The sequence below is a fragment of the Emydura macquarii genome, unplaced genomic scaffold (genome assembly GCF_026122565.2).
Source record: "Emydura macquarii macquarii isolate MOO-44397 ecotype Brisbane River unplaced genomic scaffold, CSIRO-AGI_Emac_v2 contig_3390, whole genome shotgun sequence".
Classification (NCBI taxonomy): domain Eukaryota; kingdom Metazoa; phylum Chordata; order Testudines; family Chelidae; genus Emydura; species Emydura macquarii.
This window is the reverse complement of record NW_027133527.1, coordinates 1,002,196-1,143,263: the sequence shown is the minus strand read 5'-3', so window position 1 is coordinate 1,143,263 and position 141,068 is coordinate 1,002,196. Positions and strand designations below refer to the sequence as shown.

At 46.9% G+C, this 141,068-nt stretch overlaps 7 protein-coding genes across 10 annotated transcripts; 3 read left to right on the top strand and 4 right to left on the bottom strand.

The window, feature by feature from the left end:
* The first annotated feature begins 55,442 nt into the window (after positions 1-55,442).
* Positions 55,443-58,864, top strand: ATP5MF (ATP synthase membrane subunit f). The gene is made up of 4 exons (XM_067534276.1): positions 55,443-55,598; positions 56,074-56,181; positions 58,093-58,209; positions 58,675-58,864. Exons 1-4 carry the CDS (start codon positions 55,583-55,585, stop codon positions 58,701-58,703), a joined length of 270 nt encoding a protein of 89 aa, XP_067390377.1. The 5' UTR covers positions 55,443-55,582; the 3' UTR covers positions 58,704-58,864.
* Positions 58,865-61,197: 2,333 nt separating this feature from the next.
* CPSF4 (cleavage and polyadenylation specific factor 4) lies at positions 61,198-69,260 on the bottom strand. 3 transcript variants are annotated; one of them, XM_067534272.1, is made up of 9 exons: positions 69,092-69,260; positions 67,953-68,003; positions 67,222-67,374; positions 66,323-66,418; positions 66,068-66,161; positions 65,147-65,219; positions 64,658-64,757; positions 64,090-64,185; positions 61,198-61,428 (listed from the first exon to the last, which is right to left on the bottom strand). In XM_067534272.1, the coding sequence occupies exons 1-9, from the start codon at positions 69,192-69,194 to the stop codon at positions 61,421-61,423; spliced, it is 774 nt and encodes a 257-aa protein (XP_067390373.1). In that variant the 5' UTR covers positions 69,195-69,260; the 3' UTR covers positions 61,198-61,420. The 3 variants fall into 3 exon arrangements, with proteins under 3 accessions (XP_067390373.1, XP_067390374.1, XP_067390372.1); XM_067534273.1 differs by lacking the exon at positions 64,658-64,757 and having other exon boundaries at positions 69,092-69,253; XM_067534271.1 differs by lacking the exon at positions 64,658-64,757 and having other exon boundaries at positions 64,090-64,260; positions 69,092-69,241.
* A 181-nt stretch (positions 69,261-69,441) lies between these two features.
* Positions 69,442-78,086, top strand: PTCD1 (pentatricopeptide repeat domain 1). Its single transcript, XM_067534270.1, has 9 exons — positions 69,442-69,531; positions 69,966-70,514; positions 72,332-72,472; positions 72,836-73,054; positions 73,548-73,649; positions 74,091-74,864; positions 75,179-75,295; positions 75,852-76,034; positions 76,408-78,086. The coding sequence occupies exons 2-9, from the start codon at positions 70,017-70,019 to the stop codon at positions 76,585-76,587; spliced, it is 2,214 nt and encodes a 737-aa protein (XP_067390371.1). The 5' UTR covers positions 69,442-69,531; positions 69,966-70,016; the 3' UTR covers positions 76,588-78,086.
* BUD31 (BUD31 homolog) lies at positions 78,037-81,816 on the bottom strand. The gene is made up of 5 exons (XM_067534275.1): positions 81,665-81,816; positions 80,619-80,727; positions 79,776-79,898; positions 79,333-79,499; positions 78,037-78,317 (listed from the first exon to the last, which is right to left on the bottom strand). Exons 2-5 carry the CDS (start codon positions 80,710-80,712, stop codon positions 78,267-78,269), a joined length of 435 nt encoding a protein of 144 aa, XP_067390376.1. The 5' UTR covers positions 80,713-80,727; positions 81,665-81,816; the 3' UTR covers positions 78,037-78,266.
* A 261-nt stretch (positions 81,817-82,077) lies between these two features.
* Positions 82,078-91,502, top strand: PDAP1 (PDGFA associated protein 1). Its single transcript, XM_067534383.1, has 6 exons — positions 82,078-82,199; positions 86,988-87,079; positions 87,659-87,766; positions 88,240-88,361; positions 89,735-89,886; positions 90,718-91,502. The coding sequence occupies exons 1-6, from the start codon at positions 82,187-82,189 to the stop codon at positions 90,774-90,776; spliced, it is 546 nt and encodes a 181-aa protein (XP_067390484.1). The 5' UTR covers positions 82,078-82,186; the 3' UTR covers positions 90,777-91,502.
* On the bottom strand, positions 91,449-111,365 carry ARPC1B (actin related protein 2/3 complex subunit 1B). 2 transcript variants are annotated; one of them, XR_010917345.1, is made up of 11 exons: positions 111,215-111,365; positions 102,054-102,127; positions 99,622-99,726; positions 98,103-98,325; positions 97,883-97,990; positions 96,960-97,166; positions 96,091-96,166; positions 95,805-96,005; positions 95,183-95,269; positions 92,895-93,124; positions 91,449-92,275 (listed from the first exon to the last, which is right to left on the bottom strand). XR_010917345.1 is itself a non-coding variant. In XM_067534381.1 (10 exons), the coding sequence occupies exons 2-10, from the start codon at positions 102,115-102,117 to the stop codon at positions 93,086-93,088; spliced, it is 1,110 nt and encodes a 369-aa protein (XP_067390482.1). In that variant the 5' UTR covers positions 102,118-102,127; positions 111,215-111,365; the 3' UTR covers positions 92,871-93,085. The 2 variants fall into 2 exon arrangements, 1 of the variants encoding a protein (XP_067390482.1); XM_067534381.1 differs by lacking the exon at positions 91,449-92,275 and having other exon boundaries at positions 92,871-93,124.
* A 7,976-nt stretch (positions 111,366-119,341) lies between these two features.
* Positions 119,342-137,820, bottom strand: ARPC1A (actin related protein 2/3 complex subunit 1A). The gene is made up of 10 exons (XM_067534218.1): positions 137,585-137,820; positions 134,369-134,474; positions 133,563-133,667; positions 130,144-130,366; positions 127,627-127,734; positions 123,714-123,926; positions 122,375-122,450; positions 121,984-122,177; positions 120,902-120,992; positions 119,342-119,712 (listed from the first exon to the last, which is right to left on the bottom strand). The coding sequence occupies exons 2-10, from the start codon at positions 134,430-134,432 to the stop codon at positions 119,674-119,676; spliced, it is 1,113 nt and encodes a 370-aa protein (XP_067390319.1). The 5' UTR covers positions 134,433-134,474; positions 137,585-137,820; the 3' UTR covers positions 119,342-119,673.
* Between the last annotated feature and the right edge of the window lie 3,248 nt (positions 137,821-141,068).

Below are 141,068 nucleotides of genomic sequence, written 5' to 3'. Positions count from 1 at the left end.
CGGTCCCAGCCCATCTCTGGACAGGAATGAAGATGACTGGTACAATTTCAGCAGCTGGGGAGCAGGTCCCATTGAGTGCTTGTTCACACCATCAACAGTGTTCCCTGTCCATGGTCCTGGTCTTGGAGGAGTTTGATGCCACAAATGTTACTGGGGCAAGTTGAGAGAGGCAATGAGCTGAGACAGGTTTCAGTGGCAGGCTGGGACGTGTTTGGGTTTGTTTCACTATGGGAGATGCACAGCACTATAGGAACAATACCCTGTGACCGTGCAAATGGTAGCCATGAAGGGCTAGGTCCCCCAGCCCATCATCCTGGCTGAGAAACCCCAGTGAGTGACATCCAGCCCTGGGCAAAGTCCACAGGCCCCTCCTTGACTGGGAAGGTGAAATCGATGGGAGACTGAAGGCTGAACTGGACATTAGTGCCGTACTGTGAGGGGGCTGCCAAGTCTGCCTGGAAGACCAGAGATGCTGTGTTGGAATGAACCTGCCCCACTGGAGTGTACCAACAAGCCCTGGGGCCAAGAGATTCTGACCCTAAGAGCCTGAGTAATGTGTGCTTGAGGGGCTTGGGAAAGGGGCAGGGAATGTAATCCTGCTTTGGTTGCATGGTCCATTGGATGGCTGGGCCTGGCTTGTCTTAGGCTTCCATAGGTGGCAGGGGTGGGATCACCACAGGGCTAACAGGCCCAGCTCCCAGGGGGATGGGGCCCTTTGGCCGTGAGCCTTGTGTTGCTCTGCAACCGCTCCTGCCGGCTGATCCAGAGAGGTTCAGACAGTTTGTGAGGCAAGCTCTGGTGGGTAGAGGCAGTCCCATGCTGACTGGTTTCAGGGCGGTAGGCTGTACATGGACAGAGAGAGCTACATGAAGACCCTTCCCCAGCCCATGCAGTGCAGGATTTTATACCCAAACAGGTTCCCTTGCCTTCGAGTCCCCCGCTCTTTGGCTGCGTTGTGCCCAAAGTGTGGGGATTACCAGCAAGGATATTTGAGATTGATACTAGGGAGACACTAACTGCAATAACTCATACATCTATAGCTTCTTCCCTCCAAAGATCTCAAAGCAATTTACAAACATGAATGAACTGATCCTCACAACAGCTGCTAGGGAAATTGAGGTACAGCGAGGCTAAGTGACTTGCCCAAGGTCATGCAATATGTCAGTGTCACAGCTAGGGAGTGGAACCCAGAATGCCTTAATTCTAGTCTAGGGCGCTAACCACTAGGCCATACTCCTGCCACCAAACCCGTGGGAAGCAGAGGGGGAATAGAAAAAATCAAGCAGAAAAAGCGGGCTGGCATTAGACACGAGCAGCTGCAGCAGATGCTGCGACTCCTGACGCCCCAGGCAAAGACGGAGCTGGTAATTAAGAGAGCACCAAGGTTAAACACAATGCCCTGCATGAGGCTGGCATGGTAATGAACGTTGCTAAATTACTGAAACTTTGGTACACATTCAAGTGATTCAATAATCATTTTCTTACCCAAGGCAACTGGAAGCACAAGACCCTCTGCCCTGCCGGGATCGGATGATTTACCTCACCGGCGAGAAAGCAGCAGCACTCAGCACCCCATGGCTCTGCAGAAGTCTGGACTCAGGGGTTCTTGGGACTCCCACCTGCCTCCAGCCCCTACACTGACTGCTGCGGGTCAGGAGAGGATCTTTATTCAGTGGGACATGCCTGGTAATGAACCGTATGCGGTAATTCACAAGCCGGGCTCACCACCAGGGGTGGCTTATAGAACGCTCTATTGTGTATGTGCGTCTCAAGTGACTTTCAAGACGCGCTCATCCTCACAGGGCTGGCCCCTAAACATGGAATCTGGCTCATTATGGCACCTGTTTGCTCCCCATGGGCACATCTGCTTCGCTTACCCACAGAAACACACTCCTACCAACGTCGGCACTGCATGGCTGCCCTAACGCCCAAGACAAGAAAAGAGTTGGGCTCTTTTCAGCCCGGTGCCCCTTCGGCAAACTGGCCGACGAGGCCCTGAGAGCGCCGTGAACGCAGCTCGGTGGCCCAGCGCGAAGGCTGAGCCGGCAACACCGGCAGTTGGCAAACTCCAGCATTCACTTGCAAACCTGAAGAAAAATGGCCGCCAAAGGGCCGAAGGGAGAATGGGCCTGACATGCAGCGTTGGCCTCTGCTCTAACGAAGTCACTTTCCTGCCGCCAGCCGCGCTAGAGAGGAGCGTGGCCCACAATCTGGATTTTGTGGGAGGAGGGGTTAATCGGGGGGGTGTGTGTGTGGGGGGGGGGGGGGGGTTGGGGGGGGGGGGGGATTGGGACAGCACATTGTAGAGGTGGGGGCCATTTGCAATATCCAAATTCTACAAGATCTTCACTCACACGTCCCCTCTTCCCTCCCCCCCCATTAAAGTTTGGGTTGTTGAGAGGTGGTGTTTTTAAGGACCTCTGAAAGGCAATGGAGACTGTCCCCAGTTTTTTTGCTATGCACACAGATGTGCTCGGCCCATCTGAACACCAGAGCTGCATCAGACAAACGCTTTGCCACCCGCTATCAGCGGCTGGTATTTGGGAGCATTTAATAACTCACTGCCCATGGAGCACTGGGGAGAAGAGGGCCTAGAGCCAGGCAATTGAGGTTAAAGGCATCAGGGTTTTCGCCATGTGGCAGCCTGTAGGTTAAAAGGAATGTGAAGCTTTCCAAGCAGCCAGTGCTGTGTGTGAGGAGCTGGGCTGGGGGGAGCCTGTCCCGCTGCCATGTTCTGAACGAGCAAGACTTCCTCTGGAAAATCGCTCCATAAGGCATCGCCATAATGAAGCTGTGAGGGGGCGAAGGCGAGAACAAGCTAAATGGTATCAGCAGGAGACGTAGAAGCATTTCAAGCTGAGAACACCACTCATATGGCAGGGGGACGTCCAGGACTCCTGATCATTGGGACAAAAGACTAAAACAAGCACTTTCAAAGACAATGGAAGAAGCCGTTCATGCCTTGGCTGATGCATTTATGCAGCACCTTCGATCCCAAAGCACTGATGCAAATTCTCTCTCCTAGGGATCCCCTTGGCCACCATGGAAAATTCCAGCTGGAGTTCTTGGACAGTCCACCATGCACCAGTGTGGGACAGGAAGTGAAGACACATGCTTTATTTTGACAAAAATCCTAGGTGGAAATCTAGGAAGGTCAGAATGTCATAAATACAAAAGACCCCAGTGTGAATTAAGGGCCAACCTTGAGTGCAAGGGCTAAGTGTGGGTACGCCTGACCATCAGCTTGGCGTAGAACTGGATCAGGGCACGGAAGGGCAAAATACACATCCCTGCCAGTGAGCAAAAGGGCTCACCCATCCTCAGGGACACACAGATCTTTGTGCCATGCCCAGGGATAGCATCACGGCTCCAAGTCGAAGGTAACTGGATTTATAGAGAACTTGAAGCTGGGGATTAGGGGGCCACAGTCTGACCAGCCAAAAAAACGTTAAAAATCAGAATGTCTGTAGCTCAAATCCAGCTTAAGAGTCAAACCAATCATCCAAACCATCTGCCTCGCCACTGCCAATAATGCTACTTTTATTGTTTCCATAAGCTGCTAAGCTGCTTTTCAGCAAGAAGAAACCCTTCTGCTGGGACACCCGATGCGGCAGGGCTGCGTCCTCCCAGAACCTGCACATCCTGGGGCTTCCCCGGGGCAGGGGACAACCCAGTGAGATTAATGAATTGATTGACATTATATACTACGTCACGGTGGTGAGGCAGCCTTGGAGTGGAGGATTCCTGTTGCACCAACGAATTTACCCAGTTGGTCCACAGTATGTCCACGTAGAGTGCATGTGCTGTCTTGTGAGATGGGCCACCCGTGCTGACGCATGGGCCATGTACGCTCTCCCTGACTGTATCTGAAAGGTTCAGCATGTGCCTTCTACCTGCCCGAGTGGAAATTCCATTTGAAACTTCCAACTGGTCCCTGTTGGCCAACTAGCTTTTGGAACAGAGTGTTGGTCTATTGGTTCCTGAAGCAACTGGTCTCTGAGATTACTAGTCCTCCAAGTGAAATCCACAGAGAACGGCAGAAACCAACTGAGACCGGATGGAATGGTTCTGCTGGAGTCCACTAGTGAGACAGTGAATCTGGCAGCACACCGATATCCCTGTCCTCATCCAGAATTCACAGGGTCCTACAATGGCTCTGGTTAGCATTACATAGAGCTTTGTGTCGGAAGCACTGGTTAAAGCAGGCGACTGGGGGCTAGCTCTCCTGGGTTCTGTTCCTGGTCCTGTCTTCCCCTGGGCCCAATTCTCTCCTCTGTGAGCCGGGAGTAAAAATAGTCACCCACTTTCGTTACAGATACTTGGCAAGATTAAGGAGCCTGCAGCAATCTCTGTTCAGGTGTGTACATAGATTCCCTTGTCTTAAAAACCTCAGTCTGGGATTTCCTTGTGCGCAGAGATGGGTCAGATCCCACGCCACCTTTTGAACTCATCACAACTCAGCGCATGTTGGGACTTAGATTTTGGTTCAGTTTATCACAGTTAAAGGCCCACTGGGAAATTCACATCTCGTGTTGTGTCTGGATGCTGATCCCCGCATTCATGGGTGTCAGCCATGCCATCCCAACACAGAACTACAGCTGCGAGACTTTCCTTTCTCAACCAGAAAGGGGCCTGCAGGCACCACGTCTAAGCCTGGCTTCTGAGCCATATTTTTGAATCTGGTTCTGATCTCTGCAAGGGGCTGAACCAAACCACAGAATCCAATGCCCACTGGAACCAGAGAAAAGTTCAGGTCTACATTTTGTGGCTTAATATCTGCAGCACTTGTTCTAGAAGCACCTCTTTGTCTGAGGTTACTGAGGATTTGGCTACTAAGATTTAAAATAGCCAAGGATGAGATCTCTGGACCACTAACTGAAGATCTGTGACCACCAACTGTATTTCCAGTCTGTCTCTTCCTTTGCTATACAACCAGCATAGCATGTCCCCTTGTCTTCTGTATATATCGCATCAAGAATATCTTCATCCCACAAGGGGACTCTTCCATTCTGACCCTGGACCACCACGTGGGATGGAGCCCAGACAGAGCACAGATGCTTTCAGGTGGCCTCACATTTAAGTTTGCCATTCCTATTGCACCTTGCTGGCTTTGGCGATGGGGCAGTCTGGGTAATAGCATCACGGGGAGATGCTTGTTCATTCACTCAAGTTGTTTCAAGCCTGAGATAGTCCATCCACCCCAGTGTGCTGGAGTCTCAGGTGTCATGCCTGCCGCATAGGAAAAGCGCACGTCCCCCTTGAAATATGAAGTTTATGCCAGATCTCATGTTCGCTGGGTGAGTTATTACTGAGATGGCACCGCTGGGACTGACAGGGTGGGGCATAAAGAGGCCCACTGTGCTCTTCGCACACAATCCAAGCACAGACCAAAAGGACGTTAGAAGAAGGATAGCCTTGTGTTAAGACACTGGGTTGGCATTCAGTAGATCTGGCTTCACTTTCCCGGGTGATCTTGGGCAAGTGTCCTCTCCGTAAGGCTCCGTTCCCCATCTTCTGCTTGTGTGTTGCACCCGTTTCTCCCACCTTCTGTCGATCTCGTCGAATTAGCCTGGCAGGCCCAGATCCTCCAACTGCGATGGGAGTTAGGCACCTAAAGACCTCTGAGGATCTGGTGCTAGGACCTCTGGGGCAGGGACTAGAGTTGACTATGTGTCTGCACAGCACCTTGCACAGTGGGGCTCTGAGCCTGTCTGCAGGCACTACTGCAATACAAACAACAGCTCTCCTCTCCTGTCCCCCCGAAGACAAAACCTATATTGCAAGTGCTGGGTAGGAGGCCAAAGGGGGCCATGCAGCTGACACCTTCTGCACCCTGGCAAGTGTGAAGGGTAAGGCTAATCCAACAGGGTATTTGGTGCCTAATGTTAACTACTCATTATTACCGGCTGAGCACTGACAGAGCAAGACAGGTTCCCTGCCTTGAAGATCTCACTATCCAAACAGGACTTCAGACATAGGCCTGTGCTCTTCTCTTCTCTCCCCGCCTCACCCCCACCTTAATGACATTGCAAAGAGACTTTGAAAAGCATCCTCCTGCCTTTAAATAGCCTCAGGGGCCAAGTGCCAGCCTGCTCAAACTGGGAAGGAAGGCATTTAACAGTGAGTACTGCCACAGTGGGATGGCAGTCCTGCGCCATCTCTGCCTTCCTAACCTCCCCAGATTCCTCATCTCCTCCTCACTTTCCCTCTTCTTCCCACTCCACCTGCCACACCCCTGCTGTGTAGGGACAGAGACAACCAGACCACCTTGTAAACAAGATGGGCCAGATCGTCCGCTGGTATAGATTGGCAGCGGTCTACTGAATGTCAGTGGAACTTTGCCAGTTTACACCAGCTGTGGATCTCGCACCTGTCGGAAGACAGGCTACGGGGCTAGACGGACCGTTGGGCTGACCCAGTCTGGCCGTTCATACGTTCCTGTGTTCTTACACTAGTGACTTTGGACTGGCATGAACTTTGTCCAGCTGCGTTTCACTAAGTGGTGGGCAGCCAGGTTATGTGAGCCCAGAGCTGGTCAACGTTTTTCAAGTGAGAAATTTTCCCCCTGTAAAATGTGGTTTCATCATGACATTTCCCAGTGGAAATGGTCACTTCTACTGGAATATATATATATTTTTTATTTTCCATAGAGATTTATTTTGCTTTGAATCAACATTTCAAAATGACAGTAGCCGCTGAGAGAAACCTACACAAGTAGCCACCGCTGATGGCCACCTACTTGCTGAATGCGACTGTCGGGGAATAAAATAACAAAGCAGGGGGAGAAGTAGAACCTGGACGCTCCCTCCTGGTTCAGATACTGTGGAGAAAAATCTCAGCTGCCCCATGCCAGCCAAGTTCCCCAAACCCCTGTTTCCCTTTCCTGTTGGTGGATTCTTTCACCAGACCATACCTGGATCTGATTCTGTCATTTGAAGCTAGCACGATCTCATTTGCTATTTTTATCCATCCCTCTGCCTAAGTAAAAGCAGAGCTGTCACTCGCTTTTGTCAAAAAAATGCATTTTTATTATTGTGTGGGAAAAGATGCCTGATCTCCCCCCCCCCCTCCCAACTTGGAGATCTACCAAGGCAAACAATTGTGGGTAACTGGAAACTGGGATGATTCACCAGTCCCATGGGCAGATGGTACCAAGGGCTTCCATTCTCCAGCTCCTGACAGATGGCAAATGCCCCTTTTAGGGCTTAAAATAAAGAGCCCATCCTAAATTCACTGTGGGCTCCATTTTCCAAAGCAGGCGTCTCTCTAATGCCGCTTCAGTTTGAACAGACACTTGTTTCACCCACAAATACTGCAGATGCGCATGCAGATTGGGTAACTGAGCATCTAAGCACCTGTCTGCACACACAAGTGCTTGGATAAATGAAGGGTACGTGTTTACTTGAGGGTTGCAGTTAAGTGCCTGCCTGGGAATCAGTAGTCCTGAGTGTTTCCCTATTGCCTAGCAATAGGTTGGTTTCTGTTCCCGCCCAGAAGAGGATGAGGATCTTTGAGGTCTCCTCGCTTGTCCCCCAGAACTCCACTGCCATCCCGCCCTGTTTGCGCCGTTCCACGCCTGATCAGTCATTCATCCATGTGGCTCTGAGGCTGTGCGCAGGAGGCATCTCCTCCTCCTCACCCCATCTGTCGTGCTATGCCCTTCCTTCAGGGTCTGTCAGAAGCTGCTGACATTGGAAAAGCTGGGCCTGGAGGTCTCTTGCAGGGTCCCTCTGTGCAGACTGTGGTGCTGGAGCAAGGGAGCACTGCTTGTCTGTTTTCACCTGCCCTAGGGCTGCTCCCACCCAGGACAGCGGGCGGGTGTTTACACCACAGGACTCTCAATCCTCACATGGAGCGCACAGGAGTCAGCTGTCCTGACCGACCTGGAGCAGACCCTATTTTTAACCGTTCCCAGCCTCTCCCTCCAAACAGCTCATCCGATCCACGGCATTTCTCTGGCAGGTCATGCTAAGGGGAAGCCCTGGTTTTCTTATCACGATGTTCCCATGAATAGCTTTCTAATATCGGGCTCTATGGCAACAGTCCCAATGGGTCTGTCTACACTGCAGTTAGACACCCACAGCTGGCCCATGCCAGCTGACTGGGGCTCGCGGGGCGTGGGCTAAGGGGCGGTTTAATCGTGGTATGGATGTTCAAACTCCAGCTGCAGCCCAGGCTCTAGACCCTGCGAGGTGGGAGGATCCCAGAGCTCAGGCCGCAATGAACCCCTGAACGTCTACACTGCAATTAAACAGCCCCTTAGCCCGAGTCAGCTGGCACAGACCAGCCGCAGGTGTTTAATTGCAGTGTAGACACACCCAACACTGCTTTCTTTATCAGGCAGTCCTGAGTGAGCTGCTCGCCCTGCTAAGCCGGCCGAGGGGAAATCTCGGGGCCTGTTTCTCTGCTCAGAATGGTGTAAATCAGGAGTGACTCCATTGGCTTCGATGGAGGGGAGGGGAATCAGGCCCTCGGACAGTGGTGTGGTGCAGGGGCTCCCAGGCAGCACCGCTGAGCAGCAATCAGCTGCCCTGAGTGAAAGGCTGAGGCCAGGCATGTTGGTTTACGTGGGGGCCGTGATGAGGATCCGGACAGTCAGGGGCCTGTTGGACTTTTTTTGACTAGTAGGAGCTTGTGGCAAAGTCTGGGAGGCCTAAACCAGAGCACAGGGTCCATGTACCAGGAACCGTCCCAGTGTACCTGTTACAGTCCAGCACACTTTGAAGCTATAATTGCAGGGCACATGACTAGGAGAAAGTATGTTGCCTACGCAAAGCCAAATATAAGGCTTCCGGCCTCTTAGGCAAGGGCTGCAGCAAGGAGAACCCCAGGGTGAAGGGAGACCAAGGGTTGGATGCTCCAGAGTATCCAGGAATGGTTACTCAAGGGACAGGGTGTGTCCTCTCCCCTCCCCGCCGGGAGAGCCTTGGGTGGTTCTCCCCAGTCGATTTGCTCCTGTGTTGGAACCCTCACGTGCCAATAAAGCCAGCCCCGCACTTTATTCTAGCTGCCCGGTCCGCGGACCTGCCCAGTGGCTTACGGGCTGCTCCCCACAGAGCCAGGAGATGCTGGAGCAAAGTGGGCAAACAGATCGACCCACAATTGCCAGAGTCTGCAGAGCTCCACGGACACCTCCGCAGACTGGCTGAACCGATCCCGCGGGGAGGGAAGCGCTCATTTCCATCTGCCGATCCTTAGAAAAGGCCCAGTTCTGCTCTCGCGCCAGAGTAAATCAGGAGTCACTTCACAGAAGTCGGTGGCACAACACGGGCGTGAGTGGGAGAGGAACCAAGCTCTGTGTATCTTAGGCACCGTCTCACGGTGTTAATAATGCTAGTGGCTGCAAAGTCCAGAGATGCCAGGAACACAGCGTCAGAGCACGAGGAGCCGCAGCCGGGCTGAAATGGCCAACCCCCTCAGAGGGGTGCGCAGCTGCCTGCCCTGATTGTGCCCAGCGATCGCTAAGGGATGCGGAGGAATAAGGAAATGAAGGGCTCTCCTTGTGATCTGCCCCCCCCAGCCATTCGAGCCGAGCTGCAGAGCGGCGTCACAGCGCAGGGAAGGGCTGTATTTATTGGCGTTCCCGCAAGCGAGCTGCGAAAATACACGAGCGAGAAAAGCCGAATGAAAGGACAAATGCCCTGCGCTGAACAAAAAACCCTCTGAAGCCCTTCAGCTGCTAGGGGGCCTGGGTTATTCCTGGCCTGCATTCAGCACTCACTTTGTGTGTTTTTTACTGGCTTAGGACAAGATCCGGGCAGGACAAAGAGACTAGTGTCATGTCCCCGTCCCTAGGCACCTAACTCAGGGAGAGCTTCATCCGACTCCTTGTCATTGGCAAGCAGCTGACGGCCAGATCCACCTATCCTCAGTGCCAGAGAGCACCCCGTCCAGCTCACCCCAGCCCAGTGCTTCTGAGCGGATGAGCCCCCCAAGTTACTCCAGTGTGTGTGGCTTGGATGTGGGGGGAGGGAAAGGAATCAGGCTGTGAGTTGCTTCCTCCACTTGCTTCCGTTATCAGACGGGAGACTGGTCTGTGACATGGGGAACAGCTCGTGGCCTCCAGCTCGGTAATCTCAGCTGGTGAAGCTAACCAAGACCTCCTGGTTGAATTTGCACCATGTGGTGCCCATCAGGTGACATCTGCTCACGCAGAGGAAGGATTCATGGTTTGCTAGTGGATTCTGTCTTCTTTCATCAGCCATTTCCAGTCCACGGCTGGTGAAGGGCGCCAGCACTATTCCTCCCACCCCCCCACCCCCCTTCTGGGGCCTGCTGCAGTGAGTCACCAGAATTCTGGGGTGCAATAGGAAGCACCCAGAGGGGATGTCAAATATCATCCGTGGCTAGCTCGCCGCTGCCAATGCGCTGAGCCAGCTCAGGACACAGGAGGATTCTTGAGCCTCCATCCGAGAAAAAGAAAGGATTTTCAAGCCAGGCTGCAGCCAGAATTGACTGGGCCGAAAGCAGGTTCCTCTGTGTAGCCCTGTCTCCTGCAATGGCCCCATCCTGTAGCGGTTGTCACGGACATCTTTCTCAGCTGCCCCAACCGCTCCTGCCAGGAGACCCCCCGGAACCGGAGTTTTCATTTTCCCCTTTCACTCCACCAGACACCTTCACTGTCCCAGTCCGGCTCCCGTGTTCATCCAGGCATCCACTCTCACCCCAAACACAGCCAGCCAGGTCCCCACGCCCACCTTCCTGCTCTGCCGAAGGATGAGCCTGTTGGATCTGCAGGGTTTCACTGGGGATGCAGAGAGGACAAAAACCCCTTTGTTACGTCAAATATCATTAGCCAATTGCGCTGCTGCAGGGCAGCCACCTATAAACCAGGAGATATTAACACATGGACTCAGCATCAGTCAGCTTGCTTTTGGTTCACAGAACATCTGATTTCGAGAGGGGGCAGCACCAGTGCTGTGATAATTCCTGCAGCTTCCCCTCTGGGGTTAGGGGATCTGTCTCTTGCCTCAGCGAAGTCCTGGGAAGTGCTGGTCCCAGAGATCGCTCTGATCCCACGGATGAGCTTTAGCAGAGAAGATTTCAGAAGCGTGGGCAGCTGGGTGGGGCATGGCCCTGAAGGGTTAACCCTTTAAACATCCCCCAACCCACCCACCCATCAGCTTGTCCCCCCCCCCCCAAAAAAAATTGTTCAGCACATTTTTGCTGCGAAGCTGTAACTACAGTTAATGGGCTGCAACCCATGCTGCTCCGGCACCCTCCCACACGCACTGCCTGCTTCCCCAAGCCAGCTGAATAAGCACCCGAGTTCCTGCTGTTCATACCTTAGAGGGTGTTGGGAAGTGGGGAACTGGAGGAGAGGCAGGGAGCGGGTGACACAACATTGACCTTTCACTGGGAGCATGGGAATCCAGCTCAGGGTCACGGGGGCAAACAAGGGCGGTGGTCTCCGTCAACGTGACCTCGAGACGGGCAGGAGATCACTCAGGACCTCACAGCACCAACGTGCAGGGATCAGCCAGGAGCGCTGGGGCCAAAGAGCAGGAATTCAGTTCAAGCTTGGAGCCAAAAATAAAAGGCAGGACCCGCCCCTGGTGATTAGCTAAACCCAGCCCCGGCTGCAGCTGAGAAAGCAGAGCTCTGGCAGCAGACCCCGGGGCACTGAAACAACCCTGCAGCCTCAGAACTCAAGCCACGTAGCGAAGGACGTGGGATCACAATGCCTGGCCTGCGCGGAGAGGTGGCTCCATGATTATCCACAGGTAGCACCCCAGCCCAGCATCTGTGCAGACAGGGGGCCTCACAGAGAGGGGTCTCCACGGGCCGACGAATTAGGAGCTTCCCTGCAGTCACGTCACAGCCCAGACAGTCCAAGGCAGCTCCAGTGGGAGCGGGCTGATTAAAAGCCCCTCCAACCACAGCCTTCACGGCTTTAACACCTGTATGTGCGACCTCTAAGACTTCACGTCATAAGGCCAGCATGCTGGATCTTTGGAGGCTGTCAAGCCAAGGTGGAATTCCAAGAACTCCCATTTGTTGTTTGCCGGGGTGTTGTAGCCGTTTCATGCCCGGGGCATTAAAAAGACAAGGTGGGTGAAGTAATATCTTTTTACTGGCCCGGCTTCTGCTGGTGAGAGAGACAAGCTTTCAGGTTTACAGAGCTCTTCTTCTGAAAGGAGAAGCTCTGTGAGGCTCGACAGCTTGTCTCTTTCACCCCTATAAGAGATATAGCATCACCCACTCTGTAAGAGTTCTCACTGACTGCCAGCGTTACGACACAACCAATCGGGACACCACAGCATCAGCCCTGAGACTCTGGGATTTGGAGCAAAGGACTGTAATTAAATAGCAGCGATGCCCCAAACTGAGGCATTCGGTGTGGTAGGAAGGGGCCCAGGGGAAGGTGAGCAGGAGGTTGGCCATTTTGTGCTGTCATATTTTCAGGGCCCTGGGCTGGGACCTGGTGGAGCAGGAGGGCCCAAGTCTCCCTACCCACCCGAGATTCTCCCTACACCTAGCCCTGAGATAGGCAGGACTAAAGAGTTACTGACACGAAAGCTGACCCAGCTGAACCACAGGAGGTTCTGGACACACTGAACTAAAAAAGAGATTGGCGCTGCAGGGCCTGACCACTAGACCTGCTGACCGAACAGACAACCCTGCTACAGGGAAACAGAGACTGAATTACTCTCTCACCCCCTAGGCAAGCCCCCATGGGTCAGGATTGGGGCACAATGATGGACATGGAGGGACCTTCCCCAGCAGCAGGTGTTGGCTTGATGTCACATGACTTGGTAGTGCCCGTTCTACGGTGTGTTCTGCCCATATGACCCTGGGTCTCCTGGTTAATTAGCCTCCTCACCTGTTGAGAAGTGATGGCCCTTGACATTTCTCCCTTTGAAACATACTTTCTACCAGGAAAAGGAGGTTTTCACCTCCAGGTGGGCAGGGCAGATCCAGCCTTTGTTGACAGTCACCGTCTGAAGGCTATTTGGTGGATGGACCATGCCTGCGTGTCACACCATTGTTCCAGTGCTGTACATGAAATAGAAAAGAAATTGGGGGACACAGTCCCCCCCAAAATGTTGGACAACAGTTCAGCTACAAAGCTCACCTGCAAATGGCCATTCATTGCACAGCTCTCTAGCACCCCTTACCGCTACATTTGCTGCTTCCCTCTGCTGCCACTCCTACATCTCCATCTACGGTTCTTCCTCTGGCGACAGATCAAAAACTCAGGAAGCCCAGCGCTGGCTCGAACTGGATCGAGAGGGAGCTCTTCTCCACCGAGTCAGAATTGCAGAATCAATCCGTCTCCGGGACGTAGTGTCAAAACGGCATCATGGGAAATAGTATTGATCTGGCCAGGTGATTACTTAATTTGAGACTTCCTAATGAACCGGGAGACTGATTCAACATTATTACCAAAAGGTAAATAGAGCCACTTGGCGCCCTATGTATCAGCTTGATCCGCAGCCAGGAACTTTGCCCTGTGTGTTACAGAGAGCTGAGAGCTTTGTTGTGAAGGCCGGGGGGAGGGGGTTGCGTGGCACATATTACCAGCTGAGATGAGCTCAGGCTGCAGATTCTGGAGCTGTATTCACGTCTGTGCTCTTCCCAGGCTCAGGAGCGGATAGAATCAGGGTTTTAGTTTGGGCCCTGTCACAGGGTGAGTGGCCCCTTTAAGGAGAAACGGGGGCTAGCCACACCTGAGCTATAAGTACTCACCTCTCAGCCAGAGGGGGTGGGACTGCTGGATCAGGTGTTAGCCTGAGGAACACCTGGGCTGCTTATAAAGGGCTGTGAGAAGGCAGTGTGGGGGAGGAATGGCGGGGGGCAGGTTATGGTCCTGTGGGAGGCCTTGTTGGAGGGTCTTCAGGATAAAGGTGGCTCCAGGGAGAAAGCGAAGGTGCTAGCTAGGAAGAAGTTTGCAGAGGCAAAGAGCAGGGAACCCTGGAGAGTGAGAGGCTGCTAGAGGAACTCCAGGGAGCAGCCTGCAAGTCAGCACTCTACCACAGAGCAGGGCAGGGCAGGGTTTAACTGGAGCCTTGAACTGCAGAGGGGGCAAACTGAGGCAGGGATGCTGCACGGCCAGCCCATGCCAAGAGCATGTGCTTGGGAGGCAGTGACCTCTGTAACAGGCCCATATTTAGTGATATTCTTGGGCAGCATATCACAGGGCTATAGCTAATCTGAGCGTCCTGAGGCAGACAGGAATGAATGGTGAGAAAGGAAAGAATAATGGCCTATCACCTGTAGGGGCAGGATCCTCCCTCCAGCCTGACTATGACCCGTTGTAGTCTACCCTTTAACCAGTTCTTTATCCACCTTTCAATTTTCATATTGTTCCCCATCTTTTCCAATTTAACTAATGATTCCCCATGTGGAACCGTATCAAATGCCTTACTGAAATCTAGGTAAATTAGATACACTGCATTCCCTTTGTCTAAAAATTCTGTTATCTTCTCAAAGTATCTGTTTAGATATTCAGCCATGCTAGCTTATCCTTAACCTCCACCCCATCCTCAGTGCTTAGCGGTTCCACTTCTTCTGTCTTGGTTTTCTTCCTATTTATATAGCTATAGAACCTTTTACTATTGGTTTTAATTCCCTTAGCAAGGTCCAACTTTACTTGGCTTTTGGCCTTTCTCACTTTCTCTCTACACGTTCTGACCTCCATCCCCTCTTGTTGAGTCAGCAACTATTTGGTGAAGGAATCCGTCAGCTATCACATCCAGGAAAATCTGGGCCCTATTATTACTATTAGCACTTGTCTTCCAGTCTATATCTGGGAAGTTAAAGTCTCCCATAATTACAGTTCCCAGTAGTATTTATTTTATTAAAAGCCTCAAAGAGGTGTCTATCCATGTCCAAATCAGATCCTGGTGGTCTGTCGCACACCCCAAGCACTATCCCAGGGGAAATGCTAGTAGTTTTCTTCCCCAATAAGATTTTTACCCAGACAGACTCTGTCTTATTAATTCCATCACTTCTAATTTCTTTACAGTCTACTTCATCGTTGATATACAATGCTACTCCACCACCTCTGCCTTTGTATCTGTCTTTCCTACACAGCACATACCCTTCAATACTTGTACGCCAGTCATGACTACTATTCCACCATGTGTTTGTTATTCCTATAATATCTGGTTTCACTTCCTCTATCAGTAACTCTAGTTCCTCCATTGTTACCCGGCTCCTCGCATTGGTACACAAACATCTTCATTTTTGCTGTTTGTGCCAAATCAGGTAAGGAACGTGAGCAAAGCCAGTCATTTTACTGCCAATATCGCCTATTAGCCTGGTACCTACACGACCCTTCCTCTTAATGTCCTCTGCTCCCCACTGCTGTGTCCTTTCTTACTTCATTTTCCTCCCTCACAATGCTAAAAATCAGGCATGGAGATTACCTGGGCATCTCCCAACCATCTCCCCCAGCTCCCTCGTTTAAAGCTCTCTTAATCAGTGGTGCCAGCCTCCATCCTAGAAGTGCATTTCCCTCCCTACTTCAGGACAATAGGTCAAGACTAGGGAGCAACTGCCCCCTTCAGGCACCTTGGAGTCTTACACCTGAGTGGATCACACACCTAGACCATTAGCAGCCCTCATTATAAAATAAATCAGCACTGGGATTTCCTTGCAACCTTCAGAGCTGTGATGGGTGGGGGCTAAACATTGCACTTTAAGGGAAAAGAAAACTCCAAGGGGGCTTCAACTTTGCCATTTATAGAACAATCTACCTTAAGCCCAGAGAGAAAAGTATTTAAGAAATACTGGCAGGGAGAAATGAGAGGCGTCAAACAGACTGTGAATAAGGAATGACCAAAAGAAAAACTGGAAGGATGCCTGGGTTTTCCATCCCCTGAGCTCACATTTTTTTATTTTTGCCCAAGCGCATTTTGCGTGGGGCATCTGCATGAAAAGGGGAGTTAGATCATTAGAGGTTTCTCAGTGGATCCTATTAAAAATAATGGGATCAAATGGAAATTCCAACGGCTTAAAAAAAAAATCTCTCTACAGTTGATGCTGGCTCTGGGGAGAAAAGGGGAAGCGGGGCTGAATTCAGTTAGAGCTCTTTGGAAACAGGTGGGAAGCCCTCACCCCTTGCACAGTGTCAATTAAAGAAATGACTGGGAATGATAGATTTCTCCCCTTGCCCTTGAGTCTCGATCTACTTTGATCCTGAACTCCCTGCTGAGTCTCTGAATCCCACTGGGGGTAGATGGAGTCATGATTCTGGCACTAGATGCCAGGAGGTGTCCCATCAGGGTAATTATGGGATCAGTAACAGGCAAGACCAAGCCTTTTTTTTTTTTTTTCTTTCTTTCCTTTGTAGCATTTGTCTATGCTGCTGTATGTAGAATCATAAAAGTGCGAGGCTGAAAGGGACTTTTAGAGGCCAACCCCCTGCTCTGAAGCACGGCCAAGTAAACCTAGCCCAACCTGTTCTTAAAACATCTCCAGTGACAGCGATTCCACAGCCTCCCTTGGAAGTCTGATCCAGTGCTTATTTACCCTTATCGTTACATGAGGCTGGCTCCCCCAGCAGTGCCATGCTCCCAAAGTGACAGCTCTGGCTGTGAGACCAGCTCCTAGGGCTTGATTCTGATCTCCCACCAGCATATAGCAGGAGTAATCCCATTTCAGTGGCCCATTAAACCTGGTGTGAGTGAGATCAGAGCTAAGCACGAGTAGGTATGTGACTTTAACACCAAGTCTTTCTGGTCCGGAAGCAAAAGCGTCATTGGCTGAACTCTGTTGACGCTGATGTAGTAACACCCCCTTTGAAAGTAGTTTGTAGCTACTGATCCTTCTTTGTTATTCATGCTACCAGAGCACAGCCACGTGGGACGCCTGGCTATATTGAATATAGTTCAGCAGGGAGCCCATGAATAGATTTTTGCCCACAGGAATCTAGAAATAGTTTGCCATTTTCCTGCTATGCTCAGTGGAAAGATAAAGTGGATTCTCGGTTCTCATGTGATAATTAGAGGAGGGAGAGCTCAGACTGTAACATAGAATTACATGGCCAAATTCACTGCTTGCCTAATCAGGCACCATGCCAGTGGCTTCAGTTGAGTAGCATCCCCTGACACCAGTGTGGAAGTTAGCCCAGAGGATCTTGGGGTGGAAAGGAGCCGAGAGGGACATCAGCTCCATCTCCCTCCCAGTGCAGCGCTGTCCCCTGCTCTTCATTTACCGCTGCCTATGAGATCTCATGCTCAGGAAGTTTTCCATCATATTCACCCTATATTTTCTCTTCATTAAGTTTCTTTGTATTATTCCTGGTTATTCACCCTAGGTTTTAGGACATAGGAATAAGGGAGCCCATGGTTCCAACTGATACAGCGCTTTTCAGCTTTGCTGACCTGGATTTGCACCTCTGTTTGGATAAGGGAAATGAGGTTGCTTACTTATTGCTTATTCTGTTTTGTGCCTCAAAGATATCCGGAGCCACATTTTCAAAGCGGCACCAACCTAGCCTCTAAATTTACTGTCCCACTATTGCAGGTTCTGTCTTTTCAGCGCCATTCAGGTGCACAAGCAGAGTTTTGTGGGTACTCACAATTGCCTGTCCATCCAAATACAGGCTGGTGTCATTTTTGGGTGAACGAGTTGGAAGCTGCTTTCGAAAAATTGGCCACATTATTTGCTTTTCAGAACCACCCACAAACTGGTGGTCTGTGTTCAGGAAGGCCCAGCCTCAGGCAGGGGGGCTGAAGATCTGGTCAGAAGTGCGTGGGCCGAGCTGCGTTGGTGGAAGCCAGCGTGACATCTGGCTGCCCTAGGCTTGTTCTAAGCTAATAGCCAACACTACTAGTCCAGTGTCCAATGTCACAAGCACCACAAAAGTAAAAACAAACACAGCCTTCCCATTGGTTCACATATGAAGCACAATCTGCTACGCTGGACCCCTGCTCAGGAGAAAGTCCAGTTATTGTCAAAACACCAAGATCACCCCAAAGATGGCTTTAAAGATTGTCACAGAGCGCATGTGTCCTGGTTTTGCAGCAGAGTCCAGTCGAGATTATTGTAAAGTGGCTTTGAAACTGAACAAGTTACTGGTGTTAACTAACACTGTGAATGCTGCACATGTGTCTACCATAGTTAATGGTTTCACACTGTTTTCAAATTCCCGGGGCATACAGACATAAAAGGAGATCAAGTCTGCAAGCTTCTTGAACTGCACTCAGGCTATATGGTTTGTCATAAACATAGGAGTTTCTCTCAGGTAGCCAGGAGTAGTCATCAAACCCTGGAGTTCATATAATTCACTGGGAAATAGGTTAAAAGGGTTGACTAGTATAAATCCATTGGGAAGGCGACTTTAGTGAATGGGCCTGCAGGTAATTGACCAAGCTGTCTTGTGATCTAACTTGGGACTGTTTTTCCTCTGTTGTGTTAGCAACGCCAGAATTAATAACCAATTGGCACAAGTGAGGCCCTATTCTGAGGAACTCTTAGTCAGAAACCTGAACAGTCAGCTTCCCAACATAGTGATTAAGTGTAAGTGTTATTTTCTATTGTGGCTGTGTAATTTGATTCCAAAAACCTAAATAGTTATATCGACCAGTTTTCTAATCAGCCAGCCAAATAATGTCCAATGCTATTTTTGTCTTCTGATATCCTATACTGTTAGTTATGTTAAGGATATTTAATCAAACTCTCTAAAATTAAAATTCAGCTCTCAAGTCCTTCTCTTTAGTTAAGCAATAGAAATGGAAAGAACACTACGAAGGGTGATAGAGACAATCAGTTAAGTAGTCGCGTAAAAAAGACAGAGTATAAAACCTCATTTACACTAGTGTAATTCCACTGACTCATACACATTGTAGATACTAGCCAGGTCACTTCATACCCTTTTGGAGGCTGCTCAGATATCACAGTGATGGGCACGGTAAAGGAAAGGTTGACGTTGGTGTGAGATCTGAACCAGGCCTCTGTCTTTTGGCTCAGGGCCATTTCTAGTAAATATATTTCTATTCAGGCAAATGCAGTTTAAATGGATTTTCTCCCCCTAGCTTCCCCCTTCCAGGGCAGAGAGCAGCCTTTCTTCCACTAGTGAAGACTTTGCTTCCACCATCCTTTGAGCATGTTCCTTTGATTAAATAACTTCCACCCGCAACCCACAGGGCTCATTATTCACACTCCAAATCGATCCCATCACAGCTGACTGACTGCTGGACACCATTGGTTGTTTCAAAGATTTCCAGCCCCCCTTGCAAGCTTCCTTCAAAAAAGAAAAGGAAAACTGGAGTCGGGACCAATCCCTTGTGCAAGCAGAGTTTTGACATCTTGTGTGCAGAGCAAGGAATACAAAGCTATGCACTGGCCTGGCCCTGCACTTTGATCTAGTGACCATGCAGGGGATATGAACTCATCCTGAGCGCTCCAGGCTGGGAGAAGCTGGGAACATCACAATGGCAGTCTGCTCAACTGCTGATGGCAGTACCCTCATGCAACCCCTTTTCTTAGGTGTGTGGGGTGACATTGCGGAGTTCTCTAGCTCGCCTGGGTGGGAAAAGGGGGCCACTGCAATACGTGAGATGGGAGGATTAGTTAGAAACGAGCCTGGAGGTGCGGGCAGAAGCATGAGCTGACTCTGGCAGAAGGAGAAGGGCTTCAAACATTGATCCAAAGCTTCCAAGTAGGAGAGATGATGACGCCTCTCTCTCCTCTCCTCCTGGAAGCTCTGTGCTGCACCCACAACCCCTCCTTTCAGAGGGAGCAGGCTGCTGCTAGAAATGGAGATGGGATGAAATCACGAAGTTCAGCTCTTCAGCCAGGCAACTCCCAACTTCTCCGGTCTGGTGTTTTGGTTCAGCTTGTTGTAGAGATGGGACAGACGGGACGTTCGGAGCCTTTCACGATGCCACAGGCGCGAAAAGGCCCTTTCGGTAAAAGAATCGCCTCCCATTTCCACCCCGATTCATTCATTGGCTGTAACAAGTCAGCCCCATGGCCGGTGGGCCCCATACTCTGGGGCGGTCCCAGAATATTGGATCGCTGGCCCTGTCTGCCCACGGATTAGTTGAGCTTCGGGAGTCACTGTGAAAAAGCCAAGAGCTCTCTTCCTATTTCCCTCCCTCCCCACACACATACACCCCACCCATCCCCAAGAATGGGTGTGGTGATATGGACATTGCTCGGAGGAAAGAGAAGGGTTCCTTTTAATGAGACAAGAGCTCCTCTGTTTCTGGAGGGATGTCACATCCCTGGGAGCGCTCATCCTGTCAGTCAAGTAGGTCCGCTGCCAAAGAGCACCCCCAGGGGTAAGCACACGCCACAGTGCCACCGCTACACTTGGGGAGACCTTCAGCGCAGATGAAAGAAGGTGAGGGATAAAGGTCTCTTAGTGTTCACCTGCTGTCACAGCTGTGAGCTGATTATAAAGCCTGCGGGTTTAGTTTCTCTGAGATCTTTAGCCATCAATAAAATGCAAAGAGATTTTTAGTCAATTGAACAATTTAGCAAGAGTCCCAGGGCCGTGACTGCAGGGCCGTGAGTGTTTAATACCCGTCTTTCATGGCCCAAAGCGTTAACAGGGTCATTTCTGACTCTTGGACCTGGAGATTTGTTCTGACTCTTTGTTCTGGGAGATTTGTTCTGACTCTTTGTTCTGGGCTTCATGTACCCCAAGAGCTTCCCACTCGTTATTTCGAGGAGGGGGCCAACAGCCTGGCATCGCTAAGGCCCGGAGCCTCAAAGGGATTTGGTGCCTAGCTCCCACTGACTTAAAAGGGAGTGAGGTGCCTAAATACCTTTGGAGGATCTGATCACAGAAAGCCTTGGAACCCCTGGGGAGGCTGACTGTGTCTCTCCCTTCAGCCAGCTGCAGAGTGCCACCTCCTGTCCCTCTGCCCCTTCCACCCGCAGCCCCGGGCGCCTCAAACCAGTTCCCAAGGCGATTGCGTTGCAAAGCGAGGAACCTGACGCCCGCTCCGCTGACAGCTGGTAACCAGCACATACCTCCTCCGTTCCCCCAGCACGACTGCTAGAGTGGCAGCAGCAGGAGAGGTTTGGAAAAGGAGAGGGGCACAACACAATTTTCCATGACAAGGGGCAGGTCAGGCCTGCTCCGACCGATTGGCAAAGCAGCCGGAGCCATTTAATGAAAAACCATAAACAAGACCTGCTGGGCACAAAACAACTTCAGTAGCACAGCAATTCCCCCCCGTGTCTCAGCAGCGCCCCACCAGGTGGTATTTGGATGCTGGGGGGATCTCCAAGTTAACACACTGGACTGTTTTAAACACAGCTTCCCCCCCTCCGCTAATGATTATCTTTCCCCTGATGCACCAGGGAGAGAGAGAATCATCTGACACGTTGAAAAACTTTTGGGGAGGAGGGAGGAGAATTAATCAGTGGAAATATGGATTAAATGCTGGCTGTACTTCGTAAGTAAAAGAAACAAAATCAAAAGGCTCAGTCAGTTTAGTTGAGGCCGGTGTGGTGGGAGTGCCCAGCGGTGCTTGTGTTTGAGTCCTGGCCTCTTGGAGAACAGCAGTTGAAAGAGCCCGAGGTGAGTGTATAAAATTATTGACTGATTGCTGTGAAATGCTTCTTAGCCCCCCATTACGCAGCTGGTGTTAGTCTGACCCCGAAGAGTGAGGAATTAGAAAAATAGTATCTTGCAGTTATACAATGCCTTTCATCTCAGAGGAGCCCAAAGCGCTTCAGACACTAGTGACAGAACGCACCAGCGAAATGCAGCCACTTCTGGGGTGGAGGTTGGCAGTCAGACAAACTGTACGTGATATGGCAGCAGAGGAAAGTTGGGACAAGGACTCTAGGGAAAATCTTTCTACTTATGCACAGTCCTACAGGATCTTTAATATCCTGGCTGAGTAGACTTTGGGTTTCCAAGGGTTTGCCTAAGAGATCCCAGTGCAGCAAGCACAGAACTCCGTTTATCTACCTCCGAATGAACAACAAAAAGGCTTATGTTCTTCCGGCTCAGCTTCGAATAAAATGCCTTCAGATCATCTCCCCTCCTGCTTCTACCTTTTGTCTACTCGATGCTGAGCTCCCTGTGTGCACAAGCCCTGCCTCCATGGAACCAGAATGAGGATGACACTTACAGTCCGCCAGGGACAAGGGGGTGGTGGCAGGTGCACTCCCGGCTGCACTCAACATCACGCGCTGCCTTAAAGATCCTGAAGTCTCTGTGGAGAGTCACACACAGCCAAGCCAAACCAAATTCCCCTGGAGCTGCCGAGGAGGGGAGCAATGTTCTTCTGGTTGAGAAACGATTGTTTCATGCCACCACTGTTATTTACAGCCGGTGTCAGGCTCCAGCAAGTTTACAATAGGGCAAAACCTGTTAACAGCAGGCACCACAGAAATGGCTGCTTCTTCCAGCGATAATGATAACAATGATGATAATCACTAACAACACAGGGGCTTTCACCTGAAGAGTCACTGCACTGTAGTAAGATTGGTAAATATCATAGACTCATAGAAGGTTAGGGTTGGAAGGGACCTCAGGAGGTCATCTAGTCCAACCCCCTGCTCAAAGCAGGACCCACCTCCGCTAAACCATCCCAGCCAGGGCTTTGTCAAGTCACAGCTTAAAAACCTCTAAAGACGGAGATTCCACCACCCCCCTAGGTAACCCATTCCAGTGCTTCAGCACCCTCCTAGGGAAAAACTTTTTCCTAATATCCAACGTAGACCTCCCTCCCTGCAACTTGAGACCGTTGCTCCTTGTTCTGTCATCTACTACCATTGAGAACAGCCTAGCTCCATCCTCCCTGGAGCCCCCTTTCAGGTAGTTAAAGGCTGTTATCAAATCCCCCCTCATTCTTCTCTTCTGCAGAATAAACAAGCCCAGTTCCCTCAGCCTCTCCTCATAAGTCTTGTGCTTCAGCCCCCTAATCATTTTTGTTGCCCTTTGCTGGCTTCTTTCCAATTTGTCCACATCCTTTTTGTAGTGGGGAGCCCAAAACTGGACACGATACTCCAAATGTGGCCTCACCAATGCCGAATAGAGAGGATCGATCACTTCCCTCGATCTGCTGGCAATGCTCCTACTAATGCTGCCCAATATGCCATTAGCCTTCTTGGCAACCAGGGCACACTGCTGACTCATATCCAGCTTCTTGTCCACTGTAACCCCCAGGTCCTTTTCTGCAGAACTGCTGCCTAGCCCGTTGGTCCCCAGTCTGTAGCTGTGCATGGGATTCTTCCGTCCTAAGTGCAAGACTCTGCATTTGTCCTTGTTGAACCTCATCAGTTTTCTTATAACTATCCCCATCGGGAAACCAAGTAACAGAGAGGTTGTGTGTTGCCCAAAGCCACATGGAGAGTCAGTGGCAGACTAGGAGTAGCACTTGAGGAGATAGGGGCACTTAACTGTTATAGGGATGGGTACCTTAGACATACCACAGATAGAAAGGGGATGCAGTGTGCATCCAGCTGCGCGGTGCGTCCCCTGCGCCGCATCTCCCTGGCGTCACTCACAAACTTCACTGCCGAGGTAGGAGCTGTGGAAGAGTATTCAATTGTGTGGTTCCAATTCTCCATTGTCCCAAGACTTCAAAGTCAACTAGGAAGCAAGTCAACTTTCTCATGCGTCCCTTCCCACTCAACGCACAGCAACGCACTGAGAGACGTCTGGTTTATATTTTTGAAACCAGGTTTGAATGAACTGGCTGTGGCAGGGGAGCGCCTATTTATAGTGAGGAACTCCTAACTCCTGATGGGAAAAGCCAAAAAGGAAGCAAAAATGACCCCTGAATTCTGATCTTAAGTAATCAGTTTCTGCCAACGCCCTAGACAGAAGGGAGCAAGGTGTTTAACCTAGTGTGTCACAGCCCGTCTCCTGAAGGCCACACAAAAGTTCACTTTATAGTCCAACTCTTCTCTCCCGCGTCCCTTCCGTCAGTACTCGGGCATGGAAACAGTGTACTACTGATGCATTTCAAGTATGGAACGTATGGGTCACCGGATGGGGGATGCAAGAGAGGCCTTCACCTCTAGGGCTGGAATTCTAAGGCCAAGTCTACGCTAGACGCTCTTGCCAGGACAGTAATGTCAGATGGGGCATGATGCTTTACAACGTCTTTATACCAGCTAAAAGCAGTTATACCAGCAAAAAAAGTCCCTTTGCCAGTACAGCTTATTTCATTGAGGGAACTGGTATAAACTCTTTTGCCAGTATAAGCTGCATCTCCACTGAGGGGTGAGCTGGCATAGCTATACCAGCAAACCTTTTCTAATATAGACGAGGCCCAACCCAGCCTCAGCCCAGTTCTTAGTGGGCAGGTGTGTGCATGACACTGAAGAATAGGGTTTCATTTGACATCCTCGTCAGAAAAGCTAAGACCAGCCTTCGGAGAATGGGTTATTAGGAGCAAAAGATTAAGGGAAGTCATTCACTATAGTCATCAGCCAAGTAGCCAACTAGGGGGGTCTTATTGGCAGGAAACTGGGCCACGCAGCCCCCCGCAATGCCATTGGGAGCCGTTTGGGTTGTACAGTTGCAGAGATGCGCAGCTAAAAGATCCCTGAAGATAGCTCCAGTGGGAGTGCGGCCTACTAGCTGCTCCCCCAAACATCTTTGCTGGTAGCTCCAGCAGGTGAAGTCCCCAGGAGAGTTTTGCAGGGAGCTGTCCCAACCCTTTTTGCTTCCGGGTCTGGCATTCCCTCCTAAGCTCAGGTTCATTCAAATGCTCAGAAATGCTGGCTGGGATTCCTGGAAGCTTTGAAGACACCTGGCCAGTTACAGACAGTCCTTCCAAAAGTCGCTGCACGTGCTTGACACAAAGGGCGGCATTTAGACGAGCTCGAATGTGTGTCTTCATGGGCTGAACTCTTCCAGGAGACAAAACTCATGCAAGGCATCTCCATCGACAGGCGGCACGGATGAGTCAGAGCCAGTTGCCCTTTTCCCAGTGGTGCAATTGTACCAGGCCCTGACAGCGTCAGCTGGCTTTTAGTGACACTCCACATCGGAGCTGTCAGTTACAAAGACAATGGAAGGTGTGTGTAGGGGGAGGAATTGAGAATCTCTGTGCTCCTTACAGGCTTCCCAGAGTGATGCCAAAGCGGCGAGCAAAGCGGTTTTGATTAGCAGCCCGTTGCCACGAGAGGATTAGCAGGGACGTCGCTGACTGTGGCATCAAGTGAATTAAAAAGCGCTACTTCTCAAGCTGTCTCTGCCGCTGCTCTGTGGGGAGACACGACTGAGGGAGGAGAGAGCCCAGGAATGCATGTGATCAATGGAAGCCTCACCCATGCAGACCTGTACCCACACATTAACCCACTGGGTCACTTCAGGACAGGTGCTCAACCCTGAAACTTCTGCCCACTCCAGTGGGATTTGCAGGCAGACAGTACCTCTCAGGATGTGGGTCGCTATATAGGCTAGCTACAGCAGGGCAAATTGATCTTTCCCAGTTTGTAACCCAGTGGAACATTGCAGCTTACATCACAGGGTAAATAGATGGAAAAATTCATCTCACACTCAGATGTTGTTTGTGTCCCACTCAGCAGTGACTGTGAAAAAGAGAGAAAAAAATCCCGTAGAAACAACAACGTGGAAGACAAAGCAGAGAGAGACATTTTACCGGGCAAATGATAACCATGTCTTGTAGACGGCTTCGTCATGCCAGCCAATCTTGTCTTTGGAGGGATGGGAGATGTTCTTTTACCCCTCGTGCGTATCACAGGTTCTGCAGTCCTACACAGGTGTTGATAACCATACCCCATTGCTGCAGTATCTGAGCACTTGACAAGCATTTATCCTCGTAACAGCCTTGTGAGGTAGGGAAATATTTTTATTATCCCCATTTTACAGATGGGGAACAAGGCAGAGTAAGTGATGAGCCCGAGGTTGCATGGGAAATCCATGGCTGAGGCACAATAGAGCCCAGATCTCCTGAGTTGCAAGCCAGTGCTTTAACCACAGATCAGTCCTTCCTCCCTAACGACATGTGATTCAGGCAAGGTGCATGCTGCTAACTGAGGCATTATGTGAAATAAATTGCTTTGGTCTCAGCTAGACCAGGCCCATGGGGTTTCTAAATAAACCATTCTAAATGGAAATGATGTGACAGATGGGTCAATGATGGGTCAAAAGCATAACCCGACAACAAAGTCTCTGAACAGACCCAGCCGTCTGAGTGGTTAACGAAATCCCAAAGTATTGCTGACGCTGGATCCTCACAGAGGGACGAGGCCGCGTGCTTTGCCCACGCCTGTCATGCCATGTTTCGGAAGCATCAAACCACTCAACACATAAAGGTTAAGAGGCTCCAGTGTGCCGGTGGGCAGATGAAGCCGGCCAGATGTCCTAAGAACCTCACAATTCAGCGTGCTCTTGGCTTGTGACTGTCCATCCAACCCCTCAGGCAAATGCCTTCTGAGAGCTGAGTGGCATTTCACCTGGAGAAAGCTCCTCTGGAGCTGACACCTGGCGGGAGTCAGCTGTTCCGTGTCAGGACAAACACCACCATGTAAGCAAAAAGAGAGGAAGTTTAAAATTTAATCAGAACAGAAGCATAAAGTGCTGTCAAGATTTCCCCCTCTGTCAGGCCTGGCCATCCCAGAGGATTAAAACACACAGGTTTATTGGGTCAGAGCAGGAGGGAGGCGATCAGAAGGTTCTTTTCCAGGATCCAGCCCAGGCTAAGAAAAATTCTACTGCCCTGTAGTCTGGGAAAGCCCAAAGACCCATCTGGAAAGGTACAATATACCCTCCACTGGGTGTATGCCAAGTAAAAGAAGGTACATTCTCAGTGCAGGATAGTCAGAATTTGTCCCCCTTGGATATGGGCATCAGAGGCCAAGTCCAAGCAACCTTGGACCCCACTAGGCCCTGATCCAAGGGTGTCTTTCCATTGACTTCAATGGCTTTTGGATCAGAACGCCTCCCCCCCATTCCATTGCAATGAAGAATCTGGTTGTGCTCTCCTTTTGACGGCTGACTCTCAATCTCTCTTTCAAGTGCTCAGCTGCCATGGTGATAGGAGTTACAGAAGTTAGTAAGAGGCATCATTCCTAATAGATTGACAGTCCCATCTGACCTGAGGCGGTTAAATGAAAGCTGCCTCCCACTTCACTTTGCTTGCCACCACAGAGCAGGTGAAATGATGGGTTGCTAGCCCGGCCAGTGAGTTGGTTAAATCCCCCTTCTGGCTGTCCTCAGCGGATCGGGCTTCATCATACAGCAGCAATGTGTACGTGTAACCACTGCTGGATAGAACGCCAGACCTGCGCAAAAGCATGTGATGAAGGCTCCCTCTAGCGATGGCGCCATACCGAGGCTACACAGAGGAACGTTTCACGGGTTACCACTCGCATTTGTTATTAATACTTTGCAACTAGATAATGTTTTTCATCCAGAGAGCTCAAGGGACTGCAGTTTGTTTTGTCCCAGCGGGATGAGTAGGCTGCAGTGCAAAATGGATGAATGGAGCTGGGGAATGCATGGAACCGTTGCTGTTGTTTCTGCAGCTGACACTCAGAATGATCCCAGACAGAAACAAACGAAATAAGTAGGGTGGGGGTAAAGGGGCGAGAGCCCCTGGAATGAGGGGAGAATGGTGGACCCTGATCTGGGAGGAAGGGTGGAATGGGGATCACATAGAACCACTGGCATATAAAGGAACGGAGGATGGGGGTGCCCAGACCCACTGGCACGGGGAAAGTAGGGAAGGGCAGAATCCCTGTCATGGGGGGGTTTCTGAGAGTCCCTGATAAAGAGGAGGATTAAGGGGGGGCATCCAGGAAGCTTGTGGGGGAGAATGAGGAATGCAAGGAGGCTGCTGGTGAGTGCAATGTGCTTGGCCATCAGAAGTGCCGAAGTGTGCAGCCCCCTATTTATCATTCCATCAAACGTGCCATGAGCCTGTGACCACAGGAGAAACACGTCGTGAGACCTGGAGGGCCAGATCCACAGCTGACGTCAATTGGCATGACTCCACGGATGACGCTGATTTCCACCGGACCAAGACCTGGCCCTAAGACTGCAGAAGTTCACATGGGACCCTGCAGGGCTGAGCCAGCCGGGATATTTTCTGTGTCTTTGTTTTGAGAGAGAACTTTTGTAACATACAGAGGGCCAAACTGGTGAAAAGTCTCCTCTGGAGTTTGGAAGCCAGAGAGTCTGGGGGTTAGATCAGGGGACCAGGTGTCAGGACTTCTATTTTAAGCTCTGGCATGTGCTAACTGTCACCTTGGGTAGATCACATATGCTGCCTCACTTTACCCCTCTAAACCAGGTACAGTTATACTCGCCTACCCAGCTGTGAGGTTCAGTTGATATTTGTGAAGCTCTTGACCATCCTTGGATGAAAGGAATTATCCAGTATTATTAGTATCGATAATAATTCCAATTCCAAGGCGACCATCACAGCAGCTCTCAGCCTCCTCTCAAATCTGGCGGCCGGTCACAGTGACTGGTAGGTCTCGCGTGCCTGTGACTGTGAGTCATTAGATATTACTGATCTTCATATTAATCTATTGTTACAAATGACTTGGAGCTGCCTACAGATAATCCTTCAGAATACTGAACAATGCACAGCCTGCATACCTGAAGAGAGCCTCCTCTGCATGGCAGATTCATTGCCATCGTAACTAGCATAAACAAGAGCAATTAAGTCAATTTCACAGCTTCATCTCCTCCCTCTGGGGTCTTAATGAGAGCACTCTCAATATGGGGGTTGAGCAGAAGCATGCAAAGGATGAGAGTTAAAGTGCATGGGCATGGAGGGCTGAGAGAGTTTTAGACGTAGATGATATTGTCTCCATCATCCTTGTACTGTATTGTTACAGGTAGGTTAGAGAATAGGGGGAGCAAACCCCATGCACATTTATAAACCGCTCAGTAACAGGGCATCAGATTCTAGCAATGGCACAGAAATGCAGGCTGACTTACCCTGGTAGCTAGACCAGGTGGGTTCTATTAGCTCCATTCCAGGTATATAAAAGGGTTTTTAATCCCTCTCCAATGCAGAAGGACATGAGAGTGGGGTCTGGGCTACAGGTGGAAAAAATCTTTAGAAACAGCTAGGTCAGAAAGAAACTCAGGCTAGAGTTTATGATTAAGATAAAAATAAAGGAAACCCCCAGGAATGCGGTGTGGGTTTGGACACTGACCCTGTGTCTATGCTGTGTCACAGTAATACAGGGACTCTGTCACTCTTCCACGGCATTAGATCAAAGCCACATGCCTCCAGGTGACTCCTCAGATTAGCAATTGAAAAGCTGCTGTTGAGTCCTCCCACACTGAGGTAGAATCAGCCAAGGGAATGTCTCAGCCTTCCCAATGGAGAACCAGCAGATGAGTGCCTATATACTAGGGTGATTGGCACTAGATAAACAGGTGAGGGGCCTCCCACAATCAGACACCCCAGTGGAAAATCTGCCAGGTGATAGGTCCTATCCTCTTAGCAGCCTGACCTCCTGAATGGGGAAAGGAGAATGAGTGGTGCTGATTTTGACAGAAGAAGAATTCCACTAAAACACCTTTGACATAATATCTGGACAGCTTGGAAGCTTGATGGTCATTTGTCAGTGACTATTTGCACCATTGCTAACAATAGCAAGCCAGGGAAGACATTAACATTGCTCATAATGTACTGGATATCAGACTAGATCGATGATCTCATGTTCTCTTCTGGCTTTAAACTCTGTGAATCTAGAACATCTTTATTTGCTCCAGCATGTTACTGAGCTCCTGTTATCCTTTCAGCAGTGCTATTTATATACTGGGACCATGCAAAGGCTTCGTCTCTGACCTGGAGTTCTTCTGCCTTCACTGTAAAGGAAGTCAATTGAAAATCCAATAGAGATTGCAGTTCTAGATCATGTTATTAAAACCCTGGTAATGACTTGGCATTAGACAGGCCAGAGTGTCATCCAGTTACTCCAGTCTGGAGCCCGTTAACCCGTGTTTGACTAAAGCACATCTAATCACTATCACTGGTATCGCAAATATATCACAAAACACACCCAGCAGCCAAACTGGGCCCTTCCCATCTTGATTACTAGGATCCGTAGAAGTCATCTTTTTGACCTGAACTCTTGGGTACTACTATATATTGATTGTCCAATAAAAAAGTAGCACATTGTGTAGCTTGTCTGCCTTTCCCATGATGAAAAGAGATGAACTAAATCCAGGGCCTTTTATCTGAACCTCCTTGAACGCTGGGGTTTTGGATAAAATGGAACCAAGGTCAGACCCATACATGGTTTTTACTTCAGTTTTGCTAGCCTGAAACCCAAACTCCTGCCGTTTTGCTCTTTTCTGGTACCACACCCCCCTCGTTGCACAAATCAGGAGGACACCTGGAACCTTAATTAAATCAGGGGGTTGTATGATTATGAACATTAAAGTCCAACAGATCTCTCATCCCCCCACAGGATTGCAGTAAGGACTTGTCTAAATGAGCAGTTAGCACACGGCAAGCTGGGGTGTAACTCTGCAGCGCTCCAGCATGCGCAACACATCAGTGTGCATTAGGGAATTTTCAGTGCACATCAGACGCATCCACATGGACAGAGAGCACGTGGTTCGCTGGAACTCTGTAGATTAACTCCCCACCATGCTGTGTGCTAAAATGCTCTTTTAGACCTACCCTAAAGTTAGATGTCCAGCAGAAACTTAATTTCAGCCCTGAGGAGTTTAGTTGCACTGCAGGACTGGAGTTGCTCTCCTGCAGAGCTTCAGTCAGCCAACTTCTAAGGATCAAATCAACTTTCAGCTAACCATACTACAAAAAAAATCAAAGAGGCACTGTAGCAGTGTTGTTCTTCGAGTGGGATGGTCAAGACTGAAACCTTTTATCTAACCACTTTCGCCTCCCACCCAATTAAACTTCCGCAGTGAAATGGCACCTAGAACCAAACTACAGCTGAGGTTTTAGTTGTGCAAAACCCAAGTGACATTTTATGGGCTTCTCCCCACCAATCCAAACCCAACCTCTGTTTGACTCATTGCCTTCTACAATCGCTGCCCCTACCCACATTAAAAAGGACTGAGATGAAGAATCCAAACCCCTTGAGGAAACAGGAACTACAGTGAACAGCATTGATGGTAATAAAGAAGCTGCTCAATAGCATGGAAATTAGTCACTGGGGAGAGAAGTTCCCCTTGCAACAGACAGGCCTTTCTCTAGACTTCTCCCATTTTCTGTAAAGAACAAATTACAGCCAAGTGTATGTGTGTTAATACGACTGATTTAGACAGAAGAAAAATTCCAGTAAAACACCCTAGACATAATATCTGGACATCTTTGAAGCTTGATGGTCATTTTCCCATGACTGTTCACACCATTCTTAATGATAGCAAGTCAGGGAAGAAATTAACATTGCTCATAAAAAAACCCCACAGCAACAATGGTGCTTTCAGTTAGGATATGTGCGATGGACGCAAGGCCAAATGTTTAAGTCCTTGCCTGGCCTCCAGCTAACTTTGCAAGCATGCACAAAGGTGCATTGTGTGGCAGTGTGATGTGGGTTTTCCGAGGTCAGAAACAAAGGCCCCATGTAAGCGCAGAGACGTGCATATAAGTGGGAGTAAAAATTGGAGATAGAGGAGGCTGGTTGCGAACTCAGCCCAGGAATGTCTTTTCATGCAGTGCATTCAGCGGGAACTATGGAGCGCTCAGCACTTTTGAAAATCAGGTTCTTTCTTTAGGAACCTAATGTTAGATTCCTGTTTTTTCACAATGTTGGCCTTTGAGAGAGGGAGAAGGAATCAGAACTCCTGAGTCTGTTTTCTGCCACTGGGTGAGATCAGGCAAGACACTTGGGGCAAAGGAAGTTCGGCATTGCAACGCTCAGCCTCCTCGAAGCAGGGAGACTGGATCCTGCCTTTCGCACATCTTCAGTGAGTGCACTAACCAACTGGCTGCAGAGTCGTTCCTGTGCTCGCTCTGGCCCACTGACTCTTTCACTATTTAATCCAAAGTCAAACAGCTTCAACAGGAGAGCTGGAAGGAAGCCCCCATCTGAATATCCCATAGCCCAACGGTTGGAGCACTCAGATCCCTATTCAAATCCCTTTTCCCACTCTGGCAGAAGGGGGAGCTGAACCAAACATCTCCCACATCCCCGGTGAGTGCCCTAAATGTTACGAGGAGCTCAGAAAGTGACAGTTAGCGCCTAAGTCCCTTTGTGAATCTTGTCCCTAACCTCCGTGGGTCTCAACTACCCTTTCTGTAATAGGAGGACAACAGTGACCTTCCCCACAGGTGAGATGTGAGAGTCAAATGCTTGTCTGACACTCTGATAGCTGTCAGGGCAAAGTGTTGTTATCCCTCCCTAGCTACAGGATAAAAATAGGAAACGGTTATAACTACCAGTTTGGATGGCATTCTGATGGCCTCGTTGGCACAAATGAATGCCACAATTCAGGACTCATCAAAGTTAATGCCATCCCAAGTCATTGTCCTTTTGATGCAGCATTGTGAGATCCTTGCTGTCTCCTTCCCTGACATATATGATCGTGGATTTCCCAATACGGCAGCTTCCTATTTCTGAGATTCTTTGCAACACTAACAACAATGGCGGAGCTGTATTGTTAACATCCGAAGGATGGAAGGGGACGTGGAAAAGCTCATGACATCTAAAAATGTAAAGCATCAGCTCACACCATTCCAGACAGGAAGAATTTCCCAGAGAAGGAAAACCCATCAACATCTCTGACTGTCACTATGAATTGAAGTGCTGCTGGCCATTCCAAGTGCACTGTTTACACTCAACACTCAATGCTGGCATGAAAGAACCTTCCTTTGGAAGAAGATACTTGGAATTCTCTACCCTTTTCTGTGCTGGAAGTTGAATGAATGCACTTGGCTCGCCTAGGGTTATACAGGGTTTCATTCAACGCGGTTGTCGAAATGAGGGTTCATATGATAACGGACAATATCCTTGATGTGTGTCCAAATGCCCACTTCCTTACCTCACTCAGAGTTTTGCCTGAAGAAGGACTGAGTAAGGACCTCGGGGGTTGGCCTGTGGCTGGTATTAGCCTTGTCATCATCAATTACTGACATAGGATATTTTTCCACCCAACTCGTTTGAGAACGTTTAGCGTACAATCCCCCAGGATACACACATGAAAGGGTGTCATATTTGGCCAATCAAATGAGAGGGTTTCAGTCCTCCCCTTTGCTTTGATTGGCTGTGCTTGATTAACTGGAAACAGCCAGCCTCACAAATGGGGTGTCGTGCCCCTTTTGCTTAGCAACATGGAAAAGAAAGGCTGTGGGCTGAGTGAATATCTGGCACTTGTATGAAACAGACCACAATAGGGTGGGTGATGTCCACCTCATGCCTATTAAGCCAGGGGTTGGTCTATGGTCCGGAATTCTCTCTCCCACTCAGTGCATCAGGCTACCACCCTTTCTCCATTCAAATCCTTCTTCAAAACTACCATGAAACCAACTGATGCCAATCCATGACAGTAAAAATGTTGCCACCCACCAATTTATAAAAGAAACCCACTATGCTGTCAAATACAGCTGGTCGGGTATTTTTAGATGAAATATTTTTCATCAGAAAATGCCAATTCATTGACGCCAAAATTGTTTGCAGAAAATGGTCAGTTTCAACTAATTTCCTATTTTGGAAAAAAAAGTTTTGAAATAGTCAGAATGCCCTGTTCTGACATTTAGAGGGAAAACGCTCCGGGTTTTGTTGCATACAAAATGACTTCGTTTTGATATATAAGTTTATATGTAGCAAAAAAGAGGTTTAAAGAGTCTAAATTTAAACAAAATGTTTTCAAGTTATCAAAGCTAAACGTTTTGACTGATCAAATCCAATTTATTTTAAATTTTCATTTTGTGAAAAATTTCCAGATTTCAGCTTTTCATCCTGATTCAGGATGGAAATTTTTTTTTTAAATCTTGAAAATCCTCATAGGATGGAAACACTGTGTTCTCCTCTAGAACTGGATCATCTTCTGGGTCACCCAGGACATTTTGTGCCTGACGTGTGCTGTCTTTTTGTTTAGAATGTCATCACCTCAGGGCAGGGACCACTGACCTTTAGTGTCAGGCACCAACCTTGATATTAGGTAACATCACTGTGTTTGAGTCATTGTCCTCTGCTGCTATCAAGGTCTAATATTCATTCCCCACCAAAACAACAAACCATAGAGATGCCAACCTCCAGGTCCCTAGTGATATTCACATTGCTTTTATCCATCCATTTATGTTGAAACATTAAGAAAAGGACTGGAGTTGAGCTAAAGAAAATTACTGTTTTTAGGAGGGCAACAAGGAATAGTCTGTCTATCTATCTATCCATCCCCAGTCACTATTGTATCTGAGTGCAGAACTTTATGTACTGTAGTAGCAGCTCATTCTAAATGCTTTAAGATCTTCAGATTCATCTAGGAAAATTCCCTTTCCAGTTCATCAGGGAAAAGAAAATGACCAACCTAAGGGGGAGGGATGAAATCTGCTCATCTGATTGGCTGGAAGGGACTGTAGGATGCCTTCTTGCACACGGGTGGGTTTTACAGTTAACATTTCTAAATATTATCAAACGAGCTGAAAACAAGTGGGAGGGGAAATAGCACAGTAACGGCCTATCGGTGTCACACTTTCAGGGGCGTTCCCATCTCACCGCCCTGCCATCCTATATCAGGCAATGATTCTTCAGCTGGAAACTGTCCCCTATCCCCCTATCTATTGTCCAATCTCTTCTTTCCTACCTGATGAGTGGAATAGCACCAGTGTTCATTTCACATCTGCTGGTAGTGAATGTCCCTGGGTGACCTTTCCGACGACAGCGAAAGCAGGGAATTTCTTGTGGGATAGATATGCATACATGCATGCAGGGGCAGAGGGGAAGGGAATGCGAAGAGACCGTGCAATGAATTATGAGGGATTAAAATAGCTCTTGCCCTGGCCGCTGTGGAATATTAGGCTCCAGCAATGATGTAGCGGATGTTAAAAACAGATTGAAATGTCACACTAAGGGGAGGGTGGAACACAATGTTATCGGAACCCTTCCTCCTTCCTAATCAGCTTGCTCCCTTTGCCCAATTCACTGCGTGATGTCAGGGATTAAAATAACGGGACCAGAAGTGGAGGCCAATATGCAAAAGGAGATCATTTAAATGAGAAAATATCTACTGGAGAGGCAGAAACTGGGATAAGAAATACAGAAAAAGTACAATAGTTGAACTGGGTGTTTTTTGGTAAAATATTGTATCTTCTGGGCTGATTATTCTCTCCCTTACACAGTGTAACTCCCCATAATGCGCCTCGGGGAGGTGCTCAGATACCATGGCAATGGGTTCAGTATAAGAACCTGAATAGAATAGAACCCACTGACTTCAGGGGTGTTACTCCTGATTGACAACTGAGGTGAGACAAGTACTCAGCTACCGTGGTGGTGAGACTGGCCCGGAAGTCATGCTTAGCTAGACCTCGTCCACATTAGAACTGCAGCATTACATGTACACTGATTATTGAAGTAGATTCTCTGCTGGCATCACACTGAAGTGAACACAGTGCACAGCCAGCAGTGTGTGGCTATGTGTGTGCGAGACTCTTCCCAGTGACCTATAGCCATACCACCCTGGTCTATCACCTTGGCAGATTTCCTAAAATAAACAGGTTTAGGCTTGGCCAATACTTGGAGGGGAAACCTAAGAGCTGTAGGAAATGATGACAGTAATTCAGTCAGTAGCTCTCTTCCCTCTGTGTAGCTACTGGATCAATGCCTCAGCATCCTGCTGTCCCTCTGCTGAAATGACCCTCTACAGCAGATGTCCAGGCCTTACAGGGTTGACTTCCCAGGGGAGGAGAAATCAGCGACATGTGGTATGGGTCTATTATAAGTGTAACATGTTTATGTACATGTATATAACCAGACCTGGATCAGCACTGGTCAAATACCATGCAGGGAAATCCCTTCTTCCAGGGATCTCGGCCCAACACCAATGCCTGGCTCCCAGGAATAACTCTGCCTCAAGAATTGACTCCAATCAGAGACTCTCCTGCTGTTCACACAGCTCCTCATACCCTCTTGCATAACAAAACTAACAACTACAAGGCACATCTTTCCAAGACTGAACATTTGCTCGCCCAGCTAGTAAAAGAACCTGGAGGATTATGTGTAGCAATGCCAACCAGTGATACTTGTCATAACAAGAGTGTTGGAGGCACTGGGTTTCCGTAAGGGCCACTTTTCAAAGGAAATGTTAAACTGGATCTTCTCCAGATCCCATCGAACTTTGGATAAGAGGAAAACTCCAGGGACCTGACCAAATTCCAGCCGGGATAATTACATTCTGCCCATCTAAACTCGCCCTACGGTTTCAATTGCTGGCATTACCCTTCACTTCCTCTCCTAAACAAACTATGCGGGATAGTGTTGCTTGTGCAGAATGATGACATTTCAAGGGGAGGTGAGAGATCCTGCTATGTGTAGAGTATGTGCTGTACAGCCCCGACGAGCTTCCGGGATGAAAGGTACTACGTGATATGTCACATTATTTTTAATCATTATGCCACTGGCTTGGTGCCCCTCTCCCCTGCAAATTTCAAAGAATATCTATCTAAGTATTCTGTGGCCTCTATCACCCTTGTGTCTGCATCTTTCACAATCATTAATGACTTTACCCTCACAAGCCCCCTGCAAGGCAGCCTCATTACCCCTATTTTACAGCTGGAGAGCTCAGACACAGAGAAAGAATCTTACGTAAAGTCACACAAGACTGCAGCTGACCTCGGAATTGAACCCAGGTCTTCTGAGTCCTGTTCCAGTGTCTTGACTCACCAGACCCTCCACCCTACCTTGTTGCAGTAAGAGTCCTCAGCACCTTTTTATCTGTAGCATGGGGCATTTGCTGGTGGATTCTTTGTACCTTGAAGTCTTTAAACCATGATTGGAGGACTTCTGTAATAGACCCCTAACCTATGACTGAGTTATTGGAGTGAGGTTCTGTGGCTTGCATTGTGCAGGAATTCAGACTAGATGATCAGACTGGTCCCTTCTGATCTTAAAGTCTATGAGTCTATGATCTTTGCATCTGGAGAGCCCAAAGATTCAAAGAACCAAATTCTGTCCCACCTGCCACCGCATGCAACCCCCCTCACTGGGTTCCAGATGATTTGCACACGTTGTAAGTCAGGGCAGATTGTGATGCTGGATCGGGGGGGTAAATTAAGTGGCAGCAGTTCACACATTACACTGAGGCCCAGCAGAGCAAACTTCATGCTTGGGAAGAAAAGTCCAGAGCCACACAGGGGCCCACAGTGAATGACCAAAATGATCCTTTCCTGCCTTTCTGCCTAGGACCCGCTACCCTAGGTGAGCCCAGCAGGGCAGCACTTTCAGATGCCCATCCCTGGAAGGCTGCTCAAATACAGCAGCAGGGCTGAGCTGTGTAAAGGGTTATTCCTCTGTTCCAGCCTGGTGATGAGCCACAATTGGATTGGGGCGCTGGATGGGGGACACACAGAAGGAGCAGGGACTGCTGTCATGGGTTTAGCCAAAATCTGCTATTCAAACAAGAGGAGACAATGGCGGGTATCTGAAAAACACAATGAATCAGCTAGCTGTGGCTACAGGATTTAAGCCACCCTTCGAAGTCAAAACTGAGATCCAGTCCCTCGATGGCAGGTGTGTTGCTCTAACTGGTGTGAATCCAGCTCACCTGATCTACAAACAGCTGTGCACATGTTCTGATTTAGCTCTGCCTTTCAGCTGACTCAGCTTAAAAAGGCTTGTTTTTCTTGTTCTCTTTATGTTTACAACTGCTTGACCAAGCCAGAGAGTTCACTGGCAGCTGTGTTACATCTTGCGCTTTCCTTAGCGTAGCTCTCCAGTGAAACATCTGTTTGCAATGCAAGGTCAGATGGGCCTGAAATGGACGCGGGCTTCAGATTCTCTCTGCAGGGATGCAGCCTGGTGGGAAAAGAACAACCTTTTCTGGGCATGGTTGAGACATTGGGCTGGGAAACAAAAACACAAAAAGAAACAGACATTGCAAAAATCATAGAATCAGGAGCTTACTTTTCTAGTTGGTTTCAAACGAAGACCACCCTCGTCGCTATACAAACAGCTAGACTTAATTAACAATAATTCCAGTTGTTCCTGTGTATACAGAGGGTCTGACAGATGCTTTCATTATGCACACTTACCAAGGAGCTATTTAAAAGCACCATAAGAGAGGCTCAGACAAAATATATACCCCAAATCAGAAAAGACAGTAAGAGGACCAAAAGAATGCCACCGTGGCAAAACAGCTGAGTAATGGGAGCTGTTAGAAGTGAAAAGGCATCTTTAAACATTTGGAGGTCAATAGTGAGGATAACAGGAAGACGCACAAATGCTGGCAGGTCAAGTGTAGAGGGATCATACAGCTAGAATCTGAGAAGCAACTTGCTAAAGACGCCAAAAACTAACAGTAAGGATTTTTGTACGTACATCCGAAGCAGGAAGCCTACCAAACAGCAGTGAGGCTGCTAGAGGACAAAGATGCTAAAGGAGCACACAGGGAAGTCCAGGCCATTGTAGAGAAGTTAAATGAATTCTTTGCACCCATCTTCACTCCAGGGGATGTGGGGAAGATACTCACATCAGAGCTATTCTTTCTGGATGACAAATCTGAAGTACTGTCCCACGCTGATGTGCCAACAGAAGAGGTTTTAGAACAAACTGATCAATTAAACACTAGTAAGTCACCAGGACCAGATGGTATATTCACCCAAGAGTTCGGAAGGAATTCAAATATGAAACTGCAGAATGATTAACTGTGGTATGTAACCTATCACTGAAACAAGCCTCAGTACCAGAAGACTGGAAGGTAGTTCATGTAATGCTGATTTTAAAATGGGCTCCAGAGGTGATCCTGGCAATTACAGGCTGGTAAACCTAACTTCAGTGCCAGGCAAACTGGTAGAAACCAGTGTAAAGAACAGAATTATCATGGTCATAGATGAACACGATTTGTTGAGGAAGTCAACACAGCTTTTGTAAAGGGAAGTCATGCCTCACCAATCTATTAGAATTCTTTGAGGGTGTCAACAGGTATGTTGAGCCAGTGGATATAGTATACTTTCATACCCATGACCTTAGATTTGCTCAGGAAAATTGGATCGTTTGAGGGTGCAAAACCAGGTTTAGACCACTGGTGTGTGAATGTGGCTACTGCTTACAATAATGTGGCTTTAAAAGTGTTGAAACTTTCCATCCTTCTCTTTAAGTTATTGTACAACTTTCTTCCTTTCCCTTCCCTTCCCTTCCCTTCCCTTCCTTTCCCATTTGGAAAGCTCCCTACAAACCTCAGCCTGGCTCTAACAGTGGTGGTAAGGCAACCTTGCTGCTTCCAACTCCAAAGCACGCTAGCTGGCCTGTTTCTCATAGACTCATAGACTATAAGGTCAGAAGGGACCAATATGATCATCTAGTCTGACCTCCCGCACAACGCACGCCACAGAACTTCACCCACCCACTCCTGTAATAGACCCCTAACCTAAGACTGAGTTACTGAAGTCCTCAAATAATGATTTAAGGTACAGAGAATCCACCAGCAAGTGAGCCATTTCCCATGCTGCAGAGGAAGGTGAAAAAAACCCCAGGGCCTCTACCAATCTGCCCGGGGGAAAATTCCTTCCCGACCCCAAATATGGCGATCAGACAAATCTTGAGCATGTGGGCAAGACTCACCAGCCAAACACCCGGAAAGAATTCTCTGTAGTAACTCAGGACCCACCCCATCTAACATCCCATCACAGGTCATTGGGCACATTTACCGCCAGTAGTCAAAGATCAGTTAATTGCCAGACTGGGCTGTCCCATCATTCCATCCCCTCCGTAAACTTATCAAGCTCAGGTTTGAAGCCAGCTATGTTTCTTGCCCACACTGCTCCCCTGGGAAGGCTGTTCCAGAACTTCACTCCTCTGATGGTTAGAAACCTTTGTCTAATTTCAAGTCTAAACTTCCTGATGCCTAGTTTATATCCATTGGTTTTTATGTCCACTTTGGTGCTGAACTTAAATAACTCCTCTCCCTCCCTGGTTTTTATCCCTCTGATGTATTTATAGAGAGCAATCATAGCTCCCCCACTAACAGTGGGAACCTAGTCATGACATAAAGGAATCCAGTCAATCAAGGATCCAGATGACAACTGCACCTTGTCTAAAAGACACCTCATTCCCCTATTTAATTCACTTCCTTGTCTCAGGATTCGTGTCACCATGACTTCCTCCAGGCTGGAGTACTTGCTTTGGAATTCAGTTAACGTTGTATCTACCTAGCCAGCTAGGTTGATTCATGGCATAGGCTCCCCTTTTCCCTGCTGCCAGAGGATGTGAACTCCAAAGGCTGAGAGACTGGACTCTGGGACTTGGGAACTTTTTCCCTCTTTGCAGCACAAATATGTGGCTGTGTTCGTAAAACTGACCATTTTCTCTTTCATTCGCTAACTTTTTGTTGCTTTTGGCTCCGAAGGAAGCCTCCTTCGTATATAACATTCCCTGTGCAGGTCTCCAAGGGCACGTTATCGGGCCTGCAATCAAAACAAAAATGCAGACCAACTGCAGTTCCCATCCAAAAATAGGAGTCAGCAATTTCTTGCGCTCTGCCCATGAAGGGCCTGTGAGCAGCTTCATGTCATTGCCTATGTTCATTGGACAGACTCAAAATTGGTGTCATGATTCCTGTTTCTTTTGGCCATGACAGGCCCAAAGAGACTCTCCTTGCTTTACACAACTGATTACATGACAAGATACATGCAAAACAGCTATGACAAAAGCCCCATATTACAAATACTCTCGTAACTTCCTTCCAGGCCATCTTGAGCTCTGCTGGTGACACGTCACACAAGCTAGGTAGGGTTCGGTTTGCATGTAGGATGGGAGAGCTCCAAAGAAAACCCTGGGGCCTGCAGAAGGTGGTATCGATGATTCAATAGGTGGCACTCTTTTCTCTCAGGCTGTATGGAACCAAGGCCCCAACACAATAATAGTGGACACTGGGCCATTCTTTGGGATGAGATATAAAACTAAGATCCTGAGCATTTGTGGTCATTAAAGATTCCATTGCTCTTGCCATAACAGTGTAGTCTCAGTGTCCGGGCCTAATTCCAGACGAAGAAATTATTAGATTCTGACCTATCTAAAATTCCTCCTGTGGTTTCATATGGCGAAAATATTATTCACAGTGTTGCTGTGCACTGTTGAAAAGCCCCACCGCAGAGGTGGCTGCATTACTGCATTATTCTAGTGGAGGATGAAGTTGTGTATCTCTCTATTTATAAAGATAGGCCACTCCCTGCCACTGTTCAAGTCTCTGCTCCAAAACAGGGGGGGCACTAGAGCTTTTCAAAGAAAAGGCCATCTGGATTTTTTAATACGGGCAAAACAAAGCATTTTTTCCTAGCCTCATCCTTGGAAATAGCTGAACAATTTTGGCTGAAATTTTGCAAAAACATTCGGGTTGAGGCAGATACCCAACATGGACTATTTCACCCCAAATGGATAAAGTTTGGCAAAGTTATAAGCAACTGAAAAAAGGGTCTGGTAATAGGAAGTGTCAGGCAATCTTAATATTAGGTGGTGCTATGCAATCCATATACGGTCACTTTGGGTTCCTTTAGAAGGAAAGGCAATATATATTAATTACTTCATATCTGACAGGAGCAGCATGACTTGCTACCATGTGCTGGTCAGGGAAAGCCACAGTACCTATGCCTGCAGTCTATGTCCCACTACAATATGACTCTGCTCTCTTAGCTTTCCAGTTTACCAGGAAAACTCAGTGGGCGGATACGGCATCAGAATGATGGGAGGAAAAAGAGAAATCTTCAGACCCCCTCTCCTCTTTGGTTATTCCCATCAGGGATCAGTAAACCTTCACTTAAAATCACGCAAGCACATCACATCATTTATGCTGACACAGTACAACGGACAAGCATGCTGCAGGATACACTGCACACATGTAGCTGCTATGCATAATTATACATCATACAGTGCAAGCGCTACAGAAATACTGCCATCAGATTATTTCAGCTGATCAGAATAGGAAAAGAAAGGAACATTAAAGCCCCAGATAGCAAATTAATAAGAATAAAAGCATGTAGGTGAGAATTAAGACGGCATTAACATTCAGATGGCATCTGCTGACTAAATTAAACTACAGGAAAAGATGAGTTCAACTGAAGCTCAGGATCAGGACAAATAATTCTCAGATGGAAATCACAGTTGTTTAAAAATATGCACAAAAACTCCCCACATGTTAGGACATTTCTGACTGAAGTTTTCTCCAGGTAGGATTCTTCAGCTAGGTGGAACAGGGTGTAACATGATAAAAACAGTTTGTTCCTGTCTCCACCAGAAGTACCAAGGCAGCCGATAGAAGTGCTAGTGGCGATAATGCAATTCCACAGTAGGCTTGATTTGCCTTTGTAGATGGACCTGTATGATGCCATGTTTGAAAACCATTTCATTCATAGTATTAACAACAAGTACTAGTGTGGGCTGAGCCAGAGAAAAAAGGACTAGTATTAGGAATGGAATTAGGCACAGATTTTCAAAGACGTTAGATGTGCAGCTATGTGGGTAATTGCACACATTTACATGCACAGTTACTGTGACTCGAACACTGTAAGCCATATGTGGCCTTCTGAGTATGTGATTACCTGATCTGAACGCCCAGTCCTGTCTACTTTGCACACAAATTAGGCATGCAATTGCATGTACATTTTGCATCCCTCATCGGGCACTTAACTTCTTTAAAAATTAGGGCCTTAATCTCCCAGCACATCTGACCTTAGAAGCAGAGCACAGATAGTCCATGTGATACAGAAAAGTTGGCACAGGCACTGTAGCACAGTTCAGAGTGGACCCTCCGACAGCTAATTAATTTGATCTGCTCTTTCATGAACTGTAAATTAGCCTTCAGTTCCCAGATTTCTGTTCCATTTTTCCCCCTCCTTTCTGTAGTGAAGCAGTAAAAAGAGAAAGTGCCAAATAAGGAGCTCCCATTCTGATCGAAACAGCCGGGACTCACTCATGCTTCATACACTGTCCTTTGCCTGTGTCCAGAATACAAAGTTTGTCAGGGCTTACAGAGGCTGCCCAATGAGTCCAGGCTTTTCCTAGAGGCAGGGAATTCTTACTCTATAAAAAAACCTGTAGGGGGATCACAGTTGAGAACCTCTCTACACCAGGCTTTAAAATGTGACAAAAAAAGCTTTATTTAGTACCATTCAGGTCTATCAATGCAGTAGACATAGCACATGGCCCAGGACTGATACAATCCCCCGCTTGCATTGGTTGGAAGGATAGATCTACCTCACTTCATACATTCCAGAAGGGACCATGGTGATCACCTAGTCTGACCTCCTGCACAACACAGGCCAGAGAACTCCGCTATGCTTTAGCTGAACCAATGCAACCTGCCGTGCCATCCCCACTATGGCCAGGAAGCAAGCACCTTTCGCCACCCTTCCTCCTCGGGGAAACTCTTCTCTCCACACCCTCCTGAGTCCCGGGGTCAGTAGAGAGGCTGCTCTGAACGAACAGTGCCTTCAGCCAAAATGGTTTGGCAGAGGGTGTGGAATCTACTATGGCCCAGGCCAGAGGCAAAAGCTGCTCACCGCTGAGCTGAAATTGTAAAACCCTGCTAAGGGAAATCTGGTGATGTCTGTGTCTTTATTTAGAAGGCTCCTCTGGAGAGGTTTCAAGGATCAAAGCTAAGAGATAAATGTGTTTCCCCCTTTCATTGGTTTACAATCCCATTGAGATCCAGGAAACTTTCCATTCATCTGTTACACATCTCAAACATCAATTGTAGCAATTACCCAATGCTCTGATTTTCTGAAGCACGTGTGATGAGTTCCTCTCCCCAACTTCTTTTCACTTTGAACATGTCTCTGCTGCAAAACTGGCCTGAAGCTGGCTTATCTGGCTTCTGGAGGATGCCCCCTTGGCAGGACAATACACAGATGGCATAGAGTTGCTGGTGAGGCTTTTACACCAAGCCCCCTGGCTCCTTCTGAAGGTGTGGATTGTCTGGTTCAAAAAGGGGGTGGCCCAGCTTATGCCCAGCTGCCAGAACTGCCTGCAAATCAGAGGAGCCTTTCACTTGCACCAAAGACCAGAGCAGCACCTAAATGACTCTAGGATCATTACTGCAGATCCTTGTAGTACTTTTGTAAAAGGCGGGTGCTAGAGACTTACCTGCTAAACAGCCTTTAGTATATGTAATGCAGTAGTAGCACAGAAGGAAAAAAATCTTTGTCCACATGGGTCAGGGAAACTGGGCTATCAATAACCGTGCCTAAGCAGATGTGACATGCTAGCACAGTGCCAACCGTAATGTGAATGCTCATTGCCCAACAGCAGGGACCCAGCATAAATACATTCACAGGAAAACTACCTGTTTTAGCAGGGAACGGAATCAGTTAGTAATCCTCTGGCTGCTTTGGCCTGGGCCTTCAACGACTGCTGATGCTCTCACTCGTGCTGTCGTGGGTGTCAAGTAGCTGCTCAGGTGTGTGTTTTCGAGGTGGCATTTCTCGCTTTTCTTTTTTTTTTGACATTTTCCCTCTGCTGACGTTTCTCCCCTTACAATGCAGGTGTCTTGCAATAAACAAAATTAAAGTTCTTTCAGGCCAGGTCTACACTTACCTGGGAATTCGGCGGCAGTCGACAGGAGTTACACAAGCTATGCAGAGTAGCTGGCGTAACTCCCGTTGACTTCGTAACTCCTCTTCTACGCGGCGTCTTCACTGCACTGCGCCGACGGGAAATGCGTTCCCGTCGACGCCGCGCTACGCCACTTGAGGGGGTGGTTTTATTGCATCGACTTCTGGATCGATTGAGTGGGAATTCGCCACCGTCAGTGAAGACATACCCTCAGTGGAATGGCTGTGGATTTTGCTGGTGAGTGGGTTTCATTCCCTCCTCCATTCTCATGCTGTAATTAAACCAGTTCCACCTAAGTTTATTTATGTCCTGTTCTCTGGCATTTAAAGGCCCTGACACAGATGCTTTGCATCTAACTAGCGCTATCCCCAATCCTGTCCTCTCTCATTCTGTTTATATACGGGCATACATTGTTTCTCTTTGCCCAGCCACATTGCTTCTCTTTCCAGCTAGCTCCCTCCCGCTTGCTGGTATTACACAGCTCTCCAGCCTGCTTCCCTCATGCCCCCGGGTTGAATGGTGGCACAACGCTCTGGCCTGTTTGCCACACAACGGATGCCCCCTGCAGTCGTGGCAACACAATGCTCTGGCCTGATTATCACAGCACCTCCCATTGGAAGAATACTAAGAGCTCCCTCATGCCATTTCAACAGCCCATTTTAAAGGGCCATTTGTCTACTATGCTACAAGCTCTTTCCCCATGGCACCCTGATTAGTGGGGCTTTATGGTAGCATGAAATCTCAATATATTAAGTAATAAAGGAACTGATTTCAGAAGAAAAGGGGCTTCCCCTCCTGTATCATTCCTGTGTGCTATGGAAACCTCTTACAGCTTTCTCCCTTTATGGGATTTGCTGGGGATTTGTTCTGCCTTTTGTCTTGCTACAAAAGCCCATGTGACGATGGCAGGGGGAGCAGCAAAGTGGCAACCCGTGGGTATTAGATACTGTCTCCCCCATGAGACTGTTTGCTCACATTTCCATGTGGCCAGAGGGGAGGATTCTTGCTGCTTAGGGGGCGTGGAGCAGTTTTCCAGTGGAATGAAGATTTATGGTTATATTTTGGTTCATCTCTCTTAAAATCAGGAACATCCCACTAAAAGCAACAAATCCAGCTTTGGTAGAAATGATCTTTTTGTCCTGCCAACATTAGCACTGTAAATGGTAACAAGCCCAGAGTGAATGAGATGCCAACTGTGACTGTAGTGCAAACAGGACTGACTCCTGTCTCGCTCTGTATGGAAGCATCTAAATCTCCATATAACCCTTGTCAGAGTCTGGGAAGGGACAGTACATTGGAGAAAAAAAAAAAAAGATCAGCTGCTGGGGCGTCTGGTTGAACTTCATGGAAAGGAACATTAGAAAAGCAAGATTGAAAGAATGCAATGGATTTGAACTCAGGACAAGCGTAGCCTGAAACTCTGTCATCTATCAAGCCAGTTAAAGGACAAACTCTATTAGTTCAGTATTATAAGCAATTCTGTTATTCTCCAGGAGAGGCTGGTGTTTCACACACCACAAATCAGTAGATGCTTTCTTCTCTAATGCTGAGCTCTAGGTAGAAACAGAGCAACTAGCTGGGCACCATCGGTAATGATTCCCAGAGGTACAACATCAAGAGGATGCCAAGGAATTCAAACTCACTAATTCAGGCTCTACAATTCCTGGCCTCTACCCTGTAAACTAGAAGAGCAGCTCCAATGGTTCTTCGTGATCTAGTTCTCCACTGATGCTGCTGTCATCCAAATTTGCTACACTCAGCCACACAGCTGTTGAAATCTACCTGGAGTGTTCAGGAACAGTAAGAAAGTGTAAAACTAGCCACTTCCAGCTAAGACAAGCTTAGCACTTCATTCTGGTGAGAGTTGCTTCACTCTAGTATCTGGTCACTAGTCGAGAGCTAGTTCTGCTAATCAGAAAGAAAGGGATGTGCACAAGGGGAAGGGGGGAAGCAGAGGCACACCCCTCCCCCCCCAAACCTCCATGTGTCCCTGCAGCCTGGGGAGGGAGGAAGCAGCAGGGCGGCTGGCTGCCGACTGAGCTCCTTCTCCCCCCACCCCTACAACAGCCGCCTGCTTCTTCTCCTTCCCTGCTGCTGAAGTCCCCTGCTGCAGGGACATGGAGAATGCCGCTGCCTCCTTGCAGCTGGGTGTCCACACCAGAGGCATCCTGAGAAATTTGGGGAGCCAAGGAGGACGTCATGCAAATCTTTCATTTGTGCGCATTTAACGTGCCCCTCCAAAAGTATGGAGATTTCAATTCCTGCACATACCCCAAAGGTCTTTTACTATGATCTCAACTTTCATATAGCACTATAATGGAGGGGGGTGGCACAAGATAATGCTGCATCGTGCTGGACCAGTCTGCCCATTTAAGTCAATGACAAAACTCCCATTAACTTCAATAGGATCCGGAGCAGTCCCTACGCATATTAGTGAGATCTACTGCAATACAACAGCTTCTTTTGCACTAATGGAGCCTCTCTTATCCTCCATAGAGGGAAAACTGTACCTTAGAGCTGCAGATTCTGAGTTCCATTCTCAGCCAGATGTGTATGTGCAATAGGTTAATGGCCATAAAGCTGGGAGGTTTGTTGCCTTGAGTCATTTACACAGTGCCATTACCAAGGGCTGAACAAATTAAAAAGAGCCAATTAACCTGCTAGGCTGCACCTCGAGGAGAGTCAGGGACTGATAAAGCCTAACTGAAGATGAAGCGCAGCTGGGCAGGATGGGCTTGTATAAAGTCAGGAAGTTGAGAGCAAGAGGGGCTGGCAGGGAGCAGCTCTGTGGAGTAAGGAGGTGTTTTAGGGGGAGTATAAGCTCTGGGATCCTGTCCCAGACTACAGCCTCTGACAAGAAGCTGAGGGGGTAAAGTAGACACTGGCAGTGGAGGAAGCTCAGCCTGGGAAACCCAGAGGTGGGACAGGAGATAGAGAAATGAGGTAGGAAACAGCAACAGGGTTGGAGATTAGTTAAACTGTAATTGCTAGGCATAGGGTCCCGGGGCTGGAGCTTGGAGTAGTGGGTGGGCCTGGGTTCTCCTACCAGCCCCTGGGAAAGCATATGGCCAGCTTGTCTTCTAGTATGACTTTGATAGCCCGGAAGGGGAGGATTAAATAGTGACCTGCCTGGAGGGCCGAGTCACAAAGAGAGAGCAGCCTGAGTCAAAGAGAAAGAGGGGGAAATGATGCAAGCAACCGATTGTAAGAGGTGCCAGACTGGGCAAGAGCTAATCCCCAGACCCAGCCACAAGGCGGCAAAGGTGCTGGAAGTAGGAGTGCTGCTGCCACTTGATGTGAAGTAGTAATAACAACCCAAAGGCATGGTTTCCACCCTCAACACCCCCACTATAAAAATTGTTCCAGCACCACTGCAAGGTGGTGCCCCTGCTGTGAGTGAAACACATGCGCAGCACATATCTACCACGGCTACAGACTGACTGATTCAGAAGAACCTGAAGCACAGGACTGATCATTACTCTGGGGATGCTGAAACGGGGTAGCAGATTGGACTTCCAAATTAGGCATGCAAAAGTCCCGCATCTTTCAGGAAGGAACCGTAACACTTCCCTGTTGGTAGAAATGGAATCTAGGGTACATGTGCACAGACCCACTCATACAAGTCCTTTGTCTGCACAGTTAACCTTGCTTGGATTGTTGCTTTGTGTAGTGGCTGGAGAACCACTTTCTCCAGGCTACTGAGATGTAAAGAGGAAATGTTTAATGCAAAATCTGAGACAGCCACAGCCAATGGGTCTGGGCCATGCTTTAGAGATAAAGCAATGGCTTTTTTTCCCTCAGAAATAGAAGTCACTAAAAATAGCAGCTCTGCAGAAACAGGGCTGCCTGAAAATAGCCATTTCTCAGGAGCAAGGCTGAAAGAAGCAGTTATTAATGTATAATTGTCCCCTAGGCTGGCATCTGAGAAAATGCTGTATATATAGAAAGCTGTAATGAGATAAGCAAGGAACATGGGCATCTCTTAGTTGTCAACTGTTCTGTAACTCCTGTAGAACACAAGCTCAGTCGGTTCATAGGGGATTGATCAGCTGTTGTGCATACCTGGATCCATCACAGGAGTCATTTTCCCACACCTTAGTTAAAGCAGGGCCTTAAGAATATAAGAACGGCCCTACTGGATCAGACCAATGGTCCATCTAGCCCAGTATCCTGTCTGCCGACAGTGGCCAATGCCAGATATTTCAGGAGAAATGAACAGAACAGGGCAAATTATCAAGTGATCCATCACTGGTCATCCAGACCCATCATCTGGCAGTAAGAGACTTAGGGACATGCAGAGAGAATTGGTTTCCATCCCTGGCCATCTTGACCAATAGCCATGGATGGACCTATCCTCCATGAACTTATCTAATTCTTTTTAAACCTAGTTTTGGCCTTTACAATATCCCTGCTAATAAGTTGCACAGATTGACTGTGCATTTTATGAAGAAGTACTTCCTTCTGTTTGTTTTAAACCTACTGCCTATTAATTTCATTTGGTGACCTCTGGCTCTTGTGTTATGTAAAGGGGTAAATAACACTTCCTTATTCATTTCCTCCACACTGTTCATGATTTTATAGGCTGCTATCTTATTTCCTCTTAGTCATTTCTTTTCCAAGCAGAAGCATCCCAGTCTTTTTAATCTCTCCTCATATGGAAGCTGTTCCATACCCTTAATCATTTTTGTTGCCCTTCTCCATACCTTTTCCATTTCTAATATATTGTTTGATATCTTATTGAGCTGGGGCAACCAGAACTGCACTCAGTATTCAAGGTATGGGTGTACCATGGCTTTGTATATGATTTTTATTATCTATCCCTTTCCTAATGGTTCCTAACATTGTTGGCCTTTTTGACAGCTGCTGTACAGTGAGCGGATGTGCTCCGAGAACTAGCCACATTGACTCCAAGATCTTTTTTGAGTGGTAACAGCTAATTGAGACCCCATCATTTTTGTATGTCTAGTTGGGATGATGTTTTCCAGTATGCATTACTTTGCATTTAGCAACATTGAATTTCATCTGCTATTTGTTGCCCAGTGAGCAGGGCCAGGTACTTTAATTGTCTAGATTGGTAAATAACAAAGTTAGGATAATGCTATTGCAGTCCATCCTAAAATAATCTACTTAGGTTCTTATACCAGGCCCAACTCTGTGGTATCTGAGCACTTTACAAATCTAAACTCAGTTTGGAAAATTCAGAATTCTCTTTCTACATCAGGTTCGGGTTCTGCATCTGCATGCCAAGCTGTGGAACCTAGTCCCGGTTTTCAGCTCCACTCTGTCTTTTAAGTTCTCATGGCCTAAAAACATCACCCGTCAGCTCAAGGTCTTCAGAAGAAAGGACTTGTGCTACTCCACCCACTGGCCTTCACAACAATGGAGAAGTAGCAAGTGCTCATGAGATAGGAGATTGCTTGGCCCGTCTCTCTAAAATATCTCAGCCTCCCTTCTTGCCTAATCTTTGTCTTAACAGCTCATTTCTCAGACGTCCTCTTTCCCTTCCCAAACCAGACAGTCAATATCTCTGCCCCTGCCATTTTCCTCTTCTTCCTTTTCATCTTAGGGAAAACCCAAGCTGACAAAGAGCCTCAGACCAAAAGAGAGAAGAGGAAGAGGCATAAGGACGTGAGGAGTTGCCAGGCAGCAACTTTAAGGAAACATTAACGACAGTGAAGTGCAGATTGCTCTGCCTGCTGCTATGTTTTGCATGCCCTGGCATTTGTGTGCACCGAACTTAACACTATATCTGCAGTCAAGCTATTGTCTGCTGTGATTGCCCTGAGATCTCAAAAGCTAAGTAGGATTGGGTTGTATCGCTACTTGGATAGGAGACCGGTAAGTAATATCTTCCTGTTCTGGGAAGTGGTGCTAGCAATTCGTTAAGTGGTATCCTCCTCTCTCGTCATTGGTAAACCAATACTCACTCCATTAAGATGTTAGTCGGGGGTACAATCTTCTGGATGTGATATAAAACTGAGGGTTTGATCACCATGCTCATTGAACTCTCATAGTACTTTTTGTTAGTGTAGGAAATTAATCCTTGTGTCCTGACCAAATTCCAATGTAGATAATTGCAATCTGCCTACTTGAATTCTCTCTGCAGTTTCAATTAGCTGCAGTAGCCGCCTTTACTTCTTGTCCTCATTGCTAAGCAGTGATGCTATGTGTTGCTAAACTGCTGCAGGATAGCAATGGATGGAGGGATCCTCACATATCCCTTACCTACCTTAATTCATTAATGTTTATAAAGTGCTTTGAGGCCCTCAGATGGAAGACCCTTTGCAGTTTGCATTGGTTTGATTTATGCCAACGGTCTGCTACATCAATAATACAATAATAATATTAAATAATACTTTGCACTTCTGCAGTCCTTATCAAAATATTCTATCAAATTATTATATCAATATCAAAATATTGTAAAAATATTTTACAAGGCACAAGGAGGTAATTATTGTTACTATAATTTGTTTGTGTTAACATAGCATGAAGGACCAGGACTCCATTGTGCTAGGCACTGTACAAACACAGAAAAGCCACAGTCCAACACTTGCTTCTCCTTGCGAGCAATTCCTCATTTGTCTGGCTACAAAACCTTTCTTTATTCTTCAGCTTACAACTGACTTTCCCAGTGAAGCATATTGTAATACTGAGCATCAAGGATGCTATATAAAAAAGAAAAATGTCTATAGCACTCATTGAATTCTTTTGCAAAACACTCCGTATATTTGAAAGACAAATCCCTGGTGTTCCCATGTTATTACTTGTGAAGTAACATCGCACCATTTTCTAGAGGTCCCCAGAGAAATGAGTGAGCCTCAGGGCAGCACTTTAATAGGCTATAATGTGTCACAGAACCCCCCCCCACCCCACTCCCACACACACACACATTTATATCAGTTAAATATCGTGTTCTGCTCAGGTTGAGGCTGTACAAAAACTAAAACTCATCCTCAAAGCTTATTTAGGTGCCTAATTCCCATTGATTTCAGAAGTTAGGAACCAAAATACCTTTGAGGCTCTGGGCCTAAAGAACTACTATCTCTATTCTTACATTAAAAGAGGGTGGACGGTTCATGTCAGCGATTTGATCACGGTTGTCTAATTGGACCTGGATTAGAGATTTAAAAAAAGAAAAGCTGACTTCAATTCCATCCCTAATTCCATAAGCCTGACATTATCTTTGAACAGTGCCATGCACTTTTCCACATTGAAAGGAACTTCTTGAGAACAGGAACCTGATCCTACAATTTTTCCCCGTACAAATTATCCTTGCTCACATCAATAGTCCTATTTCAGATAACAGGACTATAAGCGTCAGGAAGGGAAGGAGGGCTGAACCTATATGTTTTAGCAATACAGGAAAAAAGCCACATGAGAGTTTGTCAAGGGACATTTTGCAATAAAAAATACATTACCGGTAAGTGCAATAATAAAATAAAACTTAATTTAATAGAACGATTTTTAACTCATTTAACAGAGAATTGGGTAGGAATAAGTCCTTTAAATGACAGAGCACATTACATTTTCCTAATACTGGTTCCTACTAATAAGTGAAAGAAAATAACTGGCATTAATCTATTCCATCTTTTTTTTATTTAATGGAGGGAGCATTCTTCTAAATTAAGAAACTGATCAAGGCAAAATATAGGCTGAACGTCTAGAACACCTGAGGATAAAGTCTATTAAACTATAGAACAGTATTATCAGAATAAGCGGCAGCAAATCTTGGGCTTTCCCTGGCACTTCAGAGGTACTACGGGATGTCTGGTCTCTGTTTCTTGCTGTATCATTTCACTTTCCCATTTAGTACAGTAAACAATAACAAACCCCAACACTTATTTCATGAGTTAGAATGATGTCTTTTTAAACCCTCTAGAAGACAGGCTAATGTACAGATTATTTCTAGATGAACAGTTCTGCTAAGCAAGACTGACACCTGCTGGGGTTTTCTACTAGATAAAATGATCATTCATTTAATCATATCTAGTTTCTCAGAATCCCTCTCTTCCCTCTGCATAAAGAGATCTCCTTGCTGCCTGGCCCACACATGCCCAGGGACCCCAACAGTCACTCATGGTCAAAAAAAAAAAATTAAACATGAAACAAATCTGGCTGCTCTTTTAATATTTATGGAAATGAGGAAATAGCATTCATCACAGCAAGGTGGAGTTCCTGCAGGTAATATGCTAACTACCCTTACACTCTTCTGCCTATGCAGCTGCATAGCAATTCTTAGTTATAGTTCCTGTTGTATTGGTCCTTGGCCTGTTTTGAGGCTGCCTGCTATGCTGAAAGATGGGTGTTCTGATGTGAAAAAATGCCCAAAAGGGACGAAGGTGGGTCCACATGATTCATTTTTCACGTGACACATTATGTCATACAAAGTACTGGAAACCATACTGTAAGAAACAATCCTGAGACAATCCTGGGGCATGTGGTAAGAGCACAGACATGCAGGGGGAAAAGAAACAAGAGGAGTAGAAGGATAGATGTAGGCACTAATTACAAAGGTTCTCAAACCAGAGTCCCTGACCCCAAATAGCCCAGAAAGAGTTTGAGAGCTCTGCAATGACTAACTCTCTTTCCATCAATAAAATTGACCTATTTTAGATGCATACTGTTTTGGGTGGGGCGGAATGTGGTGGATCCTCAACTTCAGAAACATTAAGAAACACGAGAGTAGCATAACTGGAAAAAAAGATCAACCCCTACAACTCTCTAGTATCTTTGAAATGGTAAAAGAGAGAGAGTTTTATGGATGTTTCACTCTCCAGCCCTTAGAGTCCTGATATCATCTGAGCTGACAGCACCAGGATCATCCTCTTTTTGTTGCACTGATCCCACATCCTGAAAGTGTAACTTGCAGGACATTAGCAAACCCGAAATAACTTTTGGGAGGGTTGTGAAACATTATTACACTGCGATGTCCTGACGTGAGGTGGTGACAATATCATGTGACTTCATCATGTGCTGCTGCCAGTTGGACATCACGTAACATTGTCACATGATGGGACGATGGTCCAACCCAAGTGATGTTTTTGTATGACATGATATCATTTGGGTGCAATGTCTTCACATTGTATTGTTCCTTGGGAACACTCATATATGACTTGATGGTGGCCAGACATGAAGTGATGATGATGATGATGATGCCTTTGCTAAGTCATGTTTTCATGAACAAAAATGTTATGAAGTCATACAGAACTCATTGCCTCAGGAAGTAATTGAAGACAAAAACTTAAAAAGATTCTAAAAGGGGTCTGGACCTTTATATGAATAACAAGAATATCCAGAGTTATAGTAGACCCCATATTTTACAAACTAATGAAGAATCAAAAAAGTTAATATAATTGAACATCTCAAAATTAGAGAACATACAGTGCATAAGTTGCAGTAGGGTGCACTGTATTGTTTTTTTGTTTTGTTTTTTGTCCTTCAAAACACTGCAGAGTGATTTCCAATGCACTGACCGCGCTGGAATGTTAAGGGATGTTGACTTGTTCTTCATCAGCATCACTTTCATTATGTGATTACTGTTTTTGTTCATCCTGGTCGTTCATAAAATTGGTGTTCATAAAATTGAGGTTCTACTGTATCATAATTGATAACAAATTTTGGAAAGGATTTTAAATCTCAGGTCATTTCGGCTATTCTCTATTAGGTTCCAGTACGATGAGACAATGTTGTGGGGCAGATTTCCCCACATATGCCTACTGCAGGATTCTTACATCTTCCACTGACGCTTCTGGTGTTGGCTGCTATTGGAGACAGGACTAGATGAACCTGATCCGGCCTGGCAATTTCTCTGTTTCTGTCTTCACCCTGAGATGCAAGGTGATATTGTATGTGACTTGATCGTATTTACATACAAAAATCATTGCATTTCATCAAGTCTGCTCTGAAGTCCTCATTCTGCCTCACTGCAAGACGATGTACAGATGGACCAAGCCGACATTCAAATGCAGTGTGATACCGCTTTGTCAGGGGTCAAAGATGTTATCCTGTGATGTCACGTGATTTCCTTATCTTGCATCCCTCGGTGATGATATTTTCATGCAAAGTGATCGGTTTGATACAAGGATCCTTGTGTCTCAAGATGGTCCTGCTTGAAGCAAGGGGTTGGACTAGAGGACTTCCCGCAGTCCCTTCCAACCTGAACAGTCTATGGGATGCCCTCTGGTGCCCTTCTCACACAGACAACACAGGGGTTAAAAGTCCAAACAGTGCCCGGGCCCGTTACATCCGTAACAAAAAACCCGTCGCCTGTACCGCAGCTGCCAGTGCGTGGCACGGCTGGCGGCTTCAGGAGGGAATTGCGATTTGCCCCAAAGCGAGGGAGCAGCTACTCAGGGGGGTATATACATTGCTGGGTGCCAGTCATCACACAACTGACGCCCCTGGACACACAAGTGGGCACCTGTTGGCAGGTCCCTGTCGGTGACACGGGCAGGCCTGTTGGGGGAGGGGGCCTGTGTGTTCACACGAAAGCGTCTCCTTGCACGTGACACATGGGGGCTGGGGGAGGGGCCTGTTCACACGAGGAACGGCCTCTCTTCGCCAGGAAGCCCCGCCCCCAGCAGGCCTGCCCCGCCTCCCTATCATGGCGTCCCGCCCACGCCGGCCACAACACTTCCGGCCTCCCTGAGCCCTTCCTCCCATGAGTCTCAGCGCCACGCTCGCCCCTGAGAGAGCAGGGCCCCTGGAAGTGACATCGGCACACCTAGGGGCCGGTTCACACGAGGAAGGGAGTGCCGCCGAGTCCGCTTATTATAAGGAGAACTGGCGCTGTGGAGGGCCTTGGGGCTAGAGCGGCGGCTCCACCCGGAGCCGGAAACGCAACATCGGCCATCTTTGTTCTGGTCGTGCCCAATTGGGCGGGTGTCTTGGTTGCGTTTCCGCTGACGTTGGTCACGTCACGTGGCATCCGCTAGGCGTCTTCTGCGCTCCCCTGGTGGTGCCGCTGAACCGAGCCGAGCCCGCGCGCAGCGTCAAGATGGCGGATCGGCCCGGTGAGTGCCCGCTGGCTCCAAGGTGACCGGAGATGGCGGCGGCGGCGGCTGGGGCCCGCCCAACCCCTGACCGGCGCCCTGCGGGCTGTGGGGCGCCCGGGCCCTAGGCCCGTGGAGGGGGCCCGGCCCGGCCCGGCCCGCACGGCGTGACCTCTCCCCACACAAAGGGCCCCTCCATGCCCCATGCAGGCGGGGTCCTGCCCCCCCAGTGCCCAACCCTGCCCCGCCCCCTGCCTTCAGTGCCCATCGCCCCGAGGGGCGTGTGTCTTGCTTACCCGCACCCCCAGGATCCCCTCCCCCACTGTTATCTACCCTGCCCCCCACCCCCGCCTTCAATGCCCATCAGCCCCTGAAGGGGGCCTTTCCCCTTTCCCCCCGATCTCCTCCTCTCCGAAGTGATCCTTTCCGTGTCCCTCCCCGAAGGGGCCGGGGGCTGCCCGTGCCCTGCAGTGACTGGGCTTTCTCTGTCTCTCAGTTCCCCTCAAAGACACCAAGCTCCTGGACGTGAAGCTGGGCCAGATGCCCAGCTGGATCGCAATGCGGGATTTCACCCCCTCGGGGCTGCTCGGGGGTGTGCGAAGAGGTGAGTCTGCCCGGTGACCCAGCACGTGTCACCTTAGCAAGGGGGTGATGCCAGGTGCTAGTGAGAGCAGAGACAGATGTGGCGCTGCCCTGCCCTGCCCTTCTGATCCTGCACGGAGCCAGTTGCAGGATCTGGGCCGAAATGATTAATCTGGTTTCGCTGGGGGAGGACTAGGTGATAGTATCTAAACCACTCCCCTCAGTCTGAGACCTTGTCTACCCATCACAGTGAAAAGCAGGCTGCATCCACACACTCTGCTATGGGTAGATACGCATGGCAGTGAAAAGTTCTGGCACTAGGGGAGAAGGGAGGCAGTGAGGAAAGGAAAGGCTCTGTCTGGCAGCTAGTCCTGCCTTTTCCTGCTGCTGGAGTCTTTCACTGCAGCTAAAAGTAACTGTAGCTGTGGGAGGGGCTTGTAGAGAGCCATGTAGGGCATAAACCCTAGGGTGTATGTGACCTGTGACTGCACTGCTCACCTTACACAAAGCTGTGCCTCAGTCCACATTGCTGTTTATACCTTCGCTAGCTGGGCGTGCAGTGTTTACCCTGCAGGCCACCGCAAGCATAGGCCTATCCTGAGTGGGGAGTGCTGTCCCTCCGCAAGGAAGTCGGTGTGTCACCTCTACTGAGGCTGACCAGCACCATGCATGTACTTAAATATACTGTCAGCATCCTTCCTGTGAGGAAGAAACTTGGGAGCATAAGCCAACTTCTAACTATTGTGGGGGCTAGGCAGAAATTTTCCCTGGGGACAGGTTATCCCATAACTGCCTGGTGCTGCTTCTGTAGCAGTTGGTACTGGCCACTGATGGAGACAGAACACTAAACTAGATAGCCCACTGAGCTGATTCAATATGGCAAGTCTTATGTTCCTAAAACAGGCACAGAAAATGTTGCCTTTTTTGGTATATTGTTCTGTTTTGTGAATCTGTGTGAATTCATTAGGATTGCTTTGTCAGCCTGTTCAGAGGTTTAATATGCTTTCAGTTTACATACAGAGAAATAGATCTTTTAGAAATTTCAAGTCAGTAAAATTGCCCACTTCTTCCTTAAAATTAGTGTGTGGGAACTGAATTTTTTATTTGCTTAAAATAAACAATCAGTATTTTTTTCATATCACAAGAGGTAAGAAAAATGGATAATTGTAGGTGATAGTTTGGAAAGGAAACAAGCTTTTGGTAGAAATTATAACATAATACAAAGATTAACACAGAATTCAGTAACAGTTTTGCAAAAAACTAAGGACTAAGCCAGGGGTTGGCAACCTGCGGCACCCTGGCCAGAGCCACGCTGCTCCATGCTTGCTGCGGATGCTGCCGCCAGAATGAGTGCTGCCGACCGCCCCCGCCGCGGACACTGCCACCGGCACTGGGAGAGGGATTGGGGGGAAGATTGGGCATGCCCCTTTGTTAAGGTTGCTGACCCCTGCACTAAGCAATTTCTAAATACTGTACTTCTACTGTAATTTCTCTGTCTAAATAGGTGCCATACAGTTATCTTAAAACATAGGAAACTTCCAATGAGCTAAAATATTCTTGACTAATAGTAGTTGGATGGACAGAGTTTAGATTTTTTTTTTAAAATTGGATAACTGAAGAGAAACGTTTTATCTCATGAAAGTCACGGTAGTGTCTGGTTTGAAACAAGGTACTCTTATTCCTTACCATACATGAGTCTAAGGCTAATACTGATTTTATTTTTCTTAACATGAGTTGTCTTCTGGTAGACTTGTTTCATTAGTATGTTCAGGAAATAGCATCTGTGATTCTCCAGAGATTTCTTGCAGCTTTTTCTCATTTGAATTTCTGTTTGAAGGCGGTACAGTAACTGTACGAAATGACTGTTGGGTATAACTATATACAGAGTATAATTGACCCTGAACTTAAGAAGAAAACTCTCTCCCCTATTTAGGTTATGACAGATACTTTAATAAGTACATCAATGTGAAGAAAGGGGGCATCGGTGGTGTGTCTATGGTGCTTTTTGGTTATGTTGTCATCAGCTACATTTGGAACTATGAGCATTTGAGTAAGTAAACCTTACTTTGTATGGTTGGGCACAATAGTGTAGTCTGTGGAACTATTTGGGTAAAAAAAAAAGTTTCAAAAACTGTTCCTGGAAGAAGCAGCAAAGTGAGAGATTGCTTGACTTTCTTATTTATATATCTGAGAAACACAGACAACACACATACTAACATTGAGTATGGGAGCTAAATTCTAATCCTGCCTCTGCTTATTTTGTGACCTTCATTTAATAATTTTAACCTGTGACAATGAATTAGCTGTTTTATAATTTGTTGTTTAATTGCTAAGTATTACCAAAGACTAGTACTTTTACGACTGGTGAACAAAGATTACCCTGCTGCTCTTATTGTCCAACAGTACTCAAGAATTGCCTGCTGTGTAGTAATTAGACTGTACTGTAAATACCTAAGTATGAAAAATGGTCTTCATGACTTCAGCAAACTGACTTGTTTTAATTTAAATGATGCAGAACATGAACGTTGGAGGAAGTATCATTGAAACATTAACACACTGCAGCAATGCAAGTTGCAGCCCTGGACCTGGACTCAGCTGCTGGAACAACTTTCCCCGATGAAGGCATATGAGCCATTCACACTGAATTCTGTACTGTTATAGTTCCAGACAGATTCTATGACCAATAATAAAGTATGTACATTTAAGGTTGGTTTATGTAGCCAATATTGTGTGGCTTGCACTCTCTGGTGCTGAAACGTGTGTGTGGGTCTTGTCTCACTTTTTTTTTTTCTATAGGGTAGCATCGTGTAGTCATTTGCACTGCACATTAGACTATGGATAATCCATTCTTAAAGATTAATTCATCTTTAATGATTCCTTCACTTCAACCAAATTGGTGCAAATATTACTGGTCAGAACTTGCTTTAACAGGAACTTTACTGTTTTGAGTGGTGTGAAGGAGAATTCAATTACGATATCAACAGACACTTTATTGAAGCCATAAATGCCTAAAACTCATGATAGTTGCCTCATACAAAAAAAAGTTTCTCTGCTAGAGGACCATTTCCATCCTTTTTGTTCTCTACTGTTTTACTAAGTGAGATCTCCGACAGTGGCTGTCTTCAGAGTGTGTTGCCAGGCAGCTCCTGCCATTTGTACTAAAAAGCTTCCACAGATTTGTGTGTAGATCTACACCCTTGTCAAAGTAGCTGTAAAGGCGAATTAGTAGCAGATGTTTGAAAGGGAATCTGACAATTACTCTAAACACCAGGAGCAAAGGAGGGCAAACAACTATGCTGAAGGTTTTTTTTTTTTGTTTTTGGTTTTTTTTTTTTTTTTTTTTAAATAAAGTGGGGAGGGATTAAATGAAACTTCTACAACAGCAAAGCCTTGTTCGCCAGCTGACTTCCACGAAGGACATCTTTGATATGCTCAGGACCAACAGCAGTAATAAAACACACATCAATAAGTAATGATGTAGGGGCTGTGCTTTATGCACAAATTACAAGAGGTTGTGTGTTTAAAGCACCTGGTAATAAGTGTGTTAGGTAACAGCTGTTAATGGGGAAGAGAGATCCCCTGCCTATTATGAACATGGTTAGAATAAAGGGTCTTGCTGGAGGGAACTTCTGTGTTCAACAGAATTAGAAAGATGTAGTGACTCTCGGGCTTGAAAAACGTTACTTACACAAGCAGACAATACACTCTAGCAGGTATGCTTTGGTTCACTTTAAGTGTAGATTAGTACGTGCTTGCAGATGCACAGCTTCTAACAGTCCTGTGTTGAAAATACAAATGCAGGTTTGGCAGCTGTTCAGAGACTTCAGCGAGAAGTTTTTGATGTGTTTTGAAACAAGAAGAATGAGTAGCAACTACAACCAGCCAATTTGCACTTGTGGATTTAATTTTAACCTTTAAGCCTGAATGTCCCACTGTACTAAAGAGTTTCACTAACTACAGACTCTTCCTCTACAAAATGACTCTATGGTTTTTTAAAATTAGTCCTGTGTAGGCATTTAAACCAACATAAGGCTCTCTCTCTTCCTAGGCATACATTACCCTTTTCTGGAAAAATCAACCTAAATTTCACAGCCAACTTTTTATCAGTAATTTCAATTAAAATAGGAAAAACATGCATAAAGACCGATAGGCACATGTAGATAGATGCTTTAGAATAGAAAAGGCTCACATATTCCACATGTAATATTTGGGCTTTATTTCAGTTGGTCATTTGCCCTTTGAAATAAAGTCTTCTTACAAAATGAAGGTGTTTTGGCTTGCAAGAACATGCTTGTAAAAGGATACTCACTCAATTTAAAAGCAACATCAAGAAAATAGTTGCACTTGTTTGTTTTGATAGCCTGTGAAAATACTTGGGCAATTTGACCACATGTAGGAATGCCAAGCTACACTTCAGAGCCAACTAATTTCACCTGCTGGTATCTGTCCAATCTTACACCTTTAAAGCCACTGGTTGCTGAGGTCAAAACAGACCTCCCTCTTCTGCAGCCAATGCTTTTGTGACTTCAGCTAAAACAATAAATTAAGTTCTTTCCCCTACAACTGGTTTTCACCTACAAGGACCAACTTCTCACCCTGTGGAACAGCAAAGGGGAAATGCTACCAGCCAAAGCATACAAACTTTTATTGCAGCTGGACAAGTACTTCACATCTTAGTACACATGACATGTTATGTGAGCCAACACGGTAGGTTAAGAAACCTCAGATTGGATAAGGGAACCATGAGATTTCCTTTCAAGAGCCAAATGACAAGCTCCCTGACTGAAGCGGGAGGGGTTTCAAGTACTAGTTCTTCCAGTCCGTCTTCATCCTTGAACAAGGATTGCTGAAAGGTGGGAGACTTCCCAAAGGCCATCCTTTGCAGAAACACACTGGAGCAAGATGTGTGTTATGCTGAATGTTGCCTTGGTGGGGGCTTGCACATCTATTTGCCTTTAGATCTACCTCCCAGCTAGGCTCAGTGAAAGAAGGCAGAGGCCAAGATCTATTTTTAAAAGGTTAAAACATAAAAAATTGGACAGTTACAAAAATGTTTATCAGCAGCCAGCCTCTGGCCACAGTTCTTTCACTAATGGCATTTAAAAAAAAAAACCTGATCAATAGTTCAAGAACTAGTGCTAGGTGGAAACCTTTCCCCAGTGTAAAGAACCTCTGTGCACTCTCCTCCCTCTTTGCTGTCTCACTGTCCACTGAGAAAGGCCAGATGTCCTTTGGTGCATCTGTTGGCGTAATGTCCTTTTTCACCACACTAGGAGGGAAAAAAGTGAGAAAAGTTATTGTGTCTTTTCCCAAAACTGACTTTAACAAATCAATGGCAGGTAGTTCTAGTTTGGAAGCTCTGCCATTTGTCCACAAGAGATAATATTCAGCAAGGTAGTGCATCCTGTACTGTACCATAAATGAGATTCCACAGATTCTTTTTGGGCCACTTGACATTAGGATCGGAGCTGACCTGCCACTATAACCTGAACACCCAGGTTTCATTCAAAGATTGGGGGTTTTGGCACTACTGACACAAGGCCTGCGGAGATTTAACTGCATTGCTCAGCTGTAGAGAACGGGGCTTTTTACCTGCTATATATATTTCAGCACCTGAATCCTCAAGGACTCTGCTTTGAATAATGTGTATTATGATCATAGAAGTTCAGAGGTGAGAATCTCCTTGTCAGCCACCCTGCACTACAAGGGTAAAACCACCTGAACAAGAGATGCTTTCTATTCTCCAAAACAGCCTTCTAAAATGGGAAGCTGTGACATGTTGTAGTCTGAGTCTCCTACTTTCTCCAGATACGCAATGTATTTGAATTACTTCCTTAAATCTCAGCCCGACAGCACACATTTACTGGTGACTGCAGAGTGGTGGCTTAGCCTTGGGTGGGGTAGTGACTTTTCAATGCCCCAGCTGCAGAAAAATGGAAAGTCATGCATTGATGATAAAACCAAACAAATGCATGACAAGAATCAGAGGGTAACTAATTTAAATCAAAATATCCTTTATTTTCCAATAAACATTTGATTGAAATGTTAGAACCAGTTAAACAAATGATCTTAGTGCCTGGTGGTTCAGCCCTGCAACAGCCTCATTTGTGCTGCTTTCCTTTTGACAAAGGCAACTGCGTTGCATAGATTAATCATAAGAGAGCATTGGAAGCTCTGTGACTTCTTCTCTGCTCCCCACAAACAATGACAGAACCAGTCCAATTGTAAGAGTTTCTGTCACTAAGGAAGTTAATGGCAAAACTCACAAGGATAACTTTAGTGGGTAGGTTTAGGCCCTTTGCCTTCACTGAAATCCAAGCCATATGTTAAACTGGAACCTTAGCGGTGCTCAGTGAAACTGATTCAGATGTTTACTGTTATAACCATATAGCCACAATAAATGTCAATTGATAGAAGATAATGATGGACTCAGTCCCATGACAAAGAGTCTTAGGCCACGTCTACACTACTGAGCTGACAGCGGCACAACTGTGCTGATGCAACTGTGCCGCTGTCAGATCGCTGGTGTGGCCGCTCTATGCTGATGGGAGAGAGCTCTCCCGTCGACATAATAAAACCACCTCCATGAGCGGCGGTAGTTATTTCGGCAGGAGAGCTTCTCCTGCCAACATAGTGCTGTGCACGCTACCACTTATGGTGGTGAAATTTATGTTGCTCAGGGGGATGTTTATGTCACACCCTGAGCGACATAAGTTTTGCTGACATAAGTGGTAGTGCAGACATGGCCTTAGTTGTATGTTTGGATTATCAAGTGATTTGGTTTTGAATAAAGAGATTTTTAGGTTCATTATTAATGCTAGCGCTCATCTTGGCCTGATCCACTGAAGAGTGGCTAGGAAGATCCTTTGCTACCTACAGTAGCATTTGGGGATTTTTCTGCAAAATGTTAATGGAAACTGTGGTTTCAATTTAATTGAGGAGCTGCCTGCACCACTGAGAAAATTGAGTCTGATGTCTCGTTCCTCAGTTTGGCGGGAAGTACATGTGCTGCAGCAGAACTTTCCTCCCTTTCTAGATTTGACCACATTGCGTATAGTCATTTTCCCCTGTTGCTTGGGTGGGTTTTTCACAAAGCAATAGGGGAGAAGCCTTTTTAAAAATCAAAGTACAAGGAGGAAAATTCAGGGGCAGCATCTGAAACTACTTTTAACACAGTTTTTTTAAACTGACTCGATTTCAGGTTGACAATGTCTTTTTAACTGCCACCAGTGGGGTTTCCTGTGATTCGATGGACTTGGTCCACCTACTAATCATTTCATACAGGCCACTGAGGAGCTATCTGATGGTCATTACCAACCCACAGACTAGGTAACTCAGAGGCTCCATGGCTCAATACTAACTCCCTGAGCACCAGCTGCACCCATTACCCAAAATTCATGTCTAATAACAAGTGCACACATTTCAATACTTTTCTTTACAACATCAGTACTTCTCCACAGGCCCTGCTGCCCCAGCAGCTCAATCACCTGTTTCCTTTAGTGCAGTGTTTCTCAAATAGTGTTCCGCGGAACCCTGGGCTGAGTTGAAGGGTTCCGCAAAAAAGCGGAACCGCGCCACCGAAATCAACACAAATCACATGCCGCCAAACAGCTGGCAGCGCGCCGCCAAACAGCTGATGGCGCTGCCAAAAAGCCGTGAGCACGTCACCGAACAGCAGATGGCGCCACCGAAACCAGCCTACACCGTGCCGCCGAAAAGGGGAAGATTTCCTGGACTTGTCGGCGGAGGGTATCGCATGGCCGCGCAAGGGTGCCGTGGTGAAATATAATTGAGAAACACTGCTTTAGTGCAATCTGCACCAAAGTTGAAAAGGGACGTGGCAAGTGACTAGCAGCACAAAGGATGCACTAGTCAGTTTAGGTGATTTTTACATTGCATTTTTCGAATGCAAATAACCTCTTAGAGTTACCTTGTAACAGGTGACCTGCTCCAGCGGCCGGGGACCTCTGTTCCCCACGTTGTTGCTTTGAGACTGCATAACTCCAATGACTTGTGGGGTCCTCTGCTGGTTGGGAGAAGAGTTCTGACTCGTTAACTGGATCAAGGATGATGACCTTTGTAATGGCGGATTGTTATTTTGCTGGGAGGGAAGAGAACACCCCACACGTTGAATGATAACTTTCTAAATAAATTCAGAGGAAAATTTATCTGCCAGCCCAAGCACCAGAGATGAAAGTTCAGAAACACTAGGGTGTACAAGGCCTGACCTTGCAACCACGCCTTCCCTCACAAAACAGATCTACAGAGCTGGGCTAGGCTGCCAGATATGTCCATCATAACTCCGTGACAGGTGTCAGGCAGGTTTATTTTTTTAATCTGGAAAACAGTTGCTTGGAATAAAGAAAACACAGATGTATATGATATACTATGTAAGATGGTAGTGCTCCGTGACCTAGGGCTTACACTGCAATATACGCATGATCTTAGAACTTGTGCTTTCAGTGTAGCAGAGTTCAGGTGCACTGCTTAATGCTTACACAGTGCCCACCTTCCAGACAGTCCACGGAACAGAACTGCCACTACTGGCCATTCATTTGCCCTCTCAGCTGAAGGAAGGTGGCAGCAGCAGAATGGTGACTGTGGAAGAGGGAAATCAGGGGTTCAGTTAGGAGGAAAAAAACAACCCCAGAATGAAGACGGCAGCAATTGTCATCAGATGCTAGGAGTTAGAGGAGAGGGGAAAAGGATAATACTTTGAGATTCTTGGAGGAAATCCACCGTAAAAATGCAAAGTTCTTTATAAACTTTTGGTCAAGTTTCATTATGCCTGTGCAATAGGAAAGGATTATCCCCATTTTACAGATGTTTGTCCAAGACTACACAATGAGCATAAGAGTCCTGATTGCTTGTGCCTGTTCTAACCACTCTACCACACACCCACTATAAAAACAAACAAGTTTGTTTGTAATATAATGGAGCTGTGCTTCACATGTGTTGTCTGTAGGAGAGGCAGGGAAGTTGAGTACCTTTTGCTGTGGTTGTGTCGGCTGAGGCAGTGGTGGTTGCTCTGTGGTTCCCATAGGCAGTTCAAATCGAGGACTGGTTTATAAACACAGACAAAGAGAAAGAGACATAAAGAATTGATATTCAAACCAGAAATGGGCATATACCACAAGCACAGCACTAGCTGAACTAGCTCCTTAAGAGACCAATAACTGTCCAGGGAGCAAAACAAACATTTAGTAACTGTGCTTCACAACAAGTGGACTTTCTCTGCTACACGCTGCTCCTTAGCCTTTATAAACTCAAGTGGTAGGGGAGGTACTGAGAGAATAAAGAGTATTTCTGTATGCAGCGATGAAACATTCTGGGATATATACTCATCGACTCTGCCACTGTCCTAACAACTTTTAATCTATGTCCCAGAGTTTTGTGTGTAAATATCTAAATAGCCATGGGCCTCCTTAATCTGATAATTGGAAAATACAATGCAATATAGTAAAAGTCCATCCCAATTTTGGCCACTGAATAAATTGATTCATACCCAAGTATTAAAAAAAAAACTACTATGAAACAAAACAGCTGTGTAGCTGAAGGTGTAACAGTTGGAATAATGTGTCTAGACTTAAGTGGACTAGATCAACTGTCATTAATTAAACTGCTTTGTACAAGTTGTATTGACCATGGATGCACTGACTGACATTTTCAGTCTCTTCTTGGGAAACATTGGTGTGATTTGCCCAATCCCTTTTGGTCATCCTGACTACAAATTGATTTAACTTTTAAGAGGCAAATTCAAATATGAACAAAACTTCCATTGTACAGTTATTGCATCAATGCTGCAAATGTTCTACACTAATGGGTGCAATATAGGTAAGATAGACCTGATGTGTAACTGATCAGAGAGGAAACTAAAGATGATAGAACAAGCCATGGAACATACTCACTGCATGAATTTACAAGCGGGCCCCTCCGGACAGAATCCCACCAGGTAATTCACACAAATGACTCTTCGAGTGTGTCTGTGTCTGCAGAGAGGACCTACAACATAAAACTTCATACATCATATATATTACACACATATCCCAGCACCCACCAGTAGCACATATGGGAGGTGGATTACATTAAGTGATAATCGTACAATAGTAACAGCCTAGCCTCATTTTTATAGCGACAAAAGCAGCAGCTCTGACCATACATACCATGTTTACAGAAGCCTCTGTCGTACCAGGGGCAGTCTTTGATCTTAGATTCCGGGTCAATGTGCAAGAACGGACATTCTTTGTTACTGCACTCCCCTGTACCAAAGCCAAAAACATTCCTTAGGAAACAGAGCATGCATGAGGTAGAATCCCCTCCCAAAACAATACCTAGTTCCATCTAGTTCCAGCAAAGCTGTCATGAATATTTCTAAATCCAGGCACAAAATCTATTTGCTGCCCTCTACCAAGAACAAATACTCACCACAGGTGAATAAGGTTTTGCCAGATTGGGTAACTCAGATGCGCACTTAAAAATAAAGTACACTAGAAAAGGAAGCCATTACAGCAAAATCAAACATTTAATGCAGCAAAAGTGTGGTGAAACTACAAATTACATGCTAACCTTGATCCAAGGAAACCTACAGAACTATAATTTCCAGACAACAAGCTGCCTCGATATGTTAATTTAATTTAGCCCAGACCTCCAGAGCTGGAAGGCTGATGCATTAAATATTTGGACCTTTGAGCCCTATCACTCATCATCTGCTGAAAAATTAATTCATGTAGAGACCACCTATCCATCCACATCAGCTCTGATCCAAATCAGCATAATATGTACCAAACCCATTAAAGTCATGGGGCAAACAGTTCAAGTTAGGGACAAGCTCTGAAAGACAAAACGTTTTAAATGTGTGAGGAGTTAAGGGGATAAAATACAACATAGGACTAAACAAATATGGTCAGAGCTCATAAATTACAATCTAACAAGCATCAGTAGCAGATATAGAAGGGTTGAGAGGGTAGATGACACAGGGGTGACAGGTATACCAGGGTCCTCTTTGCCAGTCATATTCCCACATTAGCAAGAGAAATCAATGGAGAGCCATAACGCCTCTTACCAAATTTGGAGTAGAAATAACACTCAGGCATCTTGGTCATGTCATACTCATGCAGGAACTCGCACTGGTCTCCCTTCTTGCACAGCCCTCGGAGCCAGTGTTTGCAAACAACTGTCTTTTCTCCACTGATGTGTCGGAAAGGACACATGCCTCCTGTGAGAGGAGAGAAGAAAGAATGAACAGTTAGAACTTTTAGTGCAAGAAGCTTTCTACTGACGCACAGGGCAGTAGTGATCCTTTGCTTGAATCCTGGAGGAGGAGGAGTTTCAGAAGTCTTTACATTTTCATATGAATTTACCTTTTAGTGCTGGTGAAAGGTCCTGAACTGACAGCCCTAGAAAGCGAGGTCCTGTTTATCCACATAGATGGCTATGAGTTCAACAGCCAGATCCTCTGCATGGAAGCCACTACCATTGCCCGAAACCCGCAAAAGGGTTTGCATGTAATCAATTCAAGCTTCACTCTCTTGGGTATCTCAGTTCACCCACCACCCACCTTATAAGGATCCCACCTTTGATTTGGGGAGTTCTAGTGTGTGGAACATGCTCCCTCTTGATCTCCCTCTCACTGTCTCTCTCCCGATCTCCCTCTCACTGTCTCTCTCCCCAACCGCTACAATATAGCCAGGGTATTATAAATTAGGATAATATATTATAGTTAATGGAGGAACCATACCCCTATTTTTCCTATTTTTGCTTTTGTCAGGATATAGTATTAGGGATGTTACTTACCTTTTCCACAGGCAGCTTTTAAAAAAAATTCACAGACAGCAGCACCTGACTCTGTGGAGAGAGAAAAAAGATTCGCAATGAAGTTTTCTGAGACACGTTAAAAGTATTTCCTTCCACCAAGAGATGAGCTAGTTCTGGGCATCAAAAGCAGTAGAGCCGCAATTTGAAATCCCGTTGGCAAAATGCATGTTAATGGAATATATGAACTTTCTCATGCTGGTCTCAACCATTTGGCTCTTCAGAATATTTTTTGTTACTTTTAAGTCAATTTCACATTCGTGAAAGGTCCTGTGTTGCCAGCCCTGGAGACTGACATCTCATAGGGTATTTATCCACCAAAAAAGTAATACATGGTCAGCGGCACATTGCCCCTTGCTGATGCATGCTGATCCTGCTTTGAGCAACTGCAGTGTGCAAGCAGAGTCGAACACTGGGTCACCAGACTACCCAGTACATACGGTTGAACCACGAGCCTCCTCCCACGACTGGTATCATGTCATCAGAACACAAGATTTTGAGGCTCAGCCACAGACACGTTGTGCGACCAGGAACAAGTCACTTCACCTCTCTGGTCCAACAATTTCCCCATCAATGAGGCAGGGATACTGACGCTGACCTACCCCACAGGAGTGTGGTGAGGCTTTCCTACCTAATTTGGTCCCTAGTGTCCCTTATCCAGCATTTAGGAGGTAAAGGCTGTTTTCAAGCACTAATCATGCAGATCAGACACTCCAGGCCATGACTGAGACCCTGTGGGGCCAATGCTTGGGGGTAGGGAAGGGGACGGAGGAGGAAGGGTTAAAGGGATGGGGGAAGTGTGTCCTCACTGCCTTGAGGGGAGCTTTCCCCTAGGAAGAAAGATATGGGGGAGTCTCTAGCCCAAGGGTGGGATGAGGAAAGGAAGGTGGGTTTTCCCCAAGAGAGGGGACATCTCCCCGCCTAGTAGGGGGAGGTGCCTCCAAAGGAGGGGGGTTCCCACCCGGGAGCTGTGAGGGGGTCTCCCCCAGAGAAGGGGGAATCCCCCCGGTGGCGATGAGGAGGTCCCCCCAAGGAGAGCTGGGTTCCCCCTCCCTCCTCAGGAAAGGGGGTCCCCCCCCAGGGGTGGCGATGGGGCGTAGGCGCCCGGGCCCCTCACGCACTGTCCATGCCGGGGAAGGGCAGGGGCTGCGCCCCTAGCTGCTGCTCCACCGCGATCTCCAGGTCGAAGGTGAGGTGGTCCACGCTGGCGATGAGCTCCTGCATGGCGGCGGCGGGGCGGGGGGCCTAGGCCGGGACCGTGCGGGGATGGAGGGGGGGAGGGGCGGGGAGGCCCCACCGGCTCAGCCGCTCTCCGTCCAGACCGCCCGCCCCGCGGGCTTCTGGGAACTCAACCCCTCACCCGCCGCCGCCACCTCTGACCCAGCCCGCCCCCTCCCGAGCTCCCAGCATGCGCCGCGCGAGGAGAGGCACGGCCTCCACCAATGGGATGGGGGGAGCCAGCCCTGCGCAGCTTCCTCCCGCTGGAGTATAGCTCCGCCCCTCAGCGCGAGCTCAGCGCCGGCTGCGCTGAGGCGAGGAGGTCGCGGGGGAGGGAGCTGCGGTGGGTCAGGAACGATCGGGTTGCGCCGCGCCGTGCACTCAGGGGCGGGATGTGTCCGGAGGGGGGGGAGAAGCTCCCTTTCTCAGCAGCCGCTCCCCCCGGTACCCGGAAGAGCCCCTCCTCCTGCCGTGTCTGCCAGGGGACAGGGGCACCTCGTGGGGCCCGGCCTCAGGAGGCCGGGGTTGGTCGGGGGCCCGGGAGAGAGCGGATCATACGCCGCGTGCCCGCTTCCCCCCGCCCCGCGCTTGGGGAGGAGCCGGGGCCAGGTTTGGGAACCAGGGGCAGCAGCTGGGATTGGTTCGGACCACACGTGCAGGGCGCTGGGGTGTCTCCATCCGCAGCTCCTGGCCTTGTTGTCTTCCGCCCCCCTGAGGCTCCCCTCGCTGCCTCCCTTCAGGCTCCTCTGATGGGCTCTCTTTTCTTGTTGACTTTAGGAGATGGATGTTTAACCTCTGAGTGATGGGGAGCGACACAAGAGGGGTATCATGAGGTTCATGCAGCTGGTATCCCGCCAGCTCCCGGCGGGATTGTTCTCCCTGAAATGCTACCGTCCCTTGGTGTGTCACGGTCGAAACTTGTGGGCAACTCCGAAGAGCTGCTCGGGGTGCCCCCAAAATATTCCGAATCTGCTCAGATTCCAGGGCCAGAGCCTGCAGTGCATGAAGCTGAGGCCTTTCAGCTCATCACAGGTTCTCTATAAATTACACAACAGAGATCTGAAACAGATTGAACCTGCCAGCTCTCCAGAAGCTATCGGGAAAGCTGAAGAAGGATCAGAGGATGGTGATGCAGAAGTAGGCTTTGGAACACTATCTAATAAGTTTTCTTCTAGGAAATATTTTCACAAAACAACATCTGCATTGCAGAACTTAAGATTTCAAGAAGAGGAGGAAAAAGAGCCAGAATGGAAACCTAGACGTGGTCCTAAGAACACACCATACTGGTACTTCCTGCAGTGCAAGGCACTGATAAAGGAAGACAAGGTTGGTTTCTCAGTTCTTCTAATCACTAGAGTAGTTAACAGCATTTGATGATTGAGTGGCTGTATGGTCTATTGGATTGGTTATGGGACTTGAAGGTAGAATTAGTTGTGTAGAATTAGAACAGTTGTGATCTGGCACTTAGTAGTTCACAACACCTCCCATATGCCTCAGTTTCCCCAGGAATAATATCTACCTACCTAATTCACAAGGCGGTTGGGAGGATTAATTCATTAAAGTGTGCAATGTGCTATATGAATGCTAAGTGGTGGTTAGTGGATTTGTGCGCAAAGTTCAGTTGATGCCAAGAAAATGAAGTTATACAGTGGTATTCCATTATTGCAGAAAGAAGAGTAATAATTCCTGTGATGTATAGTGTTACTCTAGGAGGGGTACTGAGAAACAGTGTTGCTAGAAGAAGTCACCAAGCTACATTTCAGCAGAGGATGCAGAAATACTTACAATAACACTAAATCACTTTTCAATCAATTTATTAGTGCTTGTGGTTCCCATTTCATGGCTGGTGAAACCATTATAAAAGTGCAGAGCAAAGAACACTAGTTTATTTTAGAACATCATAATAAATAGCACAAAAATGACTACTGGTGTCTTATCAGGTCTTGTAGCCCCTGAAGATCACAGGAAATGCAGTATTTTCATACCTCTTATACCAAGTCACTAGCAAAGGTCAAAAGTACAGCCCTGTTATGTTCTTTTTTTGTCCAGATGCCATGTTTAGAAGTTCTTCTTTTGTTGTGCTTGTTGCCCCTGATCTGAAGGAGTGACTTTGACATCTGTGTCAAGGACACATGGTAGTTGTTCCTGAACAGTGAATAGGGAGAGGAAGAAGTTCATCCAAGGATCACCACAAACATACCTAGATGCTATAACAGTGACATTAAAAGACCTGAAGAAGAGCTCTGTGTAAGATCCAAAGTTAGTCTCTTTCACCAGCAGAAGTTGGTCCAATGAAAGATATTACCTCACGTACCTTGTCTCTGTAGAAGACATCAGTCCATCATGACCTCATCTGGAGAAATACACTACTATTAAGATGCAAACTATAGTAATAACAAAAAGTGCAAAAGAACAGTTCTGGTGCATGCCCTTTCTATGTGCTTGTTGCTTCCATCAGTTTTGGTGCAGCATAAATCTGCCTTTTGATAAAGAACATACCCTGAGCTCAGGTACTTATTCCATATTCAGTGGCTCACTACCTCACCTTCTGCAGTTCTTCATCCCAAACTCTGCAGCTCTCTGCCCCATTCCTACTGTGCAAAAAAAAAAAAAAAAAAATTCAGTTTAATCACGGCATCAAGTCCTTTCTTGCAGGTGAGAAATAAAAAGGCAAACAAATGCAAATCCATGTGATATGGTGAGTGTTCATTCACTGCCTGGTTTTCCTCTCTCTAGGCTGGCATAGACTATGAATACTGCATAGCCATACTTGGATTGCAAGCTTTTGGGGGCAGAGGACTGTGTTCTGGGTTTGTACAGCACCTAACACAATGGGGTTCTGGTCCATGGTGGGTTCCTAGGCACTATGCTAATATGAATAATAAATAATGACTGCTTTTGGTCTCTGAATGGGAAGGAGAAGGCCTCTCAGTAGTCACCCCTCCAACAAAGGAATTATGATCACATTTCTGTGACTCCATAAGGAATGAAGGGGCAGGGATTTCTATCCCAAAGTGAAATATAAATATGCACCCCTTGTTTCATCAGTGTGTGTCTCCGTATGTGTATATATATCTGTTTCATTAAATGTCAATTAGGCAACTGCTTCTGTTACTCCTCACCCTTGTCTCTCCTGTCTGTAGCTGGCAGAGGCTCTGGAGCTGTTTGAGGTGCAGATGCTGAAGGAAGAACGCCTGCAGCCAGAGGAGAGCAACTATACTGTTCTGATTGGTGGCTGTGGCAGGGTCGGCTATGTGAAGAAGGCATTCGGACTTTATAATGATGTAAATATTACAGCTGTTCTCTAAGAAAGGGGCCAGAGTCTCTGCCAGGGAGTACAATGGGGGGCTTTTATGAGTTTAAGTACGCCCATCCATGTTATGCTTTCATAGAGAGAGCTCATTCTGGAGATGCTGCCTCCAAAATGACTATCCATAGGTGTTTCCACTTTCCTTGGGGGCTCAGCAGACTGGAGCTCAAGAATTTACTGTAGCCTTGAGTCTTGTACATTGTGCCTAATCTATTTTAGGTTTTCCTAGTGTGCCTGTTGCCATGGGTATCTGTACAAAGTGGAACTATTTTATCTTAATTCTGGGCTCTTTATTTAGTATAATTATTTCCTTCACTTTTTCCCCCCCTGTGAGTAGATGAAAAAGAGGGGTTTAATCCCCACAGATGCCACATACACAGCCCTGTTCAATGCCTGTGCTGAGTCGCCATGGAAAGATTTGGGCCTGAAGAGCGCCCTCCATCTACAGCAAGAACTAAAGAGCAAAAATCTGGAGCTGAATCTGAAAACATATCATGCTCTGCTGAAAGCGTGTGCCATCTGCTCAGATCTCAGGATGTGCTTTGACGTACTGAAGGTAAAGAGGTGTCTTTTCTTTCTATTATACAGCTCTTCATCGCTAATCAAAGCACTTAGAGATTTTGAAAGTCTGCTCTTAAGTTGTTAATAATCAAAGTATTAAGCATTGTGTAAAGGTCAGGTTTACAGTCCCTTTTTTAAACAAATACTTAGCAGTTGCTTTTGGCCCAACTGCAGCTCCCCCTGAAAAGCCTGACAGTGGAGCAGCTGAGAGATTCCTTCCCAAATCCCACCCAAATTCCCTACACTATTCCCTACAGTACTTTCTGCTGGGATTGGAGTAGGTATCAGGTGTTGTTTTTCTCTTTTTCTGTAGCCATCATTCTGCTTAAAGTACTTGGAGTCCTTAGACCTTCCATGCAGTTTGCTGCAGATGTGTCTCAAAAAAGTGATTCCATTGAGCAGCAAGAGAGGCAGCACTTTCAATAAAGCAATCAGCTGCAGAATAAGCTGCCTTGGTAACTTTAATAAGCTTCCTTTCCCTTCTCCAGGAAATTGTGCATAAAGGCCATGCTGTCACCGCAGAGACCTTCAGCTTCCTTCTCATGGGCTGCATAATGGACAAGGAGAATGGCTTCAGATATGCCTTGCAGGTCTAGTACTATGCTGTGTTTTGCCATTAAAGTGTTCCTTCATTTAACTGTTGTATCTGCAACTTGGAATTTGAATCTGCAGGGGGGCCTTTGGAGCTGATGGAGGTGGAAGGTGCTCAGCACCTCCTAGAAAAAGGCTCCTCAGTGAGGTTCCTTATTTGAGTCCCATAAAGTGTCATGCGCACTACAGGATTGTACTAATAATAGTTTGGATAGGTGTCCAGTTCTGGTGTGGAGATCTCTTCTGTTGAGGATGTGTATTCATCCCTATTTGTGCAGCTAGAAACCATGGTGGTGGGCACTAAAATGTTACAATAATTGGGTCTAAATATGACAGATTACATCTGGCTAAAGTACCCCACTTCTTTAATACTGTACACATTTCCTATACGTTAACCTTATCTTGGCTTCCTTCTCAAATTTTTTTCCCTTTCAAAACAGGTTTGGCAACAAATGACTAAACTGGGAATAAAAGCTGATGGTTACATTTACAACTTGATGCTCCATGCCGCAAAGGAATGTGGAATAGGTGACCCAGTTGTGGCTTCTGACTTGTTGCTAAGAAACACAGAGGAAAACCCAAGTCAAGTAAAGCTCCTGTCAGGTAGGCGGGGTCAAAAGTTGAAAAGTCAGAAAAGGAAGGAAGCAGACAGTGGACTTGTTACCCAGTGGGATGTGGAAACCATGGAAAAACAAATGTTTGAAGAGAATTCCAGAAAAGCAATGGAACACTTAATCAACCATGAAGACAAAGATGTGATTGTGGTTCAGGCTAAGCCAGGAACTGAACTGGCTGGTCTCACCAATAAGACAGTAGAATGCAGTATGACTGGAGACTTTAATAGAAACCAGGCTGTTCCAGATCTACCTCAAACAAGCCGAAGTCAATTTTTTGAGCCTGCTTGCAATCTGCTCAATTTGTTGGACATGAAAATCTCTAATAAGAACTTGGTTTCCTTGGGGACAGTAGTAACATCCTCTGATAGGCTGGCTTTGATGGGGAACATGGAGGGATTTTTGAATAAAATGAAAGAGGACAATGTGGTACCCAATATTAAGACTTTCACACTGTTGGCTGAGCTGGTGGAACCTCTGAGCCAGTCAGAATCCTCTTTATTGACAGTCCTGGATGAACATAAAGTGAAAGTAGATGTGATCTTTTTTAATACTTTGTTGAGAAAGAAGAGTAAGCTTGGAGACCTAGAAGGTGCAAAGGTAAGAATAAGAGCCCCTAAATGATGACTATACTAGAAACTTATCTTCATACAGGTGTCTTGTTCGCTGCCTTTTAACCTCTGATGAGACCAGCTCTCCACTCTCAGCAGAAGGCAGAGAATCCTATATTTCCCTTTTCCCCCATAAGTGATGCTTAAAAAGTACTTATTAGAGCCCTGAGGATTCTGTTGCATTCTCAGCTAGCAGCCTTCTGTCTAAAGAGAACTAGATGGAACTTCTTTTGGAAACCATCAGTGCTTCACCTTAAATCAACTACAATGGTCTATATGAACTCAAGTATTTGTGTGTTGCAGGGCATGCTGTCAGCTCTAGTGAAGAGGGGAATATCACCCAACATACAGACATTTTGCAACTTGGCAATAGCCTGCCGCAGAGAGAAAGATGGACTGCAGTTACTTTTGGACATGAAGGTGCAAAAACTGTAGCTTTAGCGCCAGACTACTGGAATGTGGTATTACTTTATTGGGACAGGAGTAACTGGGGGGTTCCGACAGTCAGTGATCCTATACTGTTTTCTACATGAGCTTTCACTGAGGCTAAAGTAACTGAACTCCCTCTAGTCAGATCTTCTGCAGCTCCTCCTTTGTAATACAGTATCCTAGCTTAATGCATGGGTCATGGGAAGGAAGATTGGATTGTAAACTTCACTAATGCTGTACAGGTAATCAACATAACAGGAAAGGCATTGCATGCACTATGCAATGGGCCCTTCCCCCTTATCTGCAGTGGAGTTGGGATCCATATGTCTCCCAAAGTGCATGTTGGCAAGCAAAAATATTTATGCTTCAGCTCTTGCACTCTTAGCCTAAGTGGTGATGTGACTTGCCAGCCCTGAGGTCAGATAGTAACATGGGTCAAAGATCCTCAATTAGGTGCTCATGTCTCTCAGGCAAGAAGGTCTGCAGAGATCAGCTCTGTAGTAGACAGCATGCACTAGCAATTCTGATACTGATGTGGTGTTTTCAGAAGTCTGGGATTACTCCTAACAGCCATATCTACAGCACCCTTATCAATGCAGCTGTGAAGCAGTTGGATTATACTTACCTCACAGAAATCCTACGAGACATGAGAAAAAACCAGGTCCCCCCAAATGAAGTTATCATATGCCAGCTGGAGTTTGCAGCTCAGTATCCACCTCAGTTTGATAGGGTAAGTACCACACTCATTTATTAGGACCAGTGTAACTAAGGCTGAAATGAACGTGGTCATGTGGAGAATCACAGGTGAAATTAAGCTGTTTTGGGTAGAGACTGTCTGTGTATACAGTGCCTATCAGAAGGCTAGTGTAATTACAAAAATAAATAAATAAATAATTTTTAAGATCTTCTACTCCCTGTCCCACTGAATTTAGATCTTCATCTACCACCTGTTTTAGCATCAGTTGAAATAGTGACTGTTGCACACCTACCAAATATTTTCTATATAGGCTTAGTAGTATTCTGTCTTCTTTCAATTTGTGGAATCAGAGCAGCCTAGTTACTCTTCCATAGTATAAGATGTACTTTTGGGTTTTCATTTGCAGTACAAATCAAAGAACACATATCTGGAGAAGATTGATGGGTTCCGAGGCTACTATTTCCGCTGGCTAAAAGCAATGGTAGCAGAGAAGACTCCACACCCATGGGCGAAATACAGAACTAAGCATTCAGCAGCCAAGGGCAGTGCAGAGGACATACACACACAGAACAGCATGGAACAGTAACCACAGAGAGCAAGTCAGTATTTTCCATGTGTGGAATGTGCACTACTTCAAATGCTGGAACTACCTAGTGGACTTTGGAGGGTTCTGTTTCCTTTAGATGCCATAGAGCAGGCAGCACTGTACTTGTATGTTTTGACTATTTAATAAAGTACCCACTTAACAGAAAGAAATAAGAACACTTCTTATGCAATTTAAGTGTTAATTCTTGTTTGAGTTCAAACTAAAGGACGGGGTTGTCATCTGCATAGAGTAGCTTCCCACTACTGTTAACAGAGGCTTTGTTAGTAAGTGGCAAGCTTGTGTTAGATTATGTAAGAGCTTTGAATTGCCAGGTTCTTACAAGTAACTACTTGGTAGTTCTTTAATTCATCTGCAGCAGTAGATCATAAGGTAATCTGCCTCTGTGTCCAGGCATCACTGAAGAAAAGGGCCTATAGACTTAAACAGCAGCTGGTGTCTGTTGCTCCCTAGGAGAGAAAGCTAGCATCTTCCCATGAAACTAACACCTCCCCTAAAATATGAGCAGTGAAGGAAATGAAGTAAAAAGTAAGAGGATTCTTTCCCCCCCAGAACAAACCACTTATTAAATGCAAATGCTTTCCTATTACTTTTCCATGGAAGCATTTGCTGTTTTTTTTGTTTTGTTTGTTTTTTTTTTTTTTTTATTTTTTTGAGGGGGTACATTGTGATAGGTGGGAGAGGAGATGGAGAGTATGATTCATGGAGAACTTAACACTTAACACCAACAGCTGCTTGTGGAATACAGCAACTAAGCATTTGTAACATGAATGACAAAGCTAAGGCCAGTTCTTGACTCAAATAAGAGACAACCACACAGACTTGACCCTATGTCACTTTCCTTACTGTTTACTAAAAGGTGTGATTATCTGTGAAATCGAGTACTCATTTTGTACCTCCATGCTGTCCCACTAACTTACACTGCAATTCTCCTTCAGCAATGTATTTAAAGTTGCCTTCCCCTCCACCTAGAAAAGCTTTCAGGGTTTAAAGGTGGCAGTCTGGGCCTTGCTAAATTTGGTACAGACAAGAATTCCAAACTCCAGCAGAAAGCTGTAACCCAGGAGAATGAGGAAGCTTGACTTTCCAATGGTACAATACATAACCAGTCCAGCTAGCCTTACTAGTAGTGGAATTTGAAGCAACAGAAAACCTGTACTGAAATTGGTACTAGTTTCTGTGTATGTGCCTTACTACTTTGCTTTAGTGAGTCACTTTGTAATTAAGACACTATTATTAAAGACAAAAGGATAGTTGTACAAAGTCATCTTTCTGGGTGTGGCATAGAGCTGTCACTTGTTCAGGCTGATCCCATTCACAGGTGCTACTGTGACTCTACTACTGACTGTACAGTTCTGCTGCTAAGATGTATGCCTTTGTATGTGTATGTGTAATTAATCGTTGAACTGCCTTATCACAGGACTATGCCACTCCACTGTGGGGTAGGTAAAGTTTTATTTTAAAATAAAATGGTTACACACAACTAATCAAAATCACTCACTACTGCATTTTACGACCAGGTGGACATATTGCTGTTCAGACAGCTACAGGAAGCTCCACTCGGTGCAGGGTTTATACAAGACAATTATAGCAGTAATAGTCCATGATGTGGAATCAGTACTTTTCAGAACCCCAAAAGGAGTGTCCAATTTTTAAGGACTTCAGCCAGAGCAACCTCTGCATCCACAGTGAGTGCATTCAATAATTCTCCCCTATAAAGCAAAAACAAGCATTAGTTACTACAGTCCAGATAAGTTACTTTATATAGAGAGCAAATGTTAATAAAAAGCTACTGCAGGATGCTATGTCTCACACAGGGAAGCCCTCTGAAGCTTCCATATGAGTTTCCTGCTGCTCTACATACAGCTCCACCACCACTTTACACAGCATTGTTTAGAGGCTACACAAGCCCCACCTTCCCTCAGGGGCTGATGCAAGAATCAGGCATTATTATAAAAACAAATGGAAGTGAATATTCCACCAAGAAAGGTTATAGACTCCTATAGAACTAGGTTTGGCCAAGAAGTGCATCAGTGGAACTCTGCTAGCTGGAACTATGAATAGAAAACTCAAGTGATAGTCATTAGGCCACCTAACATCTAGGACTATCAGTTTTCCTTCCTACTATTACAAATTTTCATCTAAAGCAGTGGGAGGCTCTGCACTACAGCTGTGTTACAAGCTTGAGTTACCAAGAAAGGAAACCCATCAGATACTAGACACTCGCACCTCCTTTTTGGGTATTTAAGATTGTACTTCACCACAGTCAAATCCCTCTCAAAAACAGCTGTCTGACTTTCAGGAGACAAGGACCATCCTTTTTTCTGTGCTTGTACAGTGTCTAGCACCATGAGGCCCTGATCCATGACTAGTGTTCCAAGATGCAACAGTATGCACACTTAGGCTCAAGGCACTATATATAGGAAGTCAATGCTCTGGTCTCAAGTGTTGTTCTAGTACCATAAACACTGCACCAGAATTTGAGTTCGTTAAGTGTGAAAATAACTGAGGCAAGTCTATATTACTCAATGTTATTTCCACGGTCAAATGCTTCAGAAAACATAGGAAAAAACAGCCACTTAGCAGCAGAATCCAATGGTAAGAGAAACTAGACATCAATAATATTGTCAAAGGCAGTAGAGAGGCAATCAAGTTACAGTAAGTCAACTGCTGGCTCAAAATCCAAACAAGGCAAATAGCATCAGAGCCAATAAAAAAATTTCATACCACTTCCAACTTGCTTTTTGGGACCCTGCAAATGCAGTTAGTTCCAAAGTTGGTATCCCGGGTCTGGATACAGCGCAGGCAGCAAAGGTTCTCGTAACCCTGTTTCTTCCACTTTGCAATCAGGTTTTTGTCAGCGTATCCTTCTCGGATACAGTACTCGTACAGCTCTGCACAAGAGAAGGGACTGGTGAGCACCAAAGAATTCTTATTGGGGGCACATAAATGAAGTTTATTTGAAAAGTTTTAGTCTTTACACTGAATCTAGTTCTTACTGGCTGTATTTGCTAGCAAGAGGGAAAGTCACTTTTTTTTTTTTAAAGAAGTATTTAATCCTTTCCCACCAATAATTAATTCAAGTTTACATGCACTAGCCTAATGACTCAGACACTCCACATTGAAGTTGTGATCTCTTCACTAGGAAAGCAAATATTTAGGCTTTTTACCTCTGCTAATGGCTTTTCGCTTATAGAAGAGATCAAAGATGTAGCGTGTTTTCTGGTGATGAATTCTGAAGATGGGCCAGAGAGATTCCACCTTCCTCTTCCCTTCATGAGGCTCAGTCTCCGCTGAGGAAAGAGGGTACAGAAATCAGATTTCACTGTCTGTGGCATGCAAGTTATTACAGCACTATATATCCTTAAAAAGCACCAATGTTCTGAGGGAAAAAATGTAGTTTTAAAGAATTTTGGGGGGACAAAAAAAAAATTCACTAGAGAAAAGATAGAGAGAAGGTATTAATTCTGATACAATTCCTTTGGAAACAAAGAGCTAAAGGGAAAGAAAATGCAGAGATAGTGATTGGACAGGACTGGCATACAGCACAGACTAGAACCAAACACTGCTGGCCGTTGCAATGCAGGCTTCACCCTGCACACAGCTATACCAATGTGCTTCAATCCTAGCCTGCAGTAATCCTTAGAACTTGAGTGGAGTACTAGTGACTCAGAACAATACTCATTTCATTTGCAAATCAAGCTATACTTCCAGAGATGATCCATGTAATTCATTCAGCCATGTCCCAACCCCATGTGTCTTAAGTTAGAATTGGGAATTTGTCTTCTAGGGGTAATTTTCAATGCAGGGAATTAACATACTAAGGTATCAGCATCAAAATATTTAGTCTTCATTATTAGCCCCTAAATAATGAAAAGAGATATAAAAGGACAAGTGTGGCTTTTTAAAAAACACATGTATCCTGAAGCTCTTAAGGACTGTATAATCACAGGGTCACTAACCGGACTGTATAATCACATGGATACTAACCAGCATCTGACTTCGTAACTTACCTTCTCTCATTTTTTGATCCAGCTCATCCAATGTTGGTTCAATCAGTTCCCAGCCATCTGGAGGAGCTTTCCTGCTTCTCTTTACTTTAGGCATCTTCCCAAAAAAAGGCTATTGCAGAAACAAATTCAGGTCAAGTTTTAATAGCACTTAAGTTTCCAGACATCATGACCCCCCATAAGAAAGCCCTTGATACTTTTCAGTATTGTTTTGTCTCCCTTGCAGTCATCCCACATTTTTCAATGATAAAGATAGCAGATAAGTATTTTTTTTCCATTGAGAGATACATGAAACAAAGGAACAAAGCCAGTGATACGAGACCTCTTTAAAAAAAATGAATACATGTTTAACCTGTTACTAGTACTTACAGGGAGTTATGACAGGCTCACTCCCCACCTAATTCATAACTTCCTTCACTTTTGAGGGTCAGCCTGGGCAGGTTTCCTAGTTTATATTACTTTGCTCTTTTCTAGTGCCTTCAGTCCAAGAACCTATCTATATGCTTCACAAACTGTTGTGAGATACATATGCTTCATAACTCCCACTGTAAAAACAGGAAAGTCAAATATCACCCGGCGAGTCAATGACAAACCGGGGATGGGAACCCCACAGTCTTGACACCCCTGGCATTTGCTTTCAACCACGGACTATGGCCCTAACCGCTACACACAGATATTGTGAAGCCACCTAGCTAAGCCTAGGAAAACCTGAGTTTAAACAGTCCAGACTGGGCTGAAAGCTGGTGATGTTGCCCCGTGGCCGCTGCATGTGCCTAAGGGACCACCTCTGCGTGAAGCATCCTGGTAGACCCATCCTGGGAGACCCCCTCCCCCAAGGGATAGGCGAAGCGGGCTGGTTGGAATAAGGAGCCGGCCCGGATCTCTCGTTGCTGGGCGGTAAGGGAGAACACGCCACAGATTACAATAGCCTGCCTGTGGCCGGGGCCTGCTGGCCGCCGCCCGTCCCCCCCAAGCAGCCTGTCGGGCAATACAATGCGACCCACAATCGCCGCCCCCCGCCCCGAGTCGAAGGACGTGAGGGAGCTCACCTGCCAAGCGAACGATAAAGACGATCGCGGCTGCTTGCTTCCGCCTTTTCAAATCCGTCGCTTCCCTTTGGCGTCACGAGCAGCTGGGGTCCTTCCTCCGCTTCGTCGCTTTCATGACTCAAAGCTCAGCCGCCGTTGCCTGTGGGGGAAGCGCGACTGCGTAAGTTTATCGCGTCGCTCTCCTCGCGTGCGCTGTGGTGTCTATTGCAGTGCCTGTGAGGAAGCGCCCTCGCCTCCCCCCGCACCCCGGGTGAGGAAGGAAGAAGCAGAGAGAGGTCTCCCCACCGCTGCCGTGAGTCCAACGCCCTGTAGAGGTAGCGGCGCGGTTTGTACTCAGGCAGCGTTGAGGGCAGCCCTTGTGCTGGGCGCCTTGGGCTCCAGGGCCAGGCAGCAGGCTTGGTGAGTGGGCTGAGGGAGCCGCGCGCTGCTGCTGCTGTGGTTTGGGTGGCTTCCGCTTCCGGGTCGCGAGAGGCTGGGGGGGAACTCGCTGCAGCTGCTGCCGGAGCCGCCATCACCGCCGCTATGCCCAAAGGAGGTGAGGGAGGGGCCGGTGCGGGGAGGCATCGCCTTAGGGTGGATGAGGGGGACAGGCCCCAGGAGTGGGGGGGGGCTACGGGCGGCCCCGAGCTCTAGGTCCCTGGGGGAGGGGTGCAAGCCCCCCAGGAGTTATGGGGGGCTCTGAGCTCTAGGTCCCTGGGGGAGGGGTGCAAGCCCCCAGGAGTTATGGGGGGCTCTGAGCTCTACCTCCCTGGGGGAGGGGTGCAAGCCCCCTAGGAGTTATGGGGGGCTCTGAACTCTAGGTCCCTGGGGGAGGGGTGCAAGCCCTACCAGGAGCGATGGGGTGAAGGGGGCCCCCCCAGCCCTAGGATCTGGGTGTAAGCACCCCGGGAGTGATGGGGTTAAGAGGTGGGTGCAGGCCCAGATCCCCAGGGGAGTGGAGGGTTGGGTTGTGGGCTGGTCCGAGCCCCCACGGACTGAGGGAAGGTTGAGGGGAGCACAGCCCTGAAACCCCTGTGGGTGATGGGGGAAGTACGAGGGGACATAAGCCCCCGGGAGCCAAGGCGCGTGTGTGCTAGCTATAGCAGTTCCACGTGCAGGGAAGAAGTAGTGGGACTGGTGGCCTAAAGCAGACCTGGTGCAGGGTGATGGGTTTTGCTCTGCACTGCGGAGGAGGCTGTCCTCTGTTGAGGACTCTGTTGAGCATGGGGAGTGTGCTTGGTGCTGTACAGAATGCACGAGGCACTGAGCTCACAAGCTGATTGGGCACAGAGAGCAGTTCACATGTATTCTGTGCCCTGACTGATGGGGCCTGTTTCAAAGGGATGCTGATGGCATGTGGTTCTTTAATGTTCTTCCTTCAGTGAATTGATATTTGAGAGGCCTCTGGGGATGTGTAGAAAGGCTGCAAAGGAAGAGAAAGTGGTTTCCTGCTGCATAAGAGACAGTACTGAAGAAGGCACAAAGATGACTTTTAGTGTATCACTTTAGAGTCTTTAGTGGCTCCAAACCCACCACCATAATAGCTTCACTCACCACAATCTGCCTGTGTGTGATACAGGAGAGCAAATGAGGGAATGACAGTCCACTAAGTCTGAGCTGGATCTACCCAGATCATTCCCTAGATGCACTAAATCTGTCCACATAATTGGCTCTTGCATTGATGTTATGGAATCAAATCTTAATACGTTAATGTAAATTATTATTCCCCATTAACCCTTCTGTAGTCTCTGCCAATTTACTTTATTAGCATCCATTAACTGAGTTTATAAACTGTTGCCAAACTCTGTTAGAATTCTTTAGGCATCAAGTACAGTATTTTTTCCTCCCACCTATAATATCATCAGATTTGTTTCCCAATTTGTTTTATGTGGCTTCTTTGATATCTTGATCTAGGCCAGACATCATTCAGACCAGTCAGTACTATATAAAACTATTCCTAAATAAAGAAAAAGATCCAGACTTATTTTATTGATGCTCATAATTATGGTAGGTGAATTTTTTTTAAATAAAGGCTCAGTAAATTCAATTTTTCCCATTCTAAATTCTAAACATACCCCCTCTCAAGCTTGTCTGTGGCTTTGCAGGGTGAAACCCTGGCATCATTGAAGTCAGTGGGCAGTTTGCCATTGACTTTAGGGGAGCCAGGGCTTTGCCTGCAGTATTTGGTATCAGACTTGGATTTAATACAGTCAATAATTTTAAAAAAAAGACAAAACACCAGCTGTGTATGTTACAAATACATCTTGGTCCAAAAAGATCCATTCGGTGAATGCTCTTCTTTTCTGTAATGTGTGTGTATTTTTTTATCATCTATAATCAATAAAGAAATAGAGCTATTGAATCTGTTGGGGAGAGACCCTTTCTGCTGCACAAATATGAGCCTGTCTGCTAATACAGAACAAGTAGTTTCTGAAATACTTCTAGATCTCTGTTTAGAAGCTATTGAAACTAGAAGTTTTCCCAAGTTTTATTTTAAACTCATAGCTCCATCAAATTCTTCTAAGCTTAAATTCACATTAATAATAATACATAGCTCTTATAAACTGAAATAAATATGTATTTAAAAACATGCTTAGGTTAGGCTCTGTGTGCCTTCACCATAATTTAAAAATACAATCATCTGTAGATTTCAAGGTGCTTTGCAAAGGAGGATAAGGATCATTATCCCTATTTTACAGATGGGGAAACTGAGGCACAGAGTTGAAGTTTCTTGCCCAACATAATGCAGCAGGTCAGTGGCAGAGCTAGGAATAGAACTTAGGTTGCCTGACTCGCAGTCCAGAGCCCCATACAGTGCTGCCTCCTTACCATGAGCAAAGGCCTTCCTTGTTGAAGTATCTGCAGACTAATGAGACTCAAGTCTCATCTCATTCTAGTTGAGATGATAGTAAAAGGATCAAGCAGTACAATACTTGTTAATTCTTTGGTACATGCTTGAATATAGAATGGGTAAAGCTTAGAAATAATCATCTTTGCTCTTCATCTCTATTGCTTTTGACAACACCTAATGTGAAGACCAGAGAGTTATAGGCCAGTTTTATTTTTTGAAAAAGTACATTGAAATCTGCTGTTACAAGCTGACTTCACACGTAATTAAAACAAATGCCTAAAAATGCATCTGCCAGATAACAAATAGCCTAGTTATCCTGGTAGTATTGTAGCAGATCATTGTTTCAGATCATGTAGCCCTGCCTGGTGTAGAATAATGCATAAAGTTTACATCATACTCGTTACTTTGTAACTGTACCAGTCATTCCACACTTTTTTTTTTTAATAAGTAACCAATTTTGAATTGTAACTCTACTCTGGCAACTCCAGTAAGCTGTGAGAAAAAGGGGTGGCTTAAAGAGCTAGATCAACGTCCTTTGATCCACAGCAGTGAGTGGCAACAGAAGCTGTAGTTGGGATCACGACAACTGAAAATCCAACCCACTTTTGTAAGGTGAAGTGAAGAGGGCAGGCACGTATAAGTTCTTTGGGCGAATATCACCTTTCGAGACCACTAGTGTAACAAACCTCACTGCTCACGTTAGAAAACTCCAAGTGGCAGTGAGACTTCCTAAGATTTGTGGCGACGGGGCTCAATGGACTCCATAAGATTGGCTAGGAATTCTTGCAAGCCTCCTGCTTTTTTCAGCTCTAACCCCCTTTAAGATTGTCTAAGAGCTGCATGTGCGAGGCTCCCTTCCTAGAGACATCAGAAAATCTGTAGTGATAGACAATGTGAGGGATGGGGATGGGGACGGGGAGAGGAGGTAGCTGGGAGCTACTGAGTCTTATTGAGAGCCCTCCACATGAACAATTGTGCCCCCCTCCAGCCTTGATAGGCTTCTCAGGACGACTCCTCCCACACCACAGTAAGTGGCTCAGCTCTGATCAAATCAAAACAGGGGTTGCCTGCCTCTGCTGAACCACATCTCTGATGCTGGTTGACAAACTGACATCCAAACAAGGGAAAAAAATGTCATGAACGTTTTCTCATTATTCAACTGGCTCAACAACTGAGGTTAGTTGGATATTAATGAGCCACTGCTGGGGAGCTGGGGTTCTCCCCTCATACAGATCTCAGGAGGAGTGTTTTCTTGATCTTTCTCCCTCCATCTCTTCCCCACAAGGCTACCTACCGACCTCAGGGAATGAACAGGGAGGGACAAAAAGGTGAGAGGGATGTCCCATGGTGCCTGCCAGTGGCCCTCCTGAGATCTGCAGGTGGAGAGAACCCCCCTTGTGAACTGTTTGGGGAAAAAATAATTGCCAAGAACTTCTAGTGGTCACTTTATACTTTGAGCTCCGTGTCTGCAGGGAGAAAGGCTAGAGATTGTTTTAAAAGAAAGCTCAGGTCTCCAGCAGTCCTTTGATGTCCTGTGCCAAGATCACTCGAGCTGCCATTCTTCAGGAAACATTAATTGATTAATGTGAAATCAATGAAATGATTAAAGTTTGGTGCTAGGTACCAGGTCTCAGATAGGGCCGTACAGCCAGGGAAACTGATTTCATCTCTCATTTTTCTACCGAGGGGGTGGGGATGTGTGTGCAGGCAGTCAGGAAAAATCAGGGTTATAGCAGAAACTCATTTACAACTGCTGTCACTCTCTCATGGTTCTGTGGCAGCATAGTTAGAGTGCAGCTCCTTGCTGTGTAGGAAATGCAGGGTGAAGAGCAGCTATGGGATTTACATTTGGTTGCCTACCCAGGAAGTGAATCAGAGGCAACTGTGGATTTGGAGGGAAGGGGAAGGATGGTGTCATTACTAACTGACTGAGCCCTGGGAAGCATCATTCTCCTCATCCTTCCATAGCCTGACAGAACAGTGCTGCGGTGCCTGGTGTCTGTAGCAGCTGGGGGATAAGAACAGTAATACCTGCCTTGGAGAGTGGTGGGGACATACCTGGCAAGAAACGTTGAAATTGACCAGAGCTTTTATTTGCTAACATGATCTAGAGACTCTCATGCAGACGATGGGCTGTGTTCTTTTCTGGTGATGCCAGATATAAACTGGGCCCTCTCAAATACCGACCCATTGATGGTCCAACTGGTGCAGGCATCCCTAGAATCTGGCGGGGGTGAATTAACTACTGGGTGGTCTGAAAGCTTTTCTCTGAACACTGTTGTAGTTCAATAACAGTTCTCTGTGTGTTTATCTAAATGGCGCAAAGCACTTGACTAAGGTTGGTGAACTATTGGGCCCCTCTGTGTTCTTTTAGCTGTTACTGAAGGCAGAACTGATCTGTACTATGCACAACCACAGCCAAGAGAGAATGGGGGCTGTTGAGCTTGTGGAGACTTCTCACTAAATCAGCTCCTGACTGAATTTCTCATGCAGGTAGAAAAGGAGGCCACAAAGGCCGAGCAAGACAATACACAAGCCCTGAAGAGATCGATGCACAGCTCCAAGCAGAAAAACAAAAGGCCAAGGTATGTGTTCTCTCTATCACATGCTTAGCGAGATGAACTGCTGCTCTTATAGCTCAATTAGTTTGCAACTCATGAGGGAAGCCAGCTTGGCGTCCAGTGTTGTCAATCAGGCTGTCAGATGAATTACAATATGTGGAAAAATTCCTATGTTGGGTTTGACAATCTGTTGTTCTCCAGCTTTCCTGTTGGTGACTTAGAATTTTAGGGCTGGATCCAGCTCATGGTAATGTATGGGCAGTTTCCATAAAAAATCAATAGGGTATCGAGCACTTGAAACCGCAGAATGTGTCCCTTATTCTTTTCCTTTGTGGGAAGTAAAATGTGAAACATAGAATGTGATGATCAAGTTACCTAGCAGTGGATATCATAGGGTATATAGAAACCAGTGGGATCACTTACTGAGGACCCTGTTAATGCAGGTGATGTGAATCATGGGGGACACTTTGTCCCCTAAATGTATCTTGCTCTTGGATGCAATAAAAATAATGTTTTCACTGTGCTTACTTCTTGTAAAGAGTAACTACTAGATGTTGCAATTTCATCAGTTTACATTTTTCTTAATCTCCTGTAAATTCACAGGAAGAGGAGGAGCAAGAAGAAGGGGGAGAAGGGGCAATAGGAGATCCCAAAAAAGAGAAGAAATCTTTAGATTCAGATGAGAGTGATGAAGATGACGATGACTATCAGGTACCGTAACTCCCAATGTATTTAACATAGATGGGCACCACACATTCTCAAGGTACAACCAACCCGCTAATCCTTGAATTTTATTTTCTCCACACATCTGCTGGGCTCCTAAACCCAGATTTATAAGGACGGTGGGATTTTTTAAGGTTAAACTTAGTGTTTGCTCTTCTCCTGGTTATTCTTCCCTCCATGAATAATTTGTTCATTACAGTACACTGAAACGGAAGAAGTAGAGGTGGTAACTTTAATGATTAACAGTGGGGTTGAAAACACATGGTAAAGCAAAATATGGTATGGCAGTGGTATATTCCCTGGTAATAAGAATTTTTTAATGTCTGTCTAGGTTTGGTTTCAGGGGTGATGACCACATGAGTGAACTCTCTCCCCCAGGACGCACGTGAAGAAGACTCATTGAGCCTTGAAAGCTACAGAACTCATTGGTAACACACATCTCTTTTGTTTCTAAACTCTAGCAAAAGCGCAAAGGAGTGGAAGGGTTGATAGACATAGAGAATCCCAACCGAGTTGTTCAGACAGCCAAAAAAGTAACTCAGCTGGATCTGGATGGACCCAAGGAGCTGTCGCGGAGAGAGCGGTAACAATCCTCCTTCTCTCTAATACCTTGGAGATATGTGTACGTGTTGTATTTGTTCCTAGAATCATGTTCTACCCCCTGCAATGGCCAAGCCATCTAATGCCAACAAACCTGATCTGCTGAGAGTGAAGTTGACGTCTCAGTGAGGTCCTTTATTTAAATCCACCATCACAGGAGGTGTGAAGAGACTTATCAGGATTAACTTTGGATCCCAGTTTCATTGGGTAGGAAATTACATGGCTAAGTACAGCCAGCCTGTGTTGGAGGCTGGCATCCTTCATGTGTTAACTACTTATGCTAAACAATCTGTTCCACCTTGTAGTTAGCTGTGACACTGAGGAGTACCTTTCCCAGACCTGAAGAAGAGCTCTGTGTAAAGCTTGTCTCTCCCACAAGCAGAAGTTGGTTCAATAAAAGATATTACCTCACCCACCTAAAGTCAGGCAGCTTGGCGAAATGCATAAATGTTTGTCCCTCTGCTATATTATTACAATGGTTATTAATTATTTGTATTGCCCAAGCGCCGAGGAGCTCTACTTATGGACCATGCCTATACAACTTTCCTTTTTAAAAGCCTGATGTCTATAATTGGAAATTACCGCCCCAATGCATTAGCACCTAGTGCCAGAAAAATACCATGCCAAGGGTCACCCTGTTTGTTCCTGGTGTGTCAGGAGCTGTGGTATTGATTCCTGGGCTCTGAGGGAAGTTCTTTGCCCCAGTGGATGCTTAGATTTTGTTTTCAATCTTGAACTCAGTCGCCATGTCACATGTGAGCTTTTAGAGCAAAAAGTGCAGGTTTGATCCAATACTGATTCCTTCAGCTAAAGGATGGCTTGTGGGTAGGGCACTAAGCTGGGAAAGAGGAGGACTGTGTTCCGTTTTGACACTGTCATGCTATGGCATATTAGGCTAAATCACTTAATTCTTGGTGCCAGAGTTTTCCCTGGCTCAGTGGGAACAGAAACAATCACTACATCCCAGGGCTATTGTGAGGCATTTGAGTGGGGGTGATAATGAATATTAAAACGAAAGTAGCCTGTATTTTGAAATTAAAATATTAGCTCCTTTATTTAGGTATTCAGTATGGTGAATAGCTTTTCAGGCCACAAGCTAATCTTCAGCCTGGCTTTTCCCAAGCCCCATGCCTGCTTTGGAAAGGATTTAAACATTATTTTGATCTTCAGCCTCCTTGAACTGCAAGATCACTAACTTGGTAATTGGAGATTTAAAAGGCTGCACACATTTGTGCTCCAAGATCCGAGGTAGCTGCTGCGCGAGATTCATGCATTCTCTTAATCCCCTCTCTAATGCTGCCGATACTTCTGTGCTAATTTGGATACCGCGATGACTCGTGTGTTTCACTCAAACAGAGAAGAAATAGAGAAGCAGAAAGCAAAAGAAAGATACATGAAAATGCACCTAGCTGGGAAAACAGAACAGGCAAAGGCAGATCTCGCTCGACTAGCCATCATCCGGAAACAGAGGGAAGAAGCAGCCAAAAAGAAAGAGGAGGAAAGAAAAGGTAAGTCTGTTGCAATTATAGTAAAGGTTCCTCATTCAGCTCACCCCTACCTGTCTTCACGGACAGGCATACCACCAGGAGCAGTGATCTCAATATCACAAGCAAAGTAGGCATAGTATTCCCTTCCTACCAGTGCTGTTACTGTGTGCTGTTACACAGCTATTTCAGTCAACCCTAGAGTCAGCTATGTTTCATCCTTTGCTTAGGGGCTGATGCTACTGCATTAAGTGGTAGATTAGTTAGGCAGTGAGCAGGCAAAGTAAGGAGTGAATTGCTCTCTACATGTATAGCACTTCAGCTGAACAGGCAAAGGCAATGTCTCTTTACAAGATTTTTGTACATGCTTGCACCAGCAGTTTAGTGAATTCCCTGCCAACATCTTGAATATGGCTTATCAGAATTACATATGGGGTGAGGACTAAATGGCTCAGGAAACTGGCATTGGGATATAGAGCTTTGTACCTCTAGGTCAGAGGCTGACTCTTAATTCAGCTGAGGTATCTAGTGAACCAAAGTTGATTTCGCACTGGACAAACCTCGCCACAGCTGGCACAAACGACTGACTTTGCTGGCAGTCAGAGAGGTCATGGGCAGAATGGACTGTAGAGGGGGAATTCTCCTCTCACCCTGGATTTGGGCCCACCTGGAATTTTAACATCTAAGCCAGGATGGCGGCAGAGGGACACTCGCCCTGCTGCTATCTGTGCTGTGTGTGTAATGTGGCTAAATGGAACTCCATCTCCATGGCCACCGAGTCAGCACCAGTACCCCACACGCATCTGGAAACACTGATGAGTCTCTCTTTTTTTTTTCTCCTCCCCCCTCTCGTAGCAAAAGATGACGTGTCTGTGGCAGGCAAAAGACTGCAATCACTATCCCTTAACAAATAAGCGCAGGACATGCAGGAGGAAGAAATGCCAGGGAACTGTGCCTGATGCCTGCCGGGAACTCTGCCATGTTGCATACCACGTAGGGTGTACTGCAGCATCGAAGTCACCGTCACTTCCAAGAGACACTGACAGTGTGTTTGTCTTCACCTTGGCACAGAATTCCATTTTGGGTTGGGGGGGGCAGCTGCTATCTTCGGGGCAGAACCATGCTGAACAGCAGTTCTCTGTGTAACAGTTCGAAAACCTGAATGTTTTTGCTGTTTTTAGGACTAAGAACACATAGTCAGGGGCAGGGTGGGGGAGCCAGGTGGGAGGGGAAAATGCTTCAAATATTAGATTTCAAAACCTAGATTTTCTTTCGGCTTGGGGGTGGGGCATGGGGTTGGTAATCTTGATGAAAACCCAAAGGTCAGGGTGTGTATGGCAAGGACCCTTTTCTCCAAACAGCCCATGAAATTGAGCTGCAGAGTGTTGTAAGAATAGTCTGGGAGCCTAACTTCATGGTGATCTATTTTTTGCAGAGCTGTTCATTCCCACTTTCACCCCCCGCCCTTTTTTTCCTCCCCTCTGACTAGGGATAATGTCAGTTTTTAACCACATCATCCTTTGTTTAAAGCAGAGACTTCATTTTGATTGTACAATACGCAAGTAAAAAGAAAAACTCAATAAATTAAAAAGACCCACAGACTTGTATATTTGGCTGATTAAAATTTAAATTATCATAAATGCTTTGTCCTTGTCTTTTGTGCTTGTCAGCATAAAATCTCGTGGGCACAGGGTGTGCTTCCGTGGGATTTCCAGTTACAACTTGTGGGAGATGCCCAGTACCTGTGAGCTATGATGGTGACTTGCTATTTCATGTCATTGTTTTGCTCTCCTTTCCTGGGACTTTGTGCCACTTGCACGGTCAAAATGGAGCTACTAGAACAAGTCTGACTGTAGCATCTGGGCTGTACCTGCAGCTACAGCCTGAAGGTAGCGTGCTTTCCCTGCTTGGCTCTGGTGGGCATCTCACTTGATCTGTTTCACACACACATTTGGTTAGCATCGTGGAAGGGGTTATTTGTCTTCTAGCTTCTTTCTATCCATGTCCTCTTCAATGTGGAAGAGCTAACCCTGGATTATTACACCTTTCAGAGTTGGGTGGCAGCAGAGGGATGGGTGGCTGGGGAGGGTTAGTGTGGAGTTTGTGGAGAGGGGAGAAGTGGGTGCATTTAGCATGGAAAGCCTTGACTTGAGTGTTCATAGGAGGAGTGTAAAGTTTTGATCATCTGATCATTTGACCTGCAGTGAGTCTACATGAGACCTGTGTTAAACACTTCTCTCAAGAGTGTGTTTCAGAACTGCCTGTGATCAAACACACCGTGGGGATGTAAATTCCAACAATCAAAAGTGCCGTTCTGCTACTGGGGGAGAGTTGTCCCCTAGCTGGGCACCAGAACGTGATCCTTGACAGTCCATGTAAACGAGCAGGAAGGAATGCAGTGACCTGGCATTGCCTGGAGAAGGAGACATTTAAAAGTGGAAACCACTGGTTAAAATCCAGTGGGAACTATCTTTTTCTTCCTTCTATCTCCTTGTGTCTAAGTGCTGTGGAAAGATGACATGCCACAGCTGATTACTGGCATCTTTGAAAAGCCCCCACCTATCCGGCAGCTGTGCTGATCTCAGCCAAGAGGATGGCATGCTGCCAGGCGCAAGCTCTGGGTAACATGTTTGCACGTAGAGTTATAAAACCTGGGCAGCAATCTCTCCATGTGGGAAACCTGCTTCTCCTAGAGCAGAGTGGGTGGGTCTGTACATGGCGGAGGCAGGCATGGGCAGATCCCCTCTCAGTCTTTCCCACACAAAAGTTTCTTCTGTTCTGGCAATAAAGGGTGCCATGCTGGAGTGTAGCTATTGTTTGAAACAGGAAGCGGTTAGCAGGGTGTGAAACATGCAGAGACAGCGTGAAGGGACTCGCCCATGATGTCTGCTAGGTCGGGGAGAACTTAACAGTGACACTGACATCAATCTATGTGAGAAAGCCGCCACTTGATTTACATGGAGGAAAAAAACACTTTCTCTCTAAGCAATTTATGACCAGCAAAAAAACCAATTTCTTTGTATTTAATTTACCTCAACTGACAAGTCGCACAAGTGCCTTTGAACTCGGGCGGTTGCAGCGCTGTGGGGGGGAGATGTGTATCTGCAAATATCAAAGTTGTCTTTATCTAGCGCAACAAGCTTGCAGAAAAAGAAGCAAGCGGAAGTGGAGTGAGCGAGCAAGGCTGGCGCTGCTGCAAACTGGCCTTTCCTCACAGGCTCCATCACTTGATTTTGAGATCCTTCAGCGCAGACTCCAGGCTCTGCAACGAAAACAGCAACAAATGCTTTTCTCATGTGTGTGTGAGAGGAGTGTGAAGGAATAAAGGGTCTGGGCGGCCTGGCCAAGGTCAAGTAGGGGACTGGCTCGCTCAGCCAGAGCGCGGGATGCAAGCATAGGCCATGGAAACATGCCTGCTTTCCTGCTGTCGACTCCTTGCCTCTCCACCTCTCACCTCCCTAACACAGAGCGCTCCATGACCTCATCTCATAAACCTCGTCTACACCCAAGAGATGTACTCTTTTACCTGTATTGGGATAGTCAGTGGTACAAAACCACCTGCTAATGTGGACACGGTTGTACCGGTCTAACTTATTCCCATATGGGAAAGGGGTTAAGCTGCAATTCTAGCAAACACCTTTCTACCACAATAGCGATGTTCACACTAAAATACACCCTGACTGCTAGTTCTGTCAGTGCAAAAACTGGATGCACACCATGGCTTGGGGGGGTTTTATGCTGGTGGTGCACAGCTAGACAGTGTGGCCTGCCAGGTAAAAACATAGGCTAGGATGCATTGAGCATTCCCCAGCAGCCTCACAGCAAGAGAAGAACTCACGAGATGCTCTTCTATGGGCTGGGCATGTACAGCTCTCCCTTGTACCAAATGGCTGTGCAAATCGACTAACAGAGCCAGTGGGGTGCGTTCATTTCTTTCGCCGGCTCCTCTAATCAGCGAGGCTAGGCTTGTGTTCTAAATCGCCCTCTATTCGTGCTGAATTTTAAAAATACCATCCCAGGAACATTCCCCAGCGGGACTGGACACATTTGTGCTGCTCAAATCATGGACGAAGCGTCCCTGCAGAAGGTTACTAACAGCTCCGGGATGGGTGGAGTCGCCCGAGGTTCCAGCCGGGGGCGAGACGCCGTTCATTTGGCCGCACGCGTCTGCTCCCGTGCCACGCCTCGCTCGGGGCTGGCGGGGAGGTAGCGTTTATTATGAACTGACTCAAGCATTCAGGCTCACGTGAGCGTGGCTGTAAAGGGGGGCAGCACGCAGCCTCCGTGTGAAACGCTCCCGCTGAATGTGTCTCGCCAGAAGGAACGGGTGAAAAGCTGAGCCGTGCGCCGTGATGGGCAGGCGAGGAAATAGCCTCCTGTGGGCATCTGTCCCCCGGGAGCGAGCTGAGAATGGGACATTGGCAGGTGCGCTAACAGTAAGTAGCTAAATGCCTGCACCGGCAAACAGAGAGCATGCCATGGCAGCAGCGCCCAGCGCTGCGCTGGGGACGGGTGCGGTGGCTTTGAGCCTACACCGGAGGTCTGTACAATACAGTGGTGAGTCGAGGTGTGCGCTCTCGCTAGCAGGCCTGGCCTGCAGGCAGCCGTCTGGTGCTGAGCCGTAGCGCCCACGTATCTGCGCCTTTGCGCCACGTGAGTTGCAGAAGTGCAAATCAGTGGGCGCCTGGGGGGGACAAGCTTCGAATGAACTGGAAGCTGTTGTTACAATGTAATGTTCCCCGAGCACCGTCAAACAGGGCTAAACCCGCTTCCCTCTTGCTCTGTAGCCCTGGAACCAGCTGAAAGGCTGCGGCGCGACGAGGCCGGCCCCGTGGTCTGACTTTTGTTACCTGCTGATGAACAGCTGCCGACAGGTAAGAAAAGCAACTAGGGCAGAGACGCAAGGCTGCTGGCGGCCCATTATCTTTGTGAGCAGCCTAATCACTGGACTGGGGGGGGGCGACTCGCAAAGAAGTCATCGGCCACGTCCGGTGGCTTCCCCTGCAGTCTGGGGCTTTGACAGCGTGAGCCCAGCCCTGCTACATGAAACCCTTGCTGGTGGAGGCTGGGCTTTTCCAACGGGCCCAGAGTTGGCCTGGGAGCAGTTAGGCCAACGCCGGGTGCGTCTGAGTGACTCCCCTGAGCGAGCAGCACGCTGGGGTGGAAGAGCTGCTGTGCTGCAGGGCGTTCTCCGGTGCAGCTGTGGAACGGCAGCCGGACGCAAGGCAGGCAGCGCCACCGCTGGACCTGAGAGCAGGCCCAGGGCGCCTCCAGGCTGGGAGCTGCAAACACCTCTCCCCACCCTGCTGCGGTTGCTTACCTTGATATCCCAGATGCTCATCCCCCCGTCCATGCCCGTGGTGCAGAACTGGGAGCACTTGGCTTTGCCGCCGGCGATCACTGAAATCTGGCTGGAGGGCACAGACAGACATTGGACAGTCAGCTGGCATTTGGCTCCCGGGCCTCAGCATGTGACGGATTCTTTCTAAGATGGTGGGTTCAACTCAAGAGTTTATTACACTCGGGGGTTATTTTATCCCCTGCCACCTTGCTCCATGCCCGCCCCATGGGATGGTTGGCTCCACCGGGAGATCTCGGCCACCGTTTCCGTCTCCTGCAACCCAACCCACCATCTTCAGCTGTGCCGGTTGCCAGCCGGGGCTCGCCCCTCTAACAAGGCTGCATGGAGCAACTGGGGTCCAGCCAGGAGAGGCTGGCGGTCCCCGAAGAACAGCCAGGGAGATGCCAGCTTCCCGCCCCTGTCCGTTCAGGCTCCTGCAGCCACAAGCCTCTGTGGCAGCAAGTCCCACGCGGCAGTGGTCAGCCTGGAAGCCGAACTCCCTTGAGCTTAGGAGGCGGCTCTGGGGTTTGGGCAGACTTAGCTCCATCCCTGGCCCTGTCTCAGGGCCGGCCCCGTTCCTCTCGGGGCCCCCACCCGGCACATGCCTGATGCTGTTTTTGTGCAGCGTGTCCAGGGTGACGTTGTTGGTCTCAGAGCTGGCCTTCTTATCCAGGTTCTGGAAGCGCTCGCGAGCGGTCAGGCCACGCTGGGAGCTCTGCTTGGGGACGTCCAGCTTGCCACCGAAGGTCAGCGAGCCCTGGCTCGCGTCGTAGGTGAAGAGCATGGGGTAGCAGTCGTGGCCCTGGGGAAAGACCAAGAGCGCGTTCCGCAAAGCTGCCGGGCACCAGCGCAGCCGTTCAGCTTCCCGGAGCGAGGTGCAGACTTACCGCGGCCACCAGGCTGTTCTCGGTGATGAAGGTGACAGCTAGGAGCGGCAGAGTCTCCACCGACAGGGAGGCAACGCTAGGCGGGGAGAAGAAGCCAAGAGCCGTTAGTGCCGCTGCGCAGCTGTCTGGCTTCACGTTACAGCTTTGAACCGCCTGCCTGCCCCAGGGAACTTCGCGGCTTTTGCAACAGGCTCCCCAGATCTCCTGCCCAGGAGCCGGGAGCCAGCATGCCGCAAGGTTTCGCTGGCCCGAAGGCTGAGCCCATCGTGGTTTCCCGCACGATGAGGTGAGCAAGGGAAAGGGGCCGATGTAGGAGGGAGATTGTGACGCTTGATCCTGGCACGGCGGGGTCAGGCCGGGATAAGAGGGTGGCAGGCGGTGGGGCTGGGTTGATGCTATTTTGGCTGGGCTCTTCCCACTTGTAAAGTTGCCATGAGAAGCTGGGCGTTGGTGGCAGCGTCCCAGCCAGACGCCACCCTGGGTAGTTCTAACACCCCCCGCCTCCCGCCCACGTGCTGGATTCCGTCTTCACGGGCCGCCCTCAGCTGTTCTTGGGTGGCGCTGGGCATGGGCCGGTTGCGGCCACGTTTCGCCCTCAGACGTGGCTGCAGGGAAGCAGAAGCCACAGGCGGCTCCGCGGTCAGCCCCGACGCTCTCAACCCTGCTCGTTCCCAGGTCTGAACCCCGCCCTGCGCCCTTAACCAGTGAGGCGCTCCCTGCTCTGTGCAGACGGGCCCCCCTTCCCACGGGCGGTCATCACAAGAGCTGGGCTCTGCCCCTGTCTGCTGCCAGCCAGTTCCACCGGAGGCACCAGTGTCCGGGATGCAGCCGACGCATCCGGCTTCGTTACAGAAAAGGCTCCCGCTTACGCCATTTTCTTGTCGGCGTCCGCGAGGCAGACGGTGCTGTCGTGGCCGACCCACGCCACGCGGTTGCCGCTCGCGGAGAAGCAGATGCTGTGAACCCAGCCGCAGCTGCCGCTCGACTCAAACATCAGCTCCCCAAAGGGCATCTTGGAGCCCCAGGCCGTGGGGGACGGCCTCTCCTCCACTTCCTTAATGTAGGCCGAGAAAATCCTACGGGGGAAGCGAAGCACAGATCTGGGATGCTGCGTGCACTGGAGGGAAGGTGGCTACGCTGCTGACGCTCCAAGAAGCAGCGTCGCCCACCAGCCTGGGCACGGGTTGAGGAGTTAGGCGGCCAGGTGGGTAATCCTGGCGGGCGTGACCTTGAGCAAGTCGCTTGGCCCCTCTCTGCGCCTCGTAAGTGGGACGGTGATGCCCTCCGCTGCATGTTGAGCTCCAGAGAGGTGCTGAGTTTTGGTAGAACTCAGCAGGGGCAGTGACTCTTTTCTCCCTCCCCGGCCAGTCTCGGGCACTCCTGAGCGAGGCCCAGCTGTGTTACGAAGGGCCAAGGGCGACGGATCTTTGGCCCGGGGAGCTGTGCTGACCCACATCATAACGAGACACCCATATGGCGGAGAACGAGCAATCGGAAGCTCCCTGAGGGATGCCTCCCGCTAACGTCATGATACCATCATCTGCTTTACCATCCTCCTGCCGCACGGAGCACCTTTCCCAACCCCCGAGGAAAGGGATGGGTCCCAGCAAAACTGGCGAGGCAGCGCAAACCCAAGAGAGGGGTTATTAGCCAAACCCCGAGACGGACCCGTTTATCACCTTGGCATGCCAACGAGCACGTCAGTCCGGACGGGGCGAGGGCTCCCCACTAGAGGGCAGCCGTCCCGCTCCTTTCCTGGCTCAGCGGTTTTCCCCAAAGACTCTTCGCTCACCTGCATTTGAAGTCGCAGGCGCCGGCGGCCAGCAGGACGTTATTGGGGTGCCAGTCCAGGCTGAGGACGGTTGAGCGAATGGGCTTCTTGATGTGCTTGCAAACCCACCTAGGGCACAAGACAAGCCGGTAGCACGGTGCCTGACTCAGCAGCAGCTCGACCCCTTCCCCCCGGGGGGGCCTGTCCCCAGGGGCCGGAGCGCGAAAAGGCCAGAACTCACCAGTCGTTCTCCTGCTCGAAGTAGCAGATGGAGATGACCCTGGAGCCGCTGCCCACGGCGAACTTGTTCTCCTTCGGGGACCACTTCACGCAGCGGGCGGCGCGGTTGATCCGCAGGATGACCAGGGTGGGTTTCCAGACGCTGCCCTTCAGGGTCCACACGTAGGCGTTCCGGTCCGTCCCGCAGGTCACGATGCGGTTGCTCTCGGGGGCCCAGTCGATGCCTGAAACGCAGAGAGGTGGGTGTGCAGGGCGCAGGCTGGGCTGGGACATGCTGCGGGAGAGCTGCTGGCCCGTGCTTTGCCGGAGCTCAGACCAGATGACACAAGGGTCCCTTCGGGCCTGACCGTCTATGGCTCTACGCTCCCAAACTCCTTCCTCCCCGGCTCTCGGCTCCCCTCCCCGGCCCCTGCATCACAGCTGGACGACAGGCCCTCAGCGGTTGGGGTGTTTGGAGCCAGAGCTTTGGGTCTGGCCCATCTCTGGCATCAATGCATTGCCCCCTGGAACACTGGAGAGACACAACCAACAGCGGCCACACAAACCGGCCAACAGGGGGCACCCCTGCCCTTCCCTTCCTCTGCCAGCCTCCACTTCCAAAAACCCCTCGGCCTTCACTCCTGCCTTTGCAAGCAGTTGGGTGCGATTTGGGATTCCGGTTACAGAGCCACAGCAGCCTGCGGGAATGACTCAGCCAGGACCCCTAGGCGGCCTCTCACAGGACAGAGCTTTGCAGGCAGGAAGCTGCAAACGAGTTGCTTTGTGGAAGCCGGGCTGCAGGATCAATCCCCCTTTCCTCCCCTTCTCCTCCTCTAGCAGGCGGGGGGAGGAGAGCTGGCTGCTGTTCCCATTGCAGGCTGTCAATAGCACTCCAAGCTCTCCCATTAGGTGCAGCTCCTGTCTCAATTTAGACCCGGGCACTGCTTAGGTTTCCACTGTGCCGGTCGCCTGTGCCGGTTTGCTCGCTGCTGAGCAAATGATAGCGATGCATCCCTTCACCCACCACTGAAATGCAGCCACTTCTGGGTGGAATGTGGCAGCCGTCTGACAGCACACAGCAACACCACAGTTCAGTACAGGGAGTGTCGCAGCATGAGACCAATGGGGAATTCAGCCGGACCATGAACGGTTGTAGAAAGTGCCCTGGGTCAGGATGGCCCTTATATATCGCCTGTGAAAGACAGCACAGTGTCCCCTACCACCGCACTGGGACACTGGACACTGGACTGACAAAGGGACACCGGCTGAGTCAGCCAACAGCACCTCCTTCGGCACTGACGTGTTCCACGGATGTCTCCCAGCTCAGGGCTGATCAAGCCCAGCCTTGCTTAGCAAGATGACCAGCTGCAGCCTGCGTGGCTCTGCCTGCAGCTGAGACAATATCTTGAGGACACCGCTCCCGCCCCAGTGGGACTGTCTCCTCCAGCCCTGTCTCTCTCGAGTGTGTGTGTGTGTGTGTGTGTGTTTCCTGGCTGATCTCAGGGAAGAGGGACTCTAGGCCCAACGTCGCGTTGCCTCACCTGTCACCTGCCCGTTGTGCTCCTTCAGCTCATGGACCTTGTTCCACTTTTCCCCAGCTTTCTTGTAGATGTGGACCTCATGGTTGTTGGGGCAGATGGCAAGCTCTGCGGAACAAGAACAACCGTTACGGGGGCATGGCAAGCACTGCAGCTGGGTGCCAGTGAACAGCTGGGTCAGTGGATGACCATGAATGCAACATGAGGCTATTCAGGCTCAGATCATCCAGTGAGAAAGATCATTCTCAAGCTTCAGGGTGTTCTGTGATGGCCTGCAAGGGTCAGGCAGGAAAGCCTCTACCCTGGCTAGTGCTGGGCGGGGGAGGGGAATTGTCTAATCTAAGCATCAGCTGCTCACTGCAGTACACTTCAAAGAGCCTCTCTCTGTGCAACCCCCCCGCGTCCCTCCTCTTTCAACCTGCCCCGGCTGGTGTCTTCTCCAGTGCTGCCGGCTTTGTCACCCTGCGGCTGGAGCCGGATCCCAGCTGGCCGCACGGTTAGTCGCTGCTGATGTCGCTGTTGTGGGGAAGTGACTAAACACGACACCACTCGTTCCTCGTGATGAGGGGCAGGGGGCTGGGGGAGGGGAGGCGTGTGAAAAAGAGAGGGGCTAGGCGAGAAACTGCACACAGGCTGTGAACCTGGCAATAGCGTGTGATGGGCGGGGGGGGGCTCTGCACAGGAAGGTGGCGGTTATAAAGGGGAGCCTGAGGCCCTGAGTCAAGCCTGGCTGAGACCCTCCTGCGGGTCTGCCCCCCCCCCAGCTACCTGCGGGCTGTAGCACAAGGGGAAGAGCCAGATGGCAGCTGGGTGAGGCTAGGAGAGACCTCGGACCGGAGGGGAGCCGCTGAATGTGAATTGTCCCAGCTGAGTCACTCTGGACCCAGCCACACTCCTCTGCTGCGGTGCTGCCCCAGGCACTGATTTTTCAGCTCCGTGTTAAACCGGCGACTGGCAGGCAGGCTGCGCCCACCTCTGGAGAGGGTGACTGAGGCGTTCTGCGGGGCGGTTCCCTATGGAATGCCAGCTGTGCGCTCCTGGGGCAAGCTGCCAGGGGTGGCCCCCCGGCGGGCACTTTGCCTGTGCCTGCCCCATCCTGCCTGCAGCCGGCCGCACGGCCCATTCCCCCACCCCCCCCCCCAACCCCCTAAGGAAGGTGCTTTTTGTTCTGGTGAGCCGCACCACGCTCACTGCAGCTCTCTCAGACCCTCTGCCCCAGGGCTCCGCAGTGCCACGGCTGGGGAGGAGACGGTGTCACCCAGCCTAAATCACCAGGGGCTCTGCTGGCAGGCTACAAATGTGTTTATCTGTGTCGCGAACAGTGGCGGTCTGTTCCCTACAACCCGCATCCTGCACGCCTACGGGGCTCCTGGCTCCACGTCAAGGGGGCTCCAGGATCTTTGCTCTGAGCCTGCTGTGCTGGGCTGAGCCCCCTCCTCTGCCATCCCAATCTCCTGGCAGGCGTGGTGTGGATCCTGCTGGAGTGTCTGCCCTGCTGTGTTACCCACTTGCCCTTGGGCAGGCCCACTGACAGCAATTCCAGGCCCCAGGGCAGAACAGTCCCATCCCGCCTCTTCCACCTGTGGCCACGCCCACAGTCCACCCCAACCCAGGCCCCGCCCCACTCCGTCCCAGGCTCCGCCCCACTCCATCCCAGGCTCCACCCCCTCCCCGTTCAGCCTGCTCGCTGCCATCTCCCCCGGCGCTAGGTCCCCCTCCTCTCTTCCACCCCCCCCCCTTCACCCAGGTAGTGAGCGATACCCGGGGGGGGGGCTGAGCAAGGGGGAGGGACGTGGCGGCAAGCAGCAGAGTCGGGTGGGACCGGGGGTGGAGTGTGGGCGGGGTCACGGGCAGAAGAGGCCCAGGCTTTTTTAATTTGCCAGGCCACACACCCCCCTCCCCCACCGCCCCGCCAGCTGGCGGAGGCCCTGTTTCTGCGCGTTCTCCATCTGTATGAACTGCTTCAGAGACGAGACCTAAGCAAACTCCGGCATCCAATCCCACCTGCACACTTTCTGCCTGTTCAGAATTGGAAGCTGGCTCTTGCAAATGGCCCCTCCTTTTCGTGATGGCCCCCGGATGTGAAAAGCCCGCTGCAGACTTCGGGATGCTCAGACGCTGGATGGGACGTTGCGTCCCAGGCCCAGCTCTCCTTTAGCTCAATAGCGATGCTGGGACAACATGATTAGGTCATAGGCCCAGCCCCGTATGTCATTGCATTTGTCAAAACTAGATGTGAGGGGTCTCCACAGCCTGCACATCTGGGGCGAGCTTGGCTAGCAGTCGTGTGAGCCAGCCAGGAGGGGAATGTGGCCAGCTGTGTATTCCCTGTGCTCTGCCATGCATACCAGGAGTCAGCTCTGCTAACAGCAGATGAACCTGTTTTCACCCCATCGTGCCGGTGCGCATGGAAGCGAGGGGATCTAGCTACTTACGGGTTCTGTCCTTATTCCAGGAGTGGCAGCTGATTGGGTCCAGCAGGAAGCTTTGGTAGGCCATGGCTTTTCAGCTGCAACGAAAGTGAAAAGGTACGGCTGTAACGGCCAGGTTCAAAGATGACCCTCGCCAGCCACCGCTAAAGGAAATCGCCTCCCCGGGGAGCAAGCCGCTGCAAGGACTGGAAAGAGGAATCTGCTCATTGGTTACCCAGTCACGGCCTGACTCGACAGATTCATGGGGCTGCTCACATTGGTGTTCAATGACAGCTGGAACCGAAGCCCAGATCCTCAACTGGTGTCAAACTGCAGAGCTCTGTTGACTGCAACTGGCTTTCGGAGACACAGAAATGTAGGGCTGGGAGGGACCCTGAGAGGTCATCTAGTCCAGCCCCCTCTACTGAGATAGGCCAAGAGCACCCAGACCAGCGTTAGGCCAGCCTGTTCCTAAAACCTCCAAGGAGAGGGATTCCACAACCTTTCTTGGCTCCCTAGTCCAGAGCTTAATTACCCTTACAGATAGGAAACCCCTTTTCCCTCAGTTTTTCTTCCTGTGGGACCTCACCTGTCAGTTCTCTGCGTTCGTTAAAGTCTGCTTTTGTGAAATCCATGGGCCTTATGCTGCTGCTCTTCCTCCTTTCACCACCAATTCCTCCCAGAGTCAGAATCCAGTCTAAAACGGCCGTCCTTCTCCCCCCACTCCCTCCCCCAGTTACTTCCGCCGCTTTCTGAAACAAGAAGTGGCCCCCAGGACATCCCAAGAACTTTTCTGACGTTTTGTATTTTGCCATTTTACTTTTTCAACAGCCATCAGCGTCGCTAAAGATCCCTATTACTTATCAGGTCTTGTGTTTTGGATATTTCTGTTATTTCAAATGCACCCTCTACCTTCTCAGTCAGATTGGTTGTGACTTGTAAAACCCCTAGCGGTTCCAGTCCTGGCCATCTCATGAGCAGAGTCAACTAATCGTGACCTGCGTAGGCGTGTGGTCACGTGAGCATGTCTGCTAGGAACTAGGTTGAGGACCCACCAATTCATTGTTAACCTAAGCCTGGATGTGAACCTAGATAGGCAGCAGGTGAAAAGCCAGGAGGTCACGCACCCTTCTCTCTTTGGCCAGTCCTGTCCGTTCCGTAGCCCCAAGCATTTCTTCAGCCTGGCTGATTCTCACGAGGCAGTACTGGAACATATTGCGAATTTAGGCTGGTAAATTACTCCCCATGGGCATTTGGTTTTGGTGGAGAGAGATTTGTAGTGCAAAATCAGAAGAGACTTTTCTAGGGTCTCAAGGTCCCACACACAGGATGGACCCGGCCATGCCATTACTGTTGAATCCAGCCGTATTGCTCAAAGGACACAGCTATTCCTCCACCCGGTTCCCTTTGTAACGCTCCCTCCAATAGCCCTTTGGCAGCAACCTGTCACAGTGCAGTTAAAGGAAACCCGAAGGCCCTGATAACCTTCAAAAACAGGAAGCTGGCTCAAAAATGTGAAGGGACTTTCTAATCACTCGTGAACCTCCTTGGCTCTGGTTCCTGCGCCTGCCGCCAACAGATTCAGCACATAAGCATGTGCTGGGGATTGAATCTTATGATCTTGGTTCGTTTTGGTGGCTAGACCGGTGCACTCAAAGAAATCAGCGTTCTGATCATTGCTTCTTTGTGCTGTAATAGCCCCTCGAGGCCTCAGTCAGGGCAATGTGGCGCTCGGTGCTATACAGACCCATACATAAGACGGTCCCTGCTCCCAAAGCTCGCAGTCTAGAATAAAGTCGAGATGCAACAAGTGGAAGAAGATAAAAAGTGGGGGAGGGGATGCGGTGACAGCCAAAGGGCCGGGGGAGGCAGGGTTTCTGGGTTCTGCGGTGTCAAGAAAGCTCTCTGCATTGGGGCCAGAGGAAAGAAGAATTCTGCAGCACGGACAGGACTGAAACGACTTGCAACTGCTCCAACCAAATGGCTACGGATGTGCTGGGCTTCGAGCTGCACGTGGGTTATGGGACTGTCGGGGTTGTACCGGGGCAGGGCGCATGAAACCGTTGTGTGGCCAGGCCCTCTTAATCCAGGTTACTGGCACGTAACTAGGCGTCAGCATATGAGATCAGCAAGGAGGGTTCAGTGGGTGTGCCCCAGCTCACATGGACTCCTGACTGGCCCCTTAATGAAGGGGAGGGAGGGCAGGGGACCTGGCAGGGGCTGAGTCACATGAGCCAGTCCCACCCTTGGGGTTCCTTGCAGATGAATGAAGTGCAAAATTCTTCAAGTGTCACCTAGCTTCAGAGAAACTGCTGCCTGACCGTCCAGCTGCCCTTCGCCCTGGCCAGGCCCTTCACTGTGAGCCCAGCCCAGACAGCCTCTAACCTCCGTCAGCTGGAGTGCAGGACAGCTGAGCTGCGCTAACTCGTCCCGCCTGGCTGTACCTTAGCCTGGCTGCGCGGACCCCCTCCTTCACCTACCTCAGCTGCCCCGGCTCTGGCAGCAGATGAAGGAACAGCAGCGGCTCTGGGAACTGGGTGCACCAGGAACAGCCCCACCCTGAGTCACCTCCTTGCAGATTAAACTGCCACTGGCTGGGAATTTTCCCTTTCCTCAGACCTTTTTCTGCCCTTCCCCCTCAAAGCTACAGGCAGGTGGAGATAGTCACCCATGCTGGGGGGGTGGGGGGGGGGGTGTGAATTTAGTGCTGGGTTGACAACCTTAGAGGGGCTAGTCCTCTATTTATTTATAGAAGGGGAACTCTGGGGGCAGCTTCAGTGCAAACCTCCCCAACCCAGCCCGCAGGAGCCCAGACGGCTGTCGGGAACGGTACCAAAGCCAGGACCAAATGGCAGCAGAGAAGAGCGTTCTGTCACTACCAAGCATGACTGGATTCAAGCTGGCACCCGGGAGGTGAAATGTTCCGTAGCCCAGTCCCCGTCCCCGGAGCCATTCACTCTCCCACTGCTTGCCTTCCAGGAGCAACCCTACCAGTTCACTAGCCCGCATCACTGGGGCTAGAATGGGAGTGCATACCTGGCCCACCGACACCTCCCTTCTATTGAAGCCCTGGCTGCCCTGTAAGGATGCATTTTATGGCTAGATCGGAGGCATTTCCGTATGAAAGAGGCTGACTCAGATCAAAGGTTTAGTCATTCTGAATCAGGCCAATGGTCCAGCTAATCTGGCTTTCTCCCTCCAGCTGCGTCCACTTCAGGATGTTGCAAAAGAAGGAAACATTGTCTGGGCGGGCAGCACCTCTCTGAGGTCATGTCTACACTACCACTAATGTCCATAAAACTTAGGTCGCTCACGGGGCTGTGAATATTCTACCCCAGAGAGATGTAAATTATGCCGGCATAAATGGTAGTGTCCACAGTGCTATATCAGTGGAAGAGCTTCTCCTGCCAACACAGCTAAAGCCACTCGTTGGGGGTCATTTAATTAGCCTGACCAGAGATCTCTGTCCCGTCGGCTTAGAGCGGCTACGCGAGAGATCTCACAGCGGCACAGCTGCAGCGGGACAGCTGTGCGGCTGTAAGCTCTGTAGTGTAGACAGCCTGAGATGCAATCAATCAAGTCAGAGTTAGTATTTCTTGTATGTCTGCTTGTTTGCACTGCGGCTAATGGTTTTCGTTGTCCGCTTTAAGTGTCCATCCAAGCCACAGCAACACACTGCATTGTTCAGCCTGCAGTCACTCTGCAGCATGTTTTATTCCAGCTTCTGATTTAAACAATGCAAATGACACCAGTTTGATTCTGGCTAATGCTCGATTGTTCCTTTGAACACCCCAAACAAAGCAGAAGCTGTGGCTAAATGGCTGAGGGGATGTGCCTGCATGAGCCTCAATACACCGCTGTACCGAAATCAACCAAGAGCAAAATTCTCTTAGAAAAATCAGCCAAGATTGGCTTAACAAGTTGCTCCGACATCAGAGAACCATTTAAACAAGCAGTCGCTCTCTTCCTCTAGAAACTATTTTGCTGGCACTATTTCACAGTGTGCAATCACTCAGTCCCTTTGGTTGCTTCATCTTTAGTTTCCTCACTTTGGTTCTTTCGTGAGTTCCTTCCTCTTTAGCAACATCTCAGCTCATATGGTTAAAACATTCCTTTCTCTTCGCCTCCCCACAGCAATCAATCTACATGTCTATTAAAAACAAGCTGGCTGTTCGATCCCAGTGTAGTTCATGACTAATATCTTCCACTAGCCTAGCTCACTGCTGGCTTGTGCCACTGTACAGAATTCAGAATGAAAGAACCATTGTGGTGCGGCTTGAAATACTCAGCGTTGAAGTGGGAGGGGTTATTTTTACAGTGGCTTTTTTTTTTATTAAACCAACCTTGACTTTTAAACAGGCCTCGGCCAACTCTGTTGAAGGAATCGGAACCATCAAAAAAGCAACAGGCTCCAGTTTGCTGAACTGGGCTGCACTCAGAGGTAGTTTGAACCTCGAAGCCGATTTCATGTGGAGCACTCGGAAATTGCCAGGGTTCTCTGTGCCGCCCTCAGGCAGGACAGACAGGATGTTAATTGCAGCGTTTGCCGCTTGTTATTATTGGAGACAAAAAAGCATTTGCCCACTTTTTGGCAGCTGTGGAGGGGGAAAAAAAGTCTCTAATAACAGATTCCAGCCTCCCAGACCTGTGATGAGTAAGAAAAACAGGGCCCTACGTGCAGGAATTAGCCAAAAAACCACTGCCTAGTGGTTTGAGTCCCAGCAAAGCTCAGATCAACAGCCCATAATGTGCAGTCTATCCATGTCTCAAACAACTGTGACATCCAGCTCTGCCCTCCAAGGAATAGCTTGTGCGAATACTTGGAGAGAGTGGAAGATGTAGGATTTACCACAGTGGATCAAAGCAATGATCCTGCTAATCCCATCTCAAGCAATGCTGCAGGCTGGACAATTCATACACAGTTATAAAACCCATACTAAACCTAAGTGTGCAATGCTGTCTGTGACAGATCTGGCCACTTCCTGCACCCTCCTTGACAAACCTTCCTGAATTATGCATAAGTAGCTTTGGAGGCCATTGTATTAAAAATGCAAACGTTCTGTATTACCGTGGCATTGTATGTAAGATCTGCAAGGGGGAAACGTGTCCAAAGTCAACCCCGGAAAATGTTATGAGCGTCAAAGGACTATGTGAAATGATGTGCCAGACAAGAATGCACTTAGGGGACAAACAGGTGGGTTTCCTAGGAAATCTCTTGGCGGGGATGGCTTTGCAAGAATTCAGCCTTTCGAAGCTTCACCTTGTGGAGGGACTCTTTATCTACTGATTAGCTGTTCCCAGGGTCCCAAGCACAAAGATCCATATTGTACAAGGGCATGGCTTGCTGAGCCACCGAGCTGCTTGTTCTGAGCAAAAGCTGTTACGAATTTGTGACCACGGAAAACCCGTGTGGGGGTTTTGAAGGACTGTGCAGCTGGGGTCCTTGCTGGAGTTGGGGTGAGCACTGGTAAGTTGATTAGCCCGCGTGCCGGTTCTTCTTTGTGTTTAATGTTTTCTCTGTAATGCTTTCACCTTGGAGAACGCTGTGTGGTACTTCGAGAATTCCACTGTTTATAGCAGGCCTGGTTAGGCCGCCTGGCTCGCTGGGGAACTCGGTGTAGGTAGGAGCTGTGCAGCCTGGAAACCCCCGGCCAGGAGGGAGAGAGACACAGGTCTCCGCCCAAAACAGGTGCTGGCTAAGGACTCTGAAGCCTAGAAGTGGGTGTCCTGCTGGACCACAGAGAGGGAATTCTGGTGCAGTTATCCTGAACTGCGACACTGTCCTCAGAGGGAAAACTTCTGCCTGACCTCAGCTAGTGATCAGCTTATTGTCTGAAGTGTGATGACTAATCGCCCTTGTACTTTACGTTAGCCGGTAAATGCCAGCAACATTCTTATTCATATACGGCTTGTAATCACCGCTGGTTTTAAGGTATCAGAGCCTAGTTTACTCCTTTCCAAACGCCACCAAAGTTTTGTATGTTACGCTAAGGCTGATGTTCTAGAGAGAAGATTCTCTAATGGGATCGAGCGTCCTTTGTAACCTCATCTCAGCCGTACCTCACCTTCCTGGCAGGGGGTTCTGATTTCAGGTTTTAAACGATCCATCCCGGCTATAATCCCACCGCAGTCAATGAGGTTACGCCCAGGGATTCGTTTGACCCAGTGAACCAGACCGTACATTTTGGTGGTCACCACGCAGCGCTACAGCACATCCCCTTTGCATTGCTGCCGTGAGAGGTACAGGGAGCAATCCGACTGCAGCACTGGTGTGCCAGAAGGCCTGTCTGAATAAAACTGGCTGCAAATAGCAACTTGGGCCCAGAGCCTCACAGGTAATCTTAGGTGCCTAAACCCCATCGGAAGCAGGGCGTCTTTGAGGATCTGGTCCTTGCTGCTAATGTTCGAGAAAGTCTAGAGCAGAAAACACTTAAAGTCACTAGCCAGAACTAAGCAGCTGAGGTTGCTCCAGGAGAGAGATGGGATGTGTGTGGGGGCGTGCATTTACTGTGTCTATTTGTCATTTCGAACAGTGACCTGCAAAGGAGAAAAGGGGAGTTGTGCCTCCTATTCCCTTCTTTTGGATGCATCGAGACAGCCTGAAAGGTTTAAAAAAATATCAGGCTGGGGAAAGTTTTGCTAAATTTTGCCTGGGGAATATCAAGTTTTGCCTTCTGTCTTTTGCAGGAGGACTCCTTGGCTGCCTTTGAGAGCTTTCCTCCCCCTCCATTGAAGGCACTGGGAGCTGAATGGTTAAAAATAGTGAGCTTTGCTGCCAACTGCCTGCGTCAAGCAATCTGAATAACAATCACTTCCCCTTTTAGTTTAGGTTTCACTTGCCTGGATCTGATTTCACAGACCCGCTAGTTTTCCGGGCAGACTACAAGAGCTGAAGTTCTAATGTTCAGAAGAAGCAGGATATATGTTAATAAAGCCAGCTTTCCGGTCACCTTTATGCACAATAAAGAACCCTCCCCCCAAAAAAGGCGGGGGGTCCCAAACCATTTCCCTCCTTTGCTCATCACCTTTCATTCTATACTAACACCTCCTCCAACAGCTGGTCCATTCACCTCCTGAATCTGCTGGCTCCATCACATTCCCTCTCTCCCCGGAACAATCAGATACCCTGCTCTCCTAGATAAAACAAAGGTAAGTTTGACGCTCTTTGGATAGCCACTCATCTGCCACAGGCAGGCTGAGCCAACGGGGCTCGGCCTGGCTAGCGTCCTCTGGTTTCTCTCCTCCTCTGCTCAGGTTCGAGGCCCTCACCAATTAAGATGCCGCCTCGGGGGAGACAACTAAATGCTGGACCCAGAGGCCAGAGCTGAACCATTTCTCCCGACCATTTCTCCTCCAGCAGCTCAGCTCAGGAAGTTGCTCAGTAGGAAGGGCCTGGATTTTAATTCTGTGTCGATTGCTGAGTTAGGGCAGAAACAGCCAAAATCCTGGCTCAGCAGCTCTGCTGTGTGGCCTGCCTTTGAGCCAGTGAAACCACTCAGCAGGAAATTGTCCTTAGCACATGCAAGCTTAATGCAAGCCTCCTCCCCGCCCTCGCCCTGAGGGTCACCCATGTTAACCACTGCCCTGCCGAGCCATCACCAGTCGGCTAATACAGGGACGGGGCCTTATTGGCAGACCAGGTGGCATCAATGTTCCCTTTGGAGTCCATCGGTGTTCTGCTGTGCATGTCCAGGGGGAGGTGCTGCCAAGACACTCCACTGCCCTGCTCGGCCTGGGGTGAGAGAAACCACAGCCCGGAACCACACCGAGTCCGTCCCAAAGCCCTATTGTCAGGCCGCTGTCCCAGCCCCGTATCACACTGACATGCACTCTCAGCCCTCGATTTTCAATCCCATCAACATCTGCAGGGAGAGGCAGAGCTGCTCAGCTGGGCTCCCCCCCTCTCCCCAGGCCAGGCAATGCTTTCTACCCACCAGCTCCCTAAAGGCGGGTGCTCTGCTCTTTCCTTTCTGCTTCCAGCAAACCCTGGGGGTGAGACTCTCCACAGCACCTTCGGGACTCAGGAGCCCGAGACTCATTGAATCCCCTGGGATTCTGGCTCACCTAGGTGCTTTTGCTGTGATCAAAAGCACCCATAACCCCATCTCAGGCGAGGGGGCCAGCTAGAGCCATCACTGGGGGGTGACAACGGCTCTGCAAGCCAGAGTTTTCTCTTCCTTATTCCAGATAAACCGACTGGGCTGAAGGCACCCGCACCCTATCCAAGATTACCACAGCTAATGCAGGTCCTCTGCAAGACGCAGATAGACAGACTGGGCGGAGCTCTCCGCCCGCCTGTTGCTACTAGGTCCCTGCTCCAAGAGCAAACCCTGATGTTTTCAGCAATAAACACTGAATCAAAGAGCAGAGCGGCCAGCAGATCAACCTCACCCACACCTCAGCCGCTAAGGGAAAATGCAGTTCTTAGATCCAACGGCGCATTCCCATCTCTGCTTGCCCACAGCACATTAGCATCACGAGTTATGCAGAAATCTGCAGGGAATCTATCCCTTTGGATGAAAAGAGAGCACCCCAGCCAGTTCACGGCACATGTGCCCAGACACACCTTTGCATCTCTCTTTGCATCAAGTGTCCAGGTCAGGATTAAAGGGGGGAAAAAATCAAGGAGGGAAAAATCAAACGTGGAATCAGAGACCCTGTTTTTCCTGTCTCTTCCCCTGGTGTAAATCAGAAGAAACTGCCCCAAATTGAGCAGTGTGAGCAAGAAGAGTCGGGCTCAGCGTGCACACGGCCCCTGGGGAGAGAGCTGGGAACAGGAGCAGGGATAACGGGTCCGTGTCACAGCACACGGTTTTAATTAATTTCTGTGATATCCCTGCAAGTCAGGGATCTGTTCCACATCAGTGGAGTTTTCAGGCCTCCTAGAGAAAAAAAAATGCTACAATGGAAAAGAAACATTTTAAAAGGAAAAGAGAAAAAAAAAAGCCAACAGCTCCAAGGAACTATTGATTCAAAGGGAAAGGGGGAAAGCCCGTTTCATTCAGAAAGTTCATCCTGTCCTTGTAGGTCCGGATCTGTTCTGCTCCAGTGAAAGGAACAAAGATTTCTCTGTTGGTGGTGGCACCATTCCGGGGTTAAACATACGGCCAGTAACTTCGCTTCGGGAAGGGAACGAGCCTCCCATTTTTCTGTGGGGAAAAAAGAAGGAACTTCTGACAACTTACCTTAAAGAGAAGATGAAGAAAGCGGGGCGAAAGAGTCTCTTTCCTTGGCGGGCTCGCTAGTTCATGGACTCTGGGCAGTCGACACGAACTGCAGCCGAGCCAGCCCCGAATGAAAGGCAGAAGTCGAGTTCTCACTCTGAAGTAGCCTGACTTCCCTTTTCCTCTCTGAGAAATGTAACCACTTCCTTGCGTGGGCGTTTGGGGACTGCAGAAAGCTGCACCGGCTGCCTCCAGCCGAAGCAACACTTGATCTGTCTGCGTGAGCCCTGGGCTCAGCTCTCTGGGCCCGTCTGAAAGGCTCCGGGGCCGACACGTGGAAGTGCTGGAGCCTGGAAAGAGCTTTCCTCACTACAGCTGGGCAGATGCCCTTGGAGCTCAGGGGATCGCTGCTGTGCTCAGCAATCGATCCGCTTTCACAACTGGCCTGGAAACCTGGCAGATTGAAGGGGCCTGGTCTGGAGGAGACTTGGCTGTGAAAGGTCAAAGGGAGGGGGCAGAGAAAGATGGATGCAACAGGAAAAATTCCTGCTGTGCTCGTCCCCCGTTTCACAGCTGGAAGCAGGGCCCCCACATGGGGGGGGGGGGAGGGGAAGTACACTTTACCGGGGTCCGGAGGCCCTGGGGGGCCCAGCCCAGACTGCACCCCCCATTACCGTGAAGAAACATTTTTTCATGGCTCATGAGATTGTATGTATAGGAGGAGGGATTGTGGTATGTGTGTGGGAGGGGACCTGTGTTACAAGTCTGTACTGGGCCCCAAAAATGATGCTTGGGCCCTGGCTGGACGGGCTGTTGGTCCTGAAGGCCCAGTCCTGCACTCCCTCATGCCCGGTAACAGTAACCGTATTCACATGAGATCAGCAGGGCTGCTCACGAGTGCAGTTACTCCCAGAAGTGCAGGCAGGGTTAGATCCAAAGCATCCTCACTTAGGACAGAGAATAGCCACCCTCTTTTTCTTCTTCTAAGCAAAATATTCACTGCCCTCCCCGCTCTGGCATTGCCAGCCCTGTGTATCCCAACCGAGTCTGATGCTATGGCCCTCTTTATGGCTTTATGCTGGCAGGTTGAAGGAAGGGTCAAAAATGTCCCTCCCCCTCGGCTTCCCAGCTTGATACGGTGATGCTGGTTTAATGGTGAAAACCAGAGAAGGGGCTTAGTCATGCTAGCAGGGCCCCACTCCCCTCACTTGCAGAAGTAACCCCAGGGAGATCAGTGGGGCGACGTTGCTGACCAGTGGAGTGTGAGATTGGAATCCGGCCCCTGGCAGGCAATGCTGTGCCGGCTCATCACAGCATTAAAGGGGGCCGCAGAGCTTTGCTAACACAAGTCGACGTTATGAACGAGTCAGGCTCATGGACAGCTTGTGGGTCGGATGGATCCCTGGGCCAGTTCAGACCCTGATCCAAGGACAGAGGGGAGATGGCCTGCACCTCAGGAAGTCTTGGGCTACTGGGGCCTGGTTCAGCCCCCTAGTGCTGGTTAGGGCAGCACCAGGGGTCACCCAAACTTCCAGGACCAGCTGCCAGGACCCTACAGATCTCGTGGCACTTGGAGAAAGAGCAGGGCCTAGGGACAGCTGGGGGGATTCTCTTGGTGTGCCCTGCGCTCTCTTAGCAGCCACCGTGGGCCAGCACAGCTGCTATTACGTGGCCATGGTGCAGGAGTGAATTCCCCTTTCTGTATCTAAATTACATCTTAAAAGCAAAGTCATTAAGAACAACGTCCTCCAGCCCCCGCTTGCCAAGACCTGGGCACAGACCTCCACTTCTCTACAGCGCCGGGCATTGGTGAGCGTGTCAGGAAGGCAGCCGCCCGCAGAGCTTCAGACATCGGCAGCACCAGTCCAGCAAGCAGGGACTCCTGCGCTCAGCTCTCAGGAGCAGCCACCTTTCAGTTCTCCTGGAGATTTGGAGTGTGGATTATTTGGCGTTATTTCTGCCTCCTTAAAGAGACACCATCGCTGGTTTCGAAACTGGCCAGGCTGTACTGAGGCTGCCTGCCCCATTAAAGAGTATTGTGGCCTAGGCACAGCCAGCCCTGTTCCAAGGCCCCTTTAGAGAGGATGTCCTGAAGGTTTAAAAACATTCCATAAAAAATTGGGGGGGATGACTAGTTCTGTCATCATTCCCCCACCCCCTTTCTTTTTTAAGTGTCACTTCAGCAAGGAAGAAACAGACAGTGACTATACACAACATGTGGTCATATGCCCAAAGGAAACACGCTGACTCAGATCTTTTTTCTACCACCGCCATTCAGCTGCAGTAACCTTAAGTGTCACTTGCAGGTAGAGACAGTTTAAGGCTCCTAGACAAAAACTCACCAGCAGACGTTGGTCCAGTGAAAGATATCACTGCACCTACCTTGTCTCTCGAATATCCTGGGACCAATAAAGCTACAATTACACTGCATAAAAATAGGATGTGTTATATTGATGGGGTCCTTTTAAATAGAGACCCATCAGTCTACTTAATCTGGTTTCCTCCCCCAATGAATGTGTTGACTATCTACTAATGTATACAGATTTCTAAGACAACCATTGCCCCAGGAGCCAGGGAGCCAACCTTTGTAAATCTCTGTGGCAGTGCTAAGTATTAACATTCAGGGGCAGTGCTTGGAGGGGGTGGGGGGGAAGGATGAATAGCTCAAATGGCAGCCCAAATACCCGACCCAAAAATGCTTTGACAGCTTTACTGTTCACGTATTCCTGGCCCACCCTGCAGATTTCCTGCTTAACTTGATAGTCTGGATTCCTGCAGCATGCGCAGAGTGTCGCTCTCAGAGCAGCCTCAGGAGCCAGCACAAGCCTAAGCAGGAGTCTTTGGGTGCTGAGAGGGCAGAAGGTAACAGCAGAGGGTTTGGCAGGGGTATGGACAGTATCGCTCTTAAAAACCAGGCAAGAGGCTTAACCCCAAGCTTAGAGAGGGGAGATGCAAAGCTCTCTAAGGCAAGATACAGGTGTAACTGCTCCTCCTCGTCCCTCATCCGGTGACATGGCTAACAATGCACCTGCTACATGCATCTCATGTCCTCGGACCAAGGAAACCCATCCTCCCTGCAGGCCCAGGTGGCTAGAAGCTGCGGTGACCTCAGAAGTGCTAGCCTAAGCTGCTCTTCCAGGGATCCTTCCCTGACTAGGTCAGTATATGGACGCTTTCATCGTAAGCAGCCGGTCGGCTAGCACAAGAATGCTGCCAGCGCTCACCGGCCATGGAGAGACCTGAGAGAGAGAGCACAGGTTTACTTCACTGCAGAACAAAGATTCTCCCCTACAGGACGTCAAGACATCCAGCTGCCAGGAGCACTCCACTAGAACTCTCTGCTACTGCATGTTAAGGCTGTGAATTAATTTCTGTGGTAAGGAACACTGACTTTACAAAACAAAGAGCTCAGAATAAAAACCCAGCAGCCTCCCCTGCAAGGCAGTTCCCTCTCAGCTACTGCACTTCCTCTTTGCGGGGGGCTGCAGCGCGGATGCTGCTTGCTACACACGTCCCTATTCAGATGTGCTGTAATTAACACAGACAGAAAACAGTTGCTACTGAACATGTGCAGCTCTTGCAGCGATCTGGCTTGTGTCTCTCTGGAGTATGATGGCATCGTACCTCCTGCAAGAGATTAAGCAGGCACTGTGGGGCCTAGGACTGGTCCAGGACACCTGGATTCTATTCCCAGCTCTGCCACAGTGCTGGCTACCTGTTCACTTCCAGAGGTGGTTAAGGTCTTAGTTATACTCCATCATCATCCTGCATGCTTAGGGGCTGGGTTATTCTTGCCTTACATAAGCTAATCAGTCACATCCCAATTGCTGTTGCAGGAGGGGGTGTCGAACTCTCTGGGTTATCACAAGTTTTCACACAGCTCAATGGAGGGTCCATCCGCTCAAACTGCTCTGACCAGAGCCTCTTCTGACCCTCACATCCTTCTAAGAGCGGGGTAGCTGTTACTGGGCTGGATTTTGAAAGACCTAGATCTTACTCCTGAACTGGCTGTTTTACTATTTGCATCGTGGGAGCACCCAGCAGTCCCAGATCCCCATTGTGCGAGGCATTGGACAAACACCGAACAAAGACAGTCCTGGCCCCAGAGAAGTTGCAATCGAAGGTACCCACATGACAGGCACTATTATAGATCTTTAAAAATTAGGGCTCACCATTAAATTGGCCTGGTCCAAAATTACAAGTTTTAAAAAGCGTTCCCACGCAAACCACGTCATCTGATATATTGAACACAGCAGGCCTGAACAGCCTGGCAAGAGACCACATGCTTCCTCACATAGTTACTCCTGCTGGCAAAAATTAAGATGAAGCCAAAGTACTTCCCACAACAAAAGACTCCCTGCTTTTAAAAAATGGGTTCCGGGGTGGTGGTGGGGGGGAGGAGAGACTTTTGCTTCCCCCACTTCAGCCTGATCATAGCCCCCCTCTCGTACCCCATCCCATAAAGCAGGCAACAGAGCGGATCGACTTACAAGAGGAAGAATCAGTGAGCACAGGAAGAAAGGGGGATTTTAAAGTGAATCAGGACCGTCAGATTAGTCCGCCCGTCTTGCCGTTCTAGATCCTGCAAGATCCACGTCAGAGAATGCGAGCTGCTCCTTATCCTTTGGCTAGAGCATGATGTACTAGCTTGTGGAGCTGAAAGTGAATTGAATACAAAATAGACTTCTTTGACAACGGTGCTAGCTCTTCACTGTAAGAAACCTCAAGATCAGCTGAGAAGAGGACAAGACCACAGTCTTATACACAGCTTGACTTGTGATTTACCTGACATTCAATGGACAGCTCACTCGGATTTCCATTGCCAAGTCATAGGAAGGCATATGCACAGTAATAACATATGACAAATTCTCTCTCTGTATGTATGTTCATGATACCCAGAAAAAAAGTTTTTGATAGCCTAAATCCAGCTCAGCAGAAATGCAGATGACCAAGCAGGGTGCAGACCTGGCCTGCTGACTGTGCTGCTGCTCTTGGTCTATTGTCCCATTGTCTTAGAGCAGGACAGGAGTGAACACAGCTAGAAAAACCAGTAAGATTGCTTGTTCCCATATAATTATGATGGCAGCCATGAGTTTCATTTGTTAGGAATATAGCTAAGCCCTCGTCTACACTATAAACTCATGTCAGTATAACTGCGTCGCTCAAGGGTATGGAAAATCTGCACCCCGAGCAATGTAGTTATACTGACCGAACCTCCGGGGCAGTACTATGTCAACAGAAGGGCTTCTCCCATGGCCATAGCTACTGCCTCTTAGGGAGGTGGAGTACCTATGCTGGTGGGAGTTCGCCTGTCAGCAGGGATGATAGCATCTTCACTAAGCACTACAGCTGCGCCGTAAATATATGCAAGCCCTAAAACACCACTGACTGAGCTGGGCATTACAAAGTTAAGTTGGTAGTCTGGTACTGCAGCTGGCTAACACATACTAGCTGATTCTTACCAAAGCAAGACACAAAGAACTCCCCGTGGTCTCTTTAAAGGTGGGAAATCAGGGCAAAGGGAGTGCTTGACTCAGCAGGTACTGTACCTATCTTCAGCTTGGTTTAAAGGAAAAGAAAGATGTTTATGTGGTTAATGCAAAGTGTACAAGAAAACCTATCCCAGATCAGACCAGTGGTCCCTATCTCAGAGTTACCTCTACTGGACGTTGCAGGGCAAGGAGGAAAAAAATCCTGCACTGGACCAGCATGGAATAACCTGCCTATAGGGGAAGTTTATTCTTTATCCCAAGCAGTTGTTAGTTGAAGTATGTCTTCAAGGATGTTGTTTTATATCCCTTAACTTTATAATTCTGTCCTTTCTTAATCTAAGTGTGGATGTTTTTATTGCCCATAAGTGTTTAGTCCATTTTGAATCCCACTAAACTTCTGACATATCACCACTAAAATGTGTAAGTCACACAGCTTGTGTTTTGTCAAGGAGTTTGGAATTTGCTGATTTTTGCATTTTTTGTACTAAGAACAAACAACAGGGTCCAGTTTACCTTCTGTAGACCATTTATTTCATATGCTTCCATTCTACTCTCCTCTCTACATTAAACACCCCTGCTTTTCACTCTTCCATGAGATGTGTGTCGCTTTGTGCCTCTACTTATTCTTGCCACCGATCTCTGAACCTGTTTCTGCTACAATCTTTTTGAGATGGGAATAAACATTTCAAAAGCACCCACACAACTTAGGGGATGAATTACCATCGACTTCCAAGGAGACTTAGGCACTTTTGAAAATTTTACCCCGGGTGACCAGACGTCAGCAGTATTTAAGACATCCCATCATGGTGTGTAATGGTTCTAATATTTTCTATCCCATTCCTACCAGATTGTTTCATTTATTATTTTTGACTGCCACTACACCGAGCAGGGCTCACCTTATAGTGATGCTTAGTTCTTTTTTCTGAGTTGTTTCAGTTAACTTGCCAATATCCCTCTGCAGGGTATAAAGCAATAATGAATGTTATCTGCCATAGTGCCGCCCATGCACCAGGCTGAGTTAGGTTCCTCTGGAGTTTCTCAATCTTCTCTAGCCTAGGGGAGCCAAAATAATTGTGTCATCCGACTGCTCTTCCCCTTTTCCAGATGATTAATATATACAACACTGGTCCCAATTTATAACCTTGAGGCATTCCATTGTTACATTTTTGCCATGTTTGGAATGGACCGTTTAATTGTTAGCCTAATTTTTCTTCAAAAACAGTTTCTTATTCATGGCAGTACATTCTCCAACTCCATAACTATCTTAACGTCTCTAATAGGTTCTTGTGACAGGTTTTAGCCAGAGAGATATTTTTCTAGCTCTGAAACAAGACTTGTCTACAAGAGGGAGATAATACCTATGCAACAGCAGCATTAGAGGTTTACTGTTTCAGGCACACACAGTGCCTCACATGGAACATACAAGGAAGTGCAGTGTATTATTACAGATGAAATCAGTCATAGCACTTTGCAGATCATGGGACTAGATGTTGAATAAGAGGTTCATTTCAACCCGAATGATTCTATGCTCTTGAGATGAAATAAAAACTGCAAAATGGTGACGTCCTTACCCCCACTTCTGGAAACCAAAAACAGAAGAGGAATTGGAAAATAATCATTTTGCTGTTTTTCACAGACACTTTATCTGAAAAAAAGATCTGTCTTTGAGTTGTGGGTAGCTTGTTTTTAGACAGGCAACAAAGATCTAATGCCCTAAGGCTCTTTCTCACCCTCCTTTTCAAAACATTCAAAGGGGAGCAATGAGTAGTGTATCAAGTTACATGTGGGTTTCAGAGGAAGTACTAAATATAGTCAGTGGGTTTTTTTACTTCTTAATTTTCTTGTGTTTAAAATGCAACACTCAAACATGAGAGGCAATGCAAACTGCCCTGAACCAGATAATCCCCTTTAATGCACTGCCAACCTTAAGGCATGCAGTAAGAATTGACAGTCATGGCCATATGGACAAAGTTATTCATAACTGCTTCCATAAATTAACAGCAGGTCAGAAATGAACTCCAGTAAGTATGACTGGTCCAACATTACTTTTTAAGTCTCTGGAAAAGCTGGTCTGTGCTTTCTGTGCTGGTAAACAAGCTACACTCTTCCAGCGATCATAATAAAGTAGAATTTTATATACCATGCTTAGAAGGTCATTGTCTCACTTGTCCTACTAGATGCCAGCTCAGCATTAATTATACTTCAATGCCAGTATGTTGTCTCCATCCCATATCATAGATACTTTGAGCTAATACTATCTGAGGAGGTGCTCTGTGCAATCCTCAAAGCATTACAGATAATCCTGGTCATTTAATTTGCCTTCAGAGAACCAAGTCTGAGCTGATAATGGGAGGACTTTCAGTTTTAATTTGCTACTATTAGTCTGTCAACTGCTAAGACAGACAGGACTAATCTCTCTGGAAATAATCATTGAGACAAGTCTCCCTCATCTAAAATTACAGCTTTCCATGACCAGGCCAGGCTCTTCCTTTGGAAGAAGTCTGGTTGGATTTATCCTCACTCTTGAGCTCATAAAAAGCTTGTAAGTAGAGAAGATGAACTTCCTCCTCTTGAGATAGGAAGACACATTAAAGGTTTTTTCCTTCCCCATGCATTCACTACTGATTAGATCATTACCAAGGAACCAAACTACAAACACATTCTGTATCTTTTATTTTCTAGCAGACAATTTACATAAAATTCCCCTTTTAAGTTAGTGAATCGTAACTTCCTGCAATATACTACTTACAGAGCAGCTTCGGTAAAGAATGGAATGAAACAACCAATCAAAATGAAAAAAAAGACAATCACAGCGGATTTTGAAACCAACACATTTCACCAAATACATATTTAAAAGAGAATCTGCCAAGCCATATCTTCTCAGTGCTTCCAAATGATGCACCTTACTCATCCCTTTTCAGGTCTGTGCAGATGCTGGAGCTGCATGCTGTCAAGCAGTCTGTCATGCTAGATAATGGAGATCCATCTTTACATGATTCGTAGACCTTGGATAGAGGACTCTAAGGTCTTGAGAGAGAAAACGTTTATCAGTAACTACTACGGTATCTTGTGTTAAGTAACATGGTTTTGCTTAAGGGTTGACTAAGTGATAGAACAAAACAAATGAAACACGAGACATGTTCAATTCCCTAACTTGGCCCCAACACTGGTTGGAGTCAGTATGTGTTACCAGATCACAAATCAACCACAGTTCTCTTGCAAAAATTGTGTATTCCAGATCTAAACAGGAGAGTCAGCAGGTCTACAGAGACACCTGCTGGCCAATCTGCAGCAACACATGCAGCCTGGTCTGGAGGAAATTCTGTGTGAGATACTTTGTGCAGAGAATAGGGTACGTTCATATGAAAAAATGGCTTTCACAAAGATGGATCCCTAGTTCCTAGATATATCCCAAATATATATATATATATATTTAGCACCAAGTAGGGCACCCCGCTATAGGAGTGTCAGGCAGTAGTCTGTGAGGCCTTGTGCTGGAATTTTAAACTATAAACCCTAGTTTCCAGGGTGAAGGTTCCAGTTCGTTTTAAAGGACATCAGAATCAATTTAGTAAAAAAAAAAAATCAGCCTAGAATCATATAAACATTTAAATCCATTTAGGCTTTTAGTTTGAGCTTCATGCATTTTGGACCTCATGTTAGATGCTTTCTTGCTACTTTAAAAAAAAAAAATAGTAAAGAAAGTCTCGGCAGCACATGGGTGCTGCCAAGATAGTAACTCAGTCCCTAGGGGATGGACAAAGATGACAATAGTGGCCCACATGCACAAAGGTACTTAGGCTTCTAACTTCCATTGATTTCAATGGAAGTTAGTAGCCTAAATACTTTTGTGGACCCTGGCCAGAGTCCCTTTCAATGCTCCAGTGATGATTCTCGTCTCCTTAACCATCATGTTTGTGGTTTAAAAAAGATGGGGCTGGAGGAGGAAGAAGAGGATTAACAGGATTCCTATAGGGACTTGAGTGATCCCATTAAAAAAAATCAGTCTGGATTAGTACCATCTGCTAAGCATATACATCTGTGGTTGAGTCTTGGATCTGTCCTTTCTAAAGAGTTCACTAACAGTCCTAAATATTCATTGTCTAGATTCCCTAATGCTAATACAATTTGCATTAGGGCTGAATACCAGGTTCTGATGCCCAGAGATTAACAAACAAATCACAGACAGCTCATAAGCAAAGTAGTAAATGCATACCTTGAAATCCCAGATGGTCATTGCTCCATCAATGCCAGTGGTACAGAACTTGCGACAATCTCGCTTGTCTACCTCATAAATAGACACTTGGCTGAAAACAGAGAGTGACAGCTGTAAGAGTGCTAAGAGAATGCCAGAAAGTAATGGAGATATCGTTAAGTAGACTTTAAAGAACTGGTTATTACTGGCTTTGAAGAAGAGTGTGACATGATTGTAATGTGTATCTTCTGCCAGATTTTCAGTAAGCCACTTGATTAAGTATAAACCAAGCATCATATTTGGAAGATGCTGAAAAATCTGCTTGAAACCCATGCATCTTTCATTAGCTGTGCTATCAAGTGAAGATTTCAAAACACAACTTCAACTTATGTATCTTCAAGAAGTAAGAATGGCCAATGTAAGAAATTGGGAGGCAGCATTCAAGGGAGACAGGAGAGGTCATCCAGCACTATTTTAAAAGTCTTATAATTTAAAGAGACACAAACTTTACTTTAGAAGTGTTAGTGTATTTTGTGCACATGAAGTTTTAGGGCAAACACACAGGAACATCTCACATGATTAACTTTTATTCACTCATTCCAGAAGAATAATAAATATTGAAATATGCTTTTAAATGTATGGGTGGAATGAGAATTAGTTTTTCAGATGAATTCTGTTCACTGGATTTAGTGGCTTTGGTAACTGTCCCTAATACCAAGTTCTAGTTACACAGTGTCTGTTCAGGTCTGAATTATGGAACACATTAAATATGACTTTACCCAGAAGCAAGGGAGATAGCATAATTAACTATCAATGTCAATAATGATCTTTTATCAGGTTCGAGACAAAATTGGAGCAATTAAATCTCCTTATTCAGAGCATCAGACAACAGTCCAAGGGAAGGAATTCCATGGCTCCCTTTCCAACAGCCAACATCTATGCAGAGAATTGAAAAATTGGCCACCAGGAATAAGCAACTGTCAGTGAAAGGATAAGCTATTCCGATAGGGCAAATCCAAGATTGAAGGGTCTCAGATATGTACTGCAAAACACAGGGTGACCAGAAGAGCTCTCTCACACGTCCTGAGCACTGTGGCACTCACGTGATGCTGTTTTGATGCAATGTCTCCAAAGTAGTGTTGCGATCCTCTGTAGTGGCTCTCTTGTCCATGTTGCGGAACCGTTCCATGGCGGAAATATTGCGTTGGATGCTCTGCTTTGGAATGTCTAGTTTGGAAACGAAGGTCAGGGAGCCACGATCATCACAGTTAAAGAGCATTGGGCAGCAATCATGGCCCTGTAACAAAACATCATTAAGGCAAAACACACATCTAGCTAATTATACCTTTGCTTTATTACATCTTATTCTGCTGCAGAACAGCTCATGCTGGTGCTTCTGAAGAGCTATTTTATTATTGACTAACTTCATAATGTACATGTTATCCTCTCACTGAAGCACTACATTATTCTACTAGAGAAAAAAGACACACTTACAGCTGCCACCACGCTGTTCTCAGAGACAAACGACACACTCAGGAATGGGAGGAACTCTGTTTTCAGCTGTGAAACCCTAAACACAAGAACATTTGTTAAAGAAGGGCCTTACTGAAACCTCTAATCTTTTGTTTCAACAAAATATAACAAAAGGGCCCATTCTCAGACAGCGCTATTAGTACAAAAGCTGGTGTAACCCAGTTACTATAATATGCTGCATTCAAGTGACCCAAGTAGACTGATTTACATGAAAGTAATTATAGCTTAGTGCAAAAGTCCTGTGAAATCTATTTTTATTTTAAATCCTGTGCCATGTCCCCAAGAAATTAAGAAAGGGACAATAGTCAAAGCAATATCCTGATCTTATAAAGCATTCTGTACACAAATAGTAATACATTTAAAAAAAAATTACACAATCCAGCAATACTGATATTTGCCAATTTGGGCCTTTTCTGTTTGATAAAACAAAAAGGTCTCTAAGGTTACAAAAATAATATTTCAGTACTTAAATACTTGGCAGCATCCTTTTAAGAGACAATAGCTGGGCATTTATAGCAATACTAAATGATCTCATCATTCTAGTTATTACAACAATACCAAAGAAATTAACGAACAGGACAGGATTTTAAAATGGTCTAGACCATCTGTACTATTTAATGATCTCTCTAGTGAAGTATTCATTCTGCATTTGTCACCATACCAATGCGTCTCACAATTAAACACAGCTATGCTTAGATGGCTCTCTCTTCTCCCCATATCCCTGGAACAACAATGTCATCTCTCCCTGTTTCCAAGAGAAGAGTGGCTGTACTTGTATACTGTGTTTAAGTCAAAAGTAAGGGGGAAAAAAAGAAAAGTACAAGAGGGTAGTGAAATATTTCTACCATGGTTGGAGGATTTAATTTAAAGCCTTGTAACAAGTAAGGTGGTAAAGAAGAGGTGTGAAATTGAGATTTAATGGAATAAAAGCTTACTTTCCAGTCCCTCGTTAACATTATCAAATCAGGGCCTAGATGTGTAAAAGAACTGGACATGCTCTCACAGAAATCTCCTGCTTCTTTGTTCTTGCAAAAGCCACTGGTTGTACTGCAAATTTATCTTATTTGTCTAAAATTCCCAAGACCTAATTTGAAAAGGCCTCAGGGACACAAGTGTTTTAAACTTTAAACAGACTGCTTGTAGCCCACAGAATAACTGACAGAGCTGGACACAACACTTCTGGTAATACAAGCTCTGTTCTTCCTTGTTGCAAGCACAACATTCCATGTGCCACGCTTGCCCTTCCCTTCTAGCATCACAGAGTTAATAAATACACAGACAACAAAAAGAAAATACTTACATCATATTTTTTGAGGCATCAGCAACTGATACGGTACTATCATGGCTGACCCAGGCTAGGCGGTTACCACTGGCAGAAAAACTGACACTGTGCACCCATCCGCCACTTCCAGCACCACCAAACTCCGACATCAGTTGACCAAAGGGCATCTTTGAGCCCCATGGTGTGCTGGCTGGCTTTTCATCCACTTCCTTAATGTAAGCAGAAAACACTCTGCAAATAAAAGACAATAAAATGATAATGGACAGAGAGTCAGACAAAACTCACTTCAACTGTGTAAAAGTCTCAAGTCAGAGTCACCAGAACAGAAGTTACATTAATTATGCCATTTTAAGGTGCCATCTTTTGAGCTTCCTTTGAGAGCAGACTTCTGAGTGTTGTGGGAAAACATCAGCAACATTATGCATAAAATGTACACAGGCTTCTTGCAAATGCAATGGTTTGTCTTCTTCCTTTTTGCCAGAGGCTGGCTATGGAAATGTATATTGCGCTTACAAAAATTCTCTAGCGCATTAAGATATCTGTTTCTTCCTTTCACAGCACTAACAACCCTTACAATCAATCAGAAAGTTAGGAGAGAATCTGAGAAGTGCAATAAGTAATAACGAACTAACACAAATCCTTATCAAGATAGTCTCTCTTCTCAAATCTCAATCTAGAGAATGGGTGTCACATTCTGGCTAACTGCTGGAAGAGTGCATCAGAACTTATTAAACTGTCACTATTTTTCCGCATTTCTTTTCCCAGTACTGCTATTTATCAAGATGTGTTAAATAAAAAGTCTCACCCTGTAATCATAGATTCCTTTTATGTGATTCGGGGGTGGCACAATATGGCATGCATGCCCTACCAAGGAAATTATGTCATAGACCTAGGAATAACAGCAGCAGTCTTCTTCTTCTTCTTTCGTATGGCTTGGGTAGGTAGCAACAATTACCAATTTATATCTAGGTTTGATAATCAGCACGTTGCCGCAGCAGGGAGCTGGTGAATGTCTTTTAGGCCCACAGCGAAAGAACGAAGGGTACATTCAGATATGATGTGCTCCATCATTTGTGACTGGTGACCATAATCACCATACAGGTATTTGCCTCATTTTCCATTTAAAGAGGGTTTGTCCACATCTCCCATGAGATGTTCTGATGCGATTCAATCTGCACCAGTCTTTCCGACATAAATCAAAACCCGGTGGTTCCTCGGAAGGATCAACGAGCTGTTTGTTTTGAATGGTCGAAATGTTCCATGGGACTCTCCATTGAGCCTTAACGTCAAAGTTGAATGTAAGAGTCTTGATGCGGTTCCATAGAGGGTTGCAGGATTTTAATCTTGTCTTTGGCAGGTTCTGCAGATCATCGTGTAATGGGATCCTTGTGTTTGCACTGACATGGTTAACAACAGCAGTCAATCCACTGAGCACGGAAGAGTGAGCCAATTAGACTGTTCTTCCATTTGAACCACAGCATAGTACAAATAATGAAACATTTCAGTATAACAGAATAGCAGTGGTCAAATGCTCCCGGTCAAGAATGAAGAGGAATTTTTTTTTAAAGTGAGTTTATGGTAACATTTCATTTTTTTAAACTCTGCATGTGTGTGGCACATTGTTCAACATATGCTTTGAAGAACACACAAGTCTTCAGTAAAGCCGACAAACACAGAACAGAAAACCAGGCCTTAATTGCAGCTATGTTAATACGACTACCTGAGAATTCTAAATTGTAAACATGAGTTCAATCAGCCTTGTCAATTTAAAATAGAAATTGACGGAAGGACTGTGTTGTTGGTAGGTTTAAATTAAGAGCACTTGACAAGAATCCAGGAGGACAGCTCAGTTAATGTATGGAAATAGGGCATATGTTAAAAGCAGGAGAGTCTTTGATATAAGGCAAGAATAAATCAGTCCCAAATAGCAAGAGGACTGGGAGGTGACTGGTGATTGAAGAAAGCCTTTCATTTGCTGAGATTTCTTTTTGAACCATTCAATTTTAGAACTAAAGCTCTCTCTCTGTCTGCTTGAAAGTTTCTACATTCGAAAAGCACTAGAATATGGTCTTTATTTCCAGTGGCACTGCTCCATCTACAGTATAAAAAACTCCCCGATATATTGCTTGTAGCTATACTCTCAGAGAGAGATAAAGTTAAAGGAAGAGGTCCTATGGCTTATCAAGGCCAGCCATCTCAAATCGTACTAAATAACTATCAACCAGCAGCTCCTCTCGCTTTTTATCAGCATGTCTCTTGCTTAGTTGAGATGGTGTACACTGCTAGCTACTACTGATTTTAGCAGATCCACTTAGTAACTTCTTTCAGAACCAGCTATTGGTGTAGATGTGCTACAAACCCAGTTGCCTTTATAACCTATAGTATATAACTGAACATTCACTTGGAAACAGAATTCCAGAGATCTGTATTCACCCTTCAGCAGATACAGTTTTAACATTCAGAAATAGGTTATTGGGAGGCAATAAAAATAAGAGACCTGGAAGTGTGAACTGAGATGGACATTTCTTCCCCTGATGTACCTACACAAAGACCGCTTCCACTCTCTGATCAGAGTTGTAATTGGTATTAAATGGTCCATCCTGCAATGCAAACTTTAAAAAATAAATGCCTCGTAAATATTGTCCTAGAAAGATCCAGATTACTGGACAGACCACGTCCAGTGGAACGAAATGCAGGGCAGAAAGTTTCCAGCAGAAAGTGTGTGAAGCAATAATATTAATCTCTCATGATTCACTGTTCTGTTCTAAGGAAATCTAGGGAAATCGATTCAACCTGTGTTTGGTAATTTCTTGCACACCCATTTCTTGAAATTCTTCAGTAAGGGATGATTATACAGAACAAGGTATTAGAAGGTACTCAATTCCAGCTTTTCAGGAGCAGTCAAAGAAAAAACTCATATGACATCTTCTCCACATAAAAGGTGTTAGAAAAAATATCAGGACAAAAAAGTTACAAGCCCAAGGAAACGGACACTAATATCAAAAACAACTTACATTTAAATAGCACCCTTCATCTCACAGGGTCCCAACGTACTTTAAAAACATACATAGAAGGAACCTTTCACACACAACTCAAATGCAGCCACTTCTGGAGGGGTAAAAGAGCACTTTACAGAAGTCAACTGTTTTGGGCAGGAAGTGAAGATGTATACCATATCCAATTTAAACAAACTGGAATTTGGTCAGAACACAAGTTAACTAACACCTCTTCTCATGTGAAAAGTGTCATGAAATATCAAAGGACCAAGTGCTCTAAACTTCAGATTTACTCCTCATTTGAGACTAGAGAATGCAATGTTTGGCCCTAGCATTTATTCTAGTAGCCATTTTCAGTGCACAGACCTTATTTTTAAGACTGAATACTTGCCCGGTAGCATAAAGCAAAATCCTATAATGGAATACAGTGAAATCACCATGCAGAAAATGATCCATCTAGGCCCAGATCCTGCAAGCTGATCCGCACGGATGGACCCCTTCACTTCCCCCCATGATTTTAATGGGACTCTGTGCAGATGCAGGGATCTATCTGCACTGAGCAGCTTCCAAGTCTTCCAAACTCATGTGAACAATGGCCAAAGGTGTTTCAGATAAAAGACAGCGCTTGAGAGGCTTTGATTTCATATTAGGAGCAGTGTGGACTGAACATCAGGTACATGCACAACTGAAGCAGTACTAGTAAGTAAACACTGCTTTATGAAAGTAACACTGACTTTTTAGCGGATACATGCTAAAAATTCAAAGCCCTATGTACATATGTGTAGTCGCGCAGATTCTACAGTCTTTCAAGGTTATATTTTTATTTTCTCTAAATACATTAGCATGTGATGTGCTGCTATTTTGATAATGAACACAGGATTAACACATACCTATCAGTACCCCAAATCACTTGCAAATGCTTTATTTACTCTCACCTGCATTTGAAGTCACAGGATCCCGCAGCCAGCAAGACATTATTGGGGTGCCAATCCAGACTTAGGACAGTGGAGCGAATAGGCTTTTTAATGTGTTTGCTCACCCACCTAAAATAACAGGAAATAAAATATAGTTCTTGAGAACCATTTGCTTATCATTAGAGTGCCAAATATCCTGCAGTATATGACTCAAATGCATCAAATCTCAGTGCAAGTGACTGGAAACAGAACTTCGCAACAGAACTGACATTTGTAAAGAAAGAGGAGGCTGAAGTACAAATGGCCCATTCAATCATCATTACTGTTAAATCTGCTCCTAAATTCTCACCAGAAGAGAAATGGTTCTAGACCTCATGGAACAGCAGTCCTCTATCACCCCATAGTTATAGTACATTACAATGCAACACCTGTAACATACACATGTATGCGGACTATCAGATATGTGTATTCTGCCCTTGATCTTTACTTTTCAGTTAGTGCTATATAGGTTTTGGAGACACTGATCAGCTGAACTTTTTAGATAAGAATTCAACTAGTTACTCCCTTTTGCTCCTTTCTTCCACCTTACTTTAGCTAGTCAAGATTCTGTAAATTCATTTCAGAAAGTACTAGAGATTCATGAATTGTATTGGAGCTTCTGCAATCTTAAGCGGCTGTGAGCTCTGTCAGCCGGGCATCAACAATTACAACTGCTATTGTGAGCAGACATGCATTTGGGTTCTGTATCCTTTTGAAATCAATTTTTGGAAACACTTTAATATACCAAATTGACCACTACTGACCTTGAGCTAATTAACTTGATTTTGACGTAGTAACGTCCCCCTTTTATATGCCCAAAGAACAGAATAACATTGCTGATTCAGCAATATAGAGTTGAACGGTATTATTTTCTTAGTACAACACTAAGAATGCACCTTTTTTTGGCAGAGAGCTTTAATGTGTTTTCTTACTAACTTTTCTGTTCTTTATATTTTATGGTAAAATTTATGAAAGTTATTCAAACTCATACTGCATGGAAATTTTCACAGGTTACTTAACCTTACAGAATACAGATCAATTACATGCTGCTTTTAAGCAAAGGATAACAGCAATAGCAAAACAAAGCTTTTCCCACCTAAATATTGAGACTTGGGTGTAAGTTCTTAGCCTGTACCTGAGAAAAAATATTCTCTCAACATGCAGAATTATGCAATTAAGGACCAGGTACCATTCAGTCCATGTTTGTAAATCTCTTAAAATGCAACATCTTCTGCCCTGTCCAAATGTTGTGGCTTTGGCATAGCATAAGTGTTAATGAAAAGTAGCATGTGTCTCATTGATCTTGTAAAAGATGTGGAAATGCTAATAGTCATATATTTCTTGATGTTGTCAGGCTCTCAAGTATGTTCACCCCCTCTTTAGCTGAGTATCTAGTATACCACTTGTTTCTTTTCACATCAAACAGAAGAGATTTATTAAAATAAGTTCTTTACTTACACAATACATTGGTTTCAAATGGCTGTATTTCAGATGGTTTATGACTAGAAACCCATGAAATTCTTTTTATTTTTTATAATTTTTATTTTTTGGGAATTTCATGTTATTTTGTTTTATTCATTTTATCCACGTCAGGGAGCTGGGTCCTACCCTGGGGTATGTGTGTATTTGCAGAGAGAGCCTATCCCACACTCACCCCACAGTGGTCACTTGTCACCTGGGCCCATTTTCCCACTGTGGGCTAGTTACAGTGCCACTCACTCAAATCTAGCCCAGACACCTTCCCCACCCCCATGATGACCAAGGGATAGCTGAGTCAAACTTGAGAAGTGCTGTGACCATGTACACCAGGTCACAAGGCCAGTAACTCAAATGTGGCCTGGCCACACAACTCCCCCACCCTTTCATGACAAAGGGGTGACCAAGTGGCCAAATCTGAATGATGCTGGGACTCTGTGCACCAGACCACAATGTTGGAGTGGGAGATGGGCCCAGCCTCATAGGGCAGAATAGGAGCCACCACTCTTTGGACGAATTTTTCATTTAATTTCACGTTATTTCATATTTGCAAAAAATATGGGACTCTATGAAGCTCTATACAACATTTACCCAAACAACTTCAGAAGCTTGGTGAATTACTACTGAGATGATTTGTGTGTCAATGACAAGTAAAGCATTACACCAAGAATATTTGAGAAAAATCTAACATTAAACCTACCAGAAATCAACTTGTAAAGTATGAAAATAAAGGTCTAAACAGACTTAAGTGCTAGAAATACATTTTCAGAGCACTGTCCAAGGATTTAGCTACCTAACAATTAATATTAATGAGAACTGCATGACTAACTCACATGCATGACATGTACCATTTACAGCTTTGAAACTCTGAGAAAACCTCAATAAAAAGATAAAAACTTGGCAATTAAAGCACATTTATGGTCCATTAACAGCATTTAAAATACACTATGGAATACAGAAACAAGACAATATATTGCCTCATGGAATTGCCTTAATGGAAATTATTAAGTTTAAACTGCTCACCAGTCATTTTCAGACTCAAAGTAGCACACAGATATGAGTCGAGCTCCACTTCCTACGGCAAATTTATTCTCCAAAGGAGACCACTTCACAAAGGTGGCCGCACGATTAATTCTCAGAATCACTAGAGTTGGCTTCCACACACCATCTTTCTGACTCCAGACGTAGGCATTACGGTCTGCACCGCAAGTTACAATGCGGTCACTCTTGGGAGCCCAATCAATACCTGTAATTTAGATCTTCTATTAATATCTCATTTTTCTTCTTGTCAATCCCTGTTTACTGTACAGCAACCCAGAATGGAGACATTAGCTATTGCCATTTGCCATGAAGACAGATACCAATGATGTCTTCAGCCCACCATTCATTTTTCAGTCACCATTTTAAACCTTTACTGTTCCTGACTTCCCTCTCCAAATCCCTCTTATGATAGATTTTATTGGAACACAGACTGTGTGATAAGGAAGACTGCTTTGAAAGCTAGCCCACTTGTAGTAGACCAGCTACCATGCTCTTCCAGATCCCAACTCTGATTTCTGCAAGAGGCTTATAACTTCAATAGCCAATGAAGCAGTACTTCCAAAACTTTGCCCAAACCTCTGCACAGTTATCCACTTTGCTGCTGCCAAGCCACAAGGACATGGTCTAAAACTTTAGACATTAGTAGTTTTTAGAAATGTTAGAAAGAACAAAGCTATCAGTTTTTATGCAGAGATACAATACTTATATCTGTGTCATGCCTACTTAAGTTGTGCCATCGGCCAAAAACGAATCAATATCAATGCAAAGAAGCAAAGAAGTGTCACAGGAAAAAAATAACATAAAACATCCCTTTGACAAGCTTGCCACTGCTTTCCTTCCTTCATATGCAAGGATGGATGTTTTCAACTGAAAATATTCAGAGCAGAGATATTGCTCATCTTTTTTCCCTAATGTCTTTCTTTTTGAGTCAGTCTGCAATCATTAGTTTCCTGCTGCCACAAAAATATATTTAGATCTTCCTTAACAGCACTACCCCAGTACTAAAAAAAAAATATTCCCTGAACATGCTGATTGGAAAAACATCATGAAAGGTACAAAAATAGAATTCAAGTGGAAAAATACGGCCAAATCTGATGGCTAATATTTTTAGATCCAATGTTTATTCTACAATTCATTTCTGGCCTACTATAAACACGGGTTTCTTAATGTTAAAATACTGTAAGCTTCAAGAATTCTGTAAGTTTTAAAGGCTACAAAGCACCTGGTGTTGCAAGGTGACAGTGGTACTGCAACATTGATTTCTGCAACAAACACTTAAATATCGCCCAATTAGGTGATATATACCTTCTTGCTAGTATCAACTGGTGCAACTAAAATGCTGAGCAACACCTTTGGCGGTGACAAGTCTTTTGTACATTCAACCATGCTAAGCGGTTAGGTCAGCATGAAAGAGTGCAAAGTGGAAGTGTTGTGCTCTTGCCAACGAGGAGTAGATAAGTCTGGCGAAGTTCCCACAAAACCCTGCAGAACAAGCAGAGGCTTCCGTCCATTAGTGGATTGATATCAACACACAGTACTGGTGGACAGGGCAAACACTGATTTTAACTAGTTTCCTTTGTTAGAGAATAGAACCCTTTTCAAAAAAGCACCAAGTAATTTTATTTAAAAGACTAATGCAGGATAATCCCATTTTATACACATCAAAATACCTGGGTGATTCATATTTTGGCAATCTTACCATTTCTATATTTTAATTTTGGATCCTGCAAATTACATGAACTAAGCTTCAGTGTTAAAACCAGGGACCCATGAATTACAAGAAACCACACAAGTAGAATTTACCCCAGAACTGTGCATCAATATAACAAATGTTTCTACCCCTTATGGTTGTAAAGAGAATATTAAAATATAAAATGAGTAAAACCAATGCTGTGGTATGTCTTCCTGAATCTGCAGATAGCCTGAAACAATAACTCAGGGATGTGAACAGTACAATTTATCGGCAATGTGTGTTAACTCTGAAACCTAAAGATGGCAATTTAAAAGTGAGCACTATAAAAATCTACCACATCTCCCCGGGTGCCAAAATTCTCAACTTTCTTCTATCCAGCTGCCAAAACCCACAAGGTCTAGCTTTCCACACTGACAACTTCAGTACAAAACTGTATTGTCAGTACAGAATTATGACAGTACAAACTGTAAATGCAAAAACAGCATAAAATAAACTGGATTTAATATCAGTACAAAGAATACTGTATTGATATATTAATTTTATAATTAAAACCATCAATTTTTAAAATTAAAGTCAGGTACTGCAGAATTTCTATTCTGGCACAAAAACCAAGGCCTGGCCATTGAAATGAGCTCTAGCTTTCCCCACAATACAAAGGATCTTTGGTAAAACGGTTTTGCATTATCTTCCTTAACACATTTTATCTTGTAAAACAAACACCTTAAGACACTGTTCCATCACCAGAGTTTATAATGGCAACCCATTGCTCTTTACACACGCTAAGACATGCTATGGAAGACAACACACTGTATTACAAGCATATCAAAGAGGAGAAAGGAAGAGATTAAATTATGCAAATTTACTTAAATACAAAATTCTTGCTTAATCCCGATTAAGATATCTACTGATATCAAAAGCCACATACCAGTATAGCAGAGGCATATATACTTGCTGAAGTTTGCTTACTAAAACCAATAATTAAAGGGAATGGCAAGTATGACCAGAGAGAAAAATCATGACAAAATTGGCTTATTTGAAACGATGAAAAAATATTCTTGCTATTTCATTAAGGAACAGGAAAATATCAATGTTTAAAACAAAAGGAAATATTTATTCACACAACGTACAGTCAACCTGGGGAATTCTTTGCCAGAGGATGTTGTGAAGGCCCAGACTATAACAGGGTCCAAAAAAGAACTAGATAAGTTCCTGGAGGATAGGTCCATCAGTGGCTATTAACCAGCATTGGAAGGGATGCAACACCATGCTCTGAATGTCTTCAGCCTCTGCCAGAAGCTGGGAATGGCCGACAGGGGATGGATCACTTGATGATAACCTGTTCTATTCATTCCCTCTGAATCACCTGGCACTGGCCACTGTCGGAAGACAGGATACTGGGCTAGATGGACCATTTGTCTGACCCAGTAGGGCCGTCCTTATGTAATGTTTGACACCCTGAACTTAGTATGGTAGCTATTCAATGAAAGTGTTTGGAAATCAATGCTTTGCTTCCCCACATCTGCATTATGTGGTCCAGGAAAGTGCTGCAAAACTCTCCATAAAACTCTCCATAAAACTCAACCTATAAAAAGATTGGATCATCTACTCAACACTTACAGATTTCTTACTCTGTTTCTCAGATTACTTCTTAAAAACAGGTTGAATCTCTTTCTATAACTATGTTATCAGATTCAGCATATTCACTTACCTGTAATGTGTCCATTGTGTTCCTTCAGCTCATGAGCTTTTACCCACTGGTTCCCACTCTTCTTATAAATGTGAACTTCATGGTTATTAGGGCTAATGGCAATCTCTGGAAAGAGGAATTAAGCCATTAGTATGAGAGATTATTTTTAGGCCAAAAATTTTAGAATAGCATATCTTTCCAAACAGAGGCTGTATTTTTCAGTTTCAAAATGTGTACACAGGTGGATACAATCTCATTTTGAATGCAGAGTCTGGACTAAAGAGACTTTTATTCCCAAAGTCCAGAATGCATTCTAGGGCATTTCTTATCTGGAAAAGCTCTGAAGAACTTTAGAGCTGTATGATGTTCAGTATTCACCACTCTCCAAAGAAGAAAATAGATTCTAAAGGTTATAATTCAAAATGGGTGGGAAGAAACTAAGGTGCAAAATAAGCTGGATTTGGGGCATGGGAAAGAGGGTTAAGAATGAGGGTAATGGGCAAATCATTCTGCAAGTGACGATGTCCCACTTAAGTCTCAGGTTTTTGCTTTTGAGCACCTGAGCTAAACACTTCTAAGACTCTAGTTTCTCATATGCCCGAAGTCTTAGTAAGGAATTTAGAAGACTATCACTATTGCAGCATGTTTTGTTGTTCTTAGGGGAGTGCTCCGTGAGAAGCCCTAGGTATTGTCTTGTAATTGTTGCTGTGCTGTACTGGATTGATTTCTCCTTTTCAAAGTTGCGGGTCATCTTTTTAGAAGTATATGGTTCTGTAGCAGGTACAAAATACCAATCAAAAGGGAAAAATAATTAATATGGTACTTACGAGTACGATCTCTGTTCCAAGCATGGCAGGTGATTGGTTCTAGTAAAAATTGATGTAGAGCCATTCTGAATAAAGGATATTCTTAGTGTTTTAAACAGTGAAAAAGCTGAAAGGAATAAGAACTGAAATTCAACACTTTAAAGTAGAAAAATTACACAAAGCTATAGTCTTAAGACATTACTTGCTAGGGTTGTTTCAGTTGAATACTATAGCTTATTTGCACAACATCATACATAACTAGTTCAACAAAAGCATAGGTGCCGACAAAGGTTACCTTTGCTAACTCAGGAATTTATAAAGCACCTATTCCCCACGGTATGCAGATTGATTTTGACTTCTCATTCTTAATACAGCTAATTGCAAATTATCACATCTCAGTATATCTTCACAAGTAAGACAGGCTGTCTCTGACTTACGAAAAGTCTTCTAACAAACCTAGATAATTCTACATAGAATTAGAATGTTTTTTAAAAATATTTCTTTATTTAGGTGGGTATGTCAGTAAACTGATCCAAGTCCCCTGCAATATCAAAGCTCAATGGCAGCATTAAGACACAAATATTCCACTTTTTAAAAAAATCCTGGAATCATTCATCCCAAAAGGAAATTACTTCTAATTAGCTATATATTTTTGGATTACAGAATTTTTTCATGAAAACTGAACACTAAAATGACAGTATAAAAATATTGTAGTCTGTAAATATACAATTTGTTAAAAAAAATAGAAGCTTGGTATTCCATAATTTGTGACTGTGTTAAGCAGAAGCCACTGAGTTCTACAACCAAAGTTGTATAATACAATACAATCTGAGACTTTATACATTCAACATGCAGAGCTGTCAAAAGTATAAAGACGCTGCAGCATAAATGGGTAGACAATAACACTGCAGCAGTTAAAAAGCACCTGTAGTCATTAAAATACAAATGATATATACTGAGCTGTAAGTATTTGGCAATCCCCACACATATTCCTATTAAATTTCACATCCAAAGATCAATTTATAATAGTTCAGGAGAAAGTTCTTTTTTCCCTACATGCATCTAAAAAACAAACACACTGATGTCATTCCAAGATACTCACACACTTTATAGTCTGAAATTACAACATACCCAAGTATGGCCATGTTAGCAGAGGGTGGAGATTAGATTGCAAGGCAAGGTAGGAATTCAGATGCAAACAGGAAATGAATAGAGCCTAACAGAAATTCAGGAGTGAATGGAAGATGAGCAACTCCTTAATGAGTTTAGCAAATGGAATCACAGTAGCTTAAGCACAATGATATAGTATTACAACACCACAAATATTTTTGGACACTTTTTTTTTTTAAACTGAAGTACTGCACCCACGTTTACCTTAAACATAGGAAAACAAATGCAATTTTATATTATTTATATATCAATGTACTTTTTCCTCAAGTGCATTTTGAGAAAAACAGTATTTAAACTTTTAACTAAGATCATATAATTGTAACAGACAAACAAGCTGGGAAGATCAGGTGCCAAACACACATATTCTAGTAAATCAAAGTAAACTATTATTGGAAAGGTTTTATCCAGTCCGACCAAAATGTTATGTCATCACCTCCTTAATTAAAAGGGATCTGAATTGCCTCTGACTTTGGACAGCCATGATTTGAGATTCCATTTATTAATGTAAGCAAAATGTCTGTATCATGTTCTTGTTTTACTGCACACCAACACTCAGTAGCATTAAATTTCCATATACAGGAAAAATTGAAATAGATTCCCATACATTAAAATAGCTGTAGTTCACCTTAGAAAGATTCCCCACATCCAGTATGAACCTAACGTACCCATTCAGTGAATCTAGAGAATAGGTAATGACTAGTCATTCTTTCCAAATAACTGGGTTTCTGTAGGGCAATAATCGTATTCATAAGACAGACATTGGATCTCCCTTCACCTGTATAAAGGGACAGTATTCGGTTTCGGAGGACCAACTAACCACTACAGAGCAATGCTAAGGACAGATATTCTCCAAAAAGAATACCTTTAACCCTCACTCATTATATCCTTTTCCTACCCTTCATTTTTAAGAGATTAAAAAAAAAATCAATACAATTTTTAGTCATACTCTTCCCTAATCAACAAAGAGCTCATTGCAGGACAAAGCCTCTAATCCACACTTTAGTGAAGCTGGCCCTTCAATTACTGATAGGTATTTAGTGCAGTTCTCAACCACTGATATACCTTCAATCCTTCTTGTCAAACCAATCCAAGAATCCCACACAGGAAATATATTACCCAAGATAATCTTGTTATCTAGATACTTGACCTAATATATCTCATTAATTTACAACTGCAGAGTAATAATTCTTGCTTTCCAATATCAAAATGGGAATCTTATCTCTTTGTACAGTACCAGCTTCCTGTGCTGGGGGTCGGGGGGATTGAGATGACGGGGTGAGGAAGGGGTGTTAGGCTGCTGTCATTCCCTAACCAAGACAGGCTAAATACGTTACAGCGTTATGCCCATAAACAAACAAACAAACGGCAGGAATACTTCCTCACAGTCCAGATATAGTGCTCAAGAGAGAGGGTTTTTTTCCCCAACCCCCACCAATCTCCTTTCAGATCACATAAAATCACCACCTGGAAGGGAGGTGTCTGCGATTCACGGACTGCCTCCTGCGCCTGCCAGCTCCTGCAAACGGGCGAGGATCGCTCTCTCTCCCTGGGCTAACGCCCGACAGCCTGGGCTACTGACCCAGGGCGGGCAGGGTGGTACAGAGGGACGCTCTTTTCGACAGGTTATGGGCCTCTGGCCCACGCCGCCGCCGCCGCCACAGGTGCCCGGGGCTCGCCCTAGACACTGGAGGGCTGGCATGAGGGGCTCTGTGCCCCTGCCCCGCTGCTCTCTGCACAGGTGCACCGAGATCCCGACCCCCCCCGGCCCCAGCTGTCTGGGGAGGGGGCAGAGCTGGTCGCACGCGCCGCTGGGCAGGAGACCCGGCCCCAGAGGGGGACACGCGGCCCTCACCCCCCATCTTCTCCCCGGTGCCAGGGACGGCCAGCCTGCCCCTCCCCGCCCCCGGGCACCTGCCCCCCGCCGCAGGGAGCGGGGCTGAGCGGTGCCCGCCTGAGGGAAGGGGGCGGGCCGCAGGCACTCCCACCCGCTGAGGGAAGGGCTGAGCCCCCGCGAGAAGGGGGCACGAGGGAGCCCCGGATGAGGCCAGCCGGGGCCCTGGCACTTACCTGGGGGAGGAGGCAGCGGAGCTGGACTCGCGGACTCTGGTCAGTCAACGCGACTCCGCTCCGGGCGGCGGGAGAAGGAGCGGCCGGCGGCGGGGCCCGGCACTGACAAGGGATCCAGGAAACGGCCTCGGAGTCTGCGCACTGGCCGGGAGCCGCTCCTGCCACTGCGCCTGCGCACGGAATCGGAGCGGGCTGAGCTCCTGCCACTGCGCCTGCGGACGGGCCGAGAGAGGCGAGGGAAGGGGGGGGCTGCTGCTCACTCTGCGCCTGCGTGTAGAACTGGAGGCTATTGGGGCGAGAGCTCTTCTTACACAAAGGGGCGGGGGAGGAGGGAGCATGCGCAGTGTCGCTCGCCTAAAGGCGAGAGCTGCACATGCGCAGTGAACAGCCCTGGAGCAAGAAAGTGGCACATGCGCACTGCAATTACCTACCGGGCAGGGGTGTGTCAGCGCAGACTAGAGCCAGGAGTGGGGTGACTGGGGCGGGGTGTCCTGGTTACGGAGGATCCCACTGAGCCAGTAAGTGGGTGGGTGTTTCCGACCTGCTTGGAATGTCAGCCATACCCCTGTTTTACAGGTGGGGAAACTGAGGCACGGGAGGCTGGTGGCAGAGCAAGAGTCGAACTCAGCGCTCCAGAGTCCCAGTCTAGTGCTCCGTCCTCTAGGCCAGGCTATCACCGCCTTTGTAAAAGGCAGCACTTGCAAAGCTCATAAAGCATTGTGCAGAGCGGCGTGCTGGGAAGATTAGAGCGACTCTTTGCAATGTGCGATCCCTGGAGTTCCCATTGGTCTGATTCCAAAACTAGTTTAGTTGTACAGATTAAAGATGTGTAACTGGGTCAACTAAATATTACGCCGCAGGAATGAAATTGCATTTAAATACAGTATTACATCTACACAATGATTTTCACTGGCAGGTGGGTGAAAGCAGCTGAGCCAGATACCTTACAGAGCCGCTGTGTTCTGCAGGATCTGGGAGATTTTAAATGCAAAAATACTAAGGCCTTGTCTACAATGAAGATTTTCAGGAAATCTCCCACCTCTGCTCCGGCTGTATCACTCACTGGTGCAGCTCTGGAAGTTCTAGTGCAGACAGGCTGTCAGCAGTTTCACCACCCGTCATCCCAAGCAGATCTGAGCTGGAGTAGAAGATTTAGTGCTGAAAAGGTCAGTGGCCAGTCTACTGTAATGCTTTGCTGACAGTGGTGGAACTGTACTAATGTGAGAGCAACAGTGGGAGATTTTCAGAAAAGCCTAAGTATAGATGAAGTTTGTCTTAAGGTATTAAGAAAAAATGGTGGGACGTGGCTTCAAAATGCAGACAACTGCAAAACATGCATAAGCATGTGCCAACAAGTAACTGTAACTGCACAACATGTATCTTAGATTCAAAATAGAAAATAAAACACAAACACATTTGTGAGTGAATTTATTTTAGGAGTGCAATTTGGCCCCAACATTTGAAAATGTCACTTTCAGGCACAGGGAAGGAAACCCAACATGTTTGGGAGGGGAAAAAAAAGAGAGAAATAACTGGATTTTTTTCCAAGATGCACTTGCTCAAGACTTCAGTACAGCATCCACCTAGATTATAATAATTGATCAAAATCAATTTTCATAACCAATATTAGAGCTAGCTGACTTAGTAAGGGCATTATATTGATCTCAGATAGCCACCCTGGATGTTATGAAGCTGCGATGTTTGTGATTCTTAACAAATGAAGGTCAACTTATGCCATCATCCTGAAGTTTCCATAGCTAGGTTAAGACAGTCCTGTTTAACTGCTGCTATGCTGTGTTTTAGTGGATTGTAGGTGAAATGGTTGTAACACAGTGGGAGATGAGGGGACATGATTCAGTTGTTTTCAGCCTGATCAAGACCTTAAGTAAATGCCATCTTTCAGCTGTGGTCTTTGGTTCACATTCTTCCTCCGTAGTTAGGGGCACAATGACAGTTGTCTAGTGTCTCCTGCAAGACGGGGTCTTCACTGAAATCAATGGGAGTTGGGATGCTCAGCTCCTCCAAGGGTCAGGCCCTAAGTGAGCACCTTTGGAAACAGATTTAGAGCCTCAGCCCTTTGGTAAAGTGTCAGCTATCTGCCATGACAGCCCCACTGGTACCTCCTGTGTGCATGCAGCAGAGTTGTAGGCACAGCTGCTTTTGCTTCTCCCAGCCACCAAGGGCAATGACTTCAGGCAACTTGTTAGACTCTCTGTCTTCCCTCTCTTCTCCTGCCTGCTGACACCTGGCCATCAGAGAGCTCCTGAGTGGTGGTGAGTGTGGCTGGTAGGGAGGTGAAGGGAGCGGGTGATCACTGCTAGGGTGAGGGGCAGGATTGGGAGGATAATGCGGATAGGTGGTGGCAGAATGAGGCTGAGGGCTTCAGGTTCCCCCCACACACCTCCCAACCAGCCCACATACCACCTTGGAGGGGCTTGGCTGGCTTGATTTATGAAGCAGGAGAGAGGGAGGCAGAGTGGTGGGGAGAGGATGGGGAAGGCAGGAACCAGCAGGGGTCAGGGTTTACCCCAGGCTCTGCGGAGGGATCTTAGCTGGTTGTGTGCAACAGTACACTAGTCACTACCACCATTTCACTCTGGGACAAGGACGCTGCTGCTTGGTGTTTCTGGCTGCAGCATCGTCAGTATCAGCGGACATCTTCTGCAGCTGAAGGGCAGTGCTGACAACCCAGAGTCATAGAGTTGTAGAAATATAGAGTTAGAAGGGATCTGAAGAGGTCACCTAGGCCATCCCTCCACTGAGGCAGGATTAAGCATACCTGATAGGTGTTTGGTGCTTTTTAAGAACAGGTTTGACAATGACAGGAATTCTACAATCTGCCTGGGAAGCCTATTCCAGTGCTTAACTACCCTTATAGATAAAAAATTTTCCTCATACCTAACCTAAATCTCCTGTGCTGCAGATTAAACTGATTACTTCTTGTCCTACCATCAGTGGACATGGAGAACAATCAATCATCATCCGCTTTATAATAGCTCTTAGCATATTTGAAGACTGTTATGAGGCCTCCTTGTAGACTAAACATGCCCAGTTGTTTTTAACATATCCTCATAGATCAGGTTTTATAAACCTTCTATCGGTTTTGTTGCTATCCTGTGGACTCTTTCCAATTTGTCCACAGCTTTCTTAAAGTGTGATGCCCAGAACTGGACACTGTGTCTCGATGAGGCCACATAATATTCCTGTGTGAAGCAGAGCGGAGCAATTACTTCACGTGTCTTACTTACAACACTCCTGCTATTACTCTCAAAAATATTATTTTCCACTTTAGCAAACGTATCACATCATTGACTCAAATTCAATTTGTGATCCCCTAGAACGCCCAGATCTTTTTCAGCAGTACTACAGCAGTATTTCCCCATTTTGTGGTTGTGCATTTGGTTTTTGCTTCCTACATGAAGTACTTTGCACTTATCTTTAGTGAATTTCATCTTGTTGATTTCAGACCAATTCTCCAATTTGT

Bases quoted from the DNA above. Each gene is read 5' to 3' on its own strand.
- ARPC1B (XM_067534381.1), bottom strand. From the start codon at position 102,117: ATGGCCTACCAAAGCTTCCTGCTGGACCCAATCAGCTGCCACTCCTGG. The intron at 97,167-97,882 runs GTGAGCGAAGAG...CTTCCCCCGTAG, and splicing joins GCCTGCGACTTCAAATGCAG to GATTTTCTCGGCCTACATTA. The intron at 96,167-96,959 runs GTAAGCGGGAGC...CTCCCCGCCTAG, and splicing joins GACGCCGACAAGAAAATGGC to CGTTGCCTCCCTGTCGGTGG.
- ARPC1A (XM_067534218.1), bottom strand. From the start codon at position 134,432: ATGGCTCTACATCAATTTTTACTAGAACCAATCACCTGCCATGCTTGG. The intron at 130,367-133,562 runs GTAAGTGAATAT...TCTAAATTACAG, and splicing joins ACACAATGGACACATTACAG to GTATTGATTGGGCTCCCAAG. The intron at 119,713-120,901 runs GTATGCATTTAC...TTCTCTCTCAAG, and splicing joins TGACCATCTGGGATTTCAAG to ACCTTAGAGTCCTCTATCCA.
- PTCD1 (XM_067534270.1), top strand. From the start codon at position 70,017: ATGAGGTTCATGCAGCTGGTATCCCGCCAGCTCCCGGCGGGATTGTTC. The intron at 72,473-72,835 runs GTAAATATTACA...CCCTGTGAGTAG, and splicing joins CATTCGGACTTTATAATGAT to ATGAAAAAGAGGGGTTTAAT. The intron at 75,296-75,851 runs GTGCAAAAACTG...TGGTGTTTTCAG, and splicing joins AGTTACTTTTGGACATGAAG to AAGTCTGGGATTACTCCTAA.
- CPSF4 (XM_067534271.1), bottom strand. From the start codon at position 69,194: ATGCAGGAGCTCATCGCCAGCGTGGACCACCTCACCTTCGACCTGGAG. The intron at 68,004-69,091 runs GTGCGTGAGGGG...CTCTCTCCACAG, and splicing joins GCCCTTCCCCGGCATGGACA to AGTCAGGTGCTGCTGTCTGT. The intron at 66,419-67,221 runs GTAAGAGGCGTT...GCTTTGGTACAG, and splicing joins TTATTTCTACTCCAAATTTG to GGGAGTGCAGTAACAAAGAA.
- ATP5MF (XM_067534276.1), top strand. The intron at 56,182-58,092 runs GTGAGTCTGCCC...TCCCCTATTTAG, and splicing joins GCTCGGGGGTGTGCGAAGAG to GTTATGACAGATACTTTAAT. The intron at 58,210-58,674 runs GTAAGTAAACCT...TAAATGATGCAG, and splicing joins TTGGAACTATGAGCATTTGA to AACATGAACGTTGGAGGAAG.
- BUD31 (XM_067534275.1), bottom strand. From the start codon at position 80,712: ATGCCTAAAGTAAAGAGAAGCAGGAAAGCTCCTCCAGATGGCTGGGAA. The intron at 79,899-80,618 runs GTAAGTTACGAA...CTCTTTCCTCAG, and splicing joins GGATCAAAAAATGAGAGAAG to CGGAGACTGAGCCTCATGAA. The intron at 79,500-79,775 runs GTAAAAAGCCTA...TCTCTTGTGCAG, and splicing joins GCGAAAAGCCATTAGCAGAG to AGCTGTACGAGTACTGTATC.
- PDAP1 (XM_067534383.1), top strand. The intron at 87,080-87,658 runs GTATGTGTTCTC...GTAAATTCACAG, and splicing joins CAGAAAAACAAAAGGCCAAG to GAAGAGGAGGAGCAAGAAGA. The intron at 89,887-90,717 runs GTAAGTCTGTTG...CCCCTCTCGTAG, and splicing joins GAAAGAGGAGGAAAGAAAAG to CAAAAGATGACGTGTCTGTG.